We start from the raw sequence: 144,179 nt of genomic DNA on the forward strand, positions 1-144,179 counted from the left end.
TCATCCTATTATAATTGCTTGTTTAATTGCTTAATTATCTAACTAACACACTATATTATAAATTCTCTGTTTTGCACTGCTGTGTTTTTAGCACCTAGCACAGAGCGTAGAGCACATAGTACATAGTAGCACATAGCACATAGTAGGTACTCAACAAATATTTTTTGAATGAATAAGTGAAAAAATTCTCTAAACTGAAGGAGCACCATTTTGTAGTTCATCTGAAAATAAATGAGGTCAGTAGTTTAGCAAATAAATTTATGGTATATGTAAACCTCCCATTCACAGTTCATGTGGTTGATGAACCTCAACTATGTAAGTGAAATCTTATTTTCCAAATAAAAATATTCGGTGTGAATTGTAGCGTCATAACTTTTGGTGCTCATGACAACAAGTAGCTGCAACAAACAAAATTAGCAAAGAAACAAAGGTAACAAAACCTCATTTATTCATCCAGATCTTTTCTGTTTGACTCTGCAGGCTTAACAGTTGAATAATTCAGCTGCAAATTTGTTAAGATTCATTGCTTTCCAAGTCTATCACATGCTTAGGCCTATTTGCTCGTCTCTTCTGGGAAACTGTTTGTCTGTGGAGTGGCCCAGAAAACAACTTTTATCAATGTTAATTACTCAAAGACTAAGAAAGGTAAAATAAGAGTTATGTAACAGAGGATTTGTTTTGCTCCTGGTTTATGTGGTAGTGAGAACGCATACTTATTCTTGGGAATTCTCACGATGATGTTATTTTATGAATGATAGGTTTTCTCCCTGTATCACTGTGAGTAAGGTACTAATTTCCATCTTCCTACCCCCATCAATTAAATAACTTTGTCCTCCTGTACCTCCTGTACCTATAATTAAAGTTTTGAATTATTTACTATGTATTATTCACTGCAATGTGAGAACGGCCAAAGCAGAAGGAGCTGTGTTTTAGGCCCTCAGTACTTGTGGAAGCAGTGATCCAAGCCCTTGTGAAGAACGTGGGGCTGGGTTTGAGGAAATAATTGTAAACAAAGCCTGGAAGGCCAGTGTTCCTTCCTGCTAAGCCATCAACCATTGTTTCTGGACCTAATACAGCCAATTAGATTGAACTTGAACTTGAATGCTTCAACTGTAAGGGTGAGTTTTTTACCAACTGAAAAGCTGGGAGCAGTAGCTTTCTTCTACAGTTGCAGTCCCTAGAACTATGGTGGTATAAATATATTTATAATATTACAACATGTGTATAAATCTATTTTAAGGGAAATAACTTCACTCTTTTCTCCCTCCCTTTCTTTCCTTTTATAAAAAATTAATAATTTCCTCCTTTCATCGAAGTAATATGAGCACATAGTTGTAAAGTCAAATAATGCTAATTGGCTTAGGCAAAATCCAACATTCTCTTAATTCCTCTGCACTGTATTGCCTCTTGTCCTTCTGGCTGCTCCCTAAGGTAACCATTTTCAAAATCTTTAGCTGTTTAATCCAGTATTTACTTTTCATATCAAAATACTATGCATATACTGCTATTGTTTGATTCAACATTTTTGGACATTATTTATTTTGGCCTTCTTATACTTCCTTTCCCCATTCCATTCCTTCCAAGGTAGTAGAGTCACAATTTTTGGTTGAATTCATATTCAGTGATTTATTATAACTGTTATATAGTTACATATTTATATAATTTGAGATGTATGTAATTATATATAATTCATATAATATGAAATATATGTAGTTTACACTGTGTATAATTAATCACATAGTTATACTATGTATACTATATATATATAGTTTGTACTATATATTATATATATAGTTTAGACTATATATACTATAGTATTTAGTCAAATATGTATACAGTTTATATGATATATAGATTATAGTATACACTATATTATATATAGTATATATACTATGTAAAGTTTAAACATACTAAAACATGGTATGTATATATATGTATATAGGGTGTATATAGTTTATACTAAAATTACTTTTCTTATACAGTTTCTAAGTTATCTTGGAGTTAATAATTGTTTTGTATTTTCATTTGCTTAGCTGTTTTATTTTTTGAATCTGTGGCTGATTCTTTTCTGAAAGTGGCTCTCAATACAGCTTTCTACATGATAAAATCTGTAGGACAATCTGCAAATTTTATTTTCTTTCTTTCCTAGAGAAATCCATCCTATCACCTTTTATCTTCCTTTTCCAATCAGGATTGGTTGCTTTTTAAACCTGTGACAGGGGCTTCCCTGGTGGCGCAGTGGTTGAGAGTCCGCCTGCTGATGCAGGGGACGTGGGTTCGTGCCCCGGTCCGGGAGGATCCCACATGCCGCGGAGCGGCTGGGCCCGTGAGCCATGGCCGCTGAGCCTGCGCGTCCGGAGCCTGTACTCTGCAACGGGAGAGGCCACAACAGTGAGAGGCCCGCGTACCACAAAAAAAAAAAAAAAAAAAACCTGTGACACATTTGTTTCTGAGGTATTCATTTTGACACCATCTTGAGAATTCTTTCTCTACTGTGCTGAATCTTCCCTTCTCTTGGCTTATTCCATCACTTGGCTTATTCCACACTTCCATCACAAGTGTCTGTCTTCTTTTTTGGTACTCGTGATGATTTTTTGCATTATTATTGTTGGTGTGGGACTTTGTTAACCCTTAGTTTTAGGTCCACAATGATTTGAAACTTTTCTCTTTCTGACTTCAAAGAGAAAACTTAACTTGGGTAGATATTGCACTTGTGGTTAGAATTCCGTTAATCTTGGAGAGGGAGATCAAGAGAGCTGATATTTTTTCTTACTATGCGTACTTCATCTTATGTACTTATCCTAACTATCCTTTGAGGTAAGATTATTGTACTCATTCTATAGAGTACAGTAGAGTAAATGGAACCAGATTCACATATCTAGGACCCATGCAGCTGGGATTTAACTCAGGTCTTTTCAACTCTCTGACCTTTGCTTTTCTCACCCTGATATTTCTGCTGAGCTTTGTCTGGGTTTTTCCTTTAGCTTCTTATTTCCAGGTGAGATGTACAAAATCATTCGTTTCACCACTCTTTGAAATGTCTTCTTTAAAACCTTTTAGAACATGAAGGCGCATTTTTATTATCATTTAAATCAAATATTTATTGAGTACCTACTGCTAAGCATGGGGGATACAGAGAGTTCTAAGCCAGCCTTCACATTCATAAATGCATACATAAAAATACCAATACTTGACAAGTAGGTTTGTGTTTTGGGGGAGCGGGAAGGGGAATTGTCATTCTTTGTAGATTGTTTCTGAGTGAAACTGATTGACTTTATCCAGACTGATTTTTTTCTCAGATAAAAATTTAAGAAAAATGTTCTTCAACAGATGCTGGCCTTTCTCATTATCTTCAGTATACCATTGTTCTTGCTGGTTAGATTTATGGTTCCATTTTTCAGGTATGTTTAGTCCTGTGCATTGTTTCTATTGCTTGTCTAAGCTGATTATATTGTTAGTACAGTGTTCCCTTGACATCTTTTTTTTTTTTAATTAATTAATTAATTAATTATTTTTGGCTGTGTTGGGTCTTCGTTGCTGTGCGTGGGCTCTCTCTAGTTGCGGTGAGCGGGGGTTACTATTCATTGTGGTGTGCGGGCTTCTCATTGCAGTGGCTTCTCTTGTTGCGGAGCTCAAGCTCTAGGCACGTGGGCTTCAGTAGGTGTGGCTCGTGGACTCTAGAGTGCAGGCTCAGTAATTGTGGCACACGGGCTTAGTTGCTCCGCGGCATTAGGGATCTCTCCAGACCAGGGATCGAACCCATGTGCCCTGCATTGGCAGGCAGATTCTTAACCATTGAGCCACCAGGGAAGTCCTTTCCTTGACATCTTGACATCACTGATTCTTTGCTGTGTCCTTCTAAGTCTACTGTCTTGAGCGACTTCACTTCTTAAAAAGTTTCTCTAGTTTAATCAGTGGTGCTTAACTGGGGGTGGTTTCGCCTTCCAGGGAACATTTGCCAATGTCTGGAGACATTTTTGTTTTTCATGACTGGTGGGGGCTGGAGGCTGCTACTGGCATCTGTATACTACCATGTACAGGACAGCCGCTCAAAACAAATAATTATTTGGTCCAAAATGTCCACAGTGCTTGACTATTGATAATAGTATTGAGAAATCCTGATTTAATGATTTGCGAAGTTTAGAGTAGTCGCTTTCATTAGGTTAATAATACTTCTAGCATTATGCATGCCGTGCGGGTTCTTATCAGAGATTCATTTTGAAGCCTTCCGTTTTTTTTTCTCGAGAGATTCCAAAATAACATCTGACACTGTTTTTTTTTGATAGAAAACATAATACAGTGGTCTGCTTTTATAGTTGCAGGTGTTTACTCTGGCACTTAAAACAAGACTCTCACTTGAGGCATTTCCAATAGCACATTTTTTGTAAATATGAACTATCACGTTTTTACCTTTATTTACTCAAGGGACTTCATAAATCAGTGAATAAAGAAAGGTGATTGCATTTATAAAGCTAACATAATAGGCCCTCATTTTAACTTGGATCTTTTTTTCCTAAATGTTACTGAATGAAAAATATATTCTTAGCAAAGTCTTTTTAAGACCTGATCATTTTAAAGGGATTCTCAGCATGGACACACCATGACATTTGCTCAAGAAGTGATTTAGCATATGTGCTGAAAACTCTGAAGTTGAGAAACTGAACTATTTCATTCCCTCTGGTTGAACTTCAAGTACTAATAAACACTATAGCATGAAGACATGAGGCTATTTTGGATCTGAGGCTTGGTTTGCAGTCTTGGTGAAAGATAGTTTGTTTTGTTATTATTTTTTCTTGTGCTTAGGTTTTGAACTAAGATACAAAAGGAAGTAGGAGAGTTAATGGTTTGCTCTGAAGTTTTAAGAAGAGGAAAGGGAGAATTTGTGTTCACTCAACTTGCTGATTGCACATCTTAAACCCCAACCAGGCAGATGACTTCCAGACTCCCTGAAAAGAAGTGGAGTTGCTGTGTGCTCCTCATCATTTCCTACACACATGGCCTTTTGAACATGGCAGCACATTTTATACTATATAAATCAAGTGTTTATTGACTACATATTGTGCTAGGTGTGGGGAATTTCAGAGAGTTATAAGATGTTGTCTTTGCATTTAAGGGATGCATACATTAATATATTAACAGCTTTCCAAGTTAGAACCCGCTAGCTGTGGAAAGGGTGGGACAGGCAGTTTTTGCTACTGCAGTTTCCTTTCCCGTCTCATGTGGCCAGCCCTGCCTTGAACTAGCTGTGAAGTAAAGTCTGCTCTCCAAAGGATTTGCTTGGTATGACCCTCTTGTGTCTAGTGTGCTGAGCCTGGTGCCCTGTGGCTCTTGGATATCCACATGGATCCTGGGGATTTGTGTCTGTGGCTAGGCCTCCTTGGCTTGGTGGTTGACTCAGACTACCTTTTTTGGGTTACTGGCCTCTGTGCCTTGCCTGTCTCTCCCTTCTGCATCCTGTCTTGATTTTGTTCTTTAGCAGCTTCTGCGAAGTGATAGACTGCACTGGCCTCACAGCACCCCTACCTTCACTAAGCTGATACCTTCTGCCACTCCTTTCTCCCACCCTGGTCATGTTTTCCCTCCTGCCAGGGAAGATACCAGGCTTCATGGAAGAAGTGGGACTTCAACTGAACCTTGTGCAAAGCAGGGTTTTGAAAAGATTAATCTGCGAAGGCCATGCACATTGTAGTGAAGGGAGACTTCATGGAAGTTTTACAATAGCCCAGCATCAGGGAATAAAGTCCAAGTTGGTGGCAATAAGGAAAGAGGAGACTGATGCTAGTGATGTTACTAAGAAAGAATTATCTAGACTGACTGGGCAAAGGAGAAAAGGAAGATCCTTTGAATTCTTAGAAATGCTAAATGTAAAAATAAAACGTTTTGCTTTGAAGGTAGAAGTGACCATCTGGGGGAAAACATGAGAGACCTTTGAGGGATTGTCTGCCACCAGGATGACCAAATGTCCTGATGTGCCTAGGACTGAGAAGGTTCCCTGGACATGGGAGTTTTGGTTTCAAAACCAGGATGGTCCTTGGCAAGCCAGGGAATTTGTCACCCTACCCCCAACCAATGCCAACATCATATAGTGTAGGGTTGAGTAAGAACTTTTATCTTTTTTGACGGGAGTCTCTTTTGACACTCCAAGTCAACTTTGTCTGGGTCATCTTGGACAGGTATTTCAAACAGCTGTTGGGATTTTAGTCAAAGAGTTTGAGATTTTATAACCTGGGGAGATGGCCACATATGAGTATCATGTGCTTTTGTGATCATAGCCAAACTTCATGCTTCCATTTTGGTGAGAGGCAAATTTAAAAAGTAAAATCTTTCATTTCAATGTACTTTTATCCTTCTCCCACCAATACTTTAACCCCTGCCCGTCACCCCCCAAAAATCAAGGTTCAATTTGCATTGATTAAAATATTTTGCTATTTCCTTTATGATTTCTTTCCTTATCACAATGGATGATTTAATGCCTACTGAAATGGCTCAAAGAAGGAACCAGAGGGATGAAGAGAAGATAAGAACAGAAAGGAAAGGGGAGAACTGGACAAAGGGGAGAGTGGACAAATTGCTAAACTTGACTTTGCAATACCCAAGGACAAGTATCTGGTAATGCTCTTCTGTGTGGTACAGATGAAGAGCTCAAAGGGCTTTGAGCAAACAGGATACATGCTGAACATTCATGTACTGATGCTTATGCATTTAGATCAGAAGGCTGAGCTTCAGAATACCATCCAGAACTAATCTACTTTTAACGTAGATGTTGTTACAACAAACTTGTTTGGATTTCCAGTCATCTGCAAGCTGGAAGCAATGAACCCAAAGTTTGCTTCCAGGGACCGACATGTGAACATCAGTGCAAAGTGAACACTGATAGTTTGATAGTATGGAAAGGGACAGAAATAAAATTATAAAAATTTGGCAAAGTAACCAAGAAAGCATAGTGGCCTATTGAATGTAGGGGCAAATAATTTTACGTATCCGTTATTGTTTTATACACCAATGTAAAATAACTGATAGTTTAAAGATGACCCTAACTTATCAAGAAAAAGTCAAATACATTTGACATGCCTTGTTTGAGACCCACCAGAACTATTTAACATTTTAAAAAGAGTTTCTATCAAACTCTTACATTGGCAAGTCTTTCTTTATCTGAAAAATTGACTTCTTTGGAATACTTTATTCCAGAAACTGCCAATAAGGGAAATGTTACTGCATGTTTAAAACAAACAAGATGGAGGAAGCCAAGGGAGACTCAGGACTTTATGTTAGAATATTAGGGACCCTGAATTTCTGAGAAAATTGACTGGCAATCCCTCTGTTCAGCTGGGGCTGCACAATGGATGCCAGCTGTAGGACAAAGCTGAATCTTGTAGGTATTCTGTTGCCCTGACTGTAGGCAAAGAGCCATCACAAGCTTAAGTACAGCCCCAAGGGGCGCATACATTAAAGAAAAAGCAAGAGCCAGTGCTCCAAAATGGCTTATTTAAAATGCAAAGGGTAACAAGAGAGCTACATCTGGGGAAAGACCCGCTCTCAGAAGCAGGAAAGTAATACCAAATCTTGGTTAAAGTTGCTTACTCTTGAACTAATTAGCTGGGGATTGAATTCAGCATGAGAAGTCAGATTGTGGGTTAAGAGTGAAGGAAAATGTTATTTTTTCTCTTAGATACCAGCCTGGCACTTCAGAATGTAGTAGCAGGCAGCACATGAGATTCAGCCAATTTGACGAAATCACAAAATTGTGAAAAACACCATGGCTGATTGAAAAGGAGTTCCAGAGATATAATTTGGGCCAGATGCATGATAAAAGTCATTTTTATCTTCTTTGGTGGTAGCCTCTTTGTAATAAGATACTGACACTTTGTCATTAAAGAAAAAAAGAAGAGGAATTAATAATACAGAATCCAGTGGAACATAAAATAACATGTTCCACCACTTTTGAAATACTATTCCTACCTAGCATTGATCTGCTATTGTTTTCTTTCAAATCTCTTCTTGTTTTTCTAAAATGGGAGATTTCTGGGAAAATCATACATAAAAGAAGGAAGCTAAGATCTTTTGCTTTTGTTTTACTTGTGAACGTTTAAGAAACAGATAGAACTTATAACAAAGTCATATTACCTATTGATGGCATCCCTTACTAGATACGTACCCTTGACAGAACATGTCTGCATATAACAAGACCTTCTTAACAGGCCTGCGCTAGATTTAAAATTTTCATGCCTAATTAGGCTGTGTAAACACATTTGGGATTTAGGGAATTTTCTGTGTCATAAGGGAGTGAAGGTTTATTACCTATTATGTAGATGGTAATTTTGTAGAAGGTCTATTTTGTAGATGGGATTCCCCCCCACCCCCCCTCCCCTCAAATCTGAAATGTCTACACTGTCTGAAATCCATGCTATTCCCTATGGTGTTCCCTTTGACTCTTCCATTGTGTATTCCATATTAATTCTGCTGCTGCCTCTGCATTCAGAAATGCTCGGAGCCAGAACCAAGGGTAGAACACCTCTGGGAGAATCATGCTGCCCACAAAGTTCAGGGCCCTTTTCAGCAAGGGACAACCAGCTCTTCAGTCCTGCCCTACCAAAGCCCAACTGTCATGTAAGATTCCCATGTCCGGGTCTCTGCAAAATTTGGGGACTCTGTGAATTTCTCTTTAGCTTCTTGCAGAATGAGAGGAGAGGCAGGTAGAGACTGTGCCAAATCAAGGGTGAGGAAAGAAATGGAATAACTGGGTGTGGCCATCCATCTGCAGAGAGCACGCACCTCAGCATCAGCTGGCCGGAATCCACGGCAGAGCTGCAGGTGGGGTGGGGGCATGGGGGGAATGGTACAGGTCACCTGCAGGTGGATTTATCTTCCATGACTGACACTTAAATGTCAGAGCTCATCTGATACTGTTCCAGTCTTGCCGCTGGGTGTTTCTAATCATGTGTTTTAATTAATGTTTTTATTGTACTTGGGCCCAGAGAATGTTTCAACAGAGGAGCATATATTTAGAAGTTTCTGAATAAATAAATGTAAAACAAAGGAAAACTGACTCTGCTGGCATGATGAGAGTGATTGTTTCTAAAGGGGTAGATTAAGCCTTCAGACTCTACTTCCTCCTTGAGACTAAGTCCTCTGCAGTATTACGGCCTGTCACCTAAACACACCTTTTGGGTATAACAGAGCATGGTTTCAGAATCTTATCCAGGATCTGGCTTTAGAAGTCTGCACTCTGGGTCTTGAGGCAATTGGGGACACTGTGGAATTTACTGTGACAATTTTGACTTAAAAAAATTAACAAAGAAATAGTAGGGATGTTGGGTTGGCAGTAGTAACAAATTTCTGAGGCAACCTTTATTTGGACCAGTGAGGATCTCTTCCACTGCTGGAGAAAGAGGCAATTGGAATGGGCTAGTTCCTTTGTTTCCTTTTAGTATTTTCTCTTGAATTTTTGCTCTCCACTTTAAAGGGGGCTTATATCTCTTCCCCATACAATTTAAGTCAGTAGCACGTTTAGGGAGTATATTTAATTCAATTTAGCCAACATTTACAGAGCACCTCTTCATTCAAGGCAGGAGCTAGACTTCATAGGGGAACAAGACATTTACAAATTATATGAAATATATTTATAAGATACATCTTGATTCTAAATATGTGCTAAGTTGGAGTGGATGAAAGCATTCTCCGTTTCTTTTTGTCTGGATCCATTATTAGTTCACTTCTCCACTTGTTGCTTTCTTTGGGCCCCAGAGAGCTTGTGAAAGTTACTCAAGAGCTAAAAGGCTGGAGTGTTAGCAGATTTTCCGGCAATAGTAACAAGGTCTGGTCCTGGTTGTAAGAGTGAGGTTCTGAAGTCTGTCTGGTTATCTGCCATCACTTTTTGCTTATCTTTCCTATAGTGGCACCCCTTTTATTCCCTTTTCTCTATCTTTGGGGGCCAAATCCTCCAAGATGCCCTAAATTAGTGGTTCTTGACTCTGGCTGCAAAGAGCATTGAAGAAATATTGATGTCTGGGACTCACGCTGAAACCAATGAAAAGCTTTGCACTGATTCTGTTAAGGAGCTAAGGTTGAGACTACAGTGCTCTTTGCTCACTGTCAGTGATTCTCCTCCGCATGCCATTTGGTAAACTTACACTCATTCCTTGATTCAAGAAGCCACTAGTGCTAAGATATACTGTATATTTAATAATAACTTTTTGATTTAAAATAATAAGAAAAATATCACTACATTAAAAGCATACCTTAATTTTAGGTCACGACCTGGCTGCAGAAATATAACAATGTGAAAATCATGTAAATCTAGAATAAAGAGAATGTGTTTTTTTTGTTTGTTTGTTTTTGTTTTTTTTCGGTACGTGGGCCTCTCACTGTTATGGCCTCTCCCGTTGCGGAGCACAGGCTCTGGATGCGCAGGCTCAGCGGCCATGGCTCACGGGCCCAGACGCTCCACGGCATGTGGGATCTTCCCGGACCGGGGCACGAACCTGTGTCCCCTGCATCGGCAGGCGGACTCCCAACCACTGCGCCACCCGGGAAGCCCGAGAATGTGGTTTTTAATACTACATTGGCTAAGAACAAAACTTTACCTGTAAATTTTTGAGGGCTATTTGCATTATGAAAGAGAATTCTTGTTAAACCAACATACTGCAAATATTGTATTTTTAATGATAAAGTTTCAAATTGGATTCTGGACTAGGGAAGGGTTTCTCAATCTTGGCACTATTTTGGATTGGACAGTTCTTTGTTGTGGGGTCTGTTCTGTGCCTTGTAGAATGTTTAGTAGCATCTCTGGCCTCTACTTATGAGATGCCAAGAGCAACCCCCCTTCCATTTGTGACCCAAAAATGTCTCCAGATATTGCTAAGTTGAGAACCATTAGGCTAGTGAAATAGATATTTTGGGAGTAGCAGCTTGTATCAGTTAGTGTTCAGTTGCAGAGAACAGACCCACTCTAGCTGGTTTAAGCTGAAATATATTAATGACAGGTTATTCAATGGTCTATAGAACTGGTCTGTGGGCAGAAGAAACAGACTCTAGGCTGGTGAGCTTCCAGAAACAAATCCTGATGCCACACCACAACTGAGTCATCAAAGAAACTGCTATACTTGTCTTGATCTGGATGCTGCCTATCAAATGGAGAAGCTGTGGGCAGGAAACTACTGCTAAACTGGGGAGTTAACACTCCATGTGCAGCAGTAGAACGATGCCTCATGTGCAGTCTCTCTCCTTGCTTTACTGAGTCTGAATTCATGTTCTGAAAGTGAATCTAATAATGGAGCCCTTATCGTACCCCAAACCCTAGTAACCCTAGAAACCCTACAAAAAGGCAGTTTTCAGTTTATCATCCTCTGTAATACACAGGAAGACATTGCAGAAGGAGGTTGGAATAGGTGTTAAATGAGCTCATCTCTAGTATCTTCCACAGGGTTCTTCCCAGAGATCCTTAACTCACACCAGAAGGTAACCACCTATTCTAGGTAATTGGGGTCGGCCCAAGTGTCTTCTTCACTCCCTTTACATTTTTTTTTTATATTGAGTTAATTTTCTTCTTCTTTTATCCATTCTCCTTCCTATTTTCTCTTTGATTGCCATTCTTTTCATATCTCTTCCTTTTCTTTGACCCTAACTATAGGATTTCTGAGAACTTGAAGAGTATATGTTTCATACTTGGCTTTGTCTATAGACATGGCATGTGAAGTCTTTTTTGATGAGATGTGAGCTGAGGCCTAGGATGTTCAACTAACACCACATGTATCTCTACTTCACCAAAGACACCGTGAGAATAGATGTTTGGGGGCAGAGGCTTGTATCTTTGAATTGTATTTTCTCCATCTAGAAGAGTAAAGCATCAATTGATGTGAACCATCACATTGTCTGATTTGAAATAAATATTGCCTTAAGTCCAAGCAGGTAAAAATCAAGTGATGCTTTCTGTCTCTAGGTTATAGTCTTGCAGTTTAAAAAATGTGACTTTATGGCTGAGTATAAGAAGTGATTACTTACCTCATATGATATGTTTTTCTTCTCATTTGTTGCTAAAATCTCCTAATTATTAATTTAGTTTAAGCTATAGGATTTTAACCCTAAGTTAAAATTCAGGCAATATCCTTGGGAGAGGTAAAAGCATCACAAGTCATTTACCCTTTAGTGTAGGGCTGCCACGTAAAATATAGGACAACCAGTTAAATCTGAATTTCAGATAAACGATGAATTATCTTATGTATGTCCCAAATGTTGCATGAGACATAGTTACACTAAAAAAATAATTATTTGTTGTTTATGTGAAATTCAAATTTAACTGGATGTCCTGTATTTTTATTTGCTAAGTTTGGTGTGAATGAGGGGATCAAGTTATTTCTTGCAAATACATTTCCTGAGATGCACAGGGCATGAAGAAAACATGAGGGTGATAGACTCCTGAGAGGAATAAAGATGAGCAAGTTGTGCTTCGTACAAAAAGGAAGAGGGACAACTAAAGACAAATAGGCACTAAACTGGTCCTGGTTATCACTGACTATTCCCTAGGCATGCAAATAAAGCCCTGATGTGAAGATACAGCTCCCTTCCTTCCCTGCAAATGTAGCCACTTTTCTAAAGCATTTGGATCTGGTCCCAGTGCAGCGTTCCGTTGCCCAGGCTGGACAAGCCAAGCTTCGAGGTAAGTGGAAGAGATGAGCAGTACAGGCACTGGATACCTTGGAGCCTTGTAATCTTGCTTGCACAACCTCCAGATTGCATGGTTCTTGGCTTCAGTGTAGCTGGGCACAATTTCAATGCACATCTATGGAGACCATGTCACAACAACAAAACAAACCAATGTAGCTGCGAGTTACATTTACAGCTTGAAAAAACAAGTCAACAGGCTTGAAGACTGCTCTGGGAGCCCCTCCCAGGGAGTCAGCCTTTGGCAGAAAGGGAGTTACTGTGCCTCCTTTTTGACATTTTTTCAGCTAAGATTATTCTATATGATCTGCAGCTTGTACCTTTCAAAGAACTTTTGTTTGTTTGTTTAGACAGAACCCTTGTTTGCTTCATTGTTGATCAGCACTTGATCTTCCTTAGGTCCAGAGTGTCCTGTATTGCATGCAAGTGTCTTATCCTAAGAGGTGGGTTCCCTGCTATAGATTTCACACTCATGAAAGGTATATCCTTTCTTAAGCTCTTACTCTGCTGTTGGTAAAAAATACATTAAGCCAGATTTTCAAAATCTTTTGATACTTTAATCACTGCGTTGCTGCAAATTGGTAGTCAGGAAGAGTTCACACACCTTGCAGCAATATCTCATATGACAATTCTGAAGTAATTTGTTGGAGACATCTCGCTACTTATAGAGAGTACACCAGTACATGGAAACTAAGGTTGGTAGAACCTTCCCCGTTGCTGAGCTAAGAACAAACTGGCTTCTTAATATTAGTGGATCAGGCCCAAGAGTATATGTGGATTGGAGTCTTGCCAATATCAGGAGACTCCTGTGCTCATATATTTTTATTTTTCTGATTTTTATGAAAGATTTGATTTATGTGCCACTAACATTGGGGTATGTTGGTGAATGCACTGTGAGGAAGCTGGTGAAGAGAAGGAAAATTAAACATTTTGGAAGGGATCTTAGCTGTTCAATGTGACTTCTTAAAAAAACAAATGTACGGTATGCTTTATTTTGCATCTTGAATCTTTTCATTTGATTTGCACATATCCTTGGACGATCATATTTTACCTCAAAAATTTAGTTCCCTACACACATAGTACATTATAACAATTCTAATTTCTGCCTGGTTTAGTAACCGTAAACTTATGTTAAGAGAACGACAACAACAAAAACTTCATCTTCATTTTCCTTATTTTTCTTTGATTGTCTTTTTTTTAACTAAGTCTCTTCTGACTCATATCCTGGGCTATCTCAATTTGTGCATGTTTCCAGAATTTTTTTTTTAAATTTTCAGTATTTTCCCTAATTCTTCTTTTTCCTGTTATTCATTCCCCAACTCCTGTTTCCACATATCCTCCCTTTTCTGCACCATCTCTTCCTATTTCTCTACATCTTTGTGGAGAGATTCATCTTTCTTTGCTCTTTAATCACAGAACTTTCATGAAGTTCTGTGCCAAGTCCCCTAAACTATGTGGGACAGATTGCCTTAGCTCAAGGGAACACTCAAGAGAGAAGCCTGGAATGACTCAGAGTTGCAGGTGTGAAAGGTGATGGGTTATGACCTCTCTTAGGTCCATTCCACCCTTAGGATGCCATGATTCCACGAAGAGATACACTTGGGATTTGTGGATCAGGTAAACTTTTTTTGTGCATTTAGATTCTCCCTCAGATATTATAGCTTGAAGTTAAGTTATGGTGAGCTGAAAAACAAACAGACAAAACAATTTCCAAGCCATAAAAAATTTTGGCTCTTTTCAGAGAGGCCAAAAGATCAATATTGTCAGATGGTCAGAAATCCTTACATCTGAGAAGAGATTAACTCTCAGAAGGGGGAGTAGCTGTGGCGAGAATAACTCCTAGTGCAGTTAATAGGTCTTCCTCTGGCACAACCTGGCTTTCCTCACCTGTATGATAACTTTAATCCCTCCCAGGGGAACTAGAGGCCATTGATATCTGAAGTACTTCATGCCCTCCCCTTGGATTCCTGTGGTGAGGGCTTTATTCAGGAAGAAAAGGCTGCTTCCTCTATGGAACTTGCCCAATATGGGAACTACATGTTGGAAGACTACAAAGTTATAACCCAAGTGATAGTATAAATTCAAATCTGCTTGTTTTGTTTAGGCCGTTCATTTGTTTATTTGTTTCATAGTGCACCTACTCTGTTCCAGGCACACTGTTAAAGCCAGGTATGGAGTTTAGGATCCAGTGAGACATACGGTAATCACACAATCACACAAATACATTTAAAATGATAATCAGTAATAAGAGTTAGAAAAATGGAAGTTGTGAAGATATTAGAGCATAAAATAGGTGGCTTTGACATAGTTGTGAGGTGGGAGGAGATCTGAAGGAACAAGAGGATTTATTTGGTTGAAGAGTGGGGTAAGTAGTTCCTTAGAGACTGTGGCCAACCGCCAAAGCTCTGTGATAGGGGGACAGGGAAAGAGAAGGCCAGGGCAACTGGAATAGAGTGAGGATGAGGCAGCAGGAAGGGGCAATGTGAAGATGGGCAGCAGAGCCCAGACCATCCAGAGGCTCAAAGGCCATGCTCTTTAATCCTAAGAACAATGGGGAGCCATCAAAATGCTTTGGGGATAGGGTGCGAAATGTTATTAGATTTACATGTCAAAAATACTTATTTTGTTATTATAATAAGCATCCTGTGAATTATTAGAGGACCTCAAACATTTAAAACTGAGGTATATTTCCTTTTTATTTTATTAATGTAAAAAACACTTAACATGAGATCTACCCTCTTAACAAATTTTGTTTACAATACATTATTGTTGACTACAGACACAAATATTGTACAGCAAATCTCTAGAACTTATTCATCATACTTAACTGAAATTTTATGAGTATTGATTAATAACTCCTCATTTCCTCCTCTCAGCCCTGGTAACCATCATTGCAGTCTTTGGTTTTATGAATTTTACCATTTTAGATATCCATATAAGTAGAATCATACAATATTTGTCTTCTATGTCTGGCTTAAGCATAATGTCCTCAAGGTTCACCATGTTGTCAAATATTGCAGAATTTCCTTTTTTTAAAGGCTGAATAGTATTCCATTTTATGTATATACCACATTTTAAAGATCCATTCTTTTGTCAATGGACATTTAGGTTATTTCTACCTCTGCTATTGTGAATAGTGTTGCAATGAATATGGGAGTTCTAATGCCTCTTTGAGATCCTAATTTCAATTCTTTTGGATACATACCCAGAAGTGGGATTGCTAAATCATACAGTAGTTCTATTTTTAATTTTTTGAGAAACTTCCATAATATTTTCCACAGTGACTGCACCATTTTGTATTCCCACCAACAATATTCAAGTGTTCCAGTTTCTCTATATCCTTGCCAATGCTTATTGTCTTTTGTTTTTTTTCATAATAGCCATTCTGACAGGTATGAGATGATATCTTGTGGTTTTGATTTGCATTTCCCTGTTGACCAGTGATGATGAACACTCACTTTTTCCATATATCTGTTGGTCATTTTTATGTCATTCAAGAAATATCTATTCAATTCCTTAGCCCATTTTTGAAATCAGATTATTAGTGTAATTTTTTGTTGTTGTTATTGAATTATAGGAGTTTCTTGTATCTCTTGGAGATTAACCCTTTATCAGATATTTGATCTGTAAATATTTTCTCCCATTCCATAGGTTGCCTTTCACTCTGTTGATTGTTTCTTTTGCTGTGCAGAAGCTTTTTAATTTGACATAGTCCCACTTTTTAATTTTTTTGGTTTTGTTGGCTGTGCTTTTGGTGTCATATCCATGAAATCATTGCCAAAATCAATGTCATGAAGATTTTCCCCTATGTTTTTTCTAGGAGTTTTACAGTTTCAGGACTTATGCTTGAGTTGGATTTTTTCTTTTTTTTTTTTGTATGGTATAAGATAAAGGTCCAGTTTCATGTTTTTGCTTGTGGATATCCAGTTTCCCAAAACCATTTGTTGAAAAGACTATCCTTTCCACATTGTGTATTCTTGGAACCCTTGTTGAAGATCAATTGACTGTATCTTTTAAAATTTTTATTTATTTATTTATTTATTTTTGGCTGTGTTGGGTCTTTGTTGCTGCACGTGGGCTTTCTCTAGTTGGGGAGAGCGGGGGCTACTCTTCGTTGTGGTGTGTGGTCTTCTCATTGCAGTGGCTTCTCTTGTTGTGGAGCACGGGCTCTAGGTGCGTGGGCTTCAGTAGTTGTAGCATGTGGGCTCAGTCAGTAGTTGTGGCTTGCAGGCTCTAGAGTGCAGGATCAGTAGTTGTGTCCCAGGGCTTAGTTGCTCCATGGCATGTGGGATCTTCTCGGGCCAGGGCTTGAATCTGTGTCCCCTGCATTGGCAGGTGGATTCTTAACCACTGTGCCACCAGGGAAGCCCCAATTGACTATACCTGTGTGGATTTGTTTCTGGGCTCTATTCTGTTCCATTGGTCTATTTGTCTGTCTTCATGTTCATGCCTTACTCTTTTGATTATTGTAGCTTCATAATGTATTTTGAAATCAGAAAATGTGATGCATCCAGCTCTGTTCTTTCTCAGAATTGATTTGGCTATTTGTGGTTTTTTGTGGTTCCATACAAATTGTAGAGTTTTTTTTTTTTTTTTTTGTGGTACGCGGGACTCTCACTGTTGTGGCCTCTCCCATTGCGGAGCACAGGCTCCAGACGTGCAGGCTTAGCAGCCATGGCTCATGGGCCCAGCCGCTCCACGGCATGTGGGATCTTCCCGGACCGGGGCACAAACCCATGTCCCCTGCATCGGCAGGCGGACTCTCAACCACTGCGCCAGCAGGGAGGCCCTAAATTGTAGAGTTTTTAAAGTATTTCTATGAAAACGTCTTTGGGATTTTGATAGGGATTGCATTGAATCTGTAGATCACTTTGGGTACAGACATTTTAACAATATTAAGGTTTCCAATCCATGAACATGGGATGTCTTTCTATTGTGCCATGTTTAATTTTCTTCATCAATGTGTTGTAGTTTTCAGTATATAAATCTTTGACCTCCTTAGGTAAGTTTATTCCTAAGTATTTTATTCTTTTTGGTGCTAATGTAAATAGGATTGTTTTCCTAGTTTCCCTTCCAGCTAGGTCATTGTTAGTGTATAAAAATGTAACTTTATTATTATTTTTTTTTAATTGAAAGTCGTTGGAAGGTTATGAGTAAAGGAATGATATGATCTGACTTATGTTTTAAAAGACTTTGGCTGCTTTTTGTAGGATAAACTATAGGAGATTAAATTAAAGGAGAAAGACCATTTAGAAGGCTACAACAATAGGCCAGATAGGAGAATGTGTGGCTTGGACTATGGTAATGGCATTGGAAATAGTAAGAAGTATAAGATCCAGTGTCTATTTTGAGGATAGAGCTGACAAGATTTGTTGCATAATTGGAAATAAGAGAAGAAGAAAGGTGTCAAAGAGTGACTCTAAGGTTTGGGCTTGAGCAACTGGAAGAATGGAGTTGCCACTGAGATGAGGAAGACTGTAAGAGGAGCACGTTCATGGTAGTTGGGGCAGGAATCTATCATGAGTTCAATTAAGTGTGAATGTTAAGTGTGAGGTATGAAATGCCTATTAAACATTCAAGCTGAAATGTCAAATAGACATTTGGTATAAGAACATAGCAATTCAAGGTAGAAGTCCAAATAGTGTACATAGATGGTGCTTAAAGACCAGAGTATATGATATCAACTACAGAAGGGATCTAGATGGAGAAGAGATCTCAGGGCTGAAACCTTGGGGGCTCCAGTGTTCGGGATTAGGGAGATGAGATGGATTCACCAAAAGAGACTAGAAGGAGACTGACTAGCAGTCAGTGCAATAGGAGGAAAATCAAGAGATCATGATATCTTAGAGTCAAATAAAAAAATTGTTTCAAGAAGAGGCACTGATCAAGTGTATCAAATTCTGCTGGTAGTTTGAATAAGATGAGAACTGATCATTGTATTTGTCGGTATGAAGATCACTGGTGACCTTGCCAATATCCATTTTGGTGAAGAGGTAGGGAGTTAGCTCATTTGTAGTAAACATGAGAAAGAATGGAAAGAGGGGAAATGGAAACTTTGTGTATAGACAGCTTTTTCCAAGGAAATTTCCAAGGAGAGTAGAGAAATGAAACATTAGTTACCTTGAAAGTGATATGCTGTCAACAGGGGCTTTTATTTTTTTTAATGTTTATTTATTTATTTTCTTATTAGTCATCCATTTTATACACATCAGTGTATACATGTCAATCCCAATCTCCCAGTTCATCACACCACAACCCCCACCCCCCGCTGCTTTCCCCACTTGGTGTCCATATGTTTGTTCTCTACTTCTGTGTCTCAATTTCTGCTCTGCAAACAGGTTCATCTGTACCATTTTCTAGGTTCCACATATATGCGTTAATATACGATATTTGTTTTTCTCTTTCTGACTTACTTCACTCTGTATGACAGTCTCTAGGTGCATTCACGTCTCTACAAATGACCCAGTTTCATTCCTTTTTATGGCTGAGTAATATTCCATTGTATATATGTACCATATCTTCTTTATTGATTCGTCTGTCGATGGGCATTTAGGTTGCTTCCATGATGTGGCTATTGTAAATAGTGCTGCAATGAACATTGGGGTGCATGTGTCTTTTTGAATTATGGTTTTCTCTGGGTATATGCCCAGTAGTGGGATTGCTGGGTCGTATGGTAGTTCTATTTTTAGTTTTTAAAGGAAACTCCATACTGTTTCTCATAGTGGCTGTATCAATTTACATTCCTACCAACAGTGCAACACCCTCTCCAGCATTTATTTTTTTTGCACACCCTCTCCAGCATTTATTGTTTGTAGATTTTTTGATGATGGCCATTCTGACTGGTGTGAGGTGATACCTCATTGTAGTTTTGATTTGCATTTCTCTAATAATTAGTGATGTTGAGCAGATTTGAAGCAATGGATATGAAAACATATTGAGAAGGGCAGATTGCTAAGCAAGTTAACATAGATACTGTAACTTTTAGGAGCTGTGAGCAGTCATTACAGCAAAAAAAAGAAACCCCCAAAAAACAAAGTCACAAGGAGGTAGCAGTCTTTGCTATGAATTACATAGTGTTTTATTATATTTTTACTTAAGTGAACTTAGTATAGAGTTATTCCTAAGACAGTAAAATGGTTACTAAATTATGATAGAGAATGTAATAATGAAAGTTTCTTCTTTTTCTCTTTCAGAGAGAAAATGAGTTAGGTACTATGTGTAAATAAAACAGGATATTTTGATCCCACCTTTTGATTTTGCTGTTTCGATCTTGCCATTTTGCCTCCATCATATTGATATCAAGGACATTTTGACCCTTCTATCTACTTTTTTACCTGCCATTAATAAAAAAAGTAAAAAGTATGATAGCTGCATTTATTGATTCCTAGGTGCTGGGCTCTGCTGTAAGTGGTTTACATGTATTTTCTCTTATAATATAACAATTTATAAGTTATGCACTATTATAATTCTGATTTTATAAATTAGAAAACAGAAACAGTCAGGTAGTCAGGTTAAGAAATTTGAACAAGATAATTCAGTCAATGATGTGGACAGTTGCTTCATGGAATACAAGGATGATTAGAAGTATACAAACCATACAACTGGCCAGCCCTTAATAATAGGTCAATCCTGGATTATCTGAGAGAAATTACTCATTATCATGAACCAACAATCAGTTATTTTTAATCAAGAGCATAATGAATATTACATGTGTAAAGAATCAGTAAGAAATAACTGTGACAGTTATTAAAACTTCACATGATAAAATGTGTAATTTACCAAATTTAACAGAAGAAAATATTGTTGACAAAATTTAGATGGGAAAATTTTTACTTGGTATCAAAAAATGGTCACAAAAAGAAAATTCAAAATGACTGAAGGCACAATCAGTAACATTTGATATAGATAAAAACCTCATAAATGATAAAAGCTTCATTGCAAAATTCACCCCCTAAAGAATTGATCACAATGAAAATAGTATAGAAAGTAAAATAGAAAAATTAGAAATACTATAAATGTACATAGAAACTTGGTTAAAGAATTATAATGAATTAGTGAAATTTACTTCAGTGTGTCTTTCTCCATAAAAATGTAGTCAAACTAGTGGTGTAAAATGATTTTAGACCTGTTTTTGAATTTTTAGGTATATCTTATGAGCATCCTGTGCATCATAGGTACCTTACTAAAGTAAGATACCATGCTTAGTATGCTTAGTTTTTGATTTTTTTCTTCAAGTCAGATTTTTACTTCATCTTATTTGGAAAGTGAGTGAAAAATTAACTGTTGGGGTCCATATGCTACTTGGAGAAGAAGAGCTAAAAAGAAGTTGATTGTTCACATTTAATCAGTAAATAACCCTTTTATTTCTACCTATAAATAATATGGATACTTGTTACTGCTACTGACTAGTCACATTATAGGCACCTAACAAATTCTATTGAATTATAATTACTCAAATTATTTTGTAAGTTGATAATTAATTTAATTTGTTATTTTTGACAGTGATTTATAATTTGACACTTTGGAGAATTCTGATCAGCTTAAAAGTATGAGATAAGTATTTGACAGAGAAGCCATCTCCTATTTTAACCATTTAAAAAAAAATTCAGATTCTGTTTCAAAAAGGGCTCACTTGAAGTTACAGTTAACTTCTCACTGGTAAAATATGTAGTAACTATTGGAATCTTTTATTTACACTTAGTGGAAAGTAACCCCATTTACAATCTACAATGTGTTATTCCAAAAACCAAGCATAATTTCCACTAATAAATTATGAGAACTGGAACAAGCTATGAATGACGACCAAAAGGTAGAGGTGCTAAATCTTTAGTTTAGAAAAAGCAATATTCTAGAGAAAAAAGTCTAAGTTCTTGAAAAATATTAAAATAAGTGCATTCCTGTAGTTCTTAAAGTAGATGCAGTCTTATACTAGTTATAAAAATTAGCTAGTGAAATGAAATGCAACACATTCAGTGGAAAGGACAGCTTGAAAATTGTGAGACATTGAATTATTCTGTTTCAGATCAACACTTCCAAGACCTAATATAAAAGAAGAAAAATCTTAATTTTATATATTTTAAATATATATATATATTAAATATATATATTTAATAAAATATATTTTATATTTTATTTTGTTTTTTGCGGTACGCGGGCCTCTCACTGCTGTGGCCTCTCCCGTTGTGGAGCGCAGGCTCCGGACGCGCAGGCTCAGCAGCCATGGCTCACGGGCCCAGCCGCTCCGCGGCATGTGGGATCTTCCCGGACCGGGGAACGAACCCGTGTCCCCTGCATTGGCAGGCGGACTCTCAACCACTGCACCACCAGGGAAGCCCTGTGGAAAGCTTTTTTTAATCAAATTAGTCTCATGCATATTGTTTATGGTTGTGTATATTAAGCCTAGTCAGTACAGCATGGTGGTTAAGAGGGCAGCCTCTGGAGCCTGACAGTTTAGGTCTAACTCCTTACTTTCTCATTTATTAGCTATAGAACCTGTGAACAACTGGGAAAATTACTTAACCTCTTTGCGCCCTGGTTTCCTCACTTCTAAAATGGGGATAATAGTTCTACTTCATAGGATGGTTGTCAGGATTAGATGTGTTGATACATCTAAAAAATTCTACTTCTTGTTGTTGTTGTTATTATTATTATTATTATTATTTTACTAGCTATAGGTGAAAAATTTCTGGCCTATTTACACATAGCCTTCTTCTCAACTTAATATATAGTTGGTGTTTGGAGCAAATTCTTTCCTACCTAAATTGTTCTTAATCTTTCTATCTATGTTACTCCTGAAGGCCTACTAATCAGCTGTGTGCTCTGTGTGGTTATTAAGATTATAAAATGTAGCATACTAGTATATTGTGATAGGAATCTAATATTACAGTTGTTAAAACAGTGGGGACACAAGAGAATAAAACTAATTCTGAGAAGATACTTGTAACTATGTGACCTTGGTAAAGCACTTTCTCTCATGTCTCAGCTTGTTTAAAAATTTTTTAGTCATGTAAAATGCTGGCATTGGATTAAATCCCTACTTTCCTTCTTAAGCTTCTGATTTATAGTACTGTTTCTCCTGTTTGAAATGCTCTCCTTACATAGCTGGTCCCACTTTAATGATACCATGCATGCTTGGACACCTGTAGAATGGACCAGTGTAAAATGGATCATCTGTTTTTAACCCACTCAGGGTTGTCAGTGGAAACCACAGTATAAGGGGTAAAGTCATCCGGAAGTGAAGTTTGCAATATTATGTGCAATATTAATATGGAGGCAGTGCTGAATGACAAAATGACTTGATGAAAAGAGGGGAAATCCTGAACTCCTGTGGTGCTTAATATTAATAGGCATTTTACTAACGTCTTACTGAACTGAACTTTCTTTAGGAAACATATTGCAGACAGAAGCTGCTAGGAATTTTTATCTTTAACTTTAATCTTCACTCCATTTATAAAAAGCTAATGCTTAAAGGGCTATTTGTTGAGTGTCACCACTATCAAGCACCCACCATTTTGAAGGTACTCTTCTGGGCATTGAGTAAATACTTGCCAATGTTCTAAATGCCAGGGCCTCTTAAGAACTTAAGAAGAATGTTGTGTAGGCAGGGATGGGGGAGGGCAACTTGCTGAGCAGCAAGTTTTGGAGGTCTGGGCTGAGTGTCTTAAAAAATGTACCACATCACTACTGCTTTAACTGTTACTGTGCTGGTGGCTGCATCTTCCTCAAGCTGCCTTGAAATATTCTAACATGTTGACACTTTGGAGGAGAGTGAGAATTCTCTTTTCCTTTGGGTTTCGATCAGTGTTTGAAAAGGGAATCATTGAAATATAGGTCTGAGAGGGCATGACAAGGCAAGCCATCACCTCACAATGAGGGCTCAGCAAGCTGTTTTCCATTCAGAGCTGTCTCTCCTCTCTGTCAGCTCTTTTGAAGCACCCATAAAACAAAATAGGCTCATTAACTATGAAGGGGTAAGTGAAGTTGGCAGTTACACCTATTCAAATAGGTTTTCCTTTTTAGATGTTTGCCCTCCAGAAAAAAGAACAGTCAGAAGATGAATGCCTCCATATCAGTGGCTGCTCATGGCCTCCCTTTTGGGGTGAGTGTTGTCAGTCAGTGTCTGGAGGATGTGGGCATTTTGCTCCAGATCTAATTCTAAACTGGTCCATTAGGTTAATGTCTTGGTGAAAAGGCAGGATGGCCTTGTCACCATCATTTCATTCAATAAGTTTGCATATAAGGATAAAGACTGAGTGTCTGGTGTTCCTTTTTTAAACAGTCAAGGGCAATTCTTCATGACTCTTCTCACGAGGACACAGACTTGTCTTAGTTGTGCCATCTTGCTGACAAGGACAAGCAATAGTTCTGTCTGTGGACCAACTCTTCCCATCCATGGATTCTCTTCTTTCATGGAGCTTTCACTGCAAATTTGGCTCCTTTTCTGAACCTACAGCATCCACATTTTAATGAGCTGAGAGAGATGCCAAGATACATAAGAGATGGTTTTAACCCTCGAAATCTTAGTCAGTAAATGAGGTAACATGTGACGATGTTCAATAAATCACCATGCAAATGTGAGGCAATTTGAGACGATCCTTGAAAGAAAGATGGGAAATGTTTCTATGGTTTCTGGTTGTGGAATAGTTTGAGCAAAACCACAGATGTGTTTATAATCAGTGGACAATCTTTTTGGTCCTTATTTTATTTGGCCTGAGCAATATTTAACACTGTTGACCCTTTGCTTTATCTTGAAGGGTTCTCTTGGCTTCATGACACCACACTCCACCGGTTTTCTCCCTGCTTTTCTGACAGCTCTTTTCAACCTCACCCCCAGGTTTCTATGACCATATGTATGCTGATGATGCCTCACCTGTGCCTCTAGCCAGGCTGCTCTCTTGAAGGTCAAACCTATATACCTCTCTTCTGTTGACACCCGCATATCCAACTCTTACTTAAATACCTTGAGTCCAGCATGACCAAAACTGAACTCCTTTTCTTTCTCCCCAGTTATGCATCTTCCTCAGTGTTGCCTATCTCAATGAATAATGTACATCTAGTTATTCAAGTTGGAAACATGGTTTAATCTTTGACTCCTCCCTTCCCAACACCCTCCATATGATAAATCATCATGCCCTTTATATTATAGTTTCTTAATATCTCCTGAATCTGTCCAGGTCTCTCTGTCTCCATTGTTACCTCCTTGGGTCAGCTTTCCATCATCTTTTGCTTGGATGACTATAGTAGCCGTCTGCCTTCAAGCTTTCCTCCAGCTAATTCTTTCTCTACATTGCAGGCAGAGGAGTCTTTCTAAAGTACAAATGCCATCATGCTTTTTCTTACCTTAAAGCCTCCTAATAGCTCCCCTTTGCCCTAAGGCAAAGTGTCTACATCCTTAAGTAAGGCTGCTTGCGTTTCTTGTTCTGGCCCTGCTGGCCTTTCTTGCCTCATCTCTTGCCACCACCACTCAGGCTCCCTGAGCGTCAGCCATTTTGAAGTGCTCTTGCAGTTTACAGACTCCCGAGGTGAGTTTTCCCATCTCCAGGACTTTGTGCACACAGTTCCCAGCTAGCACGCTCTTCTCCCTTGCTCTGCCTCTGGACTCAGCTGGGAAATCACTGTTCATATTGTATTCTAATGGCCTGTTTACTTGTCTATATCCCTTTAGGTTGGTCAATACCTCTTATAGAGCCTGGAACATTTCAGATATTCAGTAGATACTTTGTGGATGAATGAGTTAGTGATAACACATGGAGTGTCTTTAAGGATGGCAGATTCCCCCAGTCTGACTGGAATGTAGGCTATATGAAGGACAGGAGTGAAAGATATGAAAGGTGTTTTGGTGTCTTAGGTTGGGTTCCCTGAACACAAATTCTGAGATAAAGATTTCAGTGCAGAAAGTTTATTGGGGAATGCTCTTGGGGCCAACTCCTAAATTAAACTTTACTAGGCCATGGGATTCCATTTAAGGTATTTACACAGAGAAGTCATGTGACCTGGAGCTGTATTTAGGAAGATTAATCTGGCTGAGGTGTCTAGATTGGATTAAAGGTGGAGAAATTGGAGACAGAGAGGACAGTGGGAAACTTTTTAAATGGTCCAGGTGAGGAAATAAAGGCCTGAGCAAGGGTGTTGGCAGTGGAAATGGAAAAGGCAGGTGGTTATTTGCAAGAGATATAACAATGCTGGAATCCACAGGCCCTGGTGACTGATTAAATATAGGATGTATGGAAGAAGAAGGAGACTCAAAAGTCTGTTCAAGGTTTTGAGCCTGGCTGAGATGTAAGAATGATGATACAAGTGATGGAAATTTAAGAAGAATATAGTCTTGGTAGTAGATATGTTGAATTTGCAGTAAGGCAGCCACTCAAGGAGAAGTGGCCTATAGGCGGCTGGGCAAGGAGAGATAGGGAGGAGATAATGACATTCTAAGTAGGGGTTGATGGTTTGAGATGGAGCATCGAGGTAGGAATACACATCACATGTCCAGGGGACCATGAGAAGATCAATTTGGCTAGAAGAGAGAATTCATTGAAGGAAATATTGGCTTAAAAAGTTGGAAAATTTTTTGTGGAGGGACTTGAATAACAGGCCAAATAACAGAGGGGTTAGAAGAGTTCAGGAGATTTCTTATAAAATTGCCTTGTTTTCTGAAGTTTGATCCTATCTCCCATATGAATGTGGGTCTCCATAAATCCAAAGAACTAGAACGCTTCCCTTGAAAGACACTCTGTTTTTTACACTGAAGTGGCTCTGAAGACTGTTGGTCATTGACATTCTTTTTTGTGGAGATTATATGAAGACACATTAAAGGAAAGTCCAGTTTGCATGCATTTCTGAGATTTTTATATTCAGTCTTTGCTTAGCTTTCATGAGGCATGAAAGATCTGTGGCCTAATTGGTCAGCAGGTTTACTGGCTCACCCTGTAAAGTAAATATTGTGTAGCTGCAAGTGGAAAGTCAGTATGTATAATCTAGCTGCCTAGTCACGCCTGCCCAAACGCTGTTGAAAACTTTGACCAAGGGCTATAAAACTGTCAAGAGCTAGGGCCCAAGCTTGCTTCCACACCAAATAGCTCGTTACTGAAGCTATTGGGAAGATAACAGGGCATGCATTTGACTTGCTGGGATTCCTTCTTTGCTACAGAAGCATCTGGCAGAGCTAAATAGCTTTGTGTTACATAATTTTTCATTTCTTGTTTTTTATTTATCCTCTAGTTCGATTTATTTGACATCAAAACTTACTCTGCCCTCCTTTAAGCACACTCATAGAATGTAAAGTGTATCTTGATATCAGTGCAGTGACTTGAAAATGGAATCTTCAGATTGGCCCTCAGACCAGTAAAAAAAAAACAACAAACAAAACCAAAATTTCTTTGGTGTTGTTGAGCAGATGTTTGATTTTTACCCCCCTCCAAGGTGATCATGGGCTGCTATGAGACTTCCCCACTGCCATTTAATGACATTCGCAACATCACTTATTTTCTTTGCATAATTTAATCACAGAATATTTAAAACATCTCTGGAGAAAAGGATGAGAATTGCTGCTGAAGGATTAACCTTTTTTTTTTTTTTGAACAGGAGGAAGTAAATGATATGTACTGAAAGCCCCATGGTTACTTTTGGAATGGTCTACTAGATTTGACCAGTGCTGGAGAGTATTCAGTGGATGATTTGCAGTTACATCTGCTAAGGTAAAGTGGCCTGGGTGTGTTTATAGCTTTCTGCACAGCTAATTGCATGAGCTTTCTTTCACTCAACAGACGAAAACATGTCAAATCTTGATAAATTAAAAAAAAAAAAAACCTAAGCGTGTTATTAAGCTGCAACTGATATTCAACAGCTCTACATAAATCTCTAAGAAGCAAACGAAGGAGTATTTACTCTTTTATTCATTGTTCAACTTTGCCCAATCGATTTTATGCTTCAGTCCACAGAAATGTTTACTGCACTATAAAGGTTTTTTTATACTTATATTTTATATTTAACAGTGTCATTCAGATGTTTGGTCTAAAGAGGGTACGTTTCAGTGATCCAAAGAATCACATAAGGGCTGTATGTTGTGTTTTCAATTAGAAATCTTAATTGTTTAATGCCTTACTTATTCCATTTAGATCCTTCCTGAATCCAGGCTAATTTTCATGGCTGCCTTAGCTATCCCTAGCATAAACTTTCCATTTACTCCCTATTTACCTCAGCTAGAGATGAAGAAGAGTCATCTTCAGACCTTATGTTGTAATGTTAGGAATGCTGAGAAGACCTCCTTATTTTCCAAATTAACTCTCATAAGTCGTTTTTTTTTATTAGTAATATTCCTTTAACAGGCACCAAAGCCCTTAATGTAATTTACTCACCCATGGTGTCTATTAGCCTCATCCCTGGTAGACAGGATTTGTGGTTTACTGACATGTTTTTAAAAAGAAGCACAGAAAATATCCATGGCCACATAAAATTAGCCACTGACCAGTAATGAGGTGGTTAAGACTATGAGCTTTGGTGTCAAACTGAGTTGGGTCATAGACCTGGCTCCACCACTTTCTCCCTGTGTGACTTGGGCAGTTTCTTCTCCAAGACTCAGTCTCTTCATCTTTCAAATGGGATAGAAATGCCCCTGTCATAAAATGAGATAGTATCTGTAAAGCATCTAAAGCATTTAGCATGGTGTGAGGCCACAGTCTATGGCATACAATAGATGCTCAGGAAATGTTATTGTCATTACTATTTAAATATCTAGGCATTAAAAATGCCTTTCTTGGAAAAGGGTAACACAGATATGGTAACACTAAGCTATGGTGTTTGTTGTTAAGATGTTTGTAAACATGCCTTAGATTTTCACCTGAGGCCCTGGGCTAAATTCCATCCTAGGAGATTAATGTGAACTCCCAGCACCTGAATCCTTGCTCCCGACCCTCACTTCTGAATAAACACTTCTGAATAAAAACTGCTCCTGCAGCTTTTGCCTTTTGCATCTACTTGTTTGACATCTGGACCTCTTGCTCTGCTGTTGTGTAGCCCAGGGGTCCACAATCCCCAGGCTGTGGACCAGTACCGAGCCACGGCTTGTTAGGAACGGGGCCGCAGAGCAGGAGGTGAGCGGCGGATGAGCTGAGCCAGTGGCTTCATCTGCCCCTCCTCATCGCTTGTGCTACCGCCTGAGCCATCCCCAGCCCCCCACCGGCCTGTGGCAAAACTGGTCCCTGGTGCCAAAAAGGTTGGGGACCGCTGGTGTAGCCAAAGGCCGGCCTTTTCCCCCTGATTCTCTCTTACCAGGAGGTTTGGCTTTGTTATGCCTCCTCATCTACCAAAGTCTGATTCTCTGGTCTGAGTTCTTCTTTTTGGCTTTGCCTTACCAGGTCAGCACTGATGGACCCATCCCATAGGCTGCATGTAGGTCACCAAGATGTTGAAGCCCCCAGTTAATGGGACTGGTGGGCTCTTACTACTATTGAACAAGCACTCATATGGAAGATTCTTGTAACCCCCTCACAAATTTTAGACTGAACCTTCAGCTTTAATGTCCATTTTTGCTTAGGAAGCTTTAATATGGCTTGGCTATGATTACCTATCATATTTCCAAGATTCCTATGGCTTTTTTGAGTTTGCTTTTAATTTTTTTTAATTGTAAAAAAATTAAATTGCAGATATAGGAAGGTACAGAGAGGAGAATACAGTGTTCTTTTAATCCTATCCCAGAAATAACTATAGTTAATATTTGGTGTCCCTCTTCTTTCCATACATATATTTATGTAATTGAGATAGTACCTCTTACATTGTCCACTTAATACTATATCACAAATATTCCCCATTCCATAAAAATCTCTTTATTAACACTTTAATCACTGCATAATGCCCCACTGTATAGATGTGCCATAGTTTAAACTTAGCCATTCCCCCATTATTATACATTTAAACTGTTTTCATTTGTTTGACTATTAGAAATGACACTAAAATAATCATATTTGTACATAAACATTTTTCTTATAAATTTAAAACCCATTACTGATACCCTTTTTTTATAAAAGAATAGTTTTCTTTCTGCCATCCTTGGACAAGGAGTAAACAACTAGACTGAGACAACTGTAGACATTTAAATATCCATTGAATGAATAAATAGGTATTGAAAAGGTGATTTGCCCTCATTAAAAATGAATACATACAAGTGTGGAACTAAGTAAAGTGTTCTACTTACCCTTGAACACAAGAAGTATGTTAAAGAGAAGGGATATAGAGAAAAATAAGTGAAACTAAAAAGTAATCAAGGAGTTAGAAAACTGTTCTCTGCTCCAGTGGAACACTTCCATTGCCATACTAAAGAATATACAGTTGACCTTTGAACCACATGGGTTTGAACTGCATGGGTCTATTTATATGCAAATTTTTTCAGTAGTAAATAAAATAGTACTACACAATCCGCAGTTGCTTGAATCAATAGATGTGGAACCTCAGATATGGAGTATAAGGTGGGCTGGATGGATTTTTGAGTGGGCAGAGGGTTGGTACCCCTAACCCCTGCATTGTTCAGTGGTCAACCGTACTCACTTTCTAGCTTCTCCATTGATGCAGAGACAGCTAGCTAGTAACCAAACTCCTTTGCTCTTCTTTTTGAATACACAGCTAGACTCTATTTCCCAGCCTTCCTCACAAGTGTGGCCAAAGGGATATAGCAGAGCGATGTAAGCCACTTCCAGTCCTGCCCCATAAAATGTTCTCACTTTCAACCCGCCATTGATCCACCTCTTGTTGTAGATGAGCACAGGGACCTTGGAGGCCATCAGTTGCAGGGAATAGAGGTCCCAAATAGAAGAAACTCGGTTCCTGAATCTCTGCTTGGAAACAATTGTCTGCCTATTGGGTTACCAGAAACTTAGGCCCATTCCTGACATGTCCTTCTCCCTTATTATCCGTATGCAACCTGTCATTAAGTCCTTTGTCTCCTATGTATATTGAATCTGTTCATTTCTCTTCGTGCTCTCCACCAATACTTTTGTCCAAGTTAGCATATCATCTTTTCCTGGGCTGCTTGCATAGTCTTCTAACCTGCATCCATTCTGACCCCATTCCAGTCTATCTCAAGGTAAAAGGGTGTTTTACCAAAGTGCAAATATGATGACATTATTTACCTGCTTAAAATATTTAAATAGTTTTCAATTTCTCTAAGAATAAAGACAAATCCTTCAGTGGCACCCTGTCTAGCTTTATCTCCTATCAGGCCACCTCTTACATTTTCAGCTTCACCTACACTGGATTCCAGTCCCTTGTATTCCATCCCACAAAATACTTCTTCCCTCCGAAGGGCCTTTGTGTACGTAGATCCTTTTCTGAACGCTCTTCCCTCCCTTTTTTTTTTTCTTTTCTTGCTGTACGCGGGCCTCTCACTGTTGCGGCCTCGGACGCGCAGGCTCAGCGGCCATGGCTCATGGGCCCAGCTGCTACGCGGCATGTGGGATCCCCCCGGACCGGGGCATGAACCCGTGTCCCCTGCATCGGCAGGCGGACTCTCAACCACCGCGCCACCAGGGAAGCCCTTCCCTCCCTTTTTATTCAGTTACCTCCTACTCATCTTCAAGAGCTCATCTCTAGAGACATTTTTCAAGGGATGCCATGGTAGGTCATTTGATTTCCTCCTATTATAGGCTCTTGGAGCACCACCTGCCTTTTTGGTAGCTTCTGTCGTAATTGCAATTTTACATTTGTTTGTGGGATTATTTAATTAATTTGTTTCCCCCAATAAACTAAGTTCATTAAATGCAGGAAGGGTGTTTAAACAGCCATCATATCCATGCTTGTGGAAAGAATAAAATAAGGAGAGAAGTAAAGAAAGAAAGAAAGTTTGGGGAAATGAAAAAACTGATGGATGGAGTGAGATTTGTTACCACATTGTTTAGTATTAGGAGTCAGGATCTTGTTAAGTTAGGAACTACAAAATTTATGAGGTTTCTTGACACGTCCCTTGTTGTGTTTTACTTCCTTCCTTTGTGTGTAAATTCCCCTCTGCTGGAATACCCTTTTTTTTACTGGGACAAACCCTATTCCACCTTTAAGATCAGCCCAGCCTTCTCTGATATCTCCCAGGCAGGGTTAAATGCTCTCAGCTGTGCTCCCCTTAGAACATATTAAGGCTCTAGAGACAGATGTGTCTTGTTTCCATTCATGGTCCTGCCCCTGCTTGATATTTGACCCTAAGCAAGTCATTGAATCTGCTTCTTCACCAGTAAAATGGAGCTAAAAATTCCTTCTTCATTGGATGAATATGAGGAATGAGATAATGGACTGAAAGCACCTCAATAAATATAGGTGCTCAATAAATAGTGACTACTTAAAACAAATTGAACCCAAATTTATTGTGTTTAATTTTCTAATCATATTGTAAGTTCTTTGAGACCAGGGATTATGTCATATTTACCTTTGCTCCCTTAGTACTTAGCACAGTGCCCTGTGCATAGTGGATTCCCAGTGAATGTTTAATGGCTAATCACCAGATTAGGAAATAAAGGCAGATGATTGCTGCTAAGAGACAAACAGGGGGAACAGAATGTTGAATCACTACAAGAACACATCGAATAGAGGCCAGAGGTTGAAATATACTTTTGAACTTTTGAGCTTGAGTCAGAAATTAGCAACTCTTAAACACACAATTGTTATTAACAAGATTAATTGATGCCTGTACATTGTGGTGTTAAGTTTGAAATAAAGGGTCATCTCCTATACCTTTTTTCCCTGCCTATTCAAATATTCCAAGGCCCAGATTAAATGTCCTTGTCTATTTTCACAAAAGCCCCATATATGCTAGGCACAGGGTGACTTCATGCAATTAGGGATGTGTCCAGGTTTTGAGCAAAACTTATACATACTTAGAAGCTCACTTTAAGGGAAAGAATACAAAATTATAAATGCAAAATTAGACACAAAAGTGAATTCTTATTTAGAATAGCAAAAGAAATCACAAATAAATCACAAATTTTAAAAGCTGACAGCAAATATCACAGTCTGGGAAAATAATATTTTTTATTAATTAGCTGCCAGGAACTCCTTTGTAATAATTTTTCCGCTACATTTTTTTGGAAGCATGCTGTTTGATTGCCTATGGCAATAATTTTGTAACATCATTTCTTTTTTATTAATTTTTATTTTATATTAGAGTATAGTTGATTAACAATGTTGTGTTAGTTTCAGGTGAATGGCAAAGTGATTCAGTTATACATATGCATGTATTTATTCTTTTTCAAGTTCTTTTCCCATTTAGGTTATTATAGAGTATTGAACAGAGTTCCCTGTGCTATACAGTAGGTCCTTTCAATAGAGACAATAGAGACAATAGAAAGATAACTCTATCTTCTAGAATGGTTGAGAAAAAATGTTAAATTGACAGTTTACAGAAAGGCTTCTTTGGTTTCACAAGCCATTTTGGCAATGATATACAAATTTTTAGAATTGTTGTCAAATTTGGGAAACCTCTATCAAGTTTTTATCACATAAGATATGTACAACTCTAAATCACTCTAAGTTTTCTTGTGCAGGGACTAATGTTAAACACCCTTTGAAATGGCCACACTAACTAGTGAGTTGACAGTGCCCTTGTTGTGGTAGTAAAATTACAATTTTATGTTTTCTTTACTGGTGTTAGTGTTCATATCAAAGTAGCAGGACACTTAAATTCCTTCCCAGTGTGTTCACATGATTCATTCCTTTTCGTTAATTTGATCAACACAAGAGTCTATTCATTACTTCTATTTGAAATTTATTTCTTCGTCTCAATTAATTACAGTTTTTGGTATTATCTGAAACAGAGTTTTGGGGGTTATAATTCACTTCTCATTGTCAGAATAATTTCTAGTGAATTCTTATATTTTCATGGTATGGTGCATTTATAATTGCCTATGCTACATAATTAAATATATTCTTGAAAAGGCATTGAATAAAAACCAAATCCTCTGCTTTTCATTTTACACCTCTGGTGATTGGGAGAATATTCCATAGATTAGCTTCTGGCTCTACATATTTCAAGACTTGTTTTTCTTCTACTACCTACTCTGGTGCTGGATACTGTAGGACACATTAAATTGTGATAGGACCCCTGGCCTTGAAACTCAGTACATGCTGTCAGGTAAAATGAACACAGAAGGTGGTAGGAATATTTTTAGAAGCTATTCCTACACCAGACAGGAATTGGAATTAAACATACATAGAAGTGACTGTGAACTATATAGGTATATTCCACTAAGGCCAAGTTAAATGTACCCTCCTAACTCAATTTCCTGGGCTGGATTCCCAAAAATCCTTGTGACCGTCCCAGTGCTACCTAACATGAGGAGAAGAGTGAAGGGTGGAACCTAAGAGGAAAGATCAATACTAACCCATCCAGCTAAAATGTATTACTTTTTCAAATTTTACAAAAATAATATGACACTGTGAACACATTGTAGGGTCCCTTCAGGGCCTTGGATAGGACTGGTGCAAGGCAAGGGCCTTGAAGTTTTAGCTTCACTAGGTTCCTTGAAAATTCATCTTTGAAGGGCAACCAATTTTATATAATACTCTGTAGTTGGACTTGTGATGTGCTCTGGAATTAGATAGGCTCATGGTGTTAAGTATACAATACCACTTTATGTAATGTCTTATGTGTCTTTGCATCGAATGGACATGTTTGGTGCCTGATTTGCTAAGTGAGTGATACACAGAGGAGAAGACTAGTTTTCTCTACAGAAAGGAAGAGAGGGGAAAAAAAAGGTAGAGAGCCAACAGAAAAAGGTTAAGGAAAGACTCATGAGGTATGAAGCCATCAGGCCAGTTACATGTGCTTCTGTTGTCAGACTCCAAGCAGTGTGGATATTGCTGCCCACCAGACATCCCCTCAGCAACAGAAGCTTACTGGGGGTTGCAGTAGGAGTTTCTAGCTCACTGACAAGCTCCCGTATCAAGCCTCTGTTTCTCTTCTCCTCTGCCTGAGGGCTTTCTCCAGTGCCAGGAAGCTCACCCACCTGCAGGTAGTTGTAAGTGGGTGTGGCATTAGTGGCCCAGGAGCCGACCCTCACCATAGGGATGGGAGTTGCAGATAAACAGCCCAGTCTAGGCGGCTTCTGGTGGGATGATTTTGAGATGAGTTCCACACTATTTCTCAGAGGATCCCCAAAGATACTAAGTGCTAGTTTGCCCACAGAAGTGACCCACTCATTAACTCACTCATTGATTGGCATCTCTCCCTTCCCTGACTCACTTTCCCTAGTTTCTCACCTGTGCTTCCTAAGTTAACCTGTCAAACTACCAACACTAAGTTCTGTTACAGGGTCTTCTTTTGAGGCAACAGAAACCAGGACACCTGGTTTAAGTCATGTGCAAGTAATTTACCACTTAAAGAAACAATCTAAATATTAAGATACAAAAAGATAGAATACAGTTTTAAAGGAAATAAATAAACAGTTTGGAGCTGTGCAACAAAATTATTTATTCGTGTTATATGCATCTGTTTAAAAAGAGTGCTGAGATTTGGATGAAACTAATTTAGTTTCTATGGGAAGATAAAAAAGAACTGAATTATTGCATTCAGGTCTTTAAAATTCTCTTGCGTTTATATTCCAACTCTGGCTTATTAAAGGGGTCTGTGCTCCGTTAACATACACATGCGCTTACAATATAAACAGCTTAACTAGACATCTGTGTTGACTACATATAAATGGCAGTTAACTTTTTGCCTTGTTTCTGTTCAACGATCTTGATATTTCAGTCTGCTGGCCAGATGAAACAAGATTGGTTTTTTTGGTACCAGATGTGTCACAGTTTGTGCTTGTATTTTGCAGGTGCTCCCCCCAGCTGGGAAGATGGAAACTTGCCATCTTTCTGAGATGATGATTCAGGATAGAAATATAAATGTGTTAAAAATAATTCGACATATTAATGGAAGGCTTTGTCCCTTGTGGGCTTCTTATGCGTAACATATGAGCAGACCAGCAGCTGTTCTATATTTTAAAAGAAGTGTTAGAAAGTTAGAAGCATATATGGCTATTCAAAACATAAGCAACTGCTTGCATTGTGGAAACAAGGTTCGACAATAAACTTGTATTTGTGAAGCTTCCCCCCAAATAATAATCCCATTGGGTTGTGTTCAGGTGGTCGTAGGGTATTGAACAATCTTTCTATTTCCATCATTTAGATTCACTAAAACACCTTCCTTGTAGAGGCAGAGTGGTAGAGATGACTACAATTTTTTAGATAAAAATGGGGATTGGTTTGTAGGTGATTTCCACCCTCCAATATTTATATATTTTTAATCACAATAAAAAACCTTAATTTGCGGGGGGAGGTCATTTTAACTTAAACATTTTGAAAGAACCAAAAGCCCCATTGAGGGCTGAGTTGTTAATAAAATGTGGTATCTCTTATCTTATTTCAAGGCTCTAAAGCAAGAATCCTTTAGGAGATGAGGTAATGATGTTCATTGTTTGCTCCTTCAGTAATCACCTAATGCATATTAACCAATGTCAAGAATGGCAGTAATCTTTCATTAACCCCTTACCTTTCACTGATCTTATGGAAGGAAGGACTCTTTAAGCCTTTTGGTCTAACTTTTGAACAAGGATAATGCTAGCCCCATTCCATCTTTACTGTTGCTCTCAAAGCTCCCCCATAGAGAGATCTCTGTTTCTATCTTTAGGAATAGGCTTTTTTTTCTTTTAGAAATTGCTATCCTCTCAAGTATCGTAAGGTCTACATGATTGGTCCTTGAATTTCAGTTTCTAGAGTTCAGGAGTATTTTGTGTAACACAATTATTTCCACCTCTCTGGAGTTTTTAAAGAGAACAAATGAGCTAAAGTTTAACAGAGTAAATCAGAATCAAGTTGGTATCTGTGCTTTTTCAATCCGACTGCAGTTAACAGCAGTGGTGACAACTAGTCATGGCAACGAGCAAAGCTGGTCCACAATTTGGGGTGGGCACTGCAGGAAGAAGCCTTGGAAGGAAGGGGATTGCTTGTTGTTGCTGAAATTTGGAGCATGGCCAATGAAAAGAGCCCTAATCTAAGTCATAAGACCTTCATTCAAGGCACAGGGATCTTGCTCAACAAACTGTGACCTTGAGCAAGTCTTAATAACATGGTTTGACCAGGTGGCATCTAAGTTTAGAATCCTATTATTATTAAAAGGAAGCGTATGTAATGGTTGATTTTAAGTTTAGAGGGGATGGAGATTGCAAGCTGTCAAAAAAAAAAAGCTATTTATGAGGGAAATTTGGCAGCTGAAGTGAAGGTATTCTCCTTTCTGAGAAGTCTTAAAAACCAAGAGGTCTTTCCTAACTGCTGTCAGAAAACAACACTGTCCAGTCAGAGAGCATGAAGTTTGAGAATCCAGGTATGGGCACTGGAATGGTGAAGTGATGGAAATGACTAGTTCAGTCCTCATTATTGAGGCTTACTGAGTAGGAACATGTGAATTTCCTGGAAGCATGTTTGGAAGTGGGGGAACCCATGGCTGGACTTTTTTTTGCTAGTGAAACAATGTAAAATGACTTTCAGTTTAACACGAGAAATAATACTTCAGTTAGAATCAGTGGAAAGGAGTAAAACATGCACGATTTAACAGTGAATACTAAAAATATTTATTTTGAATTGTAATTCAAAAAATTTATAGCTAAATTGGGTTATTTCTCATGTCCTTGTCCCCAGTAGCGAACCCTCATTTTGAAGACCTGTTTTGGGGTAGGAACTATAGTTTTCTTTTTCACCAATGCCCAGTGCTTCCCAACAGCCACTACATACAAAAATACTCAAATGCTTTAAAAAGTTTGGCAAATAGAGTCACCTTTTCTCTTAGTACAGCTCTGGCATAGGGAATAGGTACAGTTTTTAAAGCTGGAAAAACACCTTGTTTCAATATCCCAGTTTTATGGATAAAGAAACCAAGGTCCCAAAAAGCTAAGTCTCACAGCTAGTTAAGGTTAGAACTGAGACTAGAACCCTGGTTCTTCTATGCTTCATCAGGCTGTTAGATGTTGGAAGAAATTACCATAGAAGTTGCTCAATGAAGTTTGCTGCTGAATAATTATGATTCTGATGATGAATTATTTTCATAATTCTCATCTATGGGAGCTGGTTTACATCAGTGATTCTCATGGAGGAGGGGAGGAGGGAGTCATGCGTAGTTTGAAAACAAAGCACAGCTTTGTCTTACTGCTTTGGTTTGTTTTCAGTGATGATATTTACTTTATTTTGAATTTCAAATTACATTTAAGGAGCGCATGAGATTTTTATGTTTACTGAGGACAGTTGTACCTGTAAAGGAACTCATGTGTTAGCTTTTCAAAGTTCTTTCCAGGACTTTGCTTCTGTGAATGAAAAATGATTTTTCACTTGCTGTTCATTTTAGTTAAAAATGAAATTAAAAATGGGTGATTTAGGCTGTAAAATTAGTAGATGAATAGTCTAGGAATCTATATGTCTAGGATAGACATGTAACAGTCTAATAGTCTAATAATAGTCTAATAATGTCTAATAGTCTAGGATTATATTCCTAATCTATGAATAGTCTAGGAATTAGTAGATGAATAGTCAGATAAAACGAAATTGCAGGTGGAAACAACCTATCAACTATAGTCTATCCACTGATGAATGGGTAAACAAATGTGGTATATTTATACAATGGAATATTATTCAGTCATAAAAAGGAATGAAGTCTGGTACATGCTACAACATGGCTGAACTTTGAAGACATTATATTAAGTGAAAGAAGCCAGAAACAAAAGGCCACTTACTGTATGATTCTAGTTGTATGAAGCGTCTAGAACAGGCAAATTCATAAAGACAGAAAGTAGATTAGTGGTAACACCAGAACTTGTGGGAGGGGGGAATGAGGAGTGACTGCTAATGGGTATGGGATTTATTTTTGAGTGACGAAAATGTTATGGAACTAGATAGTAGTGATATTTGCATAACATTGCAATCTGAATTGTACACTTTAAAATGGTCAATTTTTTTTTTTTTTTTCTGGTACGCGGGCCTCTCAGTGTTGTGGCCTCTCCCGTTGCGGAGCACAGGCTCCGGACACGCAGGCTCAGCGGCCATGGCTCACGGGCCCAGCCGCTCCGCGGCATGTGGGATCCTCCCGGACCGGGGCACGAACCCGTGTCCCCTACATCGGCAGGCGGACTCTCAACCACCGCGCCACCAGGGCAGCCCTAAAATGGTCAATTTTATGTGTATTTTACAATTAAAAAAAAGAAAAGGGATTGCATCAGTGACACTAGTTTATCAACCCTTTTCATGTCTTTATGATTTGTGAATAGGACTAAGCTTTGGGATGAAAGGGAAACCATCTTTTTTGCAGTTAATGGCTTCTGTAGGTCCAAAAATATATATAAAATATATTATTATTTTATCATAGATTATATTTAAATTATATAAATTATAATATATAAATTATTTATAGAATATATTATTATAGAAGTATATATAATCTATATGTAATCTACATTTCTTAATATATAGATTATATATACTTCTATAATTATATATATGTTTAGAGGTGGGGGTGGAGGGTCAGGACTTATGCATAAATATTTCATAGAGATTCCTGTTTCTCCTACAATCCTCTGTGGAGGTACAGATAAGACTCTGCCTTCTTGCTTAAGAGTAAAAAATCTGTTGTAAGGTCTTAGGCATTTTTTTTTTACTCTTATCTTTCCCAGCTCTGACTTGAAAACTGTGTCTATATGTAGGAAAATCAGTATATTGATTAAGAATGGAAAAGTTTAGATCAAACCTGAATTTACGTGGACTATAAGTAATCATGTGGACAGGGTGACGACATACGCAACAGTCCCGCTGTGTTGTGGCTGGTTGTTTACTCTGCTTCCTTGTCTGACTCCTGGTTACACCTGTTCTCTCATCACTGTTCCAATGCCCCTGTATCCTTTAAAAGCCCATCCCGTGCCCTATTCACATAAGAAATTTATGTTTTGTTCCTTGGTCTCTTGGTGAACTTTCTTTTTGACAATTACTGCACATTTTGTCAACTCTTTGAGGAACATTTGTTTCTGTGGCAAGGTTATCTGGTTATTCATATGTGCTTTGAAATTGGATGTAAGAGAAAAATTGACTGCATATATTTTTGTGGAATGATTTTAACAGTCTTTTGTTTCCTCAACTTTAGATTGTTTCTTTTTAAAGAAGCAAATAGTTGTTTTTGCTCTGGCAGCTACAGATAATATTTTTCCTGGACACAAAAATTATATTGGCTGTTATTAGCTACACAGAAAAAAACCTCTAAAAGAATACTTCTTTTTATTTAAAAATATAATACATCAAAGTGAAGCAGTTACATTTTAAACAAACAAGAAGGTATAAAATGTTTTCATAGAGTTAGGAGGGAGGGTAATTTGACTTAGTTCATTGTCAATCTGGATGCCAAGAATAAGAACCATCACCATTTCTTTACTCTGTGAGCAACAAATATAAAGATGAGAAATTTTAGTTATACGTTAGTGAAGTTTTAGGGTTTTAATTTTATTCAGAAATCAAAACTTTTTCAGAAAAATAACTTTTCTTCATTTTGCTACACATCTTGTGGAAGTCCTGAATTCAGGAATGTTATTACATTTATTGAGTGTTACGGACTGAATGTTTGTGTTCTCCCAAAATTCATATGTTGAAGTCCTAACTCCCAATGTGATAGTATTAGAACCTGAGGCCTTGGGGGAGTACTTAGGTCATGAGGGTGGAGCCCTCATGAATGGGATTAGTTCTCTTGCTCTCTTTCTGCCATGTGAGGATATGAGTCTGCAACCTAGAAGAGAGTTCTCACCAGAACCTGACCATGCTGGCAACCTGATCTTGGATTTCCACCCTCCAGACTGTGAGAAATAAATTTCTGTTGTTTATAAGCCACCCAGTCTGTAATATTTTGTTATAGCAATTCAAACTGACTAGTACACCGAGTTTGCTTCTTCAGGTCAACTCCAAAGTGGTTTAGAAAGAATTTGTTTCTCACCTCCTCCCCATAGATTTCTCAATATAATGATTTTCTAGGGGATATCTTATTCATTTGGGGAATTTTGATTACTGTGCTTTTTTACATTCATAACAAAAATTTCTGACAAAATTTAAAATATCTTATAGAAACCACTATACTATGTGATAATGATTTATTACTATGTAATAAACAACTACATTTAGACTGATCATGAAAATAAAAACCAACACAAGTATGATAGATCCTCATTTTCTAAAGAAATATATCTTTATTGACTTTTTCCATTTTCTTACAAGCAGTTAAAAAACTCATTCTTGAACTTGCATGCTGTTCAATGTTATGATGGCTGCCTCCTTACGAGACTATCAGTGGAGCTATAGTAAGTTTCCTTAAGCACCACAGAAGACAATCATTGCTTGGTCCCACTTTTACAGAAAAGAATCCAAGTTTCACCGGAAAGAGTATGCTTAGCTCTCTTGAAGAAGACCAGTTTAGTGGATTAATGTCTAATTTACATACAGTAATAAAGACAAACTTTGAATCTTTACAGATTAAATGCCCACTTTATACCATGGTGTAATTGTTTGAATTATTGGTGAGTGTACAGTATATAGATGTAGATGTACTAGATATGTCTATAAATAAAATAGTGCTTTAAGATAACAGTATTCTTTGGCTGATTTAAATGCCTATAGTGGACTCTTTTAAAAGACTAAAATGAAAATGGTCCCACTATTATTGTCAGTCTTAACACTGAGCTGGTGCGGAAGGTTCCCATACTGTTGACTGTCAGCATCTCCAGGTCCACTATATATTCTCTTGGTCCTGATAGCGACTTCACCAGCACAAGCATTGCACTTACAGGACTTGTTTGCTAAAATAAAAGAAAAAAGAGGGAGTGAGAGAATAATTTTTCTTGTATTGCAGTTTCTATTATTTGTGAGTACACTTCCTATAAGAATTAGGGGACGAATTTTTTTTAATTAATTAATTTATTTATTTATTTTTGGCTGCGTTGGGTCTTCATTGCTGCGTGTGGGCTTTCTCTAGCTGTGGCGAGTGGGGGCTACTCTTTCATTGCCGTGCACAGGCTTCTCACTGCAGTGGCTTCTCTTGTTGCGAAGCATGGGCTCTAGGTGTGTGGGCTTCAGTAGTTGTGGCACGCGGGCTCAGTAGTTGTGGCTCACGGCCTCTAGAGCGCAGGCTCAGTAGTTGTGGTGCACAGGCTTAACTGCTCCGCAGCATGCGGGATCTTCCGGGACCGGGGCTCCAACCCATGTCCCCTGCATTGGCAGGCGGATTCTTAACCACTGTGCCACCAGGGAAGCCCAAGTGAAGAATTTTGAGGTAGGATTAAAGTCATTACTTAGTCCCTTCTTGGTTCTAATCCTTCTGGATCTTATCCCTTATCCACACATAGTCATTAGTTCCAGATACAGGGACCTGCTTTCTTTTGATAGTTCTTTGTTTTCTACTCATCCCTCTCTGTTAATGTTTCTCTTCACTTTTATTGAGTAGTTCTAGCCTTTATAGAGACTGGAGTTCATGTGAGAATCTGATAATTTTTTGAACTGATAAACAAATTTGTCATCTTTCACTTCTCAACATTGTGGATATGTCTACATTCTAGTAGGTGAAGAGGCATGTAAGTAGTTAATTTCAATAGAATATGGCAAATGCTAAGATATACAGGGATATGCAGGGTATATATGAAGATACACAGAGGTGTGTATTCACAGAGAAAAACAGAGGGACCCTGAAGCATTGAGGGAAGGCCTTTGAATGCCTGAGGACAGTCACCCAGAATAAGTGGGAGTTTTGTAAAGAAGGATGTTCTGGAGAACTGGATGCAATTTCACTTTGATGAACAATATGATGGGTGCTGGAGAGCGCAGGGAGATGAGTTTGGACAGGCAGGCAGGTAGATGTGTGAATCTGAATGCCAAGAGGAGAGCAGGGATAGAAACAGTGAATTAGGATTTAGCAGTCACGTCAACAGGTGGACATTAAACCAAGGAAGAGAACGTATATGTGATAAGACTGGGTCTGCGAGAGGCCAACATTTAAGGAATGGGCAGAAGAGAAGCTATTGAAGGAAGCTGAGAAGAAATAGATAATTAAGTGGTAAACAGATGAATGGCAAGCAGTGTTCAATACAGCAGGGGAGGATGAGGGTGACTGGAACTGAAAAATGCCTCTGAATATAGCAGTGCGGATGCTGTTGGTGGCTTTTTTCCAGAGCAATTTCAGTAGGGTAGTGGGAATAGAAGACAGAAGTGTAACTAGGAAATAAGAAAATAGAGACTGTGATTGCAGACTGTGCTTTAAGAACCTTGGCTAGGAAGGGAGAAGGGAGAGAGGAGGCAACATCTAGAGGGAAAACAAGTTAAATATGTAGGAGGTATATTAGAGTTTGATAGAACAATGTTCCGGAGGAAATGGAGTGAAGAATACAGGTGGTGGGTTGGCCTTGATTGATAGAAGTGAAACCTTGTCGTTGGAAAATTTAAAGGAGAAGGTTAGAAGGGGAACACATGGACTTAAGTTTGCAAGGGATGGGATGGGAAGTTCAAGTAATTTATGCCTGTTGGTTTCAGTGGTTTCAGAAGAGTAGGAGATGAGGTCACCTACTGAAAATGAAGGGTATAAGAACTTAAAGAATATGGGGACATTTGCGACCAGTGGCTGAAGAGAAGAAATAAAAGAAAGTAATAGGATTGTTGAGGACACATCTGAAGTTGGAGATTTATAGTATTACCAATCTGTGCTGACAAGATGGGTGTGAAAATAGATGTGGATTACGTAATTGATCTAGAGTTGTTGGACAGGGAATTGAGGTGTTGGTGACAGAGTAGTTCAAGGGTCCACCAAGAAGTTGATGGAGTGGAAGAAAATGGTGGGTGAGGGGTCAGAGGATTAGTATCACTGTGAGGGTGAAGAGCAGATAGAGTGGGAGTGAGGGCATGAAAAAGAGGAAAGAGAATCAGTCACTGAGGGGGTCACCTGAGACTAAGATGATGATGTGGAACTGTTCTGCATGATAACAAAGTCCAGCATGTGGCCATGGGGTGGTGGCAGAGTGACATGAAGCTGAAGGTCATGGGAGATGAGATGGCCAGAGAACTGTAGGCTGAGGTAATGGATGACTATAATAGTGCCCAGATCTGAGTGATCTCACCTACTTCCTACATACTCTGCCTGAGTGATCTCATCCATAGCCATGGCTTCAATTATCACATATCTGCCAGTGACTTAAAAGTCTATATTATGAATTCCAAGCCCACGTATCCAATTCTCTACTCATCTTTACTTGGATGTCTCATGGTGACCAGGACTCAGTATGTCCAAACTGAACTCCTCACCTTCCTCTCTCCACTGGCTCCTTCTTCCTTATCTCAGTAAATGGTACCACCATTTACTGTTGCTCAAGACAGAAACTTGGAGGTTATCCTTGACGCTTCCTTCTCCTCCACTTCCCCATAGCAAATGGGTTACCAAGCCATGTCCTTCTTCCTATATCTTCATAAATCTGTCCACTTCTTTTGGACTCACTGGCTACCACACTAGTCCCCCATCTTTTGAGCTACTGATTGGTCTCTCCATTTCCATTCTTGCTCCACTCCAATCCAGGCTCTACAGTGCAGCCAGGTATCTTTTTTAACATGAGACTCTGATAGCAACTCCTCTACTTGAAACCCTTAGTATGGTCTGTCAGGCATTGTGTGATCTAGGCCCTGCTCATCTCTCCAGGTCCCTCTCAAGCCACTCTGCCTGTAGCACCTGGAGTTCCAGATCAACTTGTCTGCTTTTTATTCCTTCCATTTGCTAGTCTTTTGTTGCTAGTCTTCAGCTTAAATCTACTTCTTCTAGGAATCTCCCAGACCACTGCTGCCTTGGTTAGGGGTTAACTTGTGGTGTACTCATGAACAATCTGCAGTGCTCAGTTGTAACGCTCAGCATACTTGTGAACACTTGTTTGATGTCTCAACTATAAGCCCCACTGTGGCAGGAATTGGCTTGCTTTTATTCACTGCTATGTCTCTAGAACCTAGCATGGTGCTTGCCTCTTATAGGTAACAGTGATACCTTGAAGATGTTGATTGAATTAATGTATTCATTTAAAAATATTTTTTGAGCACCTGCAATGTGCCAGGTACCATTCATTCTATGTGCTGTGCATACAAGAGTGAACAGACAGGTAATGTCTCTGTTTATTACACTCACACTCTAGTAGGTAGTAGGTGACACAGACAAATAAATACTATGCAAGGTGGTGATAAGGGCTGTGAAGAAAAATAAGTCTCAGTAAGGAAGGATAGATATTGGTCGGTGTGGGTGGAGGATGGTATTCTACCTTTAATTTCATGTATTACTTCTTTCTAATATGTTCCCTTTTCTAGGGAAGAAGATTTTCTCAGTATTGTCCCAAAAGGAATATAAATAAAATCCTATATCCCACAGGTCCTTTCAAGGATAAGGTCCAGCCTCATGTTTCTCAAGAAACATTCTTTGACTATTGCAGCCCACGTTAATTCTTTGATGTCTTGGAGCATGGAGTTAAACACAAATTTGTCCTCTGCTTTTTTCATAGATGTTAACTATGCCACAAAGTAATATTTAAAGCTCTTTGAAGTAAGGAACTGTGTATTACATGCACCTAGCATGAAGCTGAGTATATAATAGGTGCTTAATTAAGGCCTGCTGATGGAGTCTTATGATTAAATGCCCTCTGCGCAAGTGGGATTTCAGTGGAAAAATTTTGTAGGATTTGATACAACTATTTTTTGAATTATGTGATAATAAATAGTCTTGAAATATCTTCCTATTTTAAATGCTTTTTTGGTTTCAAATAGTAGTATTTAATTCTGGGATTATCAAAATTGGCAATGTTTTATATCATTCATAAAAAAGGATTTTACTTGAGAAAAACACTGTATTTATATCTGAAAATATCAAGTCAATAAGTTCACTGATATGAATCATAAAACTTTAAAAGTGCCATGTTTATTGCAAAAATAAAAACATACAGGTACTTTGCTTAACTCTTTGTTGATTCTGCTAAGAAATTTTATTTTCTTAAATTATGGCTAAGAGTTCAAAATGGAAAATTATTTTTAAAGATGATTTTGAGATGAACCTATTTTACTGCCATGGGTTACAAATAATGTTATTTCTTTGGGTTAAAATTATTAAATTGTTATTATCTGAACTGTGTGAAATTCATTTAGAGTAAACTTCTTACAGATATCTAGTATATCTCAAATTTAAACATCAAATGTTAAAGAAGTTTATTTTTAGTTATTAGAAAAAAGAATAGTAATAGATTGTATTTTGGGTTGGGTTTTTCTCTTCAGAAGTTGGTCATGAGAGATTAATCATTTCTAATTTACTGGCAAAGAAACAGAGTCACATAATTCTGGAGCTGGAAAGGAACTTAATATATCAAAGAACAGGATAAACGAGTAAACATTAAAAATCTGTAAACTTTACCACGAGGATGAATTTCCCAATTTACTTTTCATATTCTCAAAATGAAATATTGACCTTAAAGTCTGATTAAAAATGAAGAGTGCCCAAAGGAGTTTTGAGAAAATTGGAACTGGATGAATAACATCCTTAGCGTGAAAGACTTACCGTAACCCTGCAAACTGCTTGGTGGGGTGCCATCATTTTCACATGAAGTGGTGAGCCGTATTTGAAATATGTCGGAATTTTAACCTAAAATGAACTTGCTAAGATTTTGCAGGGGGGACTGGAAGGCTGAGGCACTGGAGTCAGGGAGATTTGCTGGGAAGCCCTTGGAGGGATTAGAGAGGTGCTAAGAGCCAGTTTAAAGGAAGAGAAATTTGAGATATACTAGATATCTGTAAGAAGTTTACTCTAAATGAATTTCACACAGTTCAGATAATAACAATTTAATAGGTTCATCTCAAAATCATCTTTAAAGGAAGAGAAGCAGAGACACAAGGAAACAAAGATAACCCAGGGGACACTGTGGAGAGAGAAATGGCAGAATTCAGAGAAAGATTTCATATAGGCAATGAAAGAAAGGGAAAACATAAACGTCACCTCACCTCACATTGCCTGCCTGGAAATTTGCAAGAATGGTACAACTATCTGTTGTACACATGGTGCGGGGGGTGGGGAGTTGGGGTCACTTCTCAGATACTTCTGAGTGTTAGTTTTGGTGCAGATGTAAATAATCTTGCGAATGTAACAATAAGGAATTCAGCGTTTTTGAAAAGCTCTCCAGGAATTATTTTTTCTATGTACAATTAAATAGCTATCACTGATCTGTGGTATCTATTTGAGGTGGGTGTGTGTGTGTGTGTGTGTGTGTGTGTGTGTGTAGGCTTGTGTTTTGGTGGTCACACACAACTCTGTTAGAGTGTGCAACTTTTATCTGAGTGACTTTAGAGAAGCTACTTCATCTCCCTGAGTCTTACTTTTCTTTTCTGTAAAATATGGAGATAAATATTAATCTGACCAAGCATTACCAAAAGGATTAAATGAGATAATGCACACTGGAAGGGCTTACACAATGCCTGCACATAAAAAACTCTTTAAATGTTAGCTTTCTTTCTATGTGAATTACTACCAAACAACAACAACAAACTTGGAACTTTCTCAACAGCTAAGGCTGCCCTCGGGATACTTACTCTTAGGTAGAACTCTCTATTTTCATTTCCAGATTTAATCCGAAAAGTATTGATAGTGTTGGGATAAATGGTTGTGGCCTGTATCTGGAAGATGTCAGATGGCACAGACCTATCAGATCGGATGCTCATGTATTTGTGGACTATGGATTGGGGAAGTTCTCGGCACAGCGCATTTGAGACTGGGCAAACACATCGGCTGCAGAGACAAACAAAAGTATTCACCAGTTAGGCTTGGTAAAACCAAAAGATTCTCAGTTTCAAAAGTTCTGATTTTTCTTACTTCTCTGATGTTAGAACGTAAGGATCTTGACAAGGATTTCGTGGGTAACAACGGAAGCCGCCATGATAATTCCAACACATTTCATCTTCCCGACATTCATTTGTGGTCTCACACTCATTTATATCTGTAGAGATGTAGAATCAAAGAGTTTACTGATATAAGTAAATTGCGTAAGTGGCAGATTCCAGTTTGCCACTGGAAGGAGGTGTATAAGAATCTGGACTGTGTTTAATTTGCTTTTAGACACAAGACTTGGTGGGACCTGGGTTCATTGCATTAATTCATGACAGATGTAGTGGAGCCATTCTCTACAGATTAATATGTGTCATTTCATGGTATTTTATCAAGCACCTATTGTTCATCTGTTGAATTCAAAGCCAAATGCTTTCCATTGACTTTGCTTAAATAAAAATGAAAGATACTATTTCTTGCCCTCTGGGGAATTAAGGAAAGCTGAAAAAAGGAGGAGGCCTCTCACCTTGGCCTTGAATAGGGTGGTGGTTAGATGGGATTTTCAGATTGCAGTGGGGAGGGCCTTCCAGGCTGAGAAAGCAGCAAACAAAAACTATGGAGATGGAAGTTTATAGCCAGGCTCAGAAGCTTGGGAGAGAGGGAAAGGCTGGTATGTGGTTGCAGTAAGCTGTAGCATGCTGCTGGATAGTTAATGTTCTGGGAGTGGATTACACTGTTCATAGGAAGCTGTTCACAGCAAAAGAAGGGAAGCTATGAAGTATCCTACCATGTAGAGCATGGCTATTTAAAGAACATGGGGAAGAAGGGGAATTAAGGAAGGGACCGTCAGTGTCAGCGGTGAGAGGCAACCCAGGAAAAGGCAGTGCAAGGAGGTCAGAGCTAGAGAGGGTCCCTGGAAGGAGGGTTGTGGGAAGGCCAGGATGGACAAAGACTGAATTTAGATTTGGGAATTAGGAGTTCCCAGATGACATCTGAGAGAAGAGTTTACAATGCTAGAGAACCATTACATTTACAACAATGAAAATTATATTAATATCCATATCCCTATGTATGTTTGTCTCCCTTTACATTGGAATAGTGATTAGATTTTATCCAATATAAGCCTTTTCTGAGTCATTCCTTCCCCACAATCAGATATTTTCATTCATTAATTTACAGGTAGTCATGGCCTAGTTGCTGGGATATGATCTCTTTCTTCTCTCTGAATTCTTATATCTCATGTTCCTTTTCTGGGGCCTTTATTGCTTTTTGCTTTGCATTATTGAAATCTGCATGTTTGTCTTAATCCTTCTATAGCTTGTAAGCTCCTGGAGGGCAAAGGCTATTGTGCACATCTTTCTATCCCTTTATCACCTAGCATGAGTGCACTGGGGGCACCTGGATTTTAAGAAATATTAAATTGAACCAAGTTGCTCTTCACACAAACCATATGGAGATGGTGAGAAATATAATATCTCTATTTGGCATGAAGGGAAAACAAATAAGGGTTAAGTGGCTGATCCAAGTTCATATAGTTAGTGACAGGCATCTCTCCACTGCAAGGTATTGCATCCTCTAAATGAGAATAATTCCATTCCTTGTCTTTGGAGAAAAAAATTTCTTTTAGCTTCCAAACTGGCAAAAGCTATCTGGAACCCAAGAGGAGACTGGAAAAGCTATGCAGTTTCCAAGAGTCAGTTACAAAAAGTATCTTCTTTTGGACTGGCTATGGCTAAAGAAAGAACTTAGATTCCTCAGAAGAAATCACAACTGACTTGTCCTTTCAATATTTTTCACTTTTTTGAAAAATAAAGATGCTGTTTAGCTACAGGGAAAGTGAAGACTGGTTTGTTATATGGAGTTCAACAGCAGCAAAAGGAAACTTTATGTGATAATTTTATTTATTACTTCCAGTAATTTAGAGCCTAGCTTAATCAACTCCTTAATCATTTTGGAAGGTTTTTCAGAAATGATTAATAGTATTAAAATATTTGATGAATGTGTGTCTGTGTATCTGTGTATTCTCTCTCTGTTTCTCTCCTTCCCCACTGTCCCTCTCCCCTCCCCACAACCTGCCACCACACACACACAGAGTTTTAATTTTTCCAAGACTGTGGAAATGAGAACAGTTATTTCATCCCCAAAATAAACCTTTTTGGGAAAGGTAACAATCCAGACTCTTTTGGTTTTACTTTAATCTGTGGACAGAGTTGGGAAGGAATGGTTTCAGTGGGGGAAACCAATTGTTTTGCACCCTAAAAGAATGGTAAGTCTCTTTCACAAAAAATGTTTTGGTTTAACCAAACATTCTTCAAGATATAACTCTAATGAATCTCCTATTTGCAATTCCATTGCATTTTCACCTTTCGTTATAACAGATATAAATAGAGTAGGCTGGTAAGATTCCACTGAATGTTAACTTGTTTCTGTCTTTTGCTGGGTGTCAAATCCATTTATGATCAGAAACACATAGACATTTGTTTCAAGACTCCAGGGAAATTGGTTAAGGAATCCCACTGGCTAACATTTTCCTGCATGTAATATTCATGTTAAAAGTCTCAATTAGGGTTCAGAAAGTAAAACCATTGGAATGCAATGTTTCTCCACAATTAACATTACAGAGTCTCTAGTAATGTGGAAAGGGGTAGAAAGATGTTTATTGTGCAATGAACTACATTCTGATTATGCTCATATTTAGTAGTTGGATTCTAGTTGAATGATCACATGCACACTATAAAGTCTCAGGTCATGGATGTTCTTGTGAATTAATATTTCCCTGTAAAATCATGATATAGACTGAGAATCCTGAGTCTCTCCTTTCCTTGATCTTTTCCTTTCTTAATATTTTACTGCCCTTCTTCTAGAGAAGATTTGCTACTAGTCATTTATATTGCTGGGTAAATTTCATAAAAACATCTTGAACTTTACAGTCTTTATAGTTTATAAATAATTTTTCTGTATGTTATTCCATTTCATTCCCTCAACTCCCTTTTCCAAATGAGAAAGTTGAGGCTCAGAGAAGTTTGATAATTTGTTCAAATTGTATAGATAGAATGCCATACAGCTAGGTCTCAAACAGATTTTGTGTCTTCAAGTTCAGTCATTTTTTTTTTTCACTCTCTCACTGCTTTATGTAAACCTGTGTTTGTACCAATTTTTCCTGGATTATCTAGTTTTAGTTTTACCTGAATAGTCTTTTGCCTGTTAAAGAAATTTTAAGCTACATGCAGGAGGTAGGGAGGAGAGGGTGCACATTTTCAAATCTTTCAAAGAGACTCTGAAATCATACCATGTAGAGAGCCACTTCTTCCACCTACATGTAGCTGTGAAAATCACCTGAACATTTATTTTAAAACTGGACCTGAAGACATTAGCTATTTTTGGATTAATAGTTTTTTTTTACTGAAATATTCAAGTACTTTTTAATACACATGAAGCTGATTTTCTCAACACTTAAATTACTATCCAATTTATAATCCTGGTGTTTTAGAGAATTCAGATCAGTTTGAGGTGCACCTAACCACACATTAAGCTTATGCTCTACACTGAAACTCATGGTGAAATATTTTAATAATTGAATCTTTTCTGGTGGATGATTAGAGGATATATATCATAGGGATTATGTAGGCTATATAGAAGGCATACCAATATTTTATTAAAATTATTTATTTTAAGAAAGAAAAATGATTGCTTTAAATTTCAAAGAGAGTTAACACTGAATATCCTCTTTATGAGATGTGCATGTCTCATGATCAACAGGGGAAAAAAAAGAGCTCAAATTGTAAAAAATGAAAGTCTGTGATAGAGAATACTACAACTTCCTCCCTGCTTTTCCTGGTTAAAACTTAACAGATATGAAAACAGTAAACTTACCCTGACATGTTCTACTTCTCACCACTTGGTATCCCTGGGGGCACATACAAGAGAATTTCCCAGGCTCATTGACACATTGATATTGACACAGGTAGCTCGAGGTTCTGCATTCATCAATGTCTGTTGAACCAGACAAGAGCAATAAGACAGAGTTGAAAACTTACATGTCACTAGTTTGGTAATTTTTTTGTAACACTTCATACTCTGAAACAGAAATACAATACTTTATAAGAAGCTCAAGTGCAAATTCTAACCATATCAGCTCATTTCCCATAGAGCTTCACAGCACAGAGAGTTTTTCTTACCATCAGTTTTACTCACTTATTGCTGACAGTTTGGCGAATCCTGGAACTAACCATACTAGCTGAGCAGACTGAATGAATTGGCTTGTGGTTGATGATCTTCATGTTGTGCTTGGCAGACCCACCCAGTGATGCAGATTCATATTTGCCTTCTCAGAAATTGGGTGGCTCTGCTCCCAAGTTCATCTGAGTTTTGAACTCCAAGTTCCATCCCTGTGCTAGCTTCTAGAGGTGATGCCCTGGCAGAATGCTTTGCATTTCTCAATGGTGCTGTCCCAAGAAAAGGTGGGAGCGTTTGTGAGGAAGTCGGGAGCATGAAGTGTCAATGGCATCCCCTTCAGGATGTCTTATGTCTTTTGAATTACACAGTGGCAGACATGACTAGGGGCCAGGTCTCCTGGTTTCTCTTCTAATGTTCTTGACATGCAATCAGCCATTTTTGAACTTAAACATGCATGCCAGTCACCTGGAGTTCTCATTAGATGCAGAATCTGACTCAGTAGTCTGGGCTGGGGCCTGAGATTCTACAATTCTCACAGGCTCCCAGGAGATGCCACTGCTGCTAGCCGTTGCATCACACTCGAGAAACAAGACACTAGAGCACCCTTGCTAATTATCAGACCCAGCCTACAACTAATATTTCAATTATTTTGTTTCTTCTCCTTTCTTTTGAAAACATACTAAAAAGTCAATATTATAATTGAACTAAATTAACTGGATTTTAGAACAGAATTTCCATGGATAAAAATTTGCTTTCGTAAACAGGTACACACTTGGATTAAAGCAACAGCAATCACAGGAAGTGGACCATGATTACTAATTATTTGGACAATATTTTACCTTCACAATTGAGCCTGTCACTGCTTAGCTCATATCCTTGATTGCACTGACAGATGAATGAACCAAGAATGTTGTAGCATTGCTGAGCACATTGATTGCTGGCATCACATTCATTTATGTCTGAAAGGCAAGGTTATACACATTTATATATCTATGTCTTTAAACATAGCCTTGCTCTTTTGTACCTGTGTCATCCGATGATAAGTGAGTAATTCCCTAGCTGGATTCTTTGCTCTGCAGAAGCTCACTGGAGAACATCCATTCAGGTTTCATATTTGTTGGAACAACTTCAAACATCTGTCATATACTTCTTTTAAAAATACCAGAATATTTTTTTTTCTGGGAATGACAGTTAGTTTGGTGTTTGATGAATCTTTCCAAAAGAATTTAATGATTCTAATAAACATACATTCCAGTATCTATTTTCTTGTATTGTTGTTCAGATGCAAAATGCCAAGTCTATAAATAATTGATATAAGACACATACTAATACGGTCTCTCAGCATGCTGTAGTGAAGATTTATCTGTGCTATTTAGTACTTTTTAAATGGGTCCTGTTAAATTCCATTACAATTATAACATAAGCCTTTGAGACCCATACAGAGTTTTGCAATGCTCTAAGGCACTGAAAATATTGTGAAAAGGCATTTTTCCTGCACTAGATTCTTTCCATGTCATGCCAATCTTAAAATTGTGTGCCGTGACATTGCATTCTGAAAGGGCAGAAGAAGCATGTAAAAATCAGATGCACTTTCAGCAGAAAGTTTATGTATTTGAACTTGCAGTAACCCCTTTGGCACCTTCAGTGTTTATATCACACACTCTTGACTAATTGATGTGTGTATATCAATTGATCTGTAGTTAAAATTTTTTTTGATACACTCACAGAAGAGAACTAAAACCAAGGTTAACATTTTTTTCCATTCACATCTTGATGTGTTTTAAAAAACCAGATTGGTTACTGTCTTTTCAGCTTTATGCAGGGAAGTTGATGGAAACCAGTTTACTCAAGAACATAGAAAACTGGAAATACTGCAGTGTGGCTTGGGAAGACAGAAATCAGTCAGGATGACTGTTTCCAGAAGTCTTACCTACGCAGGTATAGTTGTTTGCTGCCAATTGAAACCCAGGACTGCACTGGCAATAAAATGATCCTGGCGTGTTCACGCATCTTTGGTGGCAATATGGAGGGATGGTACATTCGTCTATATCTAGGTTATCAAGTATAACACAAAAAGAACCAAATTATTGACTATCCAAATTACTATTATTGAGCTGTTTAATCTCAAGTTCTCAGCAGAGCATTATCTGGAAAACCTATCTAGAGATATCCTTTTAAAAGTAATTATTTTTCTTTATAAAAAATTAGAGTATCTGTGCTTTAAATACACTTTGGTCTGCCCTCTGCAGTTAAATGAGATGTTAAGAACAAAGACTTCATAAACCTGGTTGGGTTGGTTGAGACTTAAAGAGGGAAAAGTAATTAAAACTATTTCACATATAAGTGAGAATGTCAGGCTGGGAATCTAAAAGCTTATTTATAATGATAGAAGTAGAAAAGAACTATGGAAGAATTGAGTGATGTAGCGTAAAACTAATAAAAGGAGGTACGTGCTGTTGCTCAGCTGGTGACCTTGGCAAAGTCACTTAAATGTTCAGTATCTAGGTTTTTTCTTCTGTAAAATGTGGATAGTAATGCTGCGTGTGTATCTTATGAAGTTTCTGTGAGAATCACGTGAAAGAACGCTATGGAAGGAATGGGACACTAAACAAGTTACTTCTTGAGAGTGCCCTTCTGACACACTGATAATGTGTTCCAGCCTGTGTCCTTCTCGTATAAATATTTCCAACTATAAAATGCTCAATTGAGAACTTGCAAAGTAGGATTACTATTTTAGAAGCATAATAGAATTCCATTAATTGATGATTCTACACTTTGTGACAACTCCAATATGGCATGTGTAATTAAAAATAACAATTATGCACAATCACTGTAATACTATGGAGTGACTATCTCATGGAAAAAATGAAACAAAACAAAACTTTATGCTGAACCCTTCCAGTACTTTAATAACTAAAAGTGTGGAAGGCAGTGTGCTCAAGTGGCTGCAAGGTAATCTGAGTTTGAATCTTCATTCTGGCATTTACTAGCTTGGTCTTAACCTCTCAGAGCTTCCATTTCCTCTTCTGTGAGTAATAATCAGCAATGTGGCAGGATTGTTGGGAGGCTTACATGAGATGGTTTAGGTGAACTTCCTTGCACAAAACAGGCAAAAAAAAAAAAAAAAAAAGGAGCTATTATGAATAAGCTGCAAAATATATTTGATTTAACTTGAATATTGAAATAAACAGTAATGATGTTCACATGGCTTCCCTCCTAATTTATTTAGGTGTCTGATCTAATTGTCACCTCAGGGAGGCCATCTCTGTCCATCCATATAAAATAACTTCTTCCCCATCTACCCCCTTAACCTGCTTTATATTTCTTTATAGCCAGTGACACTCCTTGACATTGTATTATGTGTTTATTTGCTTCTTGTCTGTGTCCCTCCCTATAATGCAAGGCAGATTTCCTCCTCTTGAGGTAGAGGTAAAGTATCTTTTGTCTGTTCACTGTTGTGTGCTTAATACCTGGAACAGGGTCTGGCATAGTAGGTGCTCAATAAACATTAGCTGAATGAATGGAAAGTTCATACTAATTAAAAGTAATTTTAGCACGGTTCTTCCTAGTACCTAGTGTTACAGCCAGGTGCCAATATCAACAGCTAAATTATGTAAGTGGTACTTTCTAATAGTTCCGTGGGCTGCGATTCTGTAAAATCTGTTTGTATACTATGATGGCCCAATACCTAGAACGTGGCACACAGTCAGCCCTCACTAAATGTTTGATGAACAAATAATGCATGTCTTCTCTGCCAGTAAACATTCATTGAACCATTGTTATTTGCTTTCATTGTGTTTTGTAATGTAGGTTTATAACGATGATAATCATATACATATATTCTACCCCTGTCTTGTATGGAAAACAGGCGTGAAAACAAATTAATGCATGGAATTATAAGATCAAAATAGAAAAGTGTACAAGGGAGAGAGGGAGCACCATTCTACTCAAAGTGTGTCCTGCTGACCACTACGGGTCCACGCACCATTTTGACCAGTCTGCAATGAATAAGTACAGAAATTGGGAGCAAGTGTTTAGGAATAACAATTTGGTGTTACTGCAACATTCTTACTGTACTCTACATAAGTATTGATCTATAACAGGCTGGAAATTTACAAAGGATACATCAGAGTTTGAGAATTACTGGCAGAGAGGGGGGAGTGACTAATTATATTTGGGTATATCATGGAAGACCTCCCGGAGGAAGTTACCTTGAGCTAGAATTTGAGAGTTGAACGGGAGTTTGTTAGGACTGCATGTCTCTGGTAGAGGCACTGAAGTGTGACACTGTGTGATGTATTGGGGAACTGTAACTAGTGGGACAAAGCTGGAGTGTTGTAATTATTTTGGCAGGAGAGGAGTGTTGATACAATAGAGCTGGGCAAGGGCTAGATAGAGGAAGACCTTATATGCTCGGTTGAGGAATGTAGTGTTGGTTCTATGGGTGAGGGGAACAGTGAGGAAGCCACATGATTAGATCAGAATTTTTTTTTTTTAATTCTTGGTGGCACCACGTGGCGTGTGGGATCTTACTTCCCCTACCAGGGATGACCAGGGATCGAACCTGCACCCCCTGCAGTGGAAGCATGGAGTCTTAACCACTGGACCACCAGGGAAGTCCTAGATCTGAATTTAAGGACATCTCCTGCCATACCATAAAGGGCTCTAACCATAAGTTCCATTCGCTTTGATTCTTCCCATAGTAGGCTGGGTTTTTTCTTTTTCTATACTTGTTATACCCTCAATTGTTTATTTTCCTGACGAATACAGTGGGCAAAATTTTGGTGCCTGTGGAGTTTTCCACACAATTTTCTCTTAAGTCACAGCTTCAGTCAGTGCAAGCCCTGGTCCTTCTTCAGAGGCTGGGCGCTAGCCCCAGCACCTATGCACAACCCCATGGCAGGAGAACAGGGCCAGGGCCCATAAGGAGCTCAGTGTTGACATCCTGACACCAAGAGCTCACATTCTCAGGTGAAAATTGGTGCTGGGTTGCCTGTCCCCACATCATTATCCTCTGTTCCTAAGAGAAAATAAGGACTCTTCACTGATCTTATGGTAAGAGGTGGTATGTAAATCAGTGGACAGAGGGAGTCAATTACAGAGTTTCATCCTAGTGCTGGGCCTCAAGATTGAACCCTTTAGTTTACTTGAACACTTTAGTTTACTTCTCATTTGCCAGTTGGCCTCCCCATATCGTGTTCTTCCTGTCATTCAAAAAGCATGCATTGAGCACCTACTTGGTGGGCACTCTTCAGGGACTGGGGAGACAACAATGACACAAACCAGTCCTGGCCCCTGTCCTCAGAGAGCTCAAGTAGAGCTCTCAAGGAGGGCACATGTGTTGCATCCCTAGCACTGCACTCACTTGCCACGTAAAGAATGTTTAGTACGAGTCTGTTAACTCATTACATAACGATGGCACACAGCTATACAACCCAGAACGAGGAGCCATTCTAAGCACTCCTGCACATGAGCTCCTGAGATAGGGACTGGTATTATCTCCATAGTACAAAGGAAAAGAGTGAGGCACAGAGTATTTAAGTAACTTGCCGAAGGTCTCAAAGTGGGTTAGGGGTAGAGCTGGGATTTGAACCTCACCATTTGCCCTATAAGCTATGCTATGCTACAACCAGTGAATGAAGCCCATAGCACCAGTGTTTTAGTGCTAGGGTACCAAATAACTAATTTAAAATGATTTTTCCGGTTGCTTTTGTGGTCTCATTCACACCCCAAATTTCTGCTTTTGCTTAGTCTAACATGTAACCAAAACTTTGATACCCAGAATATGCTCAACCTTTAAGGCTAGTTTTTTTCTTGTTAACATGGAAAATGGATTGGTAGTCAATGAAAAAATAAGCACTATCATTCTCCAAATAAAGATGAGTGCTTTGTTTTAAAGGCCTGAGGTTTAAACAGTTAAGATGCTCCAGACAGGACTTGGCTTAGTGCACTGTTGTACTTACCTACACACTGCTCTCCTCGCTTCTGATACCCAGGAGGGCACTGACAGGTGAAGGAACCTCGTAAATTGATGCACACTTGGTCGGCTCTACAGTTGTGCGTCCCTGCAGTGCACTCATCTATGTCTGTTAAAGACACACAGCACAAAAATAGTTTGAGTCGGTTGTGAAGATGTTGATAGTTCCTCCATTTTGCCATCATACTTTTCTTAAAGAAACCAGGTTTTTACTCTGTAATACTGTTATATTGGAAATGCTTAAAATGATACATTATTTCAACTGTTCAAAAAGTAATTTCATAGATGTCAGTGTGTACCACTTAGATTTAACAAATGCTAACATTCTGCCATGCATGCCTCAGCTCATTTTGTTTTGGTAAGAAATGAAACACTGGAGATGTACCTAAAGCCTTACTGCATCCTCATCCCTTTACCCCCCCACCTACTACCATCCTGGTAGGTGTGACTCCTTCCCTGAGATTTTTTTATACTTTTATTATACAGTTATGCACCCATTAGAGCATACAGTATTGTTTTAAAATGTAAATAAATTGTATGATACTTGCTTTTCCACCCAGTATATGACATTTGAAATAATTTCTAGTAACTAATCTCTAAAAATCTGCCCAATAACTAGGTAAAAATCAAACTTTAATATTATGCATTCCCTGTTGCTGTTGTTGTTTTTTTTTTTGGTAAACTTTAGCACAACATAAATGTATAAACTTTTCATTGCAAATTTCAAAATAAAAAGGATTCAATTTAATCACATTCCTCTAGGAGAGATAGGCTGGTGTAGTTTAAAATACATATTTTCCCAAAGCATTTCACTTCTTGTAATAGTTTACTAAATGTACCTTAAGGAGTAGGTAGATTATAGTTCCAGAAAAGTAAAAAATATTCAGTCATAATATGAACTTGTTATAACAAATTTCTTTGAGATCAAAATATGATGGGCACTTGTGTGTGTCTCTCATATTACAGTAATTTATAAGTGAAATATAATTTTGCCTTATCCATATCACCTTTCATTCATTCAAATCTCTCATATTATGAGTTTAAATAGCACAGATGAAAGGATTATAAAATTTTGGCATTCTTCAACAATTGAAGACTCTAAGCTTCATTAAAAAATATCTAAAATTTGTAATTCCTAGATGACAAATTTTGCATAAAAACTGAGAAAGGTTTAGGGGTGTTTAGATCATCACTGTGGCAGACCCATGGTGGTGCTTTGGAAGAAATAGTGGGGCAAAAATCAGTACCAAAAATGAATCATCAGTAATTAGAATTTATTCCTTAAATCCTGCCTTCCCTTTAAGAAGCTCAGAGAGTAGCCCCTGGTGTGTTTCATCTTTCTTTATTTTCAAACATAACTGCTGCACTGTGCACATAAATGCACATTATTACACCCTGTAATATTACACCCAGTGTAATAATGTAGGAAGCTCAGGTTATAAGAGAGTTGCCCTCAGATATCGGCTTTAGTTAGCTGGGTGTGGAAATGATAAGAGAGATTCTCTCCAAAAGAAGGAGGGAGGGGAGATAAAGAATACTCAAGGGATGTATGACTGTTTATTGGATAATAACCTATAAAAGCATCTACTTACATAATTCTTATTATCTGGTTTTAAAGTTTTGGTGAATTTTTTCTTATTGTTTTTTATTTTTGTTTTGAAATTTTTTATCATTATTACTATTATTTTCAAAGCGGTGATTACAACTCTGTCCTTTTCAGGTACTATGCAGAGGTACAGCAATCTTGCTTTGAAATTATCTGCCCTTTTTGTGTCTTTTATTATTTTCTCGTATGCACTTGATGAAAACATGTCTACTGGGGTTTCTTCAGAGCTTTGTGACCCGCTAATGCAGAAATGACAGCAGAGTTCATATTGTTTTATGTCAAGAACATCTGCCAGCATTTGCAGTGATAATAGCACTGAGAGATACGGCAATGTGAGATTCAGATGTGGCCAGTTTCCTTGGTACATGCTGGCAGAAGATCAAGGGCTCAGGCTGGCTGCTACATTTTCTAAAGGAGGCTTCACCAGTGACTGTGGCTTTTCTTTCTGAGACATCCCTCTGCAAACTGCCTCCACCCCATCGCATTCCTGATGTGATTTCCTTCCTATTATTTTTTGTCATTTAGTTCTCTCTTTGATTAATAGGCTAACATTTCCAGTGGAATTAATATATCATTAAATAGATTTCAAACATAAAAGCCATGCTCCCTGGACCTATTCCTTTTTAAGAACCAGGTCTGTTTGCCTTCTAAGGAGGATTATTTAATAAAACTATTAGGTGAGTTAAAATAATTTAATAAAAAATAAAATAAAATACCACTATCTCTACTGCCACTATATTCTTTTCCTTTCTCTATCAATAACAAACAAAACTGCAACAGGACTCACCTCACCTAGGATTGACTGGTGGTATTTTATTTTATTTATTTATTTTATAGAATAAGCTTTTTTTACAAAAAAAAATATTTTATTTATTGTCTGCATTGGGTCTTAGTTGCGGCACACAAGATCTTTTGTTGTGGTGCTCGGGCTTCTCTCTAGTTGTGGTGTATGGGTTTTCTTTTCTCTAGCTGTGGCACGCAGGCTCCAGGGTGCATGGGCTCTGCAGTTTGCGGCACGCGGCCTCTCTAGTTGAGGTGCACGAGCTCAATAGTTGTAGCACGTGGGCTTAGTTGCCCTGCGGCATGTGAGATCTTAGCTCCCTGACCAGGGATCGAACCCGTGTCCCCTGCATTGGAAGGTGGATTCTTTACCACTGGAACACCAGGGATGTCCCTGACTGGTAGTATTTTAAATACACTTTCTACTTACTTGGATTCACTTTTAGTTTTAATTCTTTCAGATGGGAAACCTCCCTGAAATTCAATAAAACACAGTTGCATGAAATCCCCTTCAAGAAATTATTCCAAAGGAGTTGAATGGATGCTTCATCTTATACCTTGAGCTGGATCTGCTAGTAAATGAACAGACTACATTTTCATTTATGGCTTTTCCAATTCGAGTTTAGAATATTTATCCTCTTTGCTCTTAGCAGGTTATCTAATGCTGAAGGTTGTGTAGATTGACTGGATTTCTTTGAACTATCTTCAATTATGCCATCAATTTATTGGTTTATTTAAATAACACGGTTTTATTAATTTGAAAGTTGTAATTTGAGATGCTGTTTATTCACACATCTATACAAAATCATGTAAGAACTGTTTTACATTGTTAAACTCTTTTATGCTTATCTTTTCTACTTGTATGCATTTCTATGTCTTAAATATCATATGATAAGAAAATCACTAAAATATACTCCTATGTTAGAAACTCAAAGCAGAATATCCATCTCTGTGCAGATGCACCAGAAGACCTGGCTCCCCCAGGTATGTTTATGAAAGTCCTCCGTGGTGGGAATACCTGTATTAGCAAAAGCAATTCTTTATTCATAATGGAAACTACTCACATCAGCTATGGTTTTCCTGATAATCTAGGAAACAGTACTTTGGCGAGAGGCGTTTTTGTTTTGTTTTTAAACTATCTGTAAGTTATCCTTGACAGTTAAGCTCACTAGGTTCTTTAGGCAGACAGTTAACACATTCCCTGGGCCCTGAACGCAAGCTCTTTGAGGACAGGGACTATGTATTACTTTTTTCTGTATTCCAGCACCTTGCAGAGTACAAGAAACAGGGTGGGTTTTCGAAACATATTTGTTCAATAAATGGATGAATGAACCAAGATTGTTTGCTAAGAACTGATGCCTAGAGTTTAAAGAAAGTAGGATCAGTGTTTTATCTCATGGAACTAAACATTTACAAGGCTGAGTAACAGGCAAGACGTAAGAAACACAGCAAGATGTCAGTAAATGGAAATGGCTGTAAAGCAATGGAGTGGAGAAGTGCAAAGCTAGGAAGACAGCAGCATCAGTGGTGGAAGGCTGGCCTGAGGAGGTGAATTTTGAGCTGCATTTTGAAGAAGGTAAGGTACATGGATTGGCAGAAATAGGAGGCTATTTCTAGGCAGAAGGGAGATCACATTAGAAAACGCTGATAAGACAAAAGCAGTTTGCATGAGAAGAATGGCAGATAGCTGGAATCAGCACGGCTGGAGGTGCTGTGTATGAGGAGTCTGGTGCAGTGCCTGGTTGAAGGTGCTCATAAAATGGTAGCTCAAGTCATGAGCAAAATTCAAGGCCTTATAGGTGCAATTAGAGTTTGGATTGCACACCACAGGAAGCAGCTCTGAACTATGTAGACATAGCCTAATGGAAACATTACCAAAGTACAAAATAATAGAATGTGCTTCCTAAAATATCACAACACGTAAATCAACTCACATTTCATCATTCTAATGCATTAAGAATAGCTAATGGCAATATTTGGTGATTTCCTCATTTTTCAGAAATGTGCCCACACTCTCCCTACTAGTGATTTATACTATTGTAGGTCCCTCTCTTGCTGACTTTGGCATCCTCATTGCGTTAAATAATCCAGCTGATCTTCGCTCAGCTCTCACTGCTAGCCCCTTTATCACAATGATCCCCAGTCTATGGAACTGCATGTTTGGTTTTCTCTCAAAGTTAATGGAGGCAACTGTGTCCACATCTCTGTCGTGTCCACTAAGTCCCTGCTTAGGCCCACATTCTCTATGTGTTTGGCTCCTGCCCTTCAGTCTGACTCATATTTCCCAAACCCCTGACTCATGCTGCTTTCTCTCTCTTATGCAACATTTTAATCTCTGCTATGTTCTTTCCATAATTTGATAACTTACCACGACATGGAGTCACTTCACTGTGTTTTCCTGGGCAAAGACTTTGTGTACCTTAAATGCTTTAGATTACCACTTAAACTTTTCTAATTTGTGCTGCTTTACATTTAGGGAATAATTCAGAACTACTTTGGAATAAGCCACCATTGACCAGATGGTGTGTTTGATGATAATGCACTGAAATAGGAATATTATTCCTGAAATAGGAATAATAAAAATAAAAATAATTATTTTTATTCTGTCACTGCCTCTGTGATCTAGGGCCATGGCATCAATTCTTTTTCTCTCTGTTTCTCCACCTGTAAAATAGACTGCCTTCCTTAATGATAATGCACAGATTTCAAAAAGTTCAGAATTTTCAAAATAAATCTTTTTGTTTCCAGACCGTAAATTCTTAGAGTAAAATAACCATATCTTGACTAGTTCTGAGTTGGACACTGTGCATGCTTTGTAAATATTATTTGATGGTAAAGAAAAGGTAGTGGTTAAGTTCAAGTTGCTGCTATTTCTTGATCTGTGTGGGTCTAAAATGTTATTTTGTGTCTTCCCCAACCATACTAATTCAATCTCATAAATGGAGTAAAATAGGAAAAAAAAAGGTCAAGATTCATGTTTGCTATAAGGATGAGCTACTTTACTCCTGGCTGCTTTCTTTCTTTCTTTTTTTTTTTCTTCCTCTCTCTCTCCCTTCCTTTCTTCCTCCCTCCCTTCCTCTTTCTTTCTTCTTTCCTTCCTTTCTTTCCTTTCCTTCCTTCCTTCCTTCCTTCCTTCCTTCCTTCCCTCCCTCCCTCCCTCCCCCTCCCTCCTTCCTTCCTTCCTGCCTGCCTGCCTGCCTGCCTTCTTTCCCTCTCTCTCTTCCTTTCTCTAGTGACAGGACAATAAATTAGTTCCCAACAAAGTACTCTTTCTACTTCATCTATGAAACTTTTTGAATAAAAGGGACTCATTGGGTGAAGATCTTACAGTTATTTAGGATATTAATCTTATTTTTCAGTATAATCCTGGAAGGTAGCAACTATTTCAACAAGTGCTGAGGCATTGCTATTTTATCGCTGCCTCATCCATTAATGGCTATTAATAATGATAACCTGAGTAATCAAGACATTAAATTATGTTGATTGAAATCTGATTAAGGAGAAGGTGTGTAATATTTTATATAATTTCACATACAAATTTGTTAAAATTCTAAAATTAACTGGCATAAAAATAGGCAAATATTTAACAGTATTTAAACATCTATTATTTGATTAGGAAATTAGATCTACAGGCCTCTGATTTAATCCTAGTAACAACCCTGTGGAATAATGGTTTCATTATCCACAATTTTTGGGTGAGGCAGGAGTTGCCACTGAAATGTAGGTTGATGAGTGACCTGCCCAAGGTCACACAGAGCAGAGATTCAAACTTAAGATTTCTATTTTGCTTCTGCAATTTAGGTTTCCAGAAAGGCTTATTTCTTAAGAGTTCGGGATAGCAGGAGTTTCATTGTAGTCATATATGTATATAAATTTCTTATATATATTATATAAATACGTAATTTTTCTCAAATTTAAAGAGAAGATTGTTAATCTTTAGGGCGTTGGTTCCTCCCTTGCATCTTTCTTCTACATTAGAATAACTTTCATAGCTCTCCAAATCTTTTGTTTCCCTCCTCAATCCTTAGCCAATTATCAACAATTTTTGTCAAAATTTTCTATTTCCCTTGCTGCTTCTTTCATAGTACTGGAATCAGATTTATCTGGGCAAAATGCCCAGTTCTAGTTAGCTTTTCACCCTTCTGAAATTATCAGCTAGAATTCACCCAAGCTAAGCAGTTCTAGAGGAGAAAGTAAATACTGATATTAAGTAACAAAAGAGGACTGACTTCGTTGATGGCCAGCAGTAGATTTATAGTTCTAAATTCTTATCTGTTCTGGCCAAACAGATTGTTAATAGTTCGGTGTGCTTTAAATGATAAACAAAAATATCACCCAAATCAACAAATATCAGCCTCCCTGATAGTTAATTTCTTTGTTTTAGAGAGTGGTGAATCAAGTGTTCTGGAAGTCCTTGACATTGCACTGTGTTCTAACAGAACCTTGAAATACGCTGTTCCTGTATGGAAAAATCGTGCTACATGTACTTGCAGTTGCTTCACCAGCAGTGATGATGGATTTGCACTGCACATCGACCCTCTCTCACCTAGTCTCCTCTGTGGCTAGTGGTGTTCGTTTGCAAGATGATTGGATGAGGTTAGACATACAGTTCATGTCTAACCTCGTGAATTCATATTAAATGTTCATGAATGTGGGGGAGAAAACCAACTGGTGAACATGAACGATCAACTCGTGACTACTCTGTACTACACACAAACCAAATGGACCAATCATAGGCTAAAACAGAGAAAAGCAAGGACACAAAGACCTTAATCCTCATTCTTCCCCTCTTTTTGCACACTGGCAAAGTGAAGCTTATTGCTTTCAGAATCTTAAGGGAAAGACATTTTCTACTGATAAATGATTGTTAATTGTCAGGAGTGTTCTCTGGCATCTCTGAGAATATGTCATACCCAGGTAAACTCCCTTCTTTCTTCTTAAACTTAATTATCCATTAAAAAATGTTTGGGAAAGGATGACCCTGGTATTTGGAATGATATTACAATCAATCATCAATCTACACCCTTGTGGAGGTAAAACTGTGTTTTGAAATAAGCAGCACCATTAGTCTTTGCTCTAGGATGGCTGAGCACCAGGAATTAAAGACTGTATGCAAGTTGAAGCCCATCCCATACAAGCTGGCCATCTACTTCAAACTGGATGGCCTTCAGAGGAATTATGATCCCATCTTATTAGGGGATGCCTCTGCATTGATATTTCAATTGTGTTTTCCTGGTGCTCCACTGCTTCACCATGCCCCTCCCACCTCCCTCCTATCCCCAGCTCCAGATCAAACCCCTGGAGACTGATGAACTGGATGGAGACTGAGAACATTCAACTGAGTCCTCCATGCCCTCCGTGAGCACTGTGGCTTGATTCCTGGTCCCCCTCCTTGAGGCCTTACAGTCAGATCAGTCAGTCTCTCTAGCCCAAAGCACACACATTCCTGGCTTACTCCATCAGGCCAATCATCACTTGAGGTCACATAAGCCCCTGGCTGTGGCAATGCCAATTATAACAAGCATGGCCTGGTGACCTCCTAATTGTATGAGACCAATTAACATTATACTTGTTGTTCATTCAACAATAAACAGCTTTTGTGACCATTAAATTGAGGCATACTACTAAATTTGCTGAGTATAACTTGGCAATACTTCTCCAAATCATTAACTGCCTAAGACTTTGAAAATAAAGTGTATCTTTGTGCCTCTTGCCTTCAGAGAATGTTACATTCTTGTGTGTATTTTCCTGCCCATTTCATTACATCGTACTTATGAGGTTTCTGCACAATGTTTCCCCATATGCCTCAGGGCCCTTATATTTTTCTGAATTCCAAATGGATAGTAGTATGAAGGGAGTGAGGGGTGTGACTCATCAAATTTGTACTAAATTCCTATTTCTTGTCTCTTTCTGATTCAAAATTCCCGCAAAATGAAAAGCAATGAAAGGATAAATATGTGGGTAAATCTTAATGAACACCAACTATATAAAACAAAAATAGTAAGGTGTTTTGTGATTTATAAAAAATTAGAATTAAAATACATGGGAATAAAGCACATGGGTTGGCAGGAAGGTAAATGGAGTTTAAGTTTTTTAAGGTCCTTCTATAGTCTGGGAAGAGGTAAAACTACCAATTTATTTTGGACTTTGATAAGTCAAGGGTACATGTTAAAGTATTCCCTAGGGAAACACTAAAAGAACAGCAAAGAGTATAAAACTGCAAATCTAATACAGGGGAGAATGGAATAGTACAAAACAGTACATCATTTTAGACAGAAAGCAAGAAAGGAAAGAAAAAGAAACTAAAATGTGCAGAATGAAAAAAAAAGGCAGAGAGTAAAGTGGTAGTTTAAACCTAAACATATCAATAGTTACATTAAAGGTAAGTGAATTAAATGCTCTTATAAAAACTGAAAATTCTCAGGTTGATTACAAAATCAAAACCCAAATACGTTGCTTCAAGAGAAATGATTTAAATATAAGGACACAGGTAGATTAAAGAAAAAAGATGGAAAATATGCTATGCAAACGCTAACCAAAAGAAAGTTGGCTTTGCAATATCAAAGTTGACTTTAAGGGAAAAAAGATTACAGAATAAAATGTAGTACTGTGTAATGATAAAAGTTTAGTTCACCAGGAAAATGTAGAAATTCTAAATTTAACTTCATTTAATCACATAGCCTCAATATAGATAGAGCAAAAATGGATAAAACTAAAGGGAAAAATGAATAAACACAGTAAGAGATTTTAACATATCTCTCCCAGTAACTAAAAGAATAAACCTACATTTTCAGAAATGAATAGAAAACATGAATAACATGATTAAAAACTGAACTTACATACACAGAACACTGTACAGAACACATAACCTTTTCAAGTATTGAGGAAATATTAAAATAAAATGACTATATTCTGGTCTTAAGACAAGTCTAAATAAACTTCAAAAATTGCAATATACAGATTTTGTTCTCTAACTACAATGCAAATAAGATAGAAACAGCAACAACAATGACAAAACTAAAAAATCCCTCTCTTTTGGAAAAGAAGAAATACACTTCAAAAGAACTCATGATTTAAAGAAGATAACAAAATTGAAATTTAGGACTATTTCAAACTGAATGAAAATGGAAATGTTACGTATCAAAACCTGTGGGGAAAAAGGCCAACCCTTAAGAAGGCCTATAGTCCCTCCTCTCCTTACATCATCCTATCTTTCCGCCCACCCCCCTGACTGTACTCAACTTACAAGATGAGATTTGTATCTGAGCTAGTCTGTTGTGAGAGTGGACTTGAGGATTTTGAAAGGCTGTTTAGAGAAGGAGGAAAAGATCTTGACCATGTCTTTCCAAAGAGCAGAACTAGAATAAGCAGGTAAAAAGAAAGGCAGATTTTAGTTCAGTGAAAGAAAAAAATGTTGTGGTCATTGGACATTTTAATATATTAGGAGATAATGAGGTTCCTATCACTGGAAATATGCAAATGGTGCAATGTGAATCCCAGTAGTGTGTGTGTGTGGGGATTTGACCAGTTACCTGTGTTTAAAGATGGTGCTAAAGCACTGCATGCAAATATGGCAGAATGTTAACAGTTTCTGAATCTGTGTCATACCTTCAACTTCAAGTTTGAAAACTTGATTAAAAAACATTGAAAAATAGATGCTGCATCCACCCCAATATAGAAAGTTGTGAAGATTCAACAAGATTGAATATCTATACTTTCTCTCTTTGACATATGGTGTACATACATATATCTTTGTATATATACAATATGTATTGTGATGCTTACTTTTATAATTTTTCCTCTAACATATGAAAAACTCACTCTATGATAAAGCATAGCAAGGAAAGATCTCATCCTAAGCGGTTATTTATTCTCTCTCTCTTCCTTGAGCAAGGAGATAGTTAAGAAATCCTAGACTTATTATTCCTTGTAAGTATTAAGAATTTTTCAGGAAGGGGGACTCTGCAGGCTTCATCATATTAAGGCATAAGATTATTTGGTGTTCAAAATGTTAAATGCAAGCAACTATCAGCTTGTGCCCAAGTGTTTCATATGCCATTAAACCAAGTGAGATTTGACTTTTTGGTTTTGTTCCAAACTGATACTATAGTTACTATTTCCCTCAAATTATTCATGAATTATCATGCATACTTGAATTTAATTTGCTGATAAATTGTGTTTGATGTACATAGGCTGTGGGATATCTCCCAGCCCCTGTGTTAAAACACTTGCAGTGATGTGAAGAAATAGCATTCAAATAACTCCTGAGTATTAGTTTGAGGAGTACCTAAAGGCAATAGGGGACAAAAGAAAATACTGTTTCCTAAAACTATGACCTGGTGAGTTTTGATGCTAAAGAATTCTCAAGCTAGCATATAAAATAGTCTTTGGACTTTTAAATGAGTTTGGGGCATTTTACCTTACAGTTCTTAGAAGCAAAAATACATTTGGACTGTATATTCTCTGAAATGTCTTTCAGTTTAAAAAATCTGAAATTAAAGCTCACTTTGCTGAAATCCTGAACACTTGTGAAAAGGATTCATTTTCCAGCTCTTATCTCTTCTGCCCTCTCTAACACAAAATGTTGGAACCTGGGAAACCTGAAAAACATGCTCTTGCTTCTTGGGGGCCATGACCGTTTCTTCTTCCCTTCTTTTTCATTTTTCAGCAGTAACTTCTCCCTCCTCCTAATCTGAAGAATCAAAGGAGGGTTTAAAATGGACTCATCTTTCTGGACAGGATTGAATGGCTCTGTTAGCAGAGTGGGATGAATAGAAAGTTCTCTTCAATGTTTTGGTGCAGTACCGTGTGCCTGTAAAGTTACATACTTGCCCGGAATTTAGACTAGCTTAATGCTTGTTTGGCAGCATAAACTCTGAAAAAAATCTTGTGGGGAAACATGCCCCATACATGGTTTCTGTCTGTAGAGTACAAAGGGAGATGGACGTGTGCCAGTTATGTAGTTGATGTGTTAAAGGTAGATGCCAAACTAAGGCAGTCTTTGAGAGAGTTTCTTGGCATGAATAAACAGATTTAAAAAAAAGTCTATGTTCTTAGATCTGTTATATATACTTAAAATGGTTACTGCATGGAGCACATCCGTAGAGTCCATCATATTCCAAGTTTTCATTTTAGAAGAAAATGGAAAAATTGAGCAATTCATATTGTTAATTTTAAAATTAGCCTAGAATTATTTCTCCCTAGAAATGTAATAATTTGTTTGTGGAAACCTTTAAATGAAAACCTTTGGCTTCAGGCACATATGTGCTCAATATGAATGACTGCGAAGCTGCCAGGTAGATGTAAGGAGGTCCTGTCAGTGACCTTCAACTACAGGTCTCTTTCCATGGCTTTCAGAATTAGAACAACCATACTATTGTCTCACTGCATAGTATTTTTAAGTTCTAAATTATTTTATTTGAGGTTGTTTCCTTCTTTAGTTGCTTGTGCTAGCCTTTTTTCTAGCCTTATTATACCAAGAGTTTATTATACCAAGAATTAGAGTTTACAGGAAGACTTGACCTTTTTAGAAAGTCTGAGAACCACAGAATAATTTTTTTTCTTATACAACTCCCTGACAGAAAGATATGAAATATGATTGAGACAGAAGAGTGGGTAAGATCATGAGTTTTAGAGTCAAATAAGTCTCAGTTCAAACCCAAGCAACACCGTGTTTTTGGTATGTGTCGGGAGAAAGTCACTTAACCTTTCCAAGTCTCACTGCCATGTCTGTCAAGTAGGGATAATATGCATTTCTTAATATTCTTGTGAGGACTAACTGAAGTAATACACACCCCAAATGGTACCTGGTTGACACTAGGGCTCAATAAATTGTATTTAACAAAACTGTGAATTTGCTATACGTAAGGGTGGTACTTCTGTTATAGACAAGTGGAAGGAAGCAAGAAAACTGCAGAAAGGCAGGGCTTTTTAATATAGTTTTCTATGTCCTTGCATGTAATTACACATCCTATCTTGGTTTCTTTGCTCAGTGTCGTATTTTGAGTGTGACAGTGAAATCCAATCATGAGGAACAACCATAGCATCAAATGACTTCCCTTGCTTTTGCGTATTCCAGATGAATGGATGCAAGAACAGGCAAAATCAGCCTTTCTTTCTTAAAGTTATTTCTCATTAGGGAAATTGCAAACATTCACACAAATGTGATCTGGCAAAACAAAAAGAATCTAGAATCTTTTGCATTTTATAATATTTTGTGATATGAAAGGACAGTTGGTGGCAATAGGACCCAGACACAGAAATGGAATGTTAATGCTCATGAAGACTACTTAGCAAACATAGCTTTAACTAGAGCTCTAATTAGAACTTAAGTGTAACTCTGAGAACTTTTGTGTGAACAAGTTCTAGCTATGAAAAAGCTGTGAAAGTGTAAAATTCAGAAGCAATTTTTATTTATTATATTGACTATGTCAAGGATATTATGGTCATCATCTTTCAAGACAGTGATGAAATTATAAATCAGAACTAGAGAACAGATGGGGAATATTTTCAAACGTAGTGGGAAAAACTGCATGTAAATGAGTCAAATGAGCAGGTCTGAGGAGTCTCCGCTAAACATAACAGTGATCTATATCATTTGTAGTTGGTGAAGCACCCATTCAATCATATCACACAGGAGGATTTGATCTGGAGCCAATTCTTGTTTGTTAAAAGCTATGCTAGTAGGGGCTTCCCTGGTGCGCAGTGGTTGAGAGTCCGCCTGCCAATGCAGGGGACACGGGTTCATGCCCCGGTCCGGGAAGATCCCACATGCCTGTGAGCCATGGCCGCTGAGCCTGCGCGGCCGGAGCCTGTGCTTCGCAACGGGAGAGGCCACAACGGTGAGAGGCCCCGCGTACCGCAAAAAAAAAAAAAGAAAAAAAGCTATGCTAGTAATATAGTAAAAACTCATGGCATATTAGAAAAAATTTCTTTGGAAAATTAATTTTGGTTTCTTTGGAAACCAAATGACCTCCAAATGCTTTTATTATGGCCTTACAAAAATTATATATGTATATATGATAGATTCTTATTCCCATATTAAAGGTAAAACAGAGAAAATTAATAGGAAAAATTAAAGAATTTAAAGCTTGAGGAAAAACACTATGCTTATGGTGGCAGTGTGACAAATTAGCAGGTGACAAGGCTGACTTCCTTCTCTGTTGTCTTATTATCCCACCTTTTTCCATCCTGCATTTCTGATTCCTTCTTCCTATTTCAGTATTTGCTTTTGCATTTGCCCTTTCTCAAGTTCACCTCAATTGGGCAGACCATTCTTTTACCTTGAGAATTCTGACTGCTGCCACATCCAAGGTAGGGTGAGGACCATCTCCTACTGGTGTGCAGGCCTTGGGCACTGCTGCTTCAGCAATGGTTTGTGAGTGCTGTTTCCCTAGCCCAGTGCTATGACTCTCCAGTGCACCCCTCAGGAGCTCAGCAGGCTGTCCCCACCGTCTTCATCTCCTCAGGGAGGTGGGCTGCTATACAGGCCCCCAGAACCCCAACACCAGCCACCTAATCCTGTGACTACTCACATAGATGTCAGTAAAAGGCAGAAGGTCCTGTATAATTGGATGAACCTCACTGCAATATAACAGGTAGTTTCATCTAAACACTAGTCCTTTCATCAGTGCCATCTTGTATGGCCCTCCATATCAGCCAGGCAATATACTGCCATGTGCAGACATATGTTGCCACTTGTCTGCCTTTGACCGTAATCCTCTCTCCAACCCTTCTACCTTAACAGGATAGATTCCCCTTCTAGGTCCAGCTCACGTCCACCTTCTTTAAGTTTCTTTTCCTGGGTTCCTTTGGCCAATGTAAGATAACTGCAGAAAGCAGCTTGTCCAACTGACCTCTGGGACTGCTCTATCTACAGATTATCCTTGCTAAGGAAGAGGAAGAGCAGCATACTTGCTATCTGTGGAAAATCCACTGCCTTGGAGAGATCTTGGACAGCTATCCCCCCACCCCTCTTCTCCTTAACTAGACTCACCTTAAGGATGAAGGGGTGCCTCTGGCACTCTGTGTGGCTTAGGGTCCTAAACAAGTTTTTCTCCGATCACTGAATTCTGGCGTTCTCCACTAGGAAACCAGCAGCTGAATATCCATCCCTAGGCACACATCAGTGGCCTATATAATTTTATAGCCTCAATTTGTTAAAGGTACCAGTTGAGCTCTCCATTAGATTTGATGTGAAAATTCTAGCACTATTATATTATAAAGTGGCAAAACACTTAAGATAAATAACACTCAATGCTTCCATAGTATTTCTACAATTATATTTCTACAATTATATTCTACAATTATATTATATAATATAATAATATATATTATATTTCTACAATACAATATAATAGGGGATGCTATGCCAAATAAGGGAAATGTGTAGAACCTCTCGTAGCTTCTGCAAAGGCTGAGTTACAATTTTATTTTCAAACTAGTTTTCCAGTAAGTTTTAGTACAAATTTTAAGATGGAACAAATCTCAAGTAGTAAAAATGCTTTAAGAGTATACAGTTATATTCTGTGTGGATAAAATCGTAATGGCCTGGAACAATGACTACATGCCGAGTGGAATTTTAAGGCTGGTTTTGACTTTATAGAAGCTTTTCCTTGAGCTAAGGTATTTTCCCCACTGTGTTATGTTTGATAAAGATTTAAACTTACAAACAGAACTGTACTATTTTTATAATGAAATTCATACTTAATTTGCCTTTGTAGCACTGGTATAAATGAAGAATAAAACCAGTCCTAATTAACTACAATAAAATTATCTTATTGGGTTAACAAATTTAGAACTCAGAAATAAGTTTTAAAAGCGAATGATGTGTGTACCTCTTCTGTAAGCAAAGCTGATTATGCCACTTCCCACTATCTTCAGGATGATATCCAAACTTTTTAACATGACATGCAAGGCCCTTCATTATTTGACTTTAACCTGTCATCTTGTATTGCTCACTGAATTGTACAGAACACTTGTTTCTTCTGTATTCTACTTAACGACCTTAGCAAATACTGTTCCCTCTGCCTAGAACACTCTTTCTCTTTCCCTCCTTTCCTTCCCCCAGTTCATTAAGGGCTAATTCCCACAACTTCCCAAGACTGACGCCTGGTAGTACCTTCTCTGGGAAGTTTCTGAAACGGGACTCAAAATTTCACATTGCTGTTACTGTCTACTTGCTCAGACTGTGAGCGCTTTGTGGGCAGGCACCATAAGCTTTCATCTTTGTATTCTCAACACCTACTGTGCTTTGCACACAGTAGTTACTCTACTCAGGCTTGTTGAATAATCTCACACTTTGAAATTATGTTTAGGGATCCAGCTACAGGATACCTCTGTGGTCTTGTGCTATCTCCCGAACTGTAAGTAACAGAGCAATTGTTAAAATATTTCCCCCCCATCTTATTATTCCCAAATCCAACATAAAATTAAAAAGCAAACCTAGACAACTAACACATCATCTCCAGCAGACCCCACTCTTGAGAAGAAAAGTATAGACCTGACTATTGTTTATGAAGTGTTCCAGAATGGACACTTAAATAGATCAATAAATGAACAAACCAGGTGTTTTGCCTTTGCAAAATTCTTGCTCTGGGTAGGTCTTCAAAAAAACAAAAGCAAAGACGAAACAAAACAATGTCCCCACCCCCCCCCAAACCAAAGAGTATCAAGACTTAGTGAAGTGATCTCTAAGTCTAGTTAAAATTCCTTTGGATTATTCCATAGGCTAAACTATATATTCTTATATTCTTAAGTTCTTGCTTTATTAGCTTAGCAGTCTAGCCTCACCCCCACTCCAAAACTGCCGTTCCCCTTTTTGTATTCCATTCAAATTCTTATTTTTAAACAAAGATAATTTTTAACTGGAAAATGCATTTCCCCTAGACATATCAGGAGAACTTGTTGCTCTCCTCTATTTATAAACAGATTACTCCCTTAGTTCATGCTTATTTGCAAAATGGATGGTAGGAGACTCACAGGGGAGAGTGGGCCTATGGATAATTGCCTCTTGCCATAATTTTCTGTAATTGCAAAACCTTATTTTAACTAAGGCATGAGTCTGCTTAGGTTGTATTCATTGCATATTGCAGTGTCACAGACTTAAACATGTTAAGATAAGAGAAACTCTTAAAGGTCTATGTTTAGACACAGTTTATGGTTAGAGACTTGCTCCATATTCCTTCGGTCATACATTATGACTAACGAACGTTCTACTGTTTAATGGATGTGGGCACAAAGCAGAAAGGATGATTGGCCAGAAGATCCTTTAAGGGCTTACTTAGCTCCTAACTGGTTATTTCACTGGGTGCAGAAGATGAAGTTACACCAACATGTTATTAATTTACAAGTTTGATGTTTACCTTTGTAATGCCTATGAATAAATGTATTGCTAAACAATATCATAAACTGTTGACCCTACTTGGAGTGGAACTTGTTTAGAATCATCATTTGACTCAGGAGAAGCACTTACATACAAAAATAATGAATGTGTCTGTTAGAAATAGTTTTAAACAAATTATTAAATTATTATTATGATTCTGAAAATAGTCCTTATGGATTCAACTACCTTTTTATACCTCTTATTAGCATCGTTACTATATGTACTAACTTGAAAGTTAGTATCATTCTTTCTTGAGAAACTCACTCAATTTTCAGTCAGTCAGACTGACATATGCCCTCACTGTCCCAGTCCCCCACCCAAGTCCTATTAGGGTGATTTAATACATTTAACAATATGTGTATGCTTACTTTTCCTCCTTATCCTACAACTATCTGGAGGTAGCATTTTTATTAGGTCACTCCTTGCTCAAAATCTTTCACTAATTTTGACAGTACTAAATCTAAATGGCTTAACAAGAATTCAGGGTTCTACATAAATTTCCTCCAATGACTTTCCTATCCTGTTTCCTGCTTCCCCTATAGTAGTCCCTCTTTCCCTCACCCCAAACCCATTACTCTGTATACAGGGTGTCCACCCAGCAAAGCCTGCCTTTCTCTTCTCAGGGTTATTAACATCCAGTTCATTCTTCATGACCCATATCACATCTGCTCCCTCCACAAAGCCCTAACTGGCCCTTGGTTGTAGCAACCAATCCCTCCTTTGGACCCCTCCAGTGCTTCTTGGTAACCATAACTACCATTGACTACATGGGGACTGAGGCCCTCAAGGAGGGTTTTGTTGACTTGAATTGTTGAGCTGAATTATTTGTGTTGGTTACTTTTCTTTTCTTTTTTAAATTGACGTATAATTGACATACAACATCATATTAGTTTCAGGCGTACAACCTAACAATTTGATATTTGTGGATATTGTGAAATGATCACCACAATACATCTAGTTAATGTCCATCACCATACATTGTTACAGAATTTTTTTTCTTGTGATGAGAACTTTTAAGGTCTACTCTCTTAGCAGCTTTCAAATATACACTACAGTGTTATTAACTATAGTTGCCATGCTGTATGTTATATCCCCATGACTTATTTATTTTATAACTGAGAGTTTGTACCTTTGATTCCCTTCACTCATTTTGCCCACCCCCCACCCCCCACCTCTGGCAACCACCAATTTGTTCTCTCTATCTATGTATCTAATTTTTAAAAATCTGACCTTATCTAACCCCTTTCAGATAGACTGAAAAGTCCTTGCAAGAAAGGTGGTGTGGGGAGACCTTCAAGATGGCGGAGGAGTAAGATGTGGAGATCACCTTCCTCCCCACAAATACATCAGAAATACATCTACACGTGGAACAACTCCTACAGAACACCGACTGAACGCTGGCAGAAGAACTCAGACTTCCCAAAAGGCAAGGAACTCCCCACGTACCTAGGCAGGGCAAAAGAAAAAAGTAAAAACAGAGACAAAAGAATAGGGACGGGACCTGCACCAGTGGGAGGGAGCTGTGAAGGAGGGAAAGTTTCCATACACCAGGAAGCCCCTTCTCGGACAGACACGGGGGTGGTGGAGCGGGGAGCTTCGGAGCCATGGAGGAGAGCACAGCCACAGGGGTGCGGAGGGCAAAGCGTAGAGATTCCCGCACAGAGGATTGGTGCCGACCAGCACTCACCAGCCCGAGAGGCTTGTCTGCTCACCCGGGGGCGGGCGGGGGCTGAGAGCTGAGGCTCGGGGCTTTGGAGGTCAGATCCCAGGGAAAGGAGTGGGGTTGGCGGTGGGAACAAGCCTGAAGGGGCTAGTGTGCCACAGCTAGCCGGCAGGTAGTCCGGGAAAAGGTCTGGGCTTGCCTAAGAGGCAAGAGACCATTGTTTCGGGGTGCACGAGGAGAAGGGATTCAGAGCACCACCTAAACGAGCTCCAGAGACAGGCGCGAGCCACGGCTATCAGCGCGGACCCCAGAGACGGGCATGAAATGCTAAGGCTGCTGCTGCCACCACCAAGAAGCCTGTGTGCAAGCACAGGTCACTATCCACACTTCCCCTCCCAGGAGCCTGTGCAGCCCGCCACTGCCAGGGTCCCGGGATCCAGGGCCAACTTCCCCGGGAGAACACATGGCGCACCTCAGGCTATTGCAACGTCACACCGGCCTCTGCCGCTGCAGGCTCGCCCCGCATCCGTACCCCTTCCTCCACCCGGCCTGAGTGAGCCAGAGCCCCCGAATCAGCTGCTCCTTTAATCCTGTAATGTCTGAGCGAAGAACAGACACCCTCAGGCGACCTACACCCAGAAGCAGGGCCAAATCCAAAGGTAAAACCCAGGAGCTGAGGGAACAAAGAAGAGAAAGGAAATTTTTCCCAGCAGCCTCAGGAGCAGCGGATTAAATCTCCACAATCAACGTGATGTGCCATTCAACTGTGGAATACCTGAATAGACAATGAATCATCCCAAAATTGGGGTGGTGGACTTGGGAGAAACTGTAGACTTGGGGTTTGCTTGCTGCATCTAAAATTTGTTTCTGGTTTTATGTTTATCTTAGTTTAGTATTTAGAGTTTATTATGATTGGTAGATTTGTTTATTGATTTGGTTGCTCTCTTCCTTTTTTTTTATATATAGACATATATATATATTTTTCCTTTTTCTCTTTATGTGAGTGTGTATGTGTATGCTTCTTTGTGTAACTTTGTCTGTATAGCTTTGCTTTAACCATTTGTCTTAGGGTTCTGTCTGTCCATTTTTTTGGACTTTTTTTTTAGTATAATTTTTACTGATTGTTATCATTGGTGGATTTGTTTTTGGTATGGTTGCTCTCTTCTTTCCTTTTTTAATATTTTTAAATTTTTTTAATTTTTAATAAGTTTAAAAATTTATTTTAATAACTTTATTTTGTTTTATTTTATATTTTTTCTTTCTTTTTTTCTCCCTTTTCTTCTGAGCGATGTGGTTGACAGGGTCTTTGGGCTCCAGCCAGGTGTCAGGCCTGTGCCTCTGAGATGGGAGAGCTGAGTTCAGGACCTTGGTCCACGACAGACCTCCTGGCTCCACATAATATCAAACGGCAAAAGCTCTCCCAGAGACCTCCATCACAACGTTAAGACCCAGCTCCACTCAATGACCAGCAAAGCTACAGTGCTGGACACCCTATGCCAAACAACTGGCAAGACAGGAACACAACACCACCCATTAGCAGAGAGACTGCCTAAAATCATAATAAGATCACAGACACCCCAAAACACACCACTGGATACAGTCCTGCCCACCAGAAAGACAAGACCCAGCCTCATCCAACAGAACACAGGCACCATGCCCCTCCACCAGGAAGCCTACACAATCCACTGAACCAAACTTAGCCACTGGGAGCAGACACCAAAAACAACGGGAACTATGAACTTGGAGCCTGCAAAAAGGAGACCCCAAACACGGTAAGTTAAGCAAAATGAAAAGACAGTGAAACACACAGCAGATGAAGGAGCAAGTAAAAACCCACCAGACCAAGCAAATGAAGAGGAAATAGGCAGTCTACCTAAAAAAGAATTCAGAGTAATGATAGTAAAGATGATCCAAAATCTTGGAAATAGAATGAAGAAAATACAAGAAACATTTAACAAGGACCAAGAAGAACTAAAGAGCAAACAAACAATGATGAACAGCACAATAAATGAAATTTAAAATTCTCTAGATGGAATCAATAGCAGAATAACTGAGGCAGAAGAACGGATAAGTGATCTGGAAGGTAAAACAGTGGAAATAACTATGGCAGAGTAGAATAAAGAAAAAAGAATGAAAAGAATTGAGGACAGTCTCAGAGACCTCTTGGACAACATTAAATGCACCAACATTTGAATTATAGGGGTCCCAGAAGAAGAAGAGAAAAAGAAAGGGACTGAGCAAATATTTGAAGAGATTATAGTTGAAAACTACCCTAATATGGGAAAGGAAATAGTCAGTGAAATCCCAGAAGTGCAGAAAGTCTCATTCAGGATAAATCAAAGGAGAAACACACTAAGACACATAATAATGAAACTGTCAAAAATTAAATACAAAGAAAAAAATTAAAAGCACCAAGGGAAAAAGAACAAATAACATACAAGTGAATTCCCATAAGGTTAACAGCAGATCTTTCAGAAGAAACTCTGCAAGCCAGAAGGGAGTGGCAGGACACATTTAAAGTGATGAAAGGGAAAAACCTACAACCAAGATTACTCTACCCAGCAAGGATCTCACTCAGATTCAACGGAGAAATTAAAACCTTTACAGACAAGCAAAAGCTAAGAGAATTCAGCACCACCAAACCAGCTTTACAACAAATGCTAAAGGAACTTCTCTAGGCAGGAAATACAAGAGAAAGAAAAGACTTACAATAACAAACCCCAAACAATTAAGAAAATGGTAATAGGAACATACATATTGATAACTACCTTAAATATAAATGGATTAAATGCTCCAACCAAAAGTCATAGACTGGCTGAATGGATACAAAAACAAGACCCATACATATGCTGTCTACAAGAGACACATTTCAGACCTAGGGACACATACAGACTGAAAATGAGGGGATGGAAAAAGATTCCATGCAAATGGAAATCAAAAGAAAGCTGGAGTAGCAATACTCATATCAGATAAAATAGACTTTAAAACAAAGACTATTATAAGGACAAATAGGACACTACATAATGATCAAGTGAACAATCCAAGAAGATATAACAATTGTAAATATTTATGCACCCAACATAGGAGCACCTCAATACATAAGGCAAATGCTAAGAGCCATAAAAGGGGAAACAGTAACACAATCAGAGTAGGGAACATTAACACCCCACTTTCACCAATGGACAGATCATCCAAAATGAAAATAAGTAAGGAAACACAAGCTTTACATGATACATTAAAGAAGATGGACTTAATTGATATTTATAGGACATTTCATCCAAAAACAACAGAATACACCTTCTTCTCAAGTGTTCATGGAACATTCTCCAGAATAGATCATATCTTGGGTCACAAATCAAACCTTGGTAATTTTAAGAAAATTGAAATTGTATCAAGTATATTTTCTGACTACAACGCTATGAGACTAGATATCAATTACAGGAAAAATGTGTAAAAAATACAAACACATGGAGGCTAAACAATACACTCCTAAATAACCAAGAGATCACTGAAGAAATGAAAGAGGAAATCAAAAAATACCTAGAAACAAATGACAATGAAAACATGATGACTCAAAACCTATGGAATGCAGTAAAAGCAGTTCTAAGACGGAAGTTTATAGCAATAAAATCCTACCTCAAGAAACAAGAAAAATCTCAAATAAACAACCTAACCTGACACCTAAAGCAATTAGAGAAAGAAGAACAAAAAAACCCCAAAGTTAGCAGAAGGAAAGAAATCATAAAGATCAGATCAGAAATAAATGAAAAAGAAATGAAGGAAACAATAGCAAAGATCAGTAAAACTAAAAGCTGGTTCTTTGAGAAGATAAACAAAATTGATAAACCATTAGCCAGACTCATCGAGAAAAAAAGAAGAGTCAAATCAATAGAATTAGAAATGAAAAAGGAGAAGTTACAACTGACACTGCAGAAATACAAAGGATCATGAGAGATTACTACAAGCAACTATATGCCAATAAAATGGACAACCTTGGAGAAATGGACAAATTCTCAGAAAAGCACAACCTTCTGAGACTGAACCAGGAAGACATAGAAAGTATAAACAGACCAATCACAAGCACTGAAACTGAGACTGTGATTAAAAATCTTCCAACAAACAAAAGCCCAGGACCAGACGGCTTCACAGGCGAATTCTATCAAACATTTAGAGAAGAGCTAACGCCTATCCTTCTCAAACTTTTCCAAAATATAGCAGAGGGAAGACCACTCCCAAACTCATTCTATGAGACCACCATCACCCTGATACCAAAACCAGACAAAGATGTCACAAAGAAAGAAAACTACAGGCCAATATCACTGATGAATATAGATGCAACAATCCTCATCAAAATACTAGCAAACAGAATCCAAGAGCATATTAAAAGGATCATACACCATGATCAAGTGGGGTTTATCACTGGAATGCAAGGATTCTTCAATATATGCAAATCAATCAATGTGATAAACCATATTAACAAATCAAAGGATAAAAACCATATGATCATCTCAATAGATGCATAAAAAGCTTTCAACAAAATTCAACACCCATTGTTGATAAAAACTCTCCAGAATGTACATGTAGAGGGAACTTACCTCAACATAATAAAGGCCATATATGACAAACCCACAGCCAACATCGTTCTTAATGGTGAAAAACTGAAACCATTTCCTCTAAGATCAGGAACAAGACAAGGTTGTCCACTCTCACCACTATTATTCAACATAGTTATGGAAGTTTTAGCCACAGCAATCAGAGAAGAAAAAGAAATAAAAGGAATCCAAATCAGAAAAGAAGAAGTAAAACTGTCACTGTTTGCAGATGACATGATACTATACACAGAGAATCCTAAAGATGCTATCAGAAAACTACTAGAGCTAATCAATGAATTTGGTAAAGTAGCAGGACACAAAATTAATGCACAGAAATTGCTTGCATTCCTACACACTAATGATGAAAAACCTGAAAGGGAAATTAAGGAAACACTCCCATTTACCATTGCAACAAAAAGAATAAAATACCTAGGAATAAACCTACCTAAGGAGACAAAAGACCTGTATGCAGAAAACTATAAGACACTGATGAAAGAAATTAAAGACGATACAAACAGATGGAGAGATAGACCATGTTCTTGGATAGGAAGAAGAAACATTGTGAGAATGACTATACTATCCAAAGCAATGTACAGATTCAATGCAATCCCTATCAAACTACCAATGGCATTTTTCACTGAACTAGAACAAATAATTTCACAATTTGTATGGAAACACAAAAGACCCTGAATAGCCAAAGCAATCTTGAGAAAGAAGAACGGAGCTGGAGGAATCAGGCTCCCTGACTTCAGAGTATACTACAAAAGGTACAGTAACCAAGACAGTATGGTACTGGCACAAAATCAGAAATATAGATCAATGGAACAGGATAGAAAGCCCAAGATAAACCCACATACATATGGTCACCTTATCTTTGATAAAGGAGGCAAGAGTATACAATGGAGAAAAGACAGCCTCTTCAATAACTGCTGCTGGAAAACTGGACAGCTACAAGTAGACAAATGAAATGAGAACACTCCCTAACACCATACACAAAAATAAACTCAAAATGGATTAAAGACCTAAATGTAAGGGCAGACACTATACAACTCTTAGAGGAAAACATAGGCAGAACACTCTATTACATATATCACAGCAAGATCCTTTTTGACCCACCTCCTAGAGAAATGGAAATAAAAACGAAAATAAACAAATGGGACCTAATGAAACTTAAAAGCTCTTGTACAGCAAACGAAACCATAAACAAGATGAAAAGACAATCCTCAGAATGGGAGAAAATATTTGCAAACAAAGCAAGTGACAAAGGATTAATCTCCAAAATTTACAAGCAGCTCACACAGCTCATTATCAAAGAAACAAACAACACAATCCAAAAATGGGCAGAAGACTTAAATAGGCATTTCTCCAAAGAAGATGTACAGATTGCTAACAAACGCATTAAAGGATGCTCAACATCACTAATCATTAGAGAAATGCAAATCAAAACTACAGTGAGGTATCACTTCACACCAGTTAGAATGGCCATCATCAAAAAATCTACAAACAATAAATGCTGGAGGGGGTATGGAGAAAAGTTAACCCTCTTGCACTGTTGGTGGGAATGTAAATTGATACAGCCACTATGGAGAACAGCATGGAGGTTCCTTAAAAAATTAAAAATAGAACTGCCATATGATCCAGCAATCCCACTACTGGGCATATACTCTGAGAAAACCATAATTCAAAAAGAGTCATGTACCGCAATGTTCATTGCAGCTCTCTTTAGAATAGCCAGGGCATGGAAGCAACCTAAGAGTTCATTGACAGATGAATGGATACAGAAGATGTGCACATATATAAAATGGAGTATTACTCAGCCATAAAAAGAAACGAAATTGAGTTATTTGTAGTGAGGTGGATGGACCTAGAGTCTGTCACACAGAGTGAAGTAAGTCAGAAAGAGGAAAGCAAATACCGTATGCTAACACATATATATGGAATCTAAAAAAAAAAAAAAAGGTTCTGAAGAACCTAGGGGCAGGACAGGAATAAACACGCAGACGTAGAGAATGGACTTGAGGATATGGGGAGGGGGAAGGGTAAGTTGGGACGAAGTGAGAGAGTGGCATTGACATATATACACTACCAAATGTAAGATAGATAGCTAGTGGGAAGCAGCTGCATAGCACAGGGAGATCAGCTTGGTGCTTTGTGACCACCTAGATGGGTGGGATAGGGAGGGAGGGAGGGAGACGCAAGAGGGAGGAGATATGGGAATATATGTATATGTATAGCTGATTCACTTTGTTATAAAGCAGAAACTAACACCATTGTAAAGCAATAATACTTCAATAAAGATGTTAAAAAAAAAGGTGGTGTGTCTACGCATCTAGTACAGTTTGAACACATATTAACTGAATGCATTGATGCATGAATGAATTGATGAAAAAGTGACTGAAAATTGAATAAATGAATGTGTGAATGGTACAGATTTCAGGGTATACATGGAAAAATATATCCTAAATTAATACAAACAATTTGGAGTCTACTGAGGATAAGATAGGTAGAATTCTTAAAAGCCAAGGCTCTTGATACTTAAATTATCCTTTAATGTCTACAGGGCAAAAAATTAGTGGGTCTAGCAAGAACAGCCAGAAATGGGCTCTTTTAGTTCCACAGGACTCTGTTGAGTCCTGTGTGTTTAGGAATTTAAGATCAGCATGAAGTTATGGTGACAACCTGTCCACACAATGTCCCCCTTTCCTTCTATCCAAGGAGGGATCATGACCTCATTCTCAGGGAAGTGGACTCTCCTCCAAAGCATTTGAGGACCACTTCTTTCACAGATTAAATGAAATGCAAAATGGGTCCAGGGCAAAACAAGTCTTACTAATAGAGCATGCATGATTCCTGGGGGGAAAAGTCATTGCTAAGTTGTATATGTATTTTTTTTTCTGAACCTTTGAAAAGATCAACTCTGGTTTCAGTTTAATTTTTTTTTTTTTTTCAGAAGAAACCTACATGGCCACTGCTTCAAATTTGTTCCAGATGGATTTAGTCATAGAATGATTGATTATCCACTCAGTTGCGAGCTATGTGGTTAAGCTCAGAAATCTACAACAAACTGATCTGGAGCTGTGTTTCACGGTAAGTGGCAGAAAGGATAATCCTTAAACTGTCATTTTAGAGTCAGTGATGAGGAAAGAGGAATTTAGTGAGGCTACTTATGTCAAGAGAATGTACTAGTAAATGGATGGCTGAATATGAGGGAATCTTATGAGCATAATGCTTTTTTTTCCTCCTCTGTACATCATGGTAAAGGGAACCAGATCTGACCGGGAGCCCCCCAAGGGCTTCCCCAACTCTCACTGCCTGCTGCCTGCTTCATGAATTAGCCCAGCCTCCCGGGGATGCTCCAGGCCCGAGGTCAGAGGCTGGCTTCTACCTGGCTGCTGAGGCACCCATTTATCCTCCTACCCACTCAATAGGCCCACAGAGGTTTTTATTATTGGCATCAGAGACACCTGAGAAAATCTGGAAGCTAATTCTGGGGGAGAGTGAACCTAGGAGAAAATGTACTGTTCTCTATACAGAGCTGTATTATGTACTTTAAAAAGCAATTTAAATTTGGTCCGTTACCATTTTCTTTAAGGAAAAAAAAACCCCTTTGCTTTGGATTTTGGTTATTCCTTTTAACAGCTGCATTAGCCTTTTCTCTATTCTTTCCCTCTGGTTAAGTCACAATCGGGCCATCAGAATATTCTTTTGGGGAGATTGGATGTGGCTGGTGGCGCTCCCTACATGTCACCATCTGTTTTTATTAGTTGTTCAATTTCTTGGTTTCCACCCTCATGGTGATTTTCTACTTTTGCTCATATATCCTTTCTCTTTTCCCTTTCCCTTAGAGTGCTATTCTACTTCATTACTGCCTCCTTGTCGAAAAACAAATCACTATTCTGCCCCTTATCATGATAACTGCTCCTCAGAACTGATGAAAATTCATGTTGGACTTTATGGCCTCTGAAATTTTAGGTCTTACACAACTTATTTATTGTAACCTTAGGTTATATTTAGCACGTCTCCCTGTAGAATTTTGAGGCAAAAGATGTAAACATATTTAAACACAAAAATGATGACTAGGAAGCAGGCTTTTGAATAGGCTGTAGGAAGAAAAATGTGACTGAAACAGAACAGAGATTTCTATGAGAGAGATGGAGAACATTTTCCATGATTCCCTAACAAACACACAAATATTACAGATGTCTAGGACAAAAGTTCACGTTGAGGCAAGAACAGTGTTTATTAAATTTCTTTTATATAACAGGCATGTGGATACATGCTAATCTGCAAAAATAAAGGGAGTTTTTGTGTTTGCTCATAAAGTTTTTGTTCCATGGATATTGTTTATTTGTAGAGTGGAGTAAAGCAGGATTTTAACTAAAAAGTCTGAAAATCGGAGTATATATTCATAATTATTTATGAGTGGTTTTGGAGAGGATTGATAGCATTTTAGAAGTTCCATATCCATGAAGAAGAGAAGGGTACATTCATTCAAAACGAGCTGTTAGAAGCTGTGAGGTTCTTCTTTCGAACAGTACTTTGCCTGTTTCAACCACACCCATCAGGATACGTATCTGAGTGAGTCATCCAGGCTCCTGCACCGCTGGGGAGGTGGGTGCATTTTGCTTTTTAACTCATATTTTGCTTTTGAAACCATTTAAAATTCTAGATTTAACTCTAAAGTTTTGGATGGAATCATTTCAGGGAGAATTTAATTACAGATTGTGGTAGGCAGCTTCTGACATGGCTTGCAATGATCCCAGACTCCTGGCATTCACACCCTTGACTGTGGGCTGGATTTAGTAGCTTGTTTCTAATGAACAAAATATGGCAAAAGTGATAGACTGTCACTTCAGTGATTGAGTTACAGAAGACTGTGACTTCAGTCTTATTAGCACTCACTTTCTTGCTGGCACTTTCTCCTGCCCTTTCCCTTGCTGACTCTGACGAAGAAGGCTGCTGTGCTGTGAGGTGCTCTAGGGAGAGGTATATGTGGCTAGGAGCCATGGAGGAAGAACTCATGAGAAATGCCGGCAGGAAGTGAATCCTGCCAACAACCACTAGTTGAGTGAGCTCGGAAGGGGATTCTTCCCAGTCAAGCCTTGAGACAACTGCAGATTGTGAAAGACCCAAAGCCTGAGGACCCAACTAAGCCGTACTTTGATTCAGACCCAGAGAAGCTGTGAAATAATAAATGTTTGTTGTTTTAGGCTGCTGCGTTTTAGGACAATTTGTCACGTGGCAACAGATAACTCATAGGCTTCCTTATGCTTTTTGTGTAACGGATAATAATGCATGAGCTCAGGAAAGACTGATTGCTTTGGTTGTAAGCCTGGTTTGAATCTGAGGCTGAAAAACATCCTGAAATATGAAATGAACAAACCTGTAGACTTTAAACAGGCTGTTCTTTGCTAAAAGGTATTCCTGTCCCCCAGTGAAGGCAGAAAATCTTAATTCAAAATTCAGAAAATAATAAAGAACCCGTAATATTTAATGTTGTCACCTTTATGTTTTAAATGAGTTTATAGTAATACATGCAAAAAGTATATTTACTCTGCGCCAAAAAACAAAAAACGAAAAAAAAAACAAAACCAAAAAAACAACTCCTTTCCAAGCTAGGATTGAAATGGAGTCCTTGGCTGTGGCATGAACCATAATAATTACCCATGTCCATGCCTCGGGGGGAAGACTGCAGTGATCTAGTTTTTAAAGCTTCAGTGATTTGGTCCAGACTTTTAGCAAACAACCAGCACTAGGTGTGAACTGTTTTGTCAATAAAGCTTCAAGACATTAGAACTGTCTGGTTTTTTGTTTCTGAGTCATTAATGCTATTATAATCACAGAATACACCTGCATTCTTCTCAGGGCAGATTTTAACTTGCTCTGGTATGTTTTCCTGATAAAAATGCCATTTGAAAGTCAAAGAAGAGTTCCTATCAATAGAAATAGTTTAAATGCCACGCACGTATCAGTCAAGAACCATATAGCGACCACACTTCCAAGGCTTGTAGCCTAGACAAAGTGCACTCTCTCTACCTCTTTTTTTCTCTTTCTCATTCTTTTAAAATTATTTTGAATAAGAGCTTGGAAGGGACAACGCTTAATTTTGACAGCTGAGGCCCAGAGAGGTTAACTGGTTTAATACAGTCAGAGTCACTTAGGGGAAGATTCAGATGGGAACCTTTTTCTCTTGCTGAGTTTTATGGAATTTCTGCCACTTTTTGCTGCCAAAGACTACTTTCTGGATCCCCCTGAGCATTCAAGCATAAAAAGATTCCACTACAGGAGAAAATTCTATTAATTAATAAGGGAAATATCTGTGCATTACAGCTGTAACTGTTACAATGGAATTTATATTGGAGAAACTGAGTGTCTAATCAGAGGAGAATATCTTTTTGAAAAAAAAAAAAAGAAAAAAACCCACCACATGCAGATCTAATTCTATCCAAAGTATATCACACTGCGAACTGCAGAAAATAGAGAATGAAGAATCACTAGACATATCAGCTTCTTGGTGGGCAGCACAAATTGTCAGCTACTGGAAGATAGGCTCTGAATATACCAACAGAATCTGGGAGCTTGTTAGAAATGTGAACCTTGGGTCTCACCCAACACCTACTGAATCAGAATCTTCATTTTAATAGGATCCCCAAGGAATTCACATGTTCAGTAAAGTTTGAGAATCATTGGTCTATCACACATAGCATATAGAAGATCCTCAAAAACATATTAGAGAATGGAATCCCAAATTTAAAGAATCCCTCAGACAATTTTATAAAAACAGAAAAATTGATTTATTCAGGTGTCACCTTTTCTTTTTTTCTTCATCAGTCCTTTGAGGAAAATATGTACTTATACACATATACACAGGTAGAAAATGGTCACTGTAATACTATTTTACAAGATACTTCAGCAGAACCTATTTTTGATTAGAATAGTCTTATGCTTGCTCATGTCCTCTACTCTCCTATCTTGCTCTCTTTTTCTCTCTCTTCCAGTTCCATTCTACATCTCTTTTTCTGCCTCTCATTCCTCTTACAACTGCTATTGTCTCCCAGAGTAAGAGGAGGTCCCTGGAAGAGAAGGATATAGCTCAACTGTTTGCTCTGTTTTGCTTTTTTTCTCCATAAATGTATGAATACATTCCTGGCCTCTACCCTCACAGGTGTTCACTGCATTTTTGCTTTTTTCCTTAGATGATTGATTTTCATACTGAGTGGTGTGTGGTGATGGTAGATGGTGTTGGGGGTAAAGTATCACTGTTACTTGAGTCACTCAGCAGAAGAGCCAGGGAAATTCTCATAACTGGCTTCACTGTTTCATCTTAAGAATATGTGGTATATATATATAGTTACCCCTCTTATCTTTGGTTTCGCTTTCCGAAGTTTCAGTTACCCACATGGTCAACCATGGTCTAAAAATATTATATGAAAAATTCCAGAAATAATTCATATGTTTTAGATTGCCTGCTATTCTGAATAGTGTGGTGAAATACCTTGCCATCCCACTCCATCCTGCCGATGACATGAATCATCCCTTTGTCTAGCATAGCCTGCCCATCAACCGATTAGTAGCATCTTGCTTATCAGATCCACTGTTTTGGATATCGCAGTGCTTGTGTTCAAGTAACCCTTACTTCACTTAATACTGGTCTCAAAGCTCAAGAGTAGTGATGCTGGCAACTAGGGTATGCTACAGAGAAACCGTAAAGTGCTTCCTTTAAGTGAAAAGGTGGAAGTTCTCGACTTAATAAGGAAAGAAAAACATTTTGTATGCTGAGGTTGCTAAGATCTATGGTAAGAATGAATCTTCTAAATGTGAAATTGTGAAAAAAGGAAAAAGAAATTCATGCTAGTTTTGCTGCCAAACTCAAACTGTAAAAGTTATGGCCAGTGCATGATAAGTGCTTAGTTAAGATGGAAAAGGCATTAAATTTGTACAATAAGATATTTTGAGAGAGAGAGAGACCACATTCATATAACTTTTATTACAGTATATTGTTATAATTGTTCTATTTCATTATTAGATACTGTTGTTAATCTCTCACTGTGCCTAACTTATAAATTAAACTTTATCATAGGTATGTATGTATTGGAAAAAAATTGTATATATAGAGTTTGGTACTATCCATGGTTTCAGGCATCTGCTGGGGGTCTTGGAACATATCTCTCAAGGATAAGTGGGGACACTGTATTTAAAATCGATCAATGGGCAAGCAATACTTAAGTCATGAATTTTTAGCTACAGTAGTTACCCAGTTATGATCTCTGTAGTTAACTGTAACAGAGAAGAGAAAGTATTTCTTCTCCTTTAAGGGAAAGTGGTGTTTTCTTTTTTGCTGAGTAATAGAGTTGACATAACACTGATGTGTCATCTACTAGAATACTTTTAAGATGTAGCTCTCCAAATCAACTACAGAGGCTTGGTCTGACTTTGAATCTGCACCTGATTCTTCTTTTCCTAATTTGAGATTTATACTGAGGAATAGGCAGGCCAGTTGCTTGCAGTTACTTTTACCCCTTGTCAGGACCTCTATTTGATTTTTTAAGCTCTTGAGAAAATTCAAAACATCATTCATATTTAATCAAATAATTCATGCAGTCTTCCTTATTGATGTTGTTCTTATTCTCCCTTGTCATTATAAACTGTTCCCTTTAATACAAGACCAGAAACTGTGTATTTTACCAAGAAAAATACATACATTTTGTTATGGATTCATAATGCTTTGGGGAGTGTGTAATTGTGCCTACTCCTGACTTTGATATTATAACCAGCTTTTCTAATAATTCTTTAAAACTCTGTTAGAACCCTAATACTGTTTGTGGCCAGGTTTTTACAATGACAACTAAATAGCCCAAGCTCTTTTTCTAATACAGTGATATTCTATTTGGGGTATTAACCATCAGTGATAGCTTGGTTTATTGGAAACTATTGCTCTGGCATGCTTAAACAATCCATTTTTCTGTTTAAATTGAAAAAAATCAGAGAAGATTGTTTAGTTTACTTACAGTTGGACTCTAATTTACAATGGCTTTGCTATTAAACATTTTTTAAAATGAACTAGTCACCAAATAATCTTTCCTGTTTTTTCAGAACTATCATTAGCTGTATAAATTGCACCACAATTAAACTTTCTTCTTTTATTTAGCTTCTTTTTATCATTAGCTTTTCCCCCCTGCCCAATTACTAAAGAAAGGAGGTCTTGAAATTGAAGTTGAGAACGAAGCCCAGCATCTTTACCAGCTTGTGTGGAAGGACATTTTTCTCTGGCTACCTTCCTCCCTGGATTAGGGCTCTTCTGATGCACCAAGTCGTGAAATAGTTTTACAAAAAGGGCCCACAGCTTTTACTGGGAAGTTTAATTAATCATGAATAACTGGAATTTTCTGCCTTGTTTGTTGAGTGACGTTTTATTCTTGGCTACATACTGACTATATAATTTGCCAAAGTCTGAGGAATAAAAGAGCATGGGCATTCAATGTCAGTCCCAGATAAGTTATTTTCTAATCCACTCTATGATGGTCTATCTAAAAACTTTATTTTGTTAAAAATTCAGTTGCCCAAGAACACAAAGGTAGGTCAGGATGGAATCCAGGTAAATCTCTAAGAAATATTAGTCAAGACATGGTCAGGATGTTGCTGAAGTGTAAGGCAACAGAGTGTTAGAGGTTACACCTTAACACTTTTATTTCTTTGTTGACTCTTTCTATATTCCATCCAATAATGTCTTTATTGATTAAATCATGTAGTAGCTGTCCAAGGTGCCCTTTCCCTTGTGATAGGTAAACACATGAATTTAGAAAGCAGTTCCCAGTGTTGATTTTACGAGAATAATAAGAGGAGGAACTGTGTTCCAAATCATTTTAGAAGCATTATCAGCTTTGATCAGTTTAATTTCAGTACATGTTACTTTCCTACCAAAAAATGGTGCATTGTTACATGTTTGTGCACATGCATGTATATGGGCATGAACTTGAGTGGGTATGTGTATGTGTGCATGTGTGTGAGTGTAAATAGCTGGAATAAACTAAATCTAGGAAAGAAAGGGGGTATTTAGGCTGTGTGGGCAGGTTTCTAAGGTGTCTTTTAACAGCTTCTTTTGGAATGTCCTTTCCTTTTTTAGACAAGATATCTTCTGATATCACAAACTGCTCAGGACAGAACATGGATAAGGAGGGAAAACCATCTTACATAACAGTATCTCTTTAGGCCTCAAATGATGAAAAACAGTGATTAGGAAAAAAGCTTGCTGGTGGGTTTCGAATGATGCCAAATACCTCAATCACTCATATATTTTAGGAGAATTATTAAAGTTGAACTAATTCTCTAAGAAGCTTCCTCGAATAAACAACAAATTTGAAGGATTCAACAACAGACTCTGAAAAACAGACTTATACTGCTCTTCATAATTTTGGTATATTTAAACATATTGAGATACTTAGGTTTTTTAGTGAATAGTGAAAAAGTCAGCAACAATTTAATGGCATACTCATTTTGTGAATGTATGTATGAGAGGAGGGCTTTGCTGCAAAATAGTGAGATCTAACTAATCACTACTGAACAAAAATTCTTCCCTAATCCAGGTTGTGATAGACCTGGTCTCCAGGGTGGACACTGAATGGGAACCTCTGAGTTGTTTCCTGTTTTGGATTGTGTTCCACATTTCCACTCAAGGGAGTAGGATTAGATTCTCTGCAGCACACACAGCTGTTTAGAGTGCAAAACTTATTTCACTACAGTCTCTGGAGCTTTTTGAGATTTAACTATTTACATAAAGGCAGTTGCAATTTCCATCATGATTCTCCCTTTAGCTGGGCACACATAAAGCAATACACACAGCTTTTATGGTTGTCTCTAGTTCCATCGTCTACATCACACTCATATTTCACATACAGTTAAGTACGTAATACAAGCTAGCTATTAGCTCCCAAAGGACCCTCAGTAATCTGTGTTCTTTCCTGGGCCCCTCGGACCCATGGATTTCTTTCTCACTTCTCTAGAAATTCAGTTCTTCCTACCTTGGGACCAGATCAGAACTGTGCTTCTTTAAGTCACCTACAACCAACTAAGTGATTTTCCTGGATTCTACCCTTTAGCATTTTAACAGAATAAATTTAAAAAGAATAGTTTCATTCCTAGCCACAGCAATCAGTCAAGAAAAAGAAATAAAAGATATCCAAATTGGAAGGGAAGAGGTAAAACTGTTACTGTTTGCAGATGACATGATACTCTATATAGAGAACACTGAAGACTCCACACAAAAACTTTTAGAAGTAATATATGAATTCAGCAAGGTAACAGGATACAAGATTAATCTACGTAAATCTGTTGCATTTCTTTACACTAACAATGAAATATCAGAAAGAGAAAGTAAAAAATAATCCAGTTTAAAATCACATAAAAAAATATTTAGGAATAAACTTAACCAAGGAGGTGAAAGACCTATATCCTGAAAACTATATAAAACACCGATAAAGGAAATTGATGATGATTCAAAGAAATGGAAAGATATCCCATGCTCCTGGATTGGAAGAATTAATATTGTTAAAGTGGCCATACTACCCAAAGCAATCTACAGATTTAATGTGATCCCTATCAAAATACTCATGACACTTTTCACAGAACTAGAATAAATAACCCTCAAATGTATATGGAACCACAAAAGATCCAGAATTGCCAAAGCAATTCTGAGGAAAAAGAACAAAGCTGGAAGCATAACCCTCCCAGACTTCAGGCAATACTACAAAGCTACCATAATCAAAACAGCATGGTATTGGCACAAAAACAGACATATAGATCAATGGAACAGAATAGAGAGCCCAGAAATAAACCCACACACCTACAGTCAATTCATCTATGACAAAGGAGGCAAGAATATACAATGGAGAAAAAAACAGTCTTTTCAACAAGTGGTGTTGGGAAAGCTGGATAGCTACATGTAGATCAATGAAATTAGAACACTCCCTTACACTATATACAAAAATAAACTCAAAATGGTTTAAAGACCTAAATATAAGACATGACACCATAAAACTTTTAGAAGAGAACATAGGCAAAACATTCTCTGACATAAATCGTAGCAATATTGTCTTAGATCACTCTCCCAAGGCAATAGAAGTAAAAGCAAAAATAAACAAATGGGGACAAATCAAACTTAAAACCTTTTGCACAGCAAAGGAAACCATCAACAAAATAAAAAGACAAGCTACGGGATGGGAGAAAATATTTGCAAACGATGTGACAGGCAAGGGGTTAGTATCCAAAATATATAAACAACTCATTCAGCTCAACATAAAAAACAAACAAACAACCCAATAAAAAATGGGCAGAAGACCTAAACAGACATTTCTCCAAAGAAGACATACAGATGGCCAACAGGCACATGAAAGGATGCTCAACATCACTAATTATTAGAGAAATGAAAATCAGAATCACAATGAGGTATCACCTCACACCGGTCAGCATGGCTATCAAAAAGTCTACAGATAATAAGTGCTGGAGACGGTGTGGAGAAAAGGGAACCCTCCTACACTGTTGGTGCGAATGTAAACTGGTGCAGCCACTATGGAAAACAGTATAGAGGTTCCTTAAAAAACTAAAAGTAGAGGTATCACATGATCCAGCAATCCCACTCCTGAGCATATATCCAGAAAAGACAAAAACTAATTCGAAAAGATACATGCACCCTAATGTTCATAGCAGCACTATTTACAATAGCCAAGACATGGAAACAATCCAAGTGCACATCAACAGGTGATTGACTTAAGATGATGTGGTATATATATAATGGAATATTATTCAGTCATAAAAAAGAATGAAATATGCCATTTGCAGCAACATGGATGGACCTAGAGAATATGATACTAAGTGAAATAAGTCAGACAGAGAAAGACAAATACTATATGATATCACATGTGGAATCTAAAGAATAATACAAATGAATCTATATACAAAACAGAAACAGACTCACAGACATAGAAAATAAACTTACGGTTACCTAAGGAGAAATGGAGGGAGAGAAGGGATAAATTCAGAGTATGGGATTAACAGATACGAACTACTATATATAAAATAGATAAGCAAAAAGGATTTACTGCATAGCACAGGGAACTATATTCAATAACTTGTAATAACTTATAATGGAAAATAATCTGGAAAAAATATATAACTGAATCACTTTGCTGTACTCTTGAAAATAACACAATATTATAAGTCAATTTTACTTCAATTAAAACAACTACATAACAACAACTACGAAAAAGATAGTTTCTGGCTTGCAGTCAAGGGAAAGAACCAAGATGGATTGCTCTGATCCCTTCTTCCTTTCTTGCTCTTATTTTATAGAGCTTCACCCAGTGTCTTGATTTTCTTCACAGTATTAGAGAGCTTACATAAATATTTTCCAGCCATGTGATTATTTCACTTCAAATATCATAAATGTTAACATTTCCCCAACCCAACTGTATTTTCATTATTCACCATGAGATTTCTGAGGAAGGATATATTTGATATAGAGATGCATTCACTGGTTAAATGTCTTGTCAGAAAGTTAAAAGAATTCTAGTATTTCTAATTACTAGTCTTGCTTTAGGAATAACAGCAACTTATTTATTCACCAATGTTTGTTAAAAATCTAACAATCCACAATATAAAGAATAGACTTCATAGTTCCTTCTTTCAAGTGGCTTAAGCTTAAGATGGGAACTAGATATTTAAGACCTCCATTATTGTTTTTTATCTTCTTTTTTTTACATCTTTTTTGGAGTGTAATTGCTTTACAATGTTGTGTTAGATTCTGCTGTACAATAAGTTGAATCAGCTGTATGTATACATATATCCCCAAATCTCTACCCTCTTGAACCTCCCTCCCGCCCTCCATTATTAAATAGAAGTTTGATACATATAGAGTTGGGAAATACACCTTATACACATATGGTACATAATTGCTCATTTTCAAGGATGGTTTTAGAAGTCAAGTAAACTTTAAGCCTGAATTCTCTGATGATTAAAAACCATTCATTTATTCAAACACGCACACACAAACACGAAACATTTGCTTTGTGCCTTTTCAATAATAAGTAAAATGGGACACAGTTTGGGAAGATACTGAGACAGGGCTGGAGGAACACATTAGTATTTTGTTGGGGAGAGTTACTGAGGATGGAGTACTAGTCATAGATGTTTGCTCTGCAGTGCTTCAGCATCACATGTACTATCAAATTTTGTTTTCCTCCACGTACCCCTATCCCTTACCTCATTAGCATTCCTATCAGCATCACCCTGCTTCTGGGGGACTCTCCTGGGAAACCACTCTTGGGTAGAAGGAACATGGACCCAAAGCTTTTCGCTTTTTCTGCTTGGCTATAAGATGGTTGCTTCCCTAGCTCTTCGGATCTTAATTTCCTCATCAGACCTCTCAACTTCCCCTCATCATTCTCTTCTAAATGTTCCATTCCAGGGAGGAACCAGGCTTTTGTTCTTGACCACATTTCTGGGGACATGTTCTTTTTTCTGTCTAAATGTGGATTTTAATAAATTGTAAGCATACCTGTATCACATATTGGTTTTGCTACTACTTTTGGCAATTCATTATGTACTTCCTGTGATGTCCCGTGTGTTAAATTTCCTGAGCTATATATTTTGCTTCTTTTATTGTTATTTTATAATTCATGGGTTAATGATGGTCAGTTCCCTGAGGACAATGGCCACTCCTTCCTTCTACTTTTATTCTATCAAAGTGCCTTACAACAGAAAGTGGTTCTTAAAATTTGATTGCATTTTATTGAACATTAACTGAATGGTTTTGCATTCTGTTTGATCAGTTTCACTTGTGATATTGCCTGGTTACCCTTGACTAGTATGGATGTACAATTATTTCAAAGGTAGTTCAAGTTAGTTGAGTTGAGTTAGCCGAATATCTCAAGTTTTTAAGTCATTTTGTACACATTTACATAACATTGATTCATTCTCTATCCCTCCTTTTAATTTGAAAAGGTTATTTGCAATTGACAGCAATAAGCTGTTCATGCTGCTGCCAGTATCCTGGCACTCAGCCTTCCTTTCATGTCATTCCTTCACTTCATCTTTATTAAATGTTTACAAATCATTTAGGTTCAAGCTACAAGCCTGCAATTGTGGCTAAATGCTTGCAATGACAGCTGTTTTCTTCTGCCAATATTTGGATGCAGTTTTCTTGATCAGTTTTATTTTTGAGTGTGCAATTTGCAGTTACCTCCTGGAAAAAGAAGCATGGTAATGAATTTCAGATGTGGCATGAATTACTTATTTGTACCTTCGTGCAAAATCAAACACATTTGGGGCAAATTTTGTTTACTCTTTGGTTTCAAAGAATAAAATTGTGCCAATAATTCAACAAGTGCAAAGGCAATCCTTACAAATGGGGCAATTTGTTGATTTCAGAGACTATAGTTTGAAATTTTCTGCTGGAGAAAGAAATAATGAGTCAGTACCAGTGCACATTCCTGAAGTTACCCAGGCTTGCAATTCTAGTCTAATCTGCTTCTTTTTGCTTCTATGGGGAGAGGAAAGTTCATTCTACAGATTGTGTTAACTAGTTTTAACAAGAGTCTTCTTGTCTTTGATGGGAAGTAAATCTGTGATAAAGTTTAAACTGAACAGAAGATACTTATGTGAATACTCTTCTAATATTTGATGATATTCACAGAATCTAAAGGAGATGTCAGCTGTGCATCAGATATTGAAAGGATCTCCTATCACTTTGGTAACCAAAACACACTTTAAGGCCAAAATCAGAGTCAACCTCCTCCTCTTTCACAACTCTACATGAACTGAACCTCCAAACAACAATGTTTGTGCCTTGAGTATAAGGGGGATGCCTATAGAAGGTAGGGGAATCACAGCACCAATCCTTACTATAGCCAAAACATAACTGCAAGTTTCACTTACTGACAATTTAAGGGCAGTTACAGCATTTTACACTTGCAGGTTTTATAGACAGGTGCAAGATCTCTTGTTTTCTGGTTAAAATGTCCCCTTTTCCTCTAGATTGCACATATGTGTCCTTGGTTTGGGGATATAGTCCTAACCAGGACTCACGGCCAATAATATTTAGGGACCAGAGCACTGGTGATGACAACAAGATAGGTGAGAGAAATGAAATGGAAATATTATTCTGTCCTATAAGTAGAATGTATATTTTAGATGTTTTCTCTTCATTACTTCCCATATCCCACGTAAAGTATTCTGACCTTGCCCTCTCGTTTTTATAACTGAATGCAGCTTCCTGAAGTTAAGATTAAGTTAGGCCATTGGTTCTCAAACTTCAGCAGGGATCAAAATTATAGAATTATTAAAACACAAATTGCTGAGCCCCATCCCCAGAGTTTCCAATTCAGTAGGTCTGATGGGGCCCAAGATTTTGCATTTCTAATAAGTTACAGGATAATGCTAATGTTTCTGATCTGGGGACCACACTTTGAAAATCATTGAGTTAAACAGTTATACAACTTAGTCTTCTGTTGCAGAAGAGTGATCATATTGACCTCTTCCATCCTTCCACCTCAAATAACTGTCACTCAATTTTTATGAAGGAATTTTAAAGAATTTTCTGACTATGCATGAATCAGATATACATATTATCTATAAAATGTATATTAAAAATGAGTCTTAAATTAACTGAAATTTTATGACTACAGTGTTTGGAAAAGTAAATTATGAAACAATGCTAGATTTTTCAGGAGGAAATCAATGCAATTACACTGCATCAGTTTATTTTAAAAGTAATTAAGTTTCCCCTATAAACTCAACTCCTATCCATTTATATGGCCTTAGAGAATTTTCAGATACTCAAAGGTAATTAACAAGTAAACACAATGAACTAGTAGTAAGTTAATACCCATTTTACTTTGTGCTTGAAATATTTCTTTTCTGTTAATATCATAATTTACTCAATTATAGTCTTCCTTTTGCAAAATATCTATTTTCTGAGCTCAAAGCTCTTCGCTGGGCTGTATAATTACGTGTAACAAAAATTAGGCGTTTCCTCACAAAACTAACAGGAGAAAACAGAGACCCTAATGACATTAGTGAGGATCAGCAAAAGGGTAGTGTTTGAAAGTTGTTTGGTATTGACAATGCCAAGTATGCTAAGCTACTTGATTACACTATAGTTTATAAATCCCCTTTTGGATATGTGATCATTTAAGTTTCAAATGAAAGAAGCCGAAGAGAGACATCCCTAGCATCTGAGAATCTGTACATGTTAGTTCAAGTTTCTCTTTTTTAAAGTAGATGTATAGATAATAACATTTTTCCTTTTCAAAATAGTATTTTAGTTATCCTTATGTTTATAAAGAAACGTGAGGAGGATAATAGATGGTCCCCAAGAGCTTAGAGCTTTTTAACCCTGAGTGTAATTTTTTCATTCCTTTAGGCTTTCCAAAAGGCAACAGTTTTTCCTTTTTAGCTTTTTAGTTGCTCCTGTGTCATAGGTAATAATAATACAAATCAAATAAAATCATTGAAAATACAATTGAAAATTGAAAAAAAAAATTTTGGCAAATAAAACTTTATAATTGAAGTATGGTATTTAATTTAGCTGAGTGGTAAAATTTTTCCCAGTGGAAATGAGGAAAGACGAGCTAACTATGGTATGACATGTATCTAAGTATGTAGGTGCTAATGTATAGGTATCCTACACATGCAATCTAGAACAATGTGGAAACTGACAAACTGGCGGGATCCTGATAACTGCAAAGAAAGGCTCTGTCCAGGTACATAAAGATCAATGAAACATGGTTTTTCAAAGTTCAAAACAAATTGAAAAAACAGTTTTACTGGACAAACAATGCCTTAACCTGAAAAAGTGGCTCTACCATTCGTTTTTTCACTGTTGGCTGTGATGTGCAGGACATTTGGTTATTGGGGGTTTGCTAGGGTGATCCACAATGCCATTTCCCCAGGACTGAGGCATTTCCAGCGATGTGGGACATTAAGTTTTCAAACCAGGAAAATCTTGGGTAGACAGGGATGGTTGGAAACTCTAGGGTATGCTTTCACATCTCTCAGTTATACCTTATATAACACAAGCCAGGTATTGCACTCTGGAATTGGCTCCACAATCAGCTTCATTAGACGTTTGTATCAAGTTCATTTTTTGATGGTATGGTTTCTTTAGCAAGTTAGTAATGATACTTGTAAAACCTGCATGAGGTTAGTAATGACTTAATTGCCAGCTATGCAAAATATTCTACATTTAATTTTTTGAAAGTTCAATTAAGTGAACAAATTCCTTTGAATTGGGCAATTGATGCTTTCTCTTATTTGCCAGTTCCCAAATGATATTTTTTTCCTACAAGAATGGGGCTCTTGGAAACTTATATATGATAAAAAAAATTCTTTCTCAGCTTGAACTAGTGATTTCTAACTCCACATCCCTTGAAGAAGATAACATAGTGACTATGCACTAAAGATCCAACTTCCTTTTGGAGCAGATGAATATCTGTTGTCTTTGAGGTAGATAATATTTCATGGAGAAATGAATAATTTCTAAAACTTAATTTTTACATGACTCCAGGTATGTAACACTGAAATGATCTTCATGTAATGCGATAGCTGCCAAAGGTGGGACCTGTCTTTGAAATTCTCAGTGTGAATGGCCTCCCCAGTATCACGCTCAGTTGGCAAAAATTACCTGAGAAAAACTGCTTACTGTGAATTGATATTTGGATGTTATATTTTAAACCCCTTGGTTTTGCACAAAATTGAAAAACTCTGGACAAATAGATGAATAAAATTTAAAGGATCATGTTTTCACTAAATGTTAAAACATGGAAAGCTGGTTAAAAATATATTTATAAAATAGAATACATTTATTTATTTATCTATTTATGGCTGTGCTGCACTTCATGTGGGATCTTAGTTTCCCGACCAGGGATTGAACCCACGTTCCCTGCACTGAGAGCTGAGAGTCTTAAACACTGGACCGCCAGGGGAGTCCCTAAAATAGAATACATTTTAAAATATCTAGTGGTATTTAAATTAGGTGGCAACTGTGATTGGTAATAGTGCATTCAAAGGCACGACTGACTTTAACACTGAAACACAGTTCAGATTTCAGCCATTACATTAAAAATGTCGTCAGCTTTAAGTTATGTACTGATAAACTGTACCTGTTGAAAAATATATGTGGGAAAAAGAAATAATTGTAATACAAACACGACCCATCTACAGGCATTCATTTATTCTGATCCAGCAACCATGGTAAATATGTTTGGATTACTGGTCATAAGTATGCAACATTTAAAAGGGAGTGGAGATCTTTATTAAAACAGAAGGCTCCTCAAACTCCACAATGATGTCAGTAATGTAGGTCCTTGGAGCACATTATTGTTTCAAGCGGAGGTCCCCACACTTTCACATTGGTTATAAAATATTATTTTGTGCTGCTGGCCTGGAATGAGAATGTCATACATCTGCAGGCAATCAGAAGAAACTGGACTGCATGTTTGATTGGCTCAATAATAAACGGGCACAAGTGTGACCTGACTTATGTTAGTCAGATTCCCTAGACAGATTATCCTGTTGTTATCATATGAAATAACCCCCTTTTATCAACAATTAAGTAAATCCACATTTATGGGCACTTTGCAAAATTGTGAGGTGGGAAGAAATCCAACTTAAGCCTTAAGTCATCCAAAAAACTTTTAACCCTACTTTTAATGATACAGACCCCCAATCCCAAATTTTTGAAATTACTTGAATTATGCAAAACAGTTTGGGTTGGAAATGCCCTGTGTGCACACAATCAATTAATATGTATTTAGCATCTACCATAAGCATTTAATAGTTTTAGCTTAAAATTAAAAAGAAATTCCCAAAGAATTAAGGATTATAAATATTTTAAAAGTAACTTACTTTGTAAGATAGTCTAAATCTTTAAGAAAAATTAAATAGGATTTTATTTTTATTATTCACTTTTTATTATACAGTTTCTACTGTAACCAATGCATGTTGTAAATCCTGAATATATTTTATTCTAGAAATTTTTCATTCGATTCTAGGCATTGTTCTTGCTTTCAACCACAACTGTTAATGGTGGACCATAAACTACTTTGACAGTTTCTGATAAACGATCCATTCATTTACCTGAGTTTTCTTCTCCTAAGTACCATTAAAACCTACATCTGAAGTGTAAAAAATAATTCAGTATGTAAAAGTCAATACTTCAAAAATTTCAGTAAAACTTTTCAGTTTCAGGAAAAATACCACCAAACCTTCCAGTATAATTATATATTTAAATAACACAATTAACAGTTGGTATTTTAAATAAATTCAAGGTATTTTTAAACCAGTATTCACTCAAATACACACACCATATATATTTTATATAAATATATATTTATTTGTAAATATCTATTTATTTATATATATAAATAACCTCATGAGGTTATCTCTTTGACATAATCCTTAAATTAAATATCTGAATATCAAGCAGATGCTGAAGCATTCATCATCAATATTGTAATTCTGACTCATAACAGTAACACAAAACAGATGCTAATACGATAGGTTCTCTGAAAAGTGACACCATCACAGCATGGGTTAGCTCTTGATGTGGGATACTTAAAATTTGAACACAAAATATAAAATAATAAAAGTCAGAGCCTGATAGGTTTCCTTACTTCATTTATAAACCATTTAAAATCTACTATATTTTATACAGAAGATAAAACTCAACACTGGTGAATAAGGGGCAGCATTCTAGAGGACCAGCAGTTGCTTCTTTCACTTAATGCAGCAGCTAGGTGACCCCAGTTGAACCCTTCAGTGTTGAGGGAGGAAGGTGCTCTTCCTCATTCAGGCAGGTAGAAGGTAAGAACTCCTGGGCCCTTTCCATTGGCCAGGGGGTACCAGGCACTTATGGTGTCTTATGGGGTTTACCCAGTCAGCCCCTGGTAGTGAAAAAGTAGTCTGGAGCTTCTATTGCCACACTAGGCAGATCTAAAAGGGTTTGCTAAGTAGGCAAAGAGGAAGAAAATCCCTTAGCACAGTCCAGTTAGTTAATATCCTACATGTCTTCAAAGCCCAAGATTCTTATCACTTTGCTAGCATGAGTCTACAGCTGTTTCTAGAATACACAGTGATGTGTACTCTTTGTGAAAATAAACAGAAAAACCCAAGCGGACAGTGCCATGGTGCAAGTGATATAAGCGAAATGTGCTCAAACGAGAGCTTAAAAATAGATACAAATGTGAGTGGGGGACACTCCCTCAAAGGTAATGAGAAGCAGAAGTCCCATTTCTTTATTCCTCTGTGAGGAAAACAAGTCAGTGGCAAGTTCAATAAAAAGAAAGTTTGAGACCTTAAAGGCGGACATTTGTGGAGTAGCTTGACAGCACAATTTCAAATTCCAAATGAATAATTTGCTTCTTTTGACAGCTGTGACTCTGGCCCCATCTGTCTGGGTTTGAACGCTGGCTCTGTACTCACCACCTGTGTGACCCCTAGTTCTCAAACTTGGCTGCACACTGAGACCACATGGGGAGCTTTAAAAAAATACTGATTCTTGGAACCCACCCCCCAGAGACTGTTATTTAATTGGGCTGGGGTGTGGCTTGGACATGGAGAAGTTTTAAAGGCTCCCAGGTGACCCTAAATATGTGCAGCTAAGGTTGAGAACCACTGATGACCTCTCTGAGACACAGTTCCTCATTTGCAAAATGATGATGGTACTGGCAGCAACTACCTTTTAGGACTATTGTGATGATTGAATATGATAATGCAGGCAAAGCACTTAGCACAAAGTCTGGCGAGTGGGAAGCTCTCAGTAAGTATGAGCTGTTGTCATCCTCACCACAGGTGCACCTGGGCAAGAACTTTCTCATTAGCATTGAAAGTCATGCTTACCTTGGCACACGTTATGCTCACTCTGCTCATAGCCTGTTGCACACTGGATCCGGTGAGAAGGGTTGGAGGGAATGCGCTGAGGGTCAGCTGGGTTCCGCCGGATGACAAAGTTATTTCGGCCAGTCTGCACTTCAGCAGCAGCACTGGCGACAAAACCACCCCCAGGCACCGCTCCACTGGCTGCCATGCCACTGGCTGCTACACCCCCAGTGCCTGTACTAGAGGTCACAGCTGCATTTGTAGCTGCACCCGCACCTTCAGCTGCTGGTGTTTCTTGCTGTGGTTGTTCATTGTTGACAATAATCTGAGCTGTTTTAGGAAGGCAGAGGTATCCTCCATAGTGGTTGACGCATTTCATTCCACCTTTGCAAGCGTCTGGGACAATGTCACATTCATCAATATCTGTGGTCAGTAATAAAATAAGTCAGGAATCTTCTTAGAGGGGAAACTCAACATGTAAATATATGCTTATGCCTTTTGGGTATAATACAGGCAGGACATGAAGGACATATGAGATGGAGACAGAGGGCTACGTTCAGATGGGAAGTCTTTGAAAGTTGGCTCACCTTTGCACTGCTGTCTTACAGGATCCCACTCATATCCATCTGTGCATTGCTGTGAAGAAAACATCAAGATGGGGCCAGGAGACAGTTAATTGAGTATCCATTCTCTGAGAAGTCACTCTAAAAGCTTCATACTTATGGCAACAATCTTTGTGCTAGAGTCCTAGATAGATGATGAGATGTGTAGTTTACCATTCTGTAGCTATTTTAAAAAGACACATCTGTGCACTGGACCGCTTCAGGGATCCCTTCTCAATCACCAGCTGTCTCAACTCTTTTGTTGTATTTGCGTTGGGTCCAGTTGCCCATAACCATCTTCTTGGAATTCCTTTCTCTCTGTCCCAATACTAATATTCTGCAATCTCTCTGACTGCTTTTTTGCTTTATTTGCCCCTTCTTCCACACTGTAAATTTTACCAAAAAAAAAAAAAATTCAGCTGAGTTCTTTTCTTCAGCCCTTGACAATTTCCTCTCTCTCTCCAAATCCTCTTAGAGCATTCCAGACATGGCTTTCCTTATCATTCCTATTCAGTAGAGTCCTGAGCCTCCTTCTCACACCATGGCCTGCCTTCTAGCTTTAGTTCCTATGGGTCCTCTCTAGTTCACTCACTGAAGGAACCATCTGTCAAGTACCTTCTCACACCAGGCACCACCCTAGTCCCTGGGAAAGCAAAGATGATTAATACCTTGCTCCTGTTCTCAAGCAGCTCACAGGCCTGAAGAGGAGACAGACAGGTAGATAAGTTGGAGCAAGATGTCAGGTGTCGTGACACAAGTCTACCTGTGGAAGGAATGATGGACCCTACCCAGGGCTGTGGGTGGACATGACAGGGTGTAAGGGAAGGCTTTATGGGCGAAGTTACAAGTGAATTGGGCCTTACAGGACTTTTTTCCAGAGAGATATGGGGAGTCTAGGATGAGGGACCACGTAAGCAAAGGCGCAGAGTTGTTAAAGAAGGAAGGAGTTACAAGTATTCCTGGGTGGGTGGAGTGAGGTTAGAGAGGTAGGCAGGGCCAAACCTGGGAAGCCTTTCTTTGGGATAGACGGAAACTGAATTCTACCTTAAAGGTCAGTGAATCTCAAGCTCCATTATGCTTAAGAATCATTCTGGTGCTTGTTAAAATGCAGATTCCTGGGCCCAACCAACGGTTCTGATTCTGTAGGTTTGGTTGGGGGCCTGGAATCTGAATTCCTAACAGGCATCTCAGGTGATTCTGATACAAGTCATCTATGGGCTGCTTCTTGAGAAATGCTGGTATAAGTGATGAGGCCTCTGAAGAAACTTTAAGCTCAAGAAAACATCTGATCAGATGCAGATTTGAGGAAGAGGCTTCAGGAAGGATTGAGCAAAAGTAGAGTAAACAAATAAATAAACTTAAATTCTTTTGTAAGAGCCAAGTAAGTAAATAGTAAATTTACTTATATAGCTGAATGGAGACAGAGAGATGAGTTTAGGTATTTTACTGATTTCTGAGACTTAACAGGGTGAAAACTAAACTCACTTTATCTCCCAGACTAATTCTTTCTAGTTTCCCCAACACTGTCCAAGGCACTACCACCTTTCTCAGCACCCAGGATTACAACTTTAACATCAACTTTTCCAATTATTTTCCTTCAAGCTCTGCTGACTTTGTTTCCACTTTTATCTCTCCCACGTTGGTGTAAGCCTTCCTGGCCTCATGAGTAGGCAAGTCTCCTTAGGTGGTCTCCATATCTCTACATGCTGCACACAAGCCTCCATGACAATCTTTCTTTGCTCTCTTGGTTACGTTGCCCCTCCATCTAAGGGCTCACAGTGGCCTGTAGACCTTTCATCTCCCACTATTGCCATCTCTAGGTTCTCCCCACTACCTAACTTGTTGTCACCTCCTGGACTTGACTTGGCTGTTTTCACTTCTAACCTTTGATTATGCCACTTTTTCTGATTCAGGTGTCTCTTCAGCCTTTCTAGAATAATCCAAAGTCTTCCTTCAAGAACCAGCACAGAGTTCTACCTCCTTCAATATGCCAGTATGAACATTAATTACCTCCTTGCTTTTGTGTTTCTTTAGCAACATGTATAATACTTTGTACTTTTCAAAAGTATTTTCCCAAGGTAAATTCCCTAAGGTTAAGGTCTGAATTTTTTTAGTAAGCAAGTAAACTTAAATTCTTTTGATAGTGATGAGCATTGCTTATGCACACGGCACATACTTGATGAGTGAATAACTGAATGGACCCTATCTTTAACATGAAAGAATATGAGGCTGTCTTGTGGATATGAACCCATCCTTCTGAAAAGTATCTTTCAAGCCAGGCAAAATGACAGTGCACTTGAATAAATCTGTATGCTAAATAGAGAAGATTTGCAGTTTGCTTTAGGTCTTCAGTTCCAGTACATTCAATATGGATCTACTATTAAACAAGCCTAGAGTGAATTTAGTTTCACCACTTACTGGCTGTGTAGTCTTAAGCAAGTTAGACACCTCTCTGATCTTCAGTTCCACTATCAGCAGAAGGAAGAGGATGTCACTTACCTCATACTTTGCTGTGAGGATGAAAGGAGACAGTGTCTCCACAGTGGAATTACTAAAAATATAGCTACATTTTGTCCTTTAGCCATGAACTAATAGGCATACACAATTCAAAAGAGAACAGCTCTAATCTTAGCACAAAAAGGGTGTCATATTTGGGAAACCTGTTATAATATGATGAACCCTAGTTAGTGGTCTTAAAACTACAGTGTTTAATCCACAGGGAACTTTCTCTGCTAAAGATGAGTAAGATTTAGGTGATTAGCAATGGGCAGGGCGTACAAGATAAGCAATTGTAAAAGCAATAAAATCTTTTATTAGATGAATATAAAAGTGGGTAGCTAATTTAATTTTAGCTCCCTAAGAAGGTAGTAAGTTTAGCCTGAATAACAAAACAATTTCATTTGAAGATAAACAACACATGTATTCATTTATCTTGCTTTATTTATCTTCAGCAGAGGAAGCAACTACATTTACCATTAAGTTAACAAAATATTTATATTAAACCCCATTTGATTTATAGTTGATCTAAACAACAAGGAATATTTGCCAGATGAATACATTCTAGGGATAATATCAAAAAAGTGAGATAATGTTTATTATCAGTAATTGACATTAGCTCACTTTTAAGAGTTTTATTTTCAAAAATTTTTCACATTCTTTTGAGTGAGATTACTTAATTTTAAATTGGGAGCAAGCAGAAAAATATGTTTTTCATATTCTGATCCAGGACAAATGTCATTTGCCTCACAACACTGATTAAAGACTAGAAAACACAAAACAGAGGTGCAAACAAACTCACCAGAAGTGAGGTAAGCACTGCCCTCTGTTCTCACCATATCCATTCCTGGCAGTGGGAGGGGTTAGATGATATATTCAATATTGTATTAAACATTGGTTATATCCATACAGTTAACTAACTAATCAAAATTACTTGGAAATATCAGATATACTAATTAGAAAATGCAAAACCAAATTTCATACAATGCATTTTAAAGCCATTTTGCCAAATATCACATCCTGGTAACACGTAAAGTCTATCTGAATGGCATTTATATGAGTTATCAGTTATACTGTAAATGAATAATAGCCTTTATGAAGTCAAGAAAGTCCACTTACATGAGAACATAAGTCACATGCACAAATGAGGTGATGGGCTTTTGTGATGTTTAACATTCCTATTTGACTTGTCTTACTCCTTGAGTTCTGGTTTCATCTGCATGTATACAGGAATTCAGGTTTTCCAATTACTTATACCCATTAATTTGTTTAATGTGTCAGAAACATGTAGCTTACTTTGTGTTTTGTTTTAAAGGGGTTTCCCTTTTTGGCCTTGCACAAATCTTTGCATTTTGGTCCCTGTCTCAAATGGTGATCTAAGAGAACTTTTGTTGTTGTATTTTTAATATCTTTATTGGAGTATAATTGCTTCACAATGTTGTGTTGGTTTCTGCTGTACAACAAAGTGAATCAGCTATATGTATACATATCTCCTCATAACCCCTCCCTCTTGGACCTCCCTCCCACTCTCCCTATCCCACCCCTCTAGGTCGTCACAAAGCATCCAGCCGATCTCCCTGTGCTAAGCAGCAGCTTCCCACTAGCCATCCATTTTACATTTCGTAGTGTATATATGTCCATGCTACTCTCTCACTTCGCCCCAGCTCCTCCCCCGCCCCCACCCACCCCCCACCAAGTCCATTCTCTACGTCTGAGTCTTTATTCCTGCCCTGCCACTAGGTTCATCAGTACCGTTTTTCAGATCCCATATATATGTGTTAGCATACGGTATTTGTTTTTCTCTTTCTGACTTACTTCACTCTGTGTGACAGACTCTCGGTCCATCCACCTCGCTACACTAAGTGAAGTTTTGAAAGGACAGGCAATTTACAACGAATCTTAGACATGAAACTTGCTAACGTTTATTATCCACCACAGCGAACAGCCCACATAGACTGGCAGGAGTGGATAAAGTCTCCCTTGTGCCACAGAATCCCTATGAACCGCACTTATCTCAAATTCCATCACCCCTTACCGTGTACGTGATGGTTTCTTCGGTGTCCTGTGACTTGACCAACGCCAGAGTCAGCATAATTAGGAAAAGGGCTTTCACCATCGTGAATCTCAAAGAAAACACAGCACAAACCGATCCTTAGTATCTGCTGTGGGGGAAATAAAACTTTAGCTGTAAAGTAACAAGCAAGATAGCGAAGGCGGAGGAGGCTGAGGCTCCATCATACCCAACTTCCAATTTACTTTCTCATCTCCCCTCCCCCTCCTCAACCTTCCCTTGGCCAAACGAGGCACCAAAGACTGTAAAACGGCTGCAGAATTACATTTCACTTTACTCTGTCCGGCTTCGCTGAAATATATACAAAAGATATACAGCGTGCATTTTATACTGCACCTACACAACAGGCTCGAGAAAGGGAGTGAAAGAGAAAGAGTACAGTGTCATTAATTTCAAAGGAGACGGTTCATTTTTTTCCGAGGGCTGAAGTGGGGCAGCAAATCTCATATTCCCTTGAACGTTAAGGCTTTCCCTATAAGCTCACCTCCAGCTAGTTAAGTTCCTTGCACAGCTCAGCAGAAAAACCTGTGAACAAATATGAATTACTTTGGCTTCAAACTTCTTTTTTTTTTTTTTAAACAAAACACCAGAACAAAACTCGGGAGCAATCTCCTCCCCTAGGATAGAATACCTGCCCTTCGGAGCTCCTTCTTACATTCCCCAGCGCAAACTCTCAAAGTGGCATTTCCAGGCGTTCTCTTTGCGCAGCTTTGTTTAAAACCCCCAGGTTGTGTAGAGGAGCAGCCCAAAGCGTCTCATGCCCTCGTGCCTTATCAGTCCCTCGGTCCCCGAAATGCTACCTTCAGAATCGGGGCTGCCTAGGGCCGGAACTGGGCAACCACACAGCGGCCCGAAGTACCAATTTCAGGGCAGCCGGCCAGGCACCCCCAGGGAGGCGAGGTCCCTTTTCTCAACTGTATGTTATCAGGCAGCCGTCCCCGGGGAGCTGCTCAGCGCTCCAGTTTCTAACCAGCTCCTGTGGAATCCAGGTGCGGCTTAAATCTCTGGCCCCCTGAAACTTTCAAAACCTTGTTTATGGGCAAAGCCCTGTCGGCTGATTGTCGGCACGCACACACATGCCCATCCAAACAGATGTCACCCCGTACTCGCACATGCTGACAGATCGCATTCCTAGACCACACACCTCCACCTCCCTCTCTGCCTGAGAGATCCTGCACAGTGTGCGGCAGTTCTCAGGTCCACTGCACCCCTCAGGTCACCCCACTTACTCCTCGGCGCGCGGCCCCGCGGGCACTGGGAGAGCTGGTGTGACCCCCGCTTCGGGGCTCCTACCTGCGCGGCCGCTCTGCGCTCCGGGCCCGGGCAGCGAGGGGAGAGAGCAGGGGAGGGCAGCCCCGTGGGTCTGAACTGGCGAGGTCTGGCAGCGGCCGCGGCGGCGGCAGGAGGAGGAGGAGAAAAGGAGGGAAAGGGGAGGGCGAAGGGGGGCGGAGGAGAGAGCTGAGGGAGGCGCAAAAGGGCTGAGCCGAGGGCTGCGAACCGGGCGGGAGTGCGCGCTGCGCAGCTGGGTCTGCGCCCCCTTCTACAGGGGCTCTCCACCACCCGCCTGCCCTCCCCTGCCATCCCCTCACTCTTTGTTCCCAGACGCGCCGGAACTCCAGGCAGAAGATGGCACGTTTGGCATGTAACGTTTGGGGTTTGAATCGGCCTTGGTGATGCTCCAGCCTCCCAGGCAATTTCTTGTGCGCCGCGGAGTGGAAAAGGGCTCTCCTAGTAGAGCTTGTGAGCGTCCTGAGAAATTGCTGCTTATTATTATTATTATTATTATTATTATTATTATTATTATTATTATTCCCCAATAGGTGAATCCTAGGAGAGTAAATTAACTCCATTTGTAGAACTGGTTCTTTCGCCTTTTCTTTAAGATACTTTTTTTTCTTTTTGAAGGATGGGGAAGTGCCTGCTTCCTCAAAGGTAGAAAAAAGAGAATTCATTCATTCCACCAGTATCTGTGACTTACTATGTGTGAGGGCTTGGGGATGGCCCAGGTAGAACTCACACTCACAAGATCGTGAGCTTGGGTTGTCCTCTGGTCTCTCAAACCCCGTTTTTTATGGGCCCCTTGTCTCATCTACTGCTTTTCTTCTCTCCCCTCCTTCCCTTGTGGGAGTCTCCAGTACTGGTCATTCAACTTTGGGCATTTCACTCTCACCTTTCACACTAATGGTGGAATTTCAGGAATCTGGCGAGAAAAAAAAATATTTTTTTCTGGCTTCTTCAAATCTTACCACACAGATTGCAGTTATCTTTGAAAGCTCTAACTCTAAAGTCAGATTAAGAGTTTGCCTCCAAACAAATTAAGAGTCATGCCTTCTGAAGCAAATACGGTTTCATGAACGAGACAAATGAGACAATATGCAAGCTGAAGGTACTCACTCTGACCTCAGCAGCTCCCTCCCCTTCCCTGCAGACCAGAGGAGGGGCAGGGAGATGGCAGGGAGGGCAAGAGAGAGAGACTGCCAGGTGGAAGCCTCTCTCCATATCTCTGGGGTATGCAAAGGGTCGCCAGCCCTGCCAGTTTGGCTGCAAGCCACGCAATATTGGACAAGATCAGAGGAGCTTCATGAGCCTGAACTTTACTTTAGTACATGGGGTTTTGCTAACAGTACTGAAGATTTTGGTACCAAAATTCAAATGTTTGTTTTCCCAATCATTAATGACCTCCAGACTTTAAAAAATTGAATCTTTGCTTTTGTACAGTAAAAGATCTGTATAGACATTTTCTTCTACTTTTTGAATTCTTTTTACCTATCTTCAGCCCTTTCCCCAGAAAAAGTGAGTTAAAACTCCCAAATTTCTATTCTCAGCCTGGAACTCTTCCTGTACATCCAACTACTGACTTGCTGTCTTCAGCTGTACACCTAATGGTTATTTCAAACTGAACGGGTCTGCTGATTCTCACCCTCTCTCCCAACCTGCTCTACCCACCTGCTTCACCATCTCAGTGAATAGCAATTTTATCTTTCCATTTGCTCAGATCCAAGATCACAGTGTCATCCTTGATTTCTGTTTTTCTCACACACCCTGCATTCAATTCTTCAGAAAACTCTGTTGGCTCCATCTTCAAACTGTATCCAGAACTGAACCACTTCTCATCACTTCGTTCACAACCACGGTGGCTTGAGCCACCACCATCTTCCAAGCGAATTACTACAGCCTCCTAATTGGTCTCCTTGCTTATACCCTCGGTCCCCTGCAGCCATTTCTCAGCAGAAGTTCATATAAATGGAATCCTAGAGTATGGACTTTTTTGTGTCTGTCTTCCTTCACTCAGCATGCTTTTGAGATGCATCCTTGTTGTTAGGTGTATCAGATGTTCATTCGTTTTTATTGATGACTAGTATTCCATTGTGTGGATATACCCTGGTTTGTTTATCTGTTCACCTGTTGATGGATATTTGGATTGTTTATGAATAAAGCTGTCATGGACATTTATGTAGAAATCTTTGTGTGGACAGAAGTTTTCCTCTCTTTTAGGCAATACTTAGGAGTGGGACCTCTGGATCATATGGTATGGGTATGTTTAACTTTATAAGAAAGTGCCAAAATGTTTCCCAAAGTGACTGTACCATTTTACATTCTTACCAGCAATATGTGAAATTCTATGTGATACTGTCAGTAATTTATAAGTTAGCCATTATGGCAGGTGTGTAAGTGGCATCTCATTGTGGTTTTATTTTACGTTTCTCTGATATCTAATGATATTGAACATTTTTATGTGCTTATTATCCATCATTATGTCTTCTCCTGTGAAGAGCCCATTCAAATCTTTCATCCATTTCTTTATTTTTGGTTTTTTGTCTTATTAGTGGTAAGAGTTTTTTTTTTTTTTAAATATAGTCTCCCTGCAAGTTCTTTGTCAGATATATATGTTTTGAATATTTTCTCCCAGTCTTTGCTTTGCCTCTTCATTTTCTTAATGCTGTCTTCTGAGAGCAAACATTTTAAATTTTGATGAAGTCTAACTTTTGTTGTTGTTGTTTTATGTTTTGTCCTCTTTATGTACTATTTACAAAATCTTACCTTGGGCAAATCTTGTAAGCTCTATAAACCTCAGTTTCTGCTTCTGTAAAATGGGTAGGATAACACACTCTACTTAAGGTTGTGGGGATTGAGAAAGAAACTCATCAATCAAATATCAAATACATGTGAATGATTGTTCTTAGGTATTACAATATATAATATGATGGGCTGTAGTAGACCGTTCCTCCATCGTAACATAACCCAGGATTATTTAGGTATTTCTTACAATAGGGTATCTCCTGACTAGTCTAAGGTAATGAAATCAGCAATGGCATTTTCTGGCTGTTGTTTCAGGGTAGCCCATTGTCCCACTTTGACCAATCAGAACTGAAAGGAAGGATTTCTTTCCTAGGTAAAAGGCTTTCTGAGCTCACAGTGGAGGAGAACAGTGGAGTCCTTTGCCTCAGTTGCCACTGGCAGCCATATTACAGCCTGGAGGGAAGCCAGCCTGAGCATAAGGATGACACATACTACGCATGGCCAATCACATGGAGAGAGCCTGGATCTTGAGGGATTGTTCAGAGGGCCGACTGACCCTAGAACTCATGATACTTTTAGGGCTTCTCCAGAAAGGTTTAATTTTTAAAGTCAGAAGGAAAAAATAAATATCGTCCAGTCTGGATTATATTTGTCCTTATACCATTGCAGTTTGTAAAATATAATTTTTGTATGGAGAAAGGGGCCCGTGAAGGCCAAAGTGCCCAGGGACAATGAAAATCATAATGTGGCCCTGATTGTTGAGCTTCTAAATCAGCCAGAAGCGAACTCTGTCCTGCCTCTGCACCCCAGTTTTGTGAGGTGTAATGTATTTCCTTATGGCGCAAGACAGTTTGAGTCAGGTGTTCAGTTACTTGGAGCGGAAGATGTCTTGCTGCTAGCGTGAGGAAGCCTCCTACTCCGGAGGCTCTGGCTCTTGTGATGTGTTGTACCTGTGTCCTGCACCCCAGAGTGGCAGGCCTTGGCTGCCACTTGGGAGAGGCTGTTGGGAGAGATTCCCAGGCTTTCTGTCCTGGGGCAAGCTGAACATTCCAACCACTTCTTCTTGGATCAGCTTCTGGGTCCCCCTCCATCCCCTTACCTTTGTGTGTGTGTTTGTGATTTTCAAAGATTTAAGACTTCAGATCTTCCTTTAATAGTCACTACCTCAGGAAGACAACTCTGGCTTCTCTTCACAGCATTTGTCAAATAACCAGTGATCAACTTTTATAAAGGAGCCCTCTATTTCCCAGTTTGCCAGCTATTATACTATATGTATCACAAAGAAAAACTTATATTATTATGTTTTCTTTACTATTTCCCTTTTTTAAAAAATCCCTGAAAATAATTAGAAGTCTCAAGGATCCACAAGGGTCTTTAATTAACTGAGTCATGGAGCCACAGGTCTTGCAGTTAAAATCTGGTTAATAATATTTTATTGGGTGTGGGCAACTGGAAAGTGAAATCTGTGAAAAAATGAATTCAGTAAGAAAGCAGTGAAGATGGAACATTTACGTAGGGATTAATGGTGGGGTGATCAACTTATCCCACTTTGCCCAGGACTCTTCCAGTTTTTGCACTGAAAGTTGTGTGTCCTGGGAAAGCCCTCAGTCCTAGGCAAACTTAAAGGTATAGAGAAGGGAATTCCCTGGTGGTCCAGTGGTTAGGACTTGGTGCTTTCATTGCCAGGGCCCAGGTTTGATATCTGGTGGGGGAACTATGATCCCTGAAAGCTGTGCAGTGCAGCCAAAATAAATAAATAAAAAAGTGTACAGGGGCTTCCCTGGTGGCGTAGTGGTTGAGAGTCCGCCTGCCGATGCAGGGGACACGGGTTCATGCCCCGGTCCGGGAAGATCCCACATGCCACAGAGCGGCTGGGCCCGTGAGCCATGGCCGCTGAGCCTGCGCGTCCGAAGCCTGTGCTCTGCAACAGGGAGAGGCCACAACAGTGAGAGGCCCGCGTACCGCAAAAAAAAAAAAAAAAAGTGTACAGAAAAGATGTGGCAGAAAGAAAATAGGATAGGACTCAAGAGTTCTTGCCTGGACTTTTGCCGTGCTCTAGCTGGGGAACCATGGCAGTTGCTCAACTTCTTTGAGTCAGTTCTGCACACACATTGACCTGGGTAACAACATTTATTTGTAGTTATTATATTGTATTGATACTTGCCTGTTGTTATCACATTCTACTTTCCTGTATTTATCACATTGCTTTTGCCTGTTCATCATCTATTCCCTTATAGTGGTAGGCCATGACCAGTTTTGCCCATAGAATGCCCCTAAGTGTACACAAAGGAAAAACTCCTAAGTCCAAAAAAAAGGAGAAATGGCCCAGTGTCAGTAAAACAAGAATGTCAAAGTCCAGAACCTGGCTATTAGGTCTGGTGATGTGGCAGAATTATTGTCTTCTGTAGTGGTTTAAGTTGTTTCTGTGTGCCGATGAGCCTGAGGATACGAAGGGCACTGAGCCTGCGATTCCAGGTTTCTCTGACTGGAAGACAGCCCATTCTACACGGGCTGTAAGGACTTCTAGATTTAGGTTTGTCTCTGTGAGCTACACGGCAGGCCAGGAGCTGGGGCATCCACCCTGAGCTTTTATTTCATTTATATAGTCGTTCCCTCTTATTCACGGGGTGTATGTTCCAAGGCCCCCAGTGGATGCTGAAACTATGGATAGTACTGAACCCTATATATACTATGTTTTTTCTTATACATACATACCTATGATAAAGTTTAATTTATAAATTAGGCACAGTAAGAGATTAACAACAATAACTAATAATAAAATAGAACAATTATCACAATATACTATAATAAAAGTTATGTGAATGTAGTCTGTCTCTCAAAATATCTTATTGTGCTGTATTCACCCTTCTTCTTGTGATAATGTAAGGTGATAAAATGCTCACATGATGAGATGAAGTGACGTGAATGACAATAGGCATTGTGACTTAGTGTTAGGCTACTATTGACATTCTGACAATAAGTCAGAAGGAGAATCATCTGCTTCTGGTGATCCTGGATCATCGAACCACGATGATGTCTATGATTGGATGTAGGCAGATGATGTCAATGGTTGGGGACCCCTGGTGGGGTGGTGCAGGATGAGTCAAGATTTTATCATGATACTCAGAATGGTACAGCAATTTAACACTTATGAGTTATTTATTTCTGGAATTTTCCATATATGTTCAGACCGTGGTTGACCTTGGGTGACTGAAACTGTGGGAAGCAAAACCATGGGTAATTGGGGACTGCTGTATCCTTTGCCGGCTTATTCTTACTATCTTTGAATCTAGACACCACAGTTTGGCCTTGAGTACTCCCACTTCATACAATTTGTATGGAGCTTATTTTTCCTGTGACTTTTTGGTGAGCATGTGGCTCAGTCTCTGCCAATCAACATCAAATCTGTAGACACAGTGATTGGTTCAGGAATGATGGACACACCCTAAGATAACCCCCAATGAGGGGTTAGTGTAGTGTAGGGCTTGGATCCGGAGAGCCTGGGTTCAAGTCCTGCTGTGCCACTCACTGACTGTGTGAACTTGGGAAAGTTACTTAACCCTTTTTGGGCCTCAGTTTCCTCACATGTGAAATGGGGTTAATGATAATTCCTATCTCATAGAATTTTTATGAGTATTAAATAAGAAAATGCACATAAAACCCTTAGTACAGTTCTTTGCACATAGCTATTGCTGCTGTTGTTATTATTGATCACAGTGACTAATCTTAAATCATGTAGTCGGGTTAATTGCATGATAGAATAAAAGAGGTTATTAAGGCTAAAAATTGCTTCATATTTTTGTGTGTAACTCTGTCTAGTTTATGGGCTATTTAGAGGAATCAGGGTCTGGACACATAGTTTACTGCAGTTTGATGACTGGGTCATGGAAATCTGTGACCCCACCCTGAGCAGCGCCCTAAGACAATGGTATTTTTTGAATAAATGGCTCTGAGATACCTAATTTTTTGAATTTCAAGTGGCTTATAAAATTGTACTTCCTTACTGGTAATAAATAGTAATAGTTAACATGTATGTAGTACTTACACTATGTCAGGAACTGAAGCAAGTGCTACATGTGTTAATTCAACAGCACTATTATTATGCCTATTTTACTAAAAAGGAAATTGAGACAGAACAGTTTAGTACCTTGCCTTGGTCATATAGGTAGTGAGCAGCAAAGTAGGGGTTCTAAAGCAAGCTGTCTGGTAGCAAGAACCCCTGCTCTAAAGTTTCCTCTATGTTACTCCCTCCCCACCACCAACTGAATATCTAGGATTGCAGGGATAGAACAGAAACATGGATGATTCTTCAATGTGGTACAACTACACAGATTCAAACTGGACATGTAGATTGAGTGGACTGCAACTGGAGATTGCAATAAATTCACCTTGCTAAATTGCTATGAACCCACGGGAATCTGAGATTTTAAAGATTTGAAGATCTGTTTGGTGGGGGGGGGGAAATGACAATTTCAGAAGAGATTCACAGATGTCAATGACTATGCATCGTGATTTATTTTTTTTTAATTCCTTTTATTTATTTATTTTTGGCTGTGTTTGGTTTTTGTTGCTGTGTGCGGGCTTTCTCTAGTTGCAGCGAGCAGGGGCGACTCTTCGTTGTGGTGCATGGACTTCTTGTTGCGGTGGCTTCTCTTGTTGTGGAGCATGGGCTCTAGGTGTGCGGGCTTCAGTAGTTGTGGCATGTGGGCTCAGTAGTTGTGGCTCACAGGCTCTAGAGTGCAGGCTCAGTAGTTGTGGTGCATGGACTTATTTGCTCCGTGGCACGTGGGATCTTCCCGGACCAGGGTTCAAACCCATGTCCCCTACATTAGTAGGTGATTCTTAACCTCTGCACCACCAGGGAAGTGCCTGCGTGTGCTTTAAGTCTCTGTCTGCTTTCGACTGTACATCCAAATCAAAGATGTCCTATCAGTGTGGCTCAGTTCTAAGAGCAGCTGATTAAGGCGTTGGCTAACTATGCCCAACCTTGGGTAACCCTGGTGTCCTCTAGACCAAGACATGAATAGCAGACATAACCTACAGTTTTTGGCCATGTAGCCAAATAAGGCAATATTTGGGTCCAGTTGGTTTGTGAAAGTATATGCCCTTATGAATCTGTTGAAAGAGAAGCCAATGCTTGAGCCATATTTGGCTGTATAAGTCTTTGCCTTTCATAAAAAGAGTTCATTTGTTAAATACTAGATTTCTTAGTGACATGATAAAATTTGATCACTGACTACTGATAGCCCCTGTAGCATAGTCTTGCAAGAATAATGTTGATTAAATTATTTATTTCTTGGGCTGCTTTCATACTGATGCTTAAAAATTCAATAGTTCTGAATAGCTAAGTTTACCATTATTATCCAAGAAAATATTCTTGTGGTAAATACACATAAGGATTTCTGATATACTTGCCATTATTAAAACAAGCCCTTGGAAGAGATAGTTTCTAATTGTCTTTTAGTGCTAAAATTCTTTAATTTTTATTTTATCTTTTGTTACTGAATTGGAGTCAGCATCAGACCAAGAGAAAAAATGAAATTAAGTGGGCTTTCAGCACATGCTGAGTCTTTTCTAATACACACACACACACACACACACACACACACACACACACACACACCCCATTATAAACTTCTACACAGAAGATAATGTGTTTATTAAATTGATTACTAAAACACCCCCAAACATTAACCTATGTGGCTGGTGGCCTGTGCTAGAAGAAGACTCATTGAAGTACATGGAGGTTGGATTGCAGCTTTGGCTTCAAAGAATATTGGCAACTTTGCATTTATGTGATATTAATTAGCCCCAAGTATGTCACTTGTGAGTTCTTTGTTTTAGTGAGTGCCAGATGTATTCTTCTTCAGAATATATTTGGTGAAACTCTCCTTCTGAATGCCAAACGGACATGAGAAAACTTTCAGTCATCTGGAGCTTGTAAATTGTTCTCAAATTTTTGGAATTTTATTGAAGGCTTGATTTCATCATAGAGCAGAGAATACCTTGGATGAATAAAAAGCAAATCAATCAGAAATGATTGGAACGAGTAATTAGAATTTCCTTGGAGAGATAAAATGTATGATGTAAATCCACTGTCTTGAAAAAAAAAAAGTTGCTTTCTAACAAGTTATCAGCTCTTACAGAACAACTTCAGATGCGGACACAGATGTGAAGCTTTATTTTGTTTTCAGCAACAAGTTCCTTCCTCCCTTTTTTCAAAATTAGCTTTTCTGGAAACTTCATTTGGCTAATCAAGGCCGATGGGGTTTCAAGATGATTGCATTGTGGAGCATGAAACTAGAAATAATATCCCCTGAAAATTAGTAATTTTATTTCAGTATGTAATTTAACGAAATGGATCATCACTCTCCCACTTTTGCCAGTTTGGAATCTTTCCATAATATTTTGTTGACTTTTAGAATTTTCTGTGTTCTACTTTCCAATTTTGTTTTACCTTATTTGAATTATTTTTTCCTTCCCGTTGTGGATTTTTTATTAAAATAGAAAATCCTCCTTATCTTTCCTTTTGTGAATACTTAATCTTGTATCTTGATACCAATTATAGATAACAAAACAGGTTTTAAAATCTCTTCGAAAAAATTTAAATTAATTTTTTCTGGAGCAGTGGTTCAAACAAAATCAAAGACATTGATATGTTGAAATTTAGAATTTTTTAAAAAAATGTGTAATAGCATTACTAAAACTGATTTATGATTTTTTTCTCCTTAGTATGTCATATCCTATACCAATGGAACTGCTGAGACCAAAACCTAAAATGGAATGGACATTATTATTTTGTCTCTGCCCTTAGAGGAATTTTAAGGCATAAATTATTTTGATAAACTAGCAGTAACTTCTTTATCACTATAGAACGTGGAAAGGGAAAAACAGTCTTTCTGTTGGAATCTACAGTATGCTGCTAACGGATAAAGTATAAGGAATGACATATCTGACTTTTATCGTTGATTAAATAGGGCAAATGTGGAAACTCTATTCAAGGTAAGAGGTTAAAAGTTTACATATCCACAAGGGAGATAATGCAAGGATACTACTTAGATTTAAGTGTTTTTTTTTTTCCTAAATAACTCTGTTCAAGCAGATGCTTCAATTGCAGTTAATTTTTAAAAGGGCCAAGAGTTATAAAATATTTGAATTTATTCAATACATTTGGAAGAATGGCAGGATCAGAAAGAACTTTCCAATCTGATTTAAGAAAGATGAATTCATTTTATGGAGAAAAGGAAAAAGAAGAAAAAAGGGATCTTATCTGCTCCAATTCCTTCATGAAACTTGGAGCTTAGATGACTTGTCCAACTTAACCCTTGTTAGTAGTAGAGCCAAGGACTAGAACCAGGTGTCTTGACACCTTGTCTTTGGAGCATTCCACTTCCCTGCCTCGTCTCTTTATCTACAGCCTCCTTTGTCTCTTTGACATAATCTTCATTATCATCATCTATTCATACAACACAAAGTGAGCATTTGACTGAGGCATGTTTCAAGGCTTAGGGAGCTGTTGGGTGGAGCTGACATGTAAGTGTGCAGAATGAAATGGATCTTATATCTTCGGCTAGGCTGTGATTTTCTTGAAGGCAGGGATTGTGTTTGTCCACCTCTCTTCCAGGCCACATTGCAGAACATGCTCTATGAAGCTATATGTAGAATGCCCTCTGCCTCAGGAAATTTCTCCACCTATCCCTAGCCTATGAATCCTCTTCTCTGTTTTGGTTTCTACCTATTGACTCCTACTAGGAGTCCTCCTCTCAGCCTACACTCTCCTTTGGACTGACAGTTCACTTGGTCAGCCTGACTTTGATTTTGGCTTTTGTATTATTTCTGCTTAACACTATGCTCTGCAGATCTTGGTCAAGTGACCCTCATATCTGCCCCTACTGTAAGCTCCCAGGACACTGCCCCTTGTCCATGCTAAAGCCCAGCTCCCATCTACCTGGGAGCTGAAATTGATAGTCTTATCTTCATACTGCTGAAGAAATGAAGATAGCCTTGCACTTGGTAGATACTCATCAGACATTTGTGGAATGAACAGTAAAGACACTAGTGTCATCTTTGCTGTCATCCTCATCTTTTTATTGAATGGTTGGCTTGGAGAGAAGGTGTGATGCAAAATGGATCATGATTCAATTGATCACATTCACATACATGAAAATAAAGCCTATTCTTAGTCTTGAATCTCCAGATGGCTGGTTTAAATACCTGGCAAATTCTATGTATATCTGGTTATTATTTTCCTTCTCTGTGTGTGAAGACTTAGTCTGGATATAAGTTTTGCTATATTGAGGAGTTATTTTCTCTTTTCTCTGAGGAACTATCCAATCAGTGAAGGAAATGGGGTTCTGCTGTGTACACACGCTGAGTTTCTATCACTTTTTCTTCTTTCAAACATTCAGAAATTATTGGTTGGAGTTAACTAATAACTAGCAATTTAAAAATAATGCACGAATCAGCTATATTTTAGACAAAATAGCATTTATTTTTCTTCTGAAGTATATTAAAGGAGTATGACAATAGGTTTTAAAATTACACCCTTAATTAGAAGCTTATTTTCTGTAGTTTGCTAACACTGAAAAATGAATTTGTTATGTTTCTAAACATTCTGTAGCTTCCTTCTTCCAAATGACTCTTTTGGACAACAGTACTTCTTTTTTTCTGATTTTAGAAGTAATATTTGCTCAATGAAGACATTTTACAAAAATAGGAAAATATAAAGATGTAAATTAAAATCACCCATAACAAAAACAACTTAAACATTATCACTCTAAGAGACAACTACTGTTAACATTTGGTTGTATTTCTTTCCAGACTTTTCTATATGCTCCCTTGCTCTGTCTTGATTTCTCTCTTTCCCCAATATTTATTCTCAGTATATATGCAAATGTAGACAACATTGTTATTTTGGAACATGTACATTATATATGTACAAGATTTTGTATATTGTTTTATTACCTTTCTTAACATTTATATTTTAAACATTTCTTCATATTTTGTAATGTTCTGTAAATCTTTTGATTTTCTCTATGAAAATTTTGATTTTCTCTATGAAAGCTTTGATTTTCTCTATGAAAAATCTCTAGCCCAAGTTCTAGTCATTACTGAATTGAACTACCATAATTTCCTAAAATCTGGCTTTTTTTAACCCTCAATTATGATAATATAATATATAGATTTTGTTGAGATATCTTACTTTTTTAAAAAACCTGATGGATCAGAAAGACCTTAAGGAGACCAGAGGGCAAACAGAAGAAGCAAGAAGAACTACAATCCTGCAGCCTGTGGAACAAAAACCACATTCACAGAAAAATAGACAAAATGAAAAGGCAGAGGTCTATGTGCCAGATGAAGGAATAAGAAAAAACCTCAGAAAAAACAACTAAATGAAGTGGAGATAGACAATCTCCCAGAAAAAGAATTCAGAATAATGATAGCGAAGATGATCCAGGACCTCGGAAGAAAAATGGAGGCAAAGATCGAGAAGATGCAAGAAATGTTTAACAGAGACCTAGAAGAATTAAAGAACAAACAGAGATGAACAATACAATAACTGAAGTGAAAAATACACTAGAAGGAATCAATAGCAGAATAACTGAGGCAGAAGAACAGATAAGTGACCTGGAAGACAGAATGGTGGAAATCACTGCTGAGGAACAGAATAAAGAAAAAAGAGGGAAAAGAAATGAAGAGAGCCTAAGAGACCACTGGGACAACATTAAATGCACCAACATTTGCATTATAGGGGTCCCAGAAGGAGAAGAGAGAGAGAAAGGGCCCGAGAAAATATTTGAAGAGATTATAGTCAAAAACTTCCCTAACATGGAAAAGGAAAGAGCCACCCAAGTCTGGAAGCTCAGAGAGTCCCAGGCAGGATAAACCCAAGGAGAAACACGCCAAGACATATAGTAATCAAATTGACAAAAATTAAAGACAAAGAAAAATTATTAAAAGCAACAAAGGAGATACGACAAATAACATACAAGAGAACTCCCATAAGGTTAACAGCTGATTTCTCAGCAGAAACTCTACAAGCCAGAAGGGAATGGCACAATATATTTAAAGTGATGAAAGGGAAGAAACTACAACCAAGATTACTCTACCCATCAAGGATCTCATTCACATTTCTCTGGAGAAATCAAAAGCTTTACAGACAAGCAAAAGCTAAAAGAATTCAGCACCACCAAACCAGCTATACAACAGATGCTAAAGGAACTTCTCTAAGTGGGAAACACAAGAGAAGAAAAGGACCTACTAAAACAAACCCAAAACAATTAAGAAAATGGTAATAGAAACATATATATCAATAATTACATTAAATGTGAATGGATTAAATGCTCCAACCAAAAGACACAGGCTTGCTGAATGGATACAAAAACAAGACCTGGATCTATGCTGTCTACAAGAGACCCACTTCAGACCTTGCGACACATACAGACTGAAAGTGAGGGGATGAAAAAAGATATTCCATGCAAATGGAAATGAAAAGAAAGCTGGAGTAGCAATACTCATATCAGATAAAGTAGACTTTAAAATAAAGAATGTTACAAGAAACAAGGAAGGACACTACATAATGATCAAGGGATCATCCATGAAGAAGATATAGCAATTATAAATATATATGCACTCAACATAAGGGCACCTCAATACATAAGGCAAATGGCTATATAAGAGGAAATCAACAGTAACACAATAACAGTGGGGGAGTTTAACACCTTACTAACACCAATGGACAGATCATCCAGACAGAAAATTAATAAGGAAACAAAAGCTTTAAATGACACAATAGACCAGATAGATTTTTTTAACACTTTTATTGGAGTATAATTGCTTTACAATGGTGTGTGAGTTTTGGCTTTATAAAAAAGAGAATCAGCTCTACATATACATATATCCCCCTATCTCCTCCCTTTTGTGTCTCCCTCCCACACTCCCTATCCCACCCCTGTAGGTGGTCACAAAGCACATAGCTGATCTCACTGAGCTATGCAACTGCTTCCCATTAGCAATCTGTTTTACATTTGGTAGTATATATATGTCCATGCCACTCTCTCACTTCGTCCCAGCTTAACCTTCCCCCTCCCTACGTCTCAAGTCCATTCTCTATGTCTGTGTCTTTATTCCTGTCCTGCCCCGAGATTCTTCAGAACCACTTTTTTTTTTTTTTAGATTCCATATATATGTGTCAGCATACGGTATTTGTTTTTCTCTTTCTGACTTACTTCACTCTGTATGACAGATTCTAGGTCCATCCACCTGACTACAAATAACTCAATTTCGTTTCTTTTTATGGCTGAGTAATGTTCCATTGTATATAGGTGCCACATCTTCTTTAGCCATTCATCTGTCGATGGACACTTAGGTTGCTTCCATGTCCTGGCTATTGTAACTAGAGCTGCAATGAACACTGTGGTACATGACTCTTTTTGAATTATGGTATTCTCAGGGTACATACCCACTAGTGGGATTGCTGGGTCATATGGTAGTTCTATTTTTAATTTTTTAAGGAACCTCCATGCTGTTCTCCATAGTGGCTGTATCAATTTACATTCCTACCAAAAGTGCAAGAGGGTTCCCTTTTCTCCACACCCTCTCCAGCATTTATTGTAGATTTCTTGATGATGGCCATTCTGACTGCTGTGAGGTGATACCGCACTGTAGTGTTTTGTTTTGTTTTGTTTTTTGCGGTATGCGGGATTCTCACTGTTGTGGCCTCTCCCGTTGCGGAGCACAGGCTCCAGACGCGCAGGCTCAGTGGCCATGGCTCACGGGACTAGCTGCTCTGCGGCATGTGGGATCTTCCCAGACCGGGGCATGAATTCGTGTCCCCTGCATCAGCAGGCGGATTCTCAACCACTGCGCCACGAGGGAAGCCCCGCATTGTAGTTTTGATTTGCGTTTCTCTAATGAGTAGTGATGTTGAGCATCCTTTCATGTGTTTGTTAGCAATCTATATATCTTCTTTGGAGAAATGTCTATTTAGGTCTTCTGCCCATTTTTGGATTGGGTTCTTTGGTTTTTTTTGAAATTGAGATGCATGAGCTGCTTGTAAATTTTGGAGATTAATCCTTTGTCAGTTGCTTCATTTGCAAATATTTTCTCCCATTTTGAGGGTTGTCTTTTCATCTTGTTTAAGTTTTCCTCTGCTGTGCAAAAGATTTTAAGTTTCATTATGTCCCATTTGTTTATTTTTGTTTTTATTTCCATTTCTCTAGGAGGTGTGTCACAAAGAATCTTGCTGTGATTTATGTCATAGAGTGTTCTGCCTATGTTTTCCTCTAAGAGTTTTGCAGTATCGGGCCTTACATTTAGGTCTTTAATCCATTCTGAGTTTATTTTTGTGTGTGGTGTTAAGGAGTGTTCTAATTTCATTCATCTTACATGTAGCTGTCCAGTTTTCCCAGCACCACTTATTGAAGAGGCTGTCTTTTCTCCATTGTATATTCTTGCCTCCTTTATCAAAGATAGAGTGACCATATGTGCATGGGTTTATCTCTGGGCTTTCTCTCCTGTTCCATTGATCTACATTTCTGTTTTGGTGCCATTACCATGCTGTTGTGATTACTGTAGCTTTGCAGTATAGTCTGAAGTCTGGGACCCTGATTCCTCCAGCTCTGTTTTTCTTTCTCAAGATTGCTTTGGCTATTTGGGGTCTTTTGTGTTTCCATACAAATTGTGAAATTTTTTGTTCTAGTTCAGTGAAAAATTCCATTGGTAGTTTGATAGGGATGGCACTGAATCTGTAGATTCCTTTGGGTAGTATAGTCTTTTTCACCATGTTGATTCTTCCAATACAAGAACATGGCATATCTCTCCATCTATATCATCTTTAATTTCTTTCATCAGTGTCTTATAGTTTTCTGCATACAGGTCTTTTGTCTCCTTAGGTAGGTTTATTCCTAGGTATTTTATTCTTTTTGTTGCAATGGTAAATGGAAGTGTTTCCTTAATTTCTCTTTTAGATATTTCATCATTAGTGTATAGGAATGCAAGAGATTTCTGTGCATTAATTTTTTATCCTGCTGCTTTACCAAATTCATTGATTAGCTCTAATAGTTTCCTGGTAGCATCTTTAGGATACTGTATATACAGTATCATGTCATCTGTAAACAGTGACAGTTTTACTTCTTCTTTTCTGATTTGGATTCCTTTTATTTTTTTTTTTCTTCTCTGATTGCTGTGGCTAAAACTTCCAAAACTATGCTGAATAATAATGTTGAGAGTAGACAACCTTGTCTTGTTCCTGATCTTAGAGGAAAGGGTTTCAGTTTTTCACCATTGAAAACGATGTTCAGTGTTGATTTGTCATATGTGGGCTTTACTATCCCTCTCTGCCTACTTTCTGAGGGTTTTTATCAACAATGGGTGTTGAATTTTGTCAAAAGCTTTTTCTGCATCTATTGAGATGATCATGCGGTTTTTCTCCTTCAATTTGTTAATATGATTCATCACATTGATTGATTTGCATATATTAAAGAATCCTTGCATTCCTGGGATAAACCCCACTTGATCATGATGTATGATCCTTTTAATGTCTGCTGGATTCTGTTTGCTAGTATTTGTTGAGGTATTTTGCACAGATTCTAGGCCTGTATTTTTCTTTCTTGGCCTGTAGTTTTCTTTCTTTGTGGCACCTTTGTGATATTGGCCTGTAGTTTTCTTTCTTTGTGGCACCTTTGTCTGGTTTTGGTATCAAGGTGATGGTGGCCTCGTAGAATGAGTTTGGGAGTATTCCTCCCCTGCTGTGTTTTGGAAGAGCTTGAGAAAGGTAGGTGTTCGCTCTTCTCTAAATGTTTGGTAGAATTCGCCTGTGAAGCCATCTGGTCCTGGGCTTTTGTTTGTTGGAATATTTTTAATCATAGTCTCAATTTCAGTGCTAGTGATTGGTCTCTTTATATTTTCTATTTCTTCCTGGTTCAGTCTTGGAAGATTGTGCTTTTCTAAGAATTTGTCCATTTCTTCCAGATTGTCCATTTTATTGGCATATAGTTGCTTGTAGTAATCTCTCATGATCCTTTGTATTTCTGCAGTGTCAGTTGTTACTTCTCCTTTTTCATTTCTAATTCTATTGATTGAAGTCTTATCCATTTTTTTCTTGATGAGTCTGGCTAATGGTTTATCAATTTTGTTTATTTTCTCAGAGAACCAGCTTTTAGTTTATTGATCTTTGCTATTGTTTCATTCACTTCTTTTTCATTTATTTCACATCTGACCTTTATGATTTCTTTCGTTCTGCTAACTTTGGGATTTTTGTTCTTCTTTCCCTAATTGTTTTAGGTGTAAGGTTAAGTTGTTTATTTGAGATGTTTCTTGTTTCTTGAGGTAGGTTTGGATTGCTATAAACTTCCATCTTAGAACTGCTTTTGCTGTATCCCATAGGTTTTGGGTCATCGTGTTTTCATTGTCATTTGTTTCTAGGTATTTTTTGATTTCCTCTTTGATTTCTTCAGTGATCTCTTGGTTATTTAGTAGTCTATTGTTTAGCCTCATGTGTTTGTATCTTTTACAGATTTTTTCCTGTATGGATATCTAGTCTCATAGCATTGTGGTTGGAAAATATACTTGTTATGATTTCAATTTTCTTAAGTTTACCAAGGCTTGATTTGTGACCCAGGATATGATCTATCCTGGAGAATGTCCCATGAGCACTTGAGAATAAAGTGCACTCTGTTGTTTTTAGATGGAATGTCTTATATATATATATCTATTAATGCTATCTTGTTTAATGTACCATTTAAGGCTTTTTTCCTTGTTTACTTTCATTTTGGATGGTCTGTCCATAGGTGAAAGTGGGGTGTTAAATTCCCCTACTATGATTGTTTTACTCTTAATTTCCCCTTTTATGGCTGTTATCATTTGCCTTGTGTATTGAGGTGCTCCTATGTTGGGTGCATAAATATTTACAATTGTTATATCTTCTTCCTGGATTGATCCCTTGATCATTATGCAGGGTCCTTCTTTGTCTCTTGTAATAGTCTTTATTTTAAAGTCTATTTTTGTCTGATATGAGAATTGCTTCTCCAGCTTACTTTTGATTTCCATTTGCATGGAATATCTTTTCCCATCCTCTCACTTTCAGTCTGTATGTGCCCCCAGGTCTGAAGTGGGTCTCTTGTAGACAGCATATATACAGGTCTTGTTTTTGTATCCATTCAGCCAGTCTATGTCTTTTGGTTGGAGTGTTTAATCCATTTACATTTAAGGTAATTATCAATATGTATGTTCCTATTACCATTTTCTTAATTGTTTAGGGTTTGTTATTGTAAGTCTTTTCCTTCTCTTGTATTTCCTGCCTAGAGAAGTTCCTTTAGCATTTGTTGTAAAGCTGGTGTGGTGGTGCTGAACTCTCTTAGCTTTTGCTTGTCTGTATAGGTTTTAATTTCTTGTCAAATATGAATGAGCTCCTTGCTGCATAGAGTAATCTTGGTTGTAGGTTTTTCCCTTTCATCACTTTAAATTTGTCCTGCCACTCCCTTCTGTCTTGCAGTGTTTCTGCTGTTAACCTTATAGGGATTCCCTTGTATGTTACTTGTTCTTTTACCCTTGCTGCTTTAATATTTTTTCATTGTATTTAATTTTTGATAGTTCAATTAATATGTGTTTTGGCATGTTTCTCCTTGGATTTATCCTGAATGGGACTCTCTGCACTTGCTGGACTTGATTGACTATTTCCTTTCCCATATTATTTAAGTTTTCAACTATAATCTCTTCAAATATTTTCTCATTCCCTTTCTTTTCTTTTCTTCTGAGACCCCTATAATTTGAATGTTTGTTTGCTTAATGTTGTCCCAGAGGTCTCTGAGGCTGTCCTCAATTCTTTTCATTCTTTTTTCTTTATTTTGCTCTGTGGTAGCTATTTCTAGTATTTTATCTTCCAGGTCACTTATCCGTGCTTCTGCCTGAGTTATTCTGCTATTGATTCCTCCTAGAGAAATTTTAATTTCATTTGTTTTCTTCATCATTGTTTGTTTGCTTTTTAGTTCTTGAAGGTCCTTGTTAAACGTTTCTTGTATTTTCTCCATTGTATTTCCATGGAATCATCTTTACTATCATTACTCTGAGTTCTTTTTCAGGTAGACTGCCTATTTTCTCTTCATTTGTTTGGTCTGGTGGGTTTTTGCCTTGCTCTTTCGTCTTCTGTTTCTCTGTCTTCTCATTTTGATTAACTTACTGTTTTTGGCGTCTCCTGTTTGCAGGCTGCCAGTTTGTACTTCCCGTTGTTTTTGGTGTCTGCCCCCAGTGGCTGAGGTTGATTCGGTGGGTTTTGAAGACTTCCTGGTGGAGGGGACTGGTGCCTGTGTTCTGATGGATGAGACTGGATGTTGTCTTTCTGGGGGGCAGGAACATGTCCAGTGGTGTGTTTTGGGGTGTCTGTGACCTTATTATAATTTTAGGCAGCCTCTCTGCTAATGGGTGGGGTTGTGTTCCTGTCTTGCTAGTTGTTTGGCATAGGGTGTCCAGCACTGTAGCTTGCTGGTCATTGAGTGGAGCTGGGTCCTAGCATTTAGATGGAGATCTCTGGGAGAGCTTTTGCCGTTTGATGTTACGTGGAGCTGGGAGGTCTCTGGTGAACCAATGTCCTGAATTCAGCTCAGCTAGCTTACATCAGAGCGACAGGCCTCACACCCAGCCAGAGCACCAGGACCTGGTCAGCCAAATGGCTCAAAAGAAAAGGGAGTAAAAAAGAAAGAAGGAAGGAATAAAACAAAATAAAACAAAACAAAATGTTTTAATGTTATTAAAATAAAAAATTTTAAAAAGGATTAAAAATTAAAAAGTAATAAAAAGAAAGAAGAGATCAACCAAACCAAAAAACATATCCACCTATGATAACAAGTGCTAAAAACTAGAGTAAAAAAAAAAGGATAGACAGAAACCTAGGACAAATGCGAAAGCAAAGCTATACAGACAAAATCACACAAAGAAGCATGCACATACACACTCACAAAAAGAGAAAAAAAAAATATATATATATTAAAAAAATGGAAGAGAGCAACAAAATCAATAAACAAATATACCAATGATAATAAACTATAAATACTAAACTAAGATGAACATAAAACCGGAAACATATTAGATGCAGAAAGCAAACCCCGTCTACAGTTGCTCCCTATGTCTACCACCTCAATTTTGGGATGATTAGTTTTCTATTCAGGTATTCCAGAATTGCAGTGTACATCAAGTTGATTGTGGAGATTTAATCCACTGCTCCTGAGGCTTCTGGGGGAGATTTCCCTTTCTCTCTTTGTGAGCACAGCTCCTGACATTCAGCTTTGGACTTGGCCCCGCCTCTGCATGTAGGTCACTTGAGAGTGTCTGTTCTTCACTCAGACAGGAAGGGGTTAAAATAGCAGCTGATTGGGGGCTCTGGCTCACTCAGGCCATGGGGGAGGGATGGGTACAGAATGTGGGGCGATCCTGTGGTAGCAGAGGCTAGCATGACATTGCAATAGCCTGAGGCGTGCCATGTGTTTTCCTGGGGAAGATGTCCTTGGATCGTGGGACACTGGTAGTGGTGGGCTGCACAGGCTCCCGGGAGGCGAGTTGTGGATAGTGATCTGTGCTTGCACACAGGCTTCTGGTAGGCTGCAGCAACCTCAGCATTTCATGCCCATCTCTGGTGTCTGCTCTGATAGCTGCAGCTCGCTCCCATCTCTGGAGCTCATTTAAGTGGTGCTCTGAATCCCCTCTCCTCGCGTACCCTGAAACAATGGTCTCTTGCCTCTTAGGCAGTTCCAGACTTTTTCCCAGATTCCCTCCGGGCTAGCTGTGGAACACTAGCCCCCTTCAGGCTGTGTTCACACAGCCAACCCCAGTCCTCTTCCTGGGGTCTGACCTCCAAAACCAGAGCCTCAGCTCCCAGCCCCCACCCGCTCTGGTGGGTGGGCAGAGAAGCCTCTGAGGCTGGTGAGTGCAGGTCGGCACCGATCCTCTGTGTGGGAATCTCTCCGCTTTGCCCTCTGCAGCCCTGTTGCTGTGCTCTCCTCTGTGGCTCCGAAGCTCCCACTCCACCACCCCCATCTCTGCCGTGAAGGGGCTTCCTAGTGTGTGGAAGCTTTCCCTCCTTCACAGCCTTCTCCCAGAGGTGCAGGTCCTGTCCCTATACTTTTTTGTTTTTGCTGTACGTGGACCTCTCACTGCTGTGGCCTCTCCTGTTGTGGAGCACAGGCTCCGGACGTGCAGGCTCAACGGCCATGACTCACAGGCCTAGCTGCTCCGTGGCATGTGGGATCTTCCAGGACTGGGGCATGAACCCGTGTCCCCTGCATCGGCAGGTGGACTCTCAACCACTACGCCACCAGGGAAGCCCTGTCCCTATGCTTTGTCTCTGTTTTTTCTTTTATCTTTTGCCCTACCCAGGTATATGGGGAGTTTCTTGCCTTTGGGGAAGTCTGAGGTCTTCTGCCAACGTTTAGTAGGTGTTCTATAGGAGCTGTTCCACATATAGATGTATTTCTGATGTATGTGTGGGGAGGAAGGTGATCTCCACGTCTTACTCCTCTGCCATCTTGAAGGTCTCTCCATATCAAGCATCTTCTCTGAGCACAGCGCTATGAGATTAGAAATAAATTACAGGGAAAAGAAACGTAAAAAACACAAACACAGGGTGACTAAACAATACGTTACTAAATAACCAAGAGATCACTGAAGAAATCAAATAAGAAATCAAAAAATACCTAAAGGCAAACTACAGTGAAAACACGATGATCCAAAACCTATGGGATACAGCAAAAGCAGTTTTAAGAGGGAAGTTTATAGCAATACCATCCTATGCCAAGAAACAAGTAAAATCTCAAATATGCATCTAACCTTATACCTAAAGGAACTAGAGAAAGAAGAACAAACAAAACCCAAAGTTAGTAGAAGGAAAGAAATCATAAAGGTCAGAGCAAATATAAATGAAATAGAAACAAAGAAAACAATAGCAAAGGTCAATAAAACTAAAAACTGCTTCTTTGAGAAGATAAACAAATTTGATAACCTTTAGCCAGACTCATCAAGAAAAAGAGGAAGAGGACTCAAATCAGTAAAATTAGAAATGAAAAAGGAGAAGTTACAATGCACACTGCAGAAATACAAAAAATCATTAGAGACTACTATAGGCAACTATATGCCAATAAAATGGACAACATAGAAGAAATGGACAAATTCATTGAAAGGTATAACCTTCCAAGACTGAACCAGGAAGAAATAGAAAATATAAACAGATAAATCACAAGTAATGAAATCAAAACTGTGATTTAAAAATCTTCCAACAAACAAAAGTCCAGGACCAGATGGCTTCACAGGTGAATTTCATCAAACATTTAGACAACAGCTAACACCGATCCTTCTCAAATTCTAAAAAAAAAATTGCAGAGGAAGGAACACTCCCAAATTCATTCTACAAGGCCACCATCACCCTTATATCAAAACCAGACAAAGATATTACAAAAAAAGAAAATTACAGACCAATATCACTGATGAATATAGATGCAAAAATCCTCAACACAATACTAGCAAAAAGAATCCAACAACATGTTAAAAGAATCATACACCATGATCACATGGGATTTATCCAAGGGATGCAAGGATTCTTCAATATATGCAAATCAATCAAAGTGATACATCATATTAACAAATTGAAGAATAAAAACCATATGATCATCTCAATAGATGCAGAAAAAACTTTTGACAAAATTCAACACCCATTTATGATAAAAACCTTCCAGAAAGTAGGCATAGAGGGAACTTACCTCAACATAATAAAGGCCATATATGACAAACCCACAGCCAACATCATTGTCAGTGGTGAAAAACTGAAACCATTTCCACTAAGATCAGGAACAAGACAAGGTTGCCCACTCTCACCACTATTATTCAGCATAGTTTTGGAAGTTTTAGCCACGGCAATCAGAGAAGAAAAAGAAATACAAGGAATCCAAACTGGAAAAGAAGAAGTAAAGCTGTCACTGTTTGCAGATGACATGATACTATACATAGAGAATCCTAAAGATGCTACCAGAAAACAACTAGAGCTAATCAATGTATTTGGTATAGTAGCAGGACACAAAACTAATACACAGAAATCTCTTGCATTTCTATACACTAATGATGAAAAATATGAAAGAGAAGTTAAGGAAACACTCCCTTTTACCATTGCAACAAAAAGAATAAAATGCCTAGTGATAAATCTACTTAAGGAGACAAAAGACCTGTATGCAGAAAAATATCAGAAACTGCTGAAAGAAATCAAAGATAATACAAACAGATGGAGAGACATACCATGTTCTTGGATAGGAAGAATCAACATTGTGAGAATGACTATACTACCCAAAGCAATCTACAGATTCAATGCAATCCCTATCAAACTACCAATGGCATTTTTCACAGAACTAGAACAAAAAATTTCACGATTTGTATGGAAACACAAAAGACCCCAAATAGGCAAAACACTCTTGAGAAAGAAAAATGGAGCTGGAGGAAACAGTCTCCCTCACTCCAGACTGTACTACAAAGCTACAGTAATCAATACAGTATAGTACTGGCACAAAAACAAAAATATGGATCAATGGAACAGGATAGAATGCCCAGAGATAAACCCACGCACAAATGGTCACTTTATTATTGATAAAGGAGGTAAAAATATACAGTGGGGAAAAGACAGTCTCTTCAATAAGTGGTGCTGGTAAAACTGGACAGCTACATGTAAAAGAATGAAATTAGAACACTTCCTAACGTCATACACAAAAATAAACTCAAAATAGATTAAAAACCTAAATGTAAGGCTAGACACTGTAAAACTCTTAGAGGAAAACATACGCAGAACACTCTTTGACATAAATTGCAGCAAGATCCTTTTTGACCCACCTCTTAGAGAAATGGAAACAACAACAAAAATAAACAAATGGGACCTAATGAAACTTAAAAGCTTTTGCACAGCAAAGGAAACCGTAAACAAGAAGAACACACAAGCCTCAGAATAGGAGAAAATATTTGCAAAGAAAGCAACTGACATAGGATTAATCTCCAAAGTTTACAAGCAGCTCATGCAGCTCAGTATCAAAGAAACAAACAACCCAATCCAAAAATGGGCACAGACGTAAATAGACATTTCTCCAAAGAAGATATACAGATGGCTAACAAACACATTAATGGATGCTCAACATCATTAATCATTAGAGAAATGTAAATCAAAACTACAATGAGGTATCACCTCACACCGGTCAAAATGGCCATCCTAAAAATCCCTACAAACAGTAAATGCTGGAGAGGTTGTGGAGAAAAGGGAACCCTCTTGCACTCTATGGAGAACAGTATGGAGGTTCCTTAATAAACTAAAAATGGAACTACCATGTGAACTAGCAATCCCACTACCGGGCCTATACTCTGAGAAAACCATAATTCAAAAAAAGTCATGTACCTCAATGTTCATTGCAGCTCTGTTTACAATAGCCAGGACATGGAAGCAGCCTAAGTGTCCATCAACAGATGAATGGATAAAGAAGTTGTGGCACATATATACAATGGAGCATTACTCAGCCATAAAAGGAAACGAAATTGAGTTATAGGTGGTTGTACCTAGAGACTGTCATACAGAGTGAAGTAACTCAGAAAGAGAAAATCAAATACCGTATGCTAACACATATATATGGAATCTAAAGAAAAAAAAAAGTGGTTCTGAAGAACCTAGGGGCAGGACAGGAATAAAGACGCAGAGGTAGAGAATGAACTTGAGGACACAGGGAGTGTGAAGAGTAAGCTGGGATGAAGTAAGAGAGTGGCATTGACATATATACACTACCAAATGTAAAATAGATAGCTAGTGGGAAGCAGCCGTGTAGCCCAGGGAGATCAGCTCCGAGTTTTGTGACCACCTAGAGGGGTGGGTTAGGGAGTGTGGGAGGGAGATGCAAGAGGGAGGGGATATGGGGATATATGTATACATATAGCTGATTCAGTTTGTTATACAGTAGAGACTAACACAACATTGTAAAGCAATTATACCCCAGTAAAGATGTTTAAACAGAAAAAAAAGAAAGAAGGAAAAATGAAGAAACAGAGGCCCAGGGACGTTAAGTGGTCCCAGAGAGCAGGATTAGTCTAAGACCTCTTTGCTAGCAGGTAGGACTGGCCTCCTTAGTTTACTCAACTTACTCAAGTTACTTCAGGCCACAACAGGCTCACAGTGAGAATAATAATCTGTTTTCTGGCCTTTTTATCTTTTTTATTGCAGGTCCTTAAGTCCAAATTCTCTCCTTCTGGGTAGGGCAGGCTTGAGGGGGTCTTACATGGGCTCATGAATGCATCCTTCTCACTTCTGCTGGCAGCTTAGAGCTGTTGAGCCTGCAAAGTGGCATAAATCTCTTAGAGATAGTCTACTGGGCACTGTGACTCCCATAGTTGGCCCGGAGACCTTGAGGTTTCAAAGTGAACTGTTTTCTGGAGGCTCCAATGCTCTGAAACTGCCCTGGACCAATGCAAAAGTGAGGAAAATGTCTCTTGTCCCACCTTGAGCTATATTTTGTTACATGAGCACCAAAGTGGCATTGCATTGGCTATCAATATTTATACAGTCAATAGCAGAAACAGTTTCTTGAGTCTATCCTCTGCTCAGCATCTTTTTTAGGAATCAGTGTGCAAGGCTTTGGCCATGGGAATAAATCTGAGTTGTGATACTATCCACAGGACATGCTGCTACCCTCCTCTTTTCCTCCCCAACAGCTGTGTCCTTGTGATTGAATCAAGCTTAGGTTTTCCATAGGAGGCTCTTCAGTCTCCCAATGCAAATCCTTTCAGCAGGCCCACCCTACCAGTTCACCAAACTCAGATGTCTGAATTTCAACGGAGAACATGGCATATGTATCTCGACATCAAATTATACTTTAGTCTGCAAGGGTGATTTGTTGGTTGGTAATGAACATAGAAAAGATTTTGAACTTCCACCACAGAGTGAAGAACTTTTGAACATTTGCTAATTTTAGACTTCCTTTTGGTTTTTCCTTGAAAAGTTTTGCTAATCTTTCTACATGCTTGCTCTTATTGGTATGTCTAATTACTACTACCTTTCTCCTCTTCCTCACAGCATCTGCTGTGTGTCTTTCCTCCCTCATGTCTTTTAGCCCCTCATTTATTTTTCTACCAGCTGCTGAGGAAAGCCAGGTTTCTTAAAGCAGCATCATGACATTTACATGGGGTAGGTAACAACTGGGACATAGAAGATAAGTCTATCCCATGCCCTTTCATTGTTACTCCATTTTCTATAAATAACCTTGAAACTGGAGTTGAACAAGTTAATAATTTGTTTAAATGAAATAAAACATTTCAGAGTCGTGTAAAAGGAACTGGATTCCTGTCTTCTATATTTCAGCCTGAGGATCATTTTTCAGGCCCTACTTTTTCTCATACTTATCAAAGATCATTAAATCAGCATTAGATCTTTCATTCTTTGACTCTTTTGCCATTCATGTTCTTTTTATGATTATATATACTTCAGAGCTCCACAGGTTTAATACAACTCCTCTATTACGTAGATGAAGAAATTACCTGAAAACCAACAGACACACAGATACACACACACAGATGCAGACACAGGCACACACACATTTAATAGCATCGCTGGGTCTGAAATCCTATTTTCTTGATTATTATTCTGTACAATATTAATCCCTTCATTTCTTTTTGGGTGCCTGCTGTGTTCCAGGCCCTGGGCTGGGTGTTGGGGATACAAAGAAGAAAGCCCAGTTTCTGGCCCATCCTCATTTGGGAGGAGAGACACATAAAGCTTAATCCTTTCTGGAGGAATCAAAAGTATTTTTTGAGACACATACTACACACTTGTAAGATAGTTATTCAGGTCTGGGAAGTGGTTTATAATAACAGAGTAAAATTATAAAGGCATATTATTGGGGTAAGAGTTAAGAGATTCAGATTTTTTTCCCCCAGTAATAAGCTGCTGTCAAACATTCATTTCATCCGAGTATAAGCTCCACAAGGGCAGGGGCTGTTTTTGGCTTATCCACCTCTGTGTTGGTGCTTGACATGAAATAAGTTCTAAACAAAATGTGTGGATGAATTATTGAATGAATAGTTTTTTTTCTTGGAAGCTCTGGTTTAGTTGAAGAATCTCATAGCATACCCATGAATAATATCAAGAATATGACTCCCTTCTTCCCACACTCTAGTCAAGAGTGATTGGCTTCAACAAATGTTAATCAGCTTCTCTTTGTGACTCTGTTTTGCTACCATTTTCTTTGGAATATTGAAAAACCTGAAGAGACTGCTTGCTTAATAGACTTTGGAAATATGGTAGAGTTAATTTGTGTATGTTTTAGTCTTTCCAAATAGATTTCTTAAAGTGCAAATTTGTAAAAGTAAGGACTTATGTCTTTTTCGGTTGTTGTTTAATTTTTTTAAACATCTTTATCGGAGTATAATTGCTTTACAATGGTGTGTTAGTTTCTGCTTTATAACAAAGTGAATCAGCTATACATATACATATATCCCCATATCTCCTCCCTCTTGCGTCTCCCTCCCACACTCCCTATCCCACCTCTCTAGGTGGTCACAAAGCACCGAGTTGATCTTGCTGTGCTATGCAGTTGCTTCCCACTAGCTATCTATTTTAGATTTGGTAGTGTATATATGTCCATGTCACTCTTTCACTTCGTCCCAGCTTACCCTTCCCCCTCCTGTGTCTTCAAGTCCATTCTCTACTTCTGCATCTTTATTCCTGTCCTGCCCCTAGGTTCTTCGGAACCACTTTTTTGTTTGTTTTCATATATATATGTTAGCATATGGTATTTGTTTTTCTCTTTCTGACTTATTTCACTCTGTATGACAGTCTCTAGGTCCATCCACCTCACTACAATAACTCAATTTCGTTTCTTTTTATGGCTGTAAAAGAAATGGAAATAAAAACAAAAATAAACAAATGGGACCTAATGAAACTTAAAAACTTTCACGCAACAAAGGAGGCTATAAACAAGAAGAGAAGACAACCCTTAGAATGGCAGAAAATATTTGCAAATGAAGCAACTGACAAAGGATTGTATTGTATACATTGTATAAATGTGCTACATCTTCTTTATCCAATCATTTGTCGATGGACACTTAGGTTGCTTCCATGTCCTGGCTATTGTAAATAGAGTGGCAATGAACATTGTGGTACGCGACTGTTTTTGAATTATGGTTTTCTTGGGGTATATGCCCAGTAGTGGGATTGCTGGGTCATATGGTAGTTCTATTTTTAGTTTTTTAAGGAACCTCCATACTGTTCTCCATAGTGGCTGCATCAATTTACATTTCCACCAACAGAGCAAGAGAGTTCCCTTTTCTCCACACCCTCTCCAGCATTTATTGTTTGTAGATTTCTTGATGATGGCCATTCTGAGTCGTATGAGGTGATACCTCATTGTAATTTTGATTTACATTTCTCAAATGATTAGTGATGTTGAGCATCCTTTCATGTGTTTGTTAGCGATCTGTATATCTTCTTTGGAGAAATGTCTATTTAGGTCTTCTGGCCATTTTGGATTGGGTTGTTTGTTTCTTTGATAATGAGCTGTATGAGCTGCTTGTAAATTTTGGAGATTAATCCTTTGTCAGTTGCTTCATTTGCAAATATTTTCTGCCATTCTAAGGGTTGTCTTCTCTTCTTGTTTATGGCCTCCTTTGCTGCGCAAAAGCTTTTAAGTTTCATTAGGTCCCATTTGTTTATTTATGTTTTTATTTCCATTTCTCTAGGAGGTGGGTCAAAAAGGATCTTGCTGTGATTTATGTCATGAGTGTTCTGCCTATGTTTTCCTCTAAGAGTTTTAAAGTGTCTGACCTTATATTTAGGTCTTTAATCCATTCTGAGTTTATTTTTGTGTATGGTGTTAGGGAGTGTTCTAATTTCATTCTTTTACATGTAGCTGTCCAGTTTTCGCAGTACCACTTATTGAAGAGGCTGTCTTTTCTCCATTGTATACTCTTGCCTCCTTTATCAAAGATAAAGTGACCATTTGTGCACGGGTTTATCTATGGGCTTTCTCTCCTGTTCCATCGATCTATATTTCTGTTTTTGTGCCAGTACCGTACTGTCTTGATTACTGTAGCTTTGCAGTATAGTCTGAAGTCTGGGACCCTGATTCCTCCAGCTCCGTTTTTATTTCTCAAGACTGCTTTGGCTATTCGGGGTCTTTTGTGTTTCCATACAAATTGTGAAATTTTTTGTTCTAGCTCAGTGAAAAATGCCATTGATAGTTTGATAAGGATTGCTTTGAACCTGTAGATTGCTTTGGGTAGTAGAGTCATTTTCACAATGTTGATTCTTCCAATGCAAGAACATGGTATATCTCTCCATCTGTTTGTATCATCTTTAATTTCTTTCATCAGTGTCTTATAGTTTTCTGCATACAGGTCTTTTGTCTCCTTAGGTTGGTTTATTCCTAGGTGTTTTATTCTTTTTGTTGCAATGGTAAATGGGAGTGTTTCCTTAATTCTCTTTCAGATTTTTCATTGTTAGTGTATAAGAATGCCAGAGATTTCTGTGCATTAATTTTGTATCCTGCTACTTTACCAAATTCACTGTTTAACTCTAGTAGTTTTCTGGTAGCATCTTTAGGATTCTCTATGTATAGTATCATGTCATCTGCAAACAGCGACAGATTTACTTCTTCTTTTCCAATTTGGATTCCTTGTATTTCTTTTTCTTCTCTGATTGCCATGGCTAAAATTTCCAAAACTATGTTGAGTAATAGTTGTGAGAGTGGACAACCTTGTCTTGTTCCTGATCTTAGAGGAAATGGTTTCAGTTTTTCACCATTGAGGACGATGTTGGCTGTGGGTTTGTCCTGTATGGCCTTTATTATGTTGAGGTAAGTTCACTCTATGCCTAATTTCTGTTAGGTTTTTATCATAAATGGGTGCTGAATTTTGTTGAAAGATTTTTCTGCGTCTATTGAGATGATCATATGTTTTTTCTCCTTCAATTTATTAATATGGGTTATCACATTGATTTGTGTATATTGAAGAATCCTTGCATTCCTGTTTAAACCCCGCTTGATCATGGTGTATGATCCTTTTAATGTACTGCTGGATTCTGTTTGCTAGTATTCTGTTGAGGATTTTTGCATCTATGATCATCAGTGATATTGGCCTGTAGTTTTCTTTTTTAGTGACATCTTTGTCTAGTTTGGGTATCAGGGTGATGGTGGCCTCATAGAATGAGTTTGGGAGTGGTCCTCCCTCTGCTACATTTTGGAAGAGTTTGAGAAGGATAGGTGTTAGTTCTTCTCTAAATGTTCGATAGAATTCACCTGTGAAGCCATTTGGTCCTGGGCTTTTGTTTGTTGGAAGATTTTAATCACAGTCTCAATTTCAGTGCTTGTGATTGGTCTCTGTATATTTTCTATTTCTTCCTGGTTCAGTCTCGGAAGGTTGTGCTTTTCTAAGAATTTGTCCATTTCTTTCAGGTTGTCCATTTTATTGGCATATAGTTGCTTGTAGTAATCTCTCATGATCCTTTGTATTTCTGCAGTGTCAGTTGTTACTTCTCCTTTTTCATTTCTAATTCTATTGATTGGAGTCTCCCTTTTTTTCTTGATGAGTCTGGCTAATGGGTTATCAATCTTGTTTATCTTTTCAAAGGAAAAACTTTTAGTTTTATTGATCTTTGCTATTGTTTCCTCATTTCTTTTTCATTTATTTCTGATCTGATCTTTATCATTTCTTTCCTTCTGCTAACTTTGGGGTTTTTTGGTTCTTCTTTCTCTAATTGCTTTAGGTGTCAGGTTAGGTTGTTTATTTGAGATTTTTCTTGTTTCTTGAGGTAGGATGGTATTGCTATAAACTTCCCTCTTAAGACTGCTTTTGCTGCATCCCATAGGTTTTGGGTCATCATGTTTTCATTGTCATTTGTTTCTAGGTATTTTTTGATTTCCTCTTTGATTTCTTCAGTGATTGTTTGGTTATTTAGGAGTGTATTGTTTAACGTCCATGTGTTTGTATGTTTTACAGTTTTTTTTCCTGTAATTGATATCTAGTCTCATAGTGTTATAGTCAGAAATGATACTTGATATGATTTCAATTTTCTTAAATTTACGAAGGCTTGATCTGTGACCCAGGATATGATCTATCTGGAGAGTGTTCCATGAGCGCTTGAGAAGAAAGTGTATTCTGTTGTTTTTGGATGGAATGTCCTATAAATATCAATTAAGTCCATCTTGTTTAATGTTTCATTTAAAACTTGTGTTTCCTTATTTATTTTCATTTTGGATGATCTGTCCATTGGTGAAAGTGGGATGTTAAAGTCCCATACTGTGATTGTCTTACTCTCAATTTCCCCTTTTATGGCTCTTAGCATTTGCATTACGTATTGAGGTGCTCCTATGTTGGGTGCATAAATATTTACAATTGTTATATCTTCTTCTTGGATTGATCCCTTGATCATCATGTAGTGTCCTTCTTTGTCCTTGTAATTGTCTTTGTTTTAAAGTCTATTTTTTCTAATATGAGAATTGCTACTCCAGCTTTCTTTTGATTTCTATTTGCATAGAATATCTTTTTCCATCTCCTCACTTTCAGTCTGTATGTGTCCCTAGGTATGAAGTGTGTCTCTTATAGACAGCATATGTATGGGTCTTGTTTTTGTATCCATTCAGCCAGTCCATGACTTTTGGTTGGAGCATTTAATCCATTTACATTTAAGGTAGTTATCGATATGTATGTTCCTATTACCATTTTCTTGATTGTTTTGGGTTTGTTATTGTAAGTCTTTTCCTTCTCTTGTGTCTCCTGCCTAGAGAACTTCCTTTAGCATTTGTTGTAAAGCTGGTTTGGTGGTGCTGAATTCTCTTAGCTTTTGCTTGTCTGTAAAGGTTTTAATTTCTCTGTTGAATCTGAATGAGATCCTTGCTGGGTAGAGTAATCTTGGTTGTAGGTTTTTCTGTTTAATCACTTTTAATATGTCCTCCCACTCCCTCTGGCTTGTAGAGGTTTTGCTGGAAGATCAGCTGTTAACCTTATGGGGATTCCCTTGTTTGTTATTTGGTTTTTTTCCCTTGATGCTTTAAATATTTTTTTCTGTGTATTTAATTTTTGATAGTTTGATTAGTATGTGTCTTGGCGTGTTTCTCCTTGGATTTATCCTGTATCAGACTCTGCGCTTCCTGGACTTGATTGACTATTTCCTTTCCCATATTAACGACGTTTTGAACTATAATCTCTTCTAAAATTTTCTCAGTCCCTTTCTTTTTCTCATCTTCTTCTGGGACCCCTGTAATTCGAATATTTTTCCATTTATTGTTGTCCCAGAGGTCTCTGAGAATGTCCTCAATTCTTTTAATTCTTTTTTATTTATTCTTCTGTGCGGTAGTTATTTCCACTATTTTCTCTTCCCGGTCACTTATCTGTTTTTCTGCCTCAGTTATTCTGCTATTGATTCCTTTTAGAGAATTTTTAGTTTCATTTATTGTGTTGTTCATCATTGTTTGCTCTTTAGTTCTTCTAGGTCCTTGTTAAACATTTCTTGTATTTTCTCCATTCTATTTCCAAGATTTTGGATCATGTTTACTATCATTATTTTGAATTTTGTTCAGGTAGATTGCCTATATTCTCTTCATTTGTTTAGTCTGGTGGGTTTTTACCTTCTTCATCTGCTGTGTAGTTCTCTGTCTTCTCATTTTGATTACCTTACTGTGTCTGGGGTCTCCTTTTCATAGGCTGCAGGTTCGTAGTTCGTGTTGTTTTTGGTGTCTGCCCCGAGTGGCTACGTTTGGTTCAGTGGATTGTGTAGGCTTCCTGGTGGAGGGGACTGGTGCCTGTGTTCTGGTGGATGAGGCTGTATCTTGTCTTTTGGTGGGCAGGACCACATCTGGTGGTGTGTTTTGGGGTGTCTGTGACCTTATTATAATTTTAGGCAGCCTCTCTGCTAATGGGTGGGGTTGTGTTCCTGTCTTGCTAGTTGTTTGGCATAGGGTGTCCAGCACTGTAGCTTGCTGGTCGTTGAGTGGAGCTGGATCTTAGTGGTCAGATGGAGATTTCTGGGAGAGCTTTCACCATTTGATATTACGTGGAGCTGGGCGGTCTCTAGTGGACAAATGTCCTGTACTCAACTCTCCCACCTCAGAGGCACAGGCCTGACACCCGGCCGGAGCACCAAGACCCTGTCATCCACATGGCTCAGAAGAAAAGTGAGGAAAAGTGAAAGCAAGAAAGAAAAATAAATAAAATTTAAAAATACAGTTATTAAAATAAAAAATTATTAAAACGTAATAAAAAAAGAAGAAAAAAGAAAGAAAGAAAGAAGAGAGCAATCAAACCGGAAAACAAATCCACCAATGATAACAAGTGCTAAAAACTATTCAAAAAAAACAAAAACAAAAAATGGAGAGACAGAACCCTAGACAAATGGTAAATGCAAAGCTATAGAGACAAAATCCCACAAAGGAGCATACACATACACACTCACAAAAAGAAAAAAAGGAAAAAACATATGTATATATATATAAAAGAAGAGAGCATCCAAATCAATAAACAAATCTACCAGTAATAATAAAATCTAAATACTAAACTAAGATAAACGTAAAACCAGAAACAAATTCGATACAGCAAACCACAAGTCTACAGTTGCTCCCAAAATCCACCGCCTCAATTTTGGGATGATTTATTGTCTATTCAGGTATTCCACAGATGCAGGGTATATCAAGCTGATCGTGGAGATTTAATCCACTGCTCCTGAGGCTGCTGGGAGAGATTTCCCTTTCTCTTCTTTTTTCACACAGCTCCTGCTGTTCAGCTTTGGATTTGGCCCTGCCTCTGCATGTAGGTCGCCTGAGGGTGTCTGTTCTTCGCTCAGACAGGACGTGGTTAAAGTAGCAGCTAATTAGGGGGCTCAGGCCGGAGGGAGGGAGGGGTACGGAATGTGGGGCGAGTCTGCAGCGGCAGAGGCAACCGTGACGTTGCAACAGCCTGAGGCACGCCTTGTGTTTTCCTGGGAAAGTCGTCCCTGGATCACGGGACCCTGGCAGTGGTGGGCTGCACAGGCTCCCGGGAGGGGAGGTGTGGATAGTGACCTGTGCTTGCACAGAGGCTTCTTGGTGGCTGCAGCAGCAGCCTTAGCATCTCATGCCCATCTCTGGTGTCCACACTGATAGGTGCGGCTCGCGCCCGTCTCTGGAGCTCGTTTAGGCCGTGTTCTGAATCCCCTGTCCTCGTGCACCCTGAAACAATATTTCCCCTCTTAGGCAATTCCAGACTTTTTCCTGGACTCCCTCCTGGCTAGCCATGGTGCACTAGCCCCTTCAGGCTCTGTTCACGCGGCCAACCCCAGTCCTCTCCCTGAGATCTGACCACCGAAGCCCAAGCCTCAGCTCCCAACCCCCACCCGCCCCTGTAGGCAGGTGAACAGACAAGACTCTCGGGCTGGTGAGTGCTGGTCGGCACCAATCCTCTGTGTGGGAATCTCTCTGCTTTGCCCTCTGCACCCCTATTGCTGCGCTCTTCTCCGTAGCTCCAAATATTGCCCCCCCACCCCCACCCCTCATCTCTGCCAGTGAAGGTGCTTCCTAGTGTGTGGACACTTTTCCTCCTTCACAGCTCCCTCCCAGAGGTGCAGGTCCCGTTCCTATTCTTTTGTCTCTGTTTTTTCTTTTGCCCTACCCATGTACGTGGGTTTCTTGCCTTTTGGGAAGTCTGAGGTCTTCTGCCAGTGTTCAGTAGGTGTTCTGTAGGAGTTGTTCCACATGTAGATGTATTTCTGATGTATTTGTGGGGAGGAAGGTGATCTCCACATCTTACTCTTTCGCCATCTTGAAGGTTTCCTCCAAGGACTTATGTCTTATTCTTTTGGTTCACTATTTCATTTGGACAACAGTGAGATTTTAAAACTCATAGAAAGTTTAAGATACATGCAAACTCAAAAGTTCTTTGCAAATGGAAGTGAACATGTATTTCCATTATTTGTAAGTGGTAATGCATTAAGTCTGACTAACTTCCAATTTGTGGAAATGATATTAACATGTGAAAACTCTTAGTCGTATATTTGAAACCTATTAATAGACTGTTCCTAAATCATAAAATCGCTGTAAAGCCAGTGACTATATGCTCTTCAAGTAGTCTGTTAAATCAGTAAATTCTGTGAAATATAAACCTAATAGCCAAACCATTTATGGGCAGTAATGTAGACTAAATTATTGGTTTTATTGCCATACAGAGATACCAGTGTTTAATTTGGTGGTTAGGTTTAATTAGGTGATTATGTGCTGATTAACTGGTATTGCACTTTATTTGAAACTATTAAATACATTTGGTTGTTATAATTGAATCCTATGACTAGAAAGTAAAACTTAGACAAATATCCATGTAAAATCATCTGGATGGTTTGTGTGTGTGGATGTGTATTATTTATTTTACGAATTGTTTGTTTTTAAAAATGTTATTGGTCCCTCAGTTTTTCTACAGATATTTGTAGAAC

General features: G+C 38.3%; 1 protein-coding gene across 3 annotated transcripts; it reads right to left on the reverse strand.

Annotated features, from left to right (window-relative positions):
• Positions 1–40,849: 40,849 nt before the first annotated feature.
• On the reverse strand, positions 40,850–109,128 carry EFEMP1 (EGF containing fibulin extracellular matrix protein 1). Of its 3 annotated transcripts, none has more exons than XM_082671843.1 (12): positions 109,010–109,128; positions 108,201–108,241; positions 107,681–107,768; positions 103,135–103,183; positions 102,569–102,970; positions 57,643–57,765; positions 53,610–53,729; positions 52,519–52,638; positions 51,377–51,496; positions 47,552–47,675; positions 47,272–47,467; positions 40,850–41,486 (listed from the first exon to the last, which is right to left on the reverse strand). In XM_082671843.1, the coding sequence occupies exons 3-12, from the start codon at positions 107,759–107,761 to the stop codon at positions 41,325–41,327; spliced, it is 1,497 nt and encodes a 498-aa protein (XP_082527969.1). In that variant the 5' UTR covers positions 107,762–107,768; positions 108,201–108,241; positions 109,010–109,128; the 3' UTR covers positions 40,850–41,324. The 3 variants fall into 3 exon arrangements, with proteins under 3 accessions (XP_082527969.1, XP_082527967.1, XP_082527968.1); XM_082671841.1 differs by having other exon boundaries at positions 108,946–109,035; XM_082671842.1 differs by lacking the exon at positions 108,201–108,241 and having other exon boundaries at positions 109,010–109,118.
• Between the last annotated feature and the right edge of the window lie 35,051 nt (positions 109,129–144,179).

This window comes from Grampus griseus (genome assembly GCF_964374135.1).
Source record: "Grampus griseus genome assembly, chromosome: 15".
In the NCBI taxonomy this organism is placed as follows: domain Eukaryota; kingdom Metazoa; phylum Chordata; class Mammalia; order Artiodactyla; family Delphinidae; genus Grampus; species Grampus griseus.

Coding starts and splice junctions, on each gene's coding strand:
- EFEMP1 (XM_082671843.1), bottom strand. CDS start 107,761: ATGGTGAAAGCCCTTTTCCTAATTATGCTGACTCTGGCGTTGGTCAAG. Junction 103,184..107,680: donor AAGAAACCATCACGTACACG/GTAAGGGGTGAT, acceptor TTTTCTTCACAG/CAATGCACAGATGGATATGA. Junction 52,639..53,609: donor AAACAACTATACCTGCGTAG/GTAAGACTTCTG, acceptor CTTGCCTTTCAG/ACATAAATGAATGTGATGCC.